The sequence below is a fragment of the Gambusia affinis genome, linkage group LG02 (genome assembly GCF_019740435.1).
Source record: "Gambusia affinis linkage group LG02, SWU_Gaff_1.0, whole genome shotgun sequence".
Classification (NCBI taxonomy): Eukaryota; Metazoa; Chordata; class Actinopteri; order Cyprinodontiformes; family Poeciliidae; genus Gambusia; species Gambusia affinis.
In genome coordinates this window covers 12,287,702-12,430,414 of record NC_057869.1, presented here as the reverse complement: position 1 = coordinate 12,430,414, position 142,713 = coordinate 12,287,702, and the positions used below count along the sequence as shown (strand labels likewise).

At 38.4% G+C, this 142,713-nt stretch overlaps 7 protein-coding genes and 1 long non-coding RNA gene across 24 annotated transcripts in view; 6 read left to right on the top strand and 2 right to left on the bottom strand.

Moving 5' to 3' along the window:
* The window catches only part of dna2 (DNA replication helicase/nuclease 2), a 14,924-nt gene extending 6,493 nt beyond the window's left edge, over positions 1-8,431 (top strand). For all 3 annotated transcript variants that reach the window (XM_044136467.1, XM_044136459.1, XM_044136451.1), the window contains exons 11-24: positions 1,003-1,159; positions 1,248-1,439; positions 1,634-1,876; positions 1,950-2,063; positions 2,139-2,248; positions 3,884-3,993; positions 4,083-4,304; positions 4,760-4,953; positions 5,073-5,162; positions 5,910-6,123; positions 6,282-6,371; positions 6,825-7,010; positions 7,092-7,238; positions 7,832-8,431. In XM_044136467.1, the coding sequence (XP_043992402.1) occupies positions 1,003-1,159; positions 1,248-1,439; positions 1,634-1,876; positions 1,950-2,063; positions 2,139-2,248; positions 3,884-3,993; positions 4,083-4,304; positions 4,760-4,953; positions 5,073-5,162; positions 5,910-6,123; positions 6,282-6,371; positions 6,825-7,010; positions 7,092-7,238; positions 7,832-7,885 (2,123 nt within the window). In that variant the 3' untranslated portion in view covers positions 7,886-8,431. The remainder of the gene's footprint in view (positions 1-1,002; positions 1,160-1,247; positions 1,440-1,633; positions 1,877-1,949; positions 2,064-2,138; positions 2,249-3,883; positions 3,994-4,082; positions 4,305-4,759; positions 4,954-5,072; positions 5,163-5,909; positions 6,124-6,281; positions 6,372-6,824; positions 7,011-7,091; positions 7,239-7,831) is intronic.
* Positions 8,432-8,635: 204 nt separating this feature from the next.
* LOC122842497 lies at positions 8,636-13,602 on the top strand. 2 transcript variants are annotated; one of them, XR_006372567.1, is made up of 3 exons: positions 8,636-8,785; positions 8,947-9,057; positions 13,512-13,602. It is a non-coding gene; the product is annotated as an uncharacterized LOC122842497 (long non-coding RNA). The 2 variants fall into 2 exon arrangements; XR_006372568.1 differs by having other exon boundaries at positions 8,636-8,789.
* Positions 13,285-17,598, bottom strand: LOC122842490 (phenazine biosynthesis-like domain-containing protein 1). Its single transcript, XM_044136425.1, has 10 exons — positions 17,363-17,598; positions 16,925-17,024; positions 16,704-16,802; positions 16,482-16,591; positions 15,799-15,828; positions 15,617-15,705; positions 15,405-15,496; positions 14,663-14,746; positions 14,367-14,429; positions 13,285-13,618 (listed from the first exon to the last, which is right to left on the bottom strand). The coding sequence occupies exons 1-10, from the start codon at positions 17,444-17,446 to the stop codon at positions 13,506-13,508; spliced, it is 864 nt and encodes a 287-aa protein (XP_043992360.1). The 5' UTR covers positions 17,447-17,598; the 3' UTR covers positions 13,285-13,505.
* Positions 17,599-18,487: 889 nt separating this feature from the next.
* Positions 18,488-29,501, top strand: hnrnph3 (heterogeneous nuclear ribonucleoprotein H3 (2H9)). 4 transcript variants are annotated; one of them, XM_044136374.1, is made up of 11 exons: positions 18,488-18,585; positions 19,715-19,807; positions 20,194-20,349; positions 20,574-20,714; positions 22,622-22,760; positions 24,410-24,603; positions 25,950-26,045; positions 26,290-26,405; positions 26,642-26,777; positions 27,476-27,532; positions 28,457-29,501. In XM_044136374.1, exons 2-11 carry the CDS (start codon positions 19,720-19,722, stop codon positions 28,534-28,536), a joined length of 1,203 nt encoding a protein of 400 aa, XP_043992309.1. In that variant the 5' UTR covers positions 18,488-18,585; positions 19,715-19,719; the 3' UTR covers positions 28,537-29,501. The 4 variants fall into 4 exon arrangements, with proteins under 4 accessions (XP_043992309.1, XP_043992327.1, XP_043992336.1 ...); XM_044136382.1 differs by having other exon boundaries at positions 18,500-18,585; positions 19,719-19,807; XM_044136392.1 differs by lacking the exon at positions 27,476-27,532.
* A 1,089-nt stretch (positions 29,502-30,590) lies between these two features.
* Positions 30,591-34,169, top strand: LOC122842482 (transcription factor Adf-1-like). Its single transcript, XM_044136412.1, has 2 exons — positions 30,591-31,033; positions 33,220-34,169. Exons 1-2 carry the CDS (start codon positions 30,686-30,688, stop codon positions 33,547-33,549), a joined length of 678 nt encoding a protein of 225 aa, XP_043992347.1. The 5' UTR covers positions 30,591-30,685; the 3' UTR covers positions 33,550-34,169.
* A 1,234-nt stretch (positions 34,170-35,403) lies between these two features.
* On the top strand, positions 35,404-63,099 carry rufy2 (RUN and FYVE domain containing 2). 5 transcript variants are annotated; one of them, XM_044136345.1, is made up of 21 exons: positions 35,404-35,484; positions 35,584-35,813; positions 37,737-38,010; positions 43,636-43,809; positions 44,914-45,031; positions 47,628-47,729; positions 47,816-47,939; positions 48,877-48,941; positions 49,041-49,106; positions 49,192-49,261; positions 49,376-49,477; positions 50,514-50,630; positions 50,721-50,813; positions 51,238-51,312; positions 51,390-51,487; positions 57,999-58,118; positions 58,321-58,450; positions 59,090-59,184; positions 59,303-59,351; positions 60,238-60,318; positions 61,247-63,099. In XM_044136345.1, the coding sequence occupies exons 3-21, from the start codon at positions 37,935-37,937 to the stop codon at positions 61,388-61,390; spliced, it is 1,899 nt and encodes a 632-aa protein (XP_043992280.1). In that variant the 5' UTR covers positions 35,404-35,484; positions 35,584-35,813; positions 37,737-37,934; the 3' UTR covers positions 61,391-63,099. The 5 variants fall into 5 exon arrangements, with proteins under 5 accessions (XP_043992280.1, XP_043992298.1, XP_043992272.1 ...); XM_044136337.1 differs by lacking the exons at positions 35,404-35,484; positions 35,584-35,813 and adding an exon at positions 36,006-36,129; XM_044136329.1 differs by lacking the exons at positions 35,404-35,484; positions 35,584-35,813; positions 37,737-38,010 and adding an exon at positions 39,843-40,560.
* Positions 63,100-84,894: 21,795 nt separating this feature from the next.
* Positions 84,895-140,660, bottom strand: fam120b (family with sequence similarity 120B). 7 transcript variants are annotated; one of them, XR_006372553.1, is made up of 17 exons: positions 140,414-140,642; positions 139,343-139,473; positions 108,643-108,774; positions 107,835-108,025; positions 107,629-107,762; positions 107,396-107,518; positions 107,014-107,205; positions 105,660-105,924; positions 105,370-105,553; positions 105,118-105,219; positions 104,814-104,986; positions 100,800-100,892; positions 94,100-94,306; positions 93,016-93,142; positions 87,500-87,779; positions 87,184-87,410; positions 84,895-85,640 (listed from the first exon to the last, which is right to left on the bottom strand). XR_006372553.1 is itself a non-coding variant. In XM_044136263.1 (16 exons), exons 3-16 carry the CDS (start codon positions 108,770-108,772, stop codon positions 87,386-87,388), a joined length of 2,226 nt encoding a protein of 741 aa, XP_043992198.1. In that variant the 5' UTR covers positions 108,773-108,774; positions 139,343-139,473; positions 140,414-140,660; the 3' UTR covers positions 85,704-87,385. The 7 variants fall into 7 exon arrangements, 6 of the variants coding, with proteins under 6 accessions (XP_043992241.1, XP_043992252.1, XP_043992198.1 ...); XM_044136263.1 differs by lacking the exon at positions 84,895-85,640 and having other exon boundaries at positions 85,704-87,410; positions 140,414-140,660; XM_044136306.1 differs by lacking the exons at positions 84,895-85,640; positions 108,643-108,774 and having other exon boundaries at positions 85,703-87,410.
* dld (deltaD) lies at positions 119,846-128,191 on the top strand. The gene is made up of 12 exons (XM_044136252.1): positions 119,846-120,346; positions 120,454-120,756; positions 121,328-121,388; positions 121,719-121,976; positions 123,714-123,774; positions 124,375-124,505; positions 124,621-124,790; positions 124,877-125,093; positions 125,195-125,368; positions 125,446-126,175; positions 126,261-126,516; positions 126,621-128,191. Exons 1-12 carry the CDS (start codon positions 120,293-120,295, stop codon positions 126,624-126,626), a joined length of 2,421 nt encoding a protein of 806 aa, XP_043992187.1. The 5' UTR covers positions 119,846-120,292; the 3' UTR covers positions 126,627-128,191.
* Positions 140,661-142,713: the final 2,053 nt, after the last annotated feature.

The following is a 142,713-nucleotide window of genomic DNA, read 5'->3' as shown; positions in this document are numbered from 1 at the left end:
GTAACGGATTGGGCTTTTTGTGACGGAACAAATCTGCGCCACAAGTCGCTCTTCTCTTTGTTCGCTTCCGGCTTTGGGAAAAGTTTATTTTCTGACTGAAGCTGATTTTATTTCAAACTAACTTACAGCCACAAAAAGTTGGTTTTATCAATAAATCAAATGTTTGGTCTTTGAAGATTCAGTTTTTGGAAAATCTGGATGTTTTTTCACCAATGCAGGGATGACAGATCGGCCATGGCGGCCATCTTGTTTTACAACTTCTATTTATTTGGACTTTTGAATTCAGGTTAACTATGACACAGTATTACTACCAGCCTACATATTTTATTTATTTTTTAAAACAATGAAGTCATAATGTTACAAGAATACAGTCGTAGTAATAAAAGAATAAAGTCTTTTAAAGTCGAAATAATGAGAATAAATATTAATAATAATGAGAATTAATATTAAAGTCGTAATATTGAGAGAAGGAAGTAGTGATTTCATGGGAACTGTAACATAAAAAATAAAAAATTAATTATCCAAAGTCTTTCTCAATAAGATTACTTTTTTTCTGTTAATTTTAAGATGATGCTCTTTATTCTCCTAATATTATTAATGTATTCTCATAGTCAAATAAAACCTGTAAAAGCCTGGCCCTAATAATCTGTCATACAACTCACAGAAGGGATGTTTGGGATGAAGGCAAATGTTTGAAAATATTTCCTGTAGGGAAAAAAACAAGGAAAAAATGGACTAAAATTAGGAGTCTGGTATGAAAATAAAATCATTTATTTTTAAGGCGTATAACCTTGAACATTCTCACATTTTGTCCTTTTATAACCTCAAACTTTGAAGTATTTTTATTGAGATTTTAGGTACAAACAAAGCAGTTCAGGGTTGTAAAATGTAAAACATGGTGGTGTCACAATCATACTGTGGGAGGTTGTAAAGCTAAATGTGGGCCCATATTAAACCTGTTAAAAGAGTGCGATACAGTGATGCATTGTGGGTTTTTTGCAGAGCTGCTGAAGCTGAGGAACTCACTGGTTCATCACATTAACCACTTTGTAGAGAAAGGAGCCGATCGGAGTCGCCTGTCCAGACTTCCTGACATCCTGACCAACAGGCAGACCTGCCAGTACTGCCCTCAGAAACTAAACTGTGCTTTATACGAACGGTAAGCCCTCTTTAAATCTCATGCAGACTTAAAAACCAACCACAGGAAGGGTCAATTCCTGCCTTCTGTCTCATCGTCTTCGATTCAGGGTGGTGGACTCCACCTCTGCGCATGTGGGTGAGGACGCCGTGCGAGCCTTTCTGCAGCAGGAGACGAGCCACCTGACCCGTCCACATCTGGACTACTTCGCTCACTGGCTGCTGCTCTGCAGCTTGGAGGCGTCCACCATGGAGGCCAAGTGCGGCCGAAAGCGTGTCTGGCTGCAGTCGGTCCTGGAGAGGTAGCAGTCTGTGGCTTTCACCCTTTTTCTGAGTTGTTGTTTTTTTATTGCTTAAAAATGAGCAAAAACTTCTAACATTTGGATCTGTAGAGCTTCTAGAATCAGCCCAAACAACTGTGCAGTTCTTAATCTCATCAGATCCTCTCATATGCTAAATTTTCGGCTCTTTAGTTTCGACTTTAATGCGTTTCCAGTGAGAAGAGCGGCAGCTGTGTGGGGAACCTGCAGCTCAGCGACTCGGTGACCGCTCAGTCTGAAGGCGTCTTCGTCCACCGTTTCCTGCGCAGCGCGGCCGACTCGCAGCAGGCCGCCAACCACTGCGGCCTGACCAGCGGAGACCGCATCGTTGTCAGCGACCAAGAGGGTCGTCTCATCGGCTTGGCAACAGGATACCTGAAAGGAGTCAACGCCACATCGGTCAGCTGCACTCTGGACAGGTGGGCTCTACGTTCACAATTCATCCAGTTGGACTTGGCAGAAGGTTTTCACCTGATTTCTTCTGTTTAACAGGGACCTGTCGAAGTTCAGCGGCGTTTTGTTTCGACTGGACAGCGATGAAGGAGTGGTGGGCCTCAGCACTCACCTCAGCAATCTGTCCAGGCTAATGGAAAACTCTGGCGACAGGTGGGATCAGGGAAACACGAGTAGAACATCTTCAAATATCATCTTAAAGTTTGACTTAAATCCGTCTCTGTGCAGCGAGCGTCTCAGGGAGCTGGTTGTTGACCTTCGACCTCCAGAGTTTATCACCAACCTCAGCTCTGTTCTGCCCAGAGAGGCCAAGGACACAGTGGCCAACATCCTCAAAGGTGCTCAAGATCTGAAATCAGCCTTTTTAAGTTGTTCCTTGTGTTCAGGTTAGCCTCATAGATCAGTGGTGTGTTTATAGAATAGAATATAATTTATTGGTACCCAAGGTACCAATAAATTAGGTATCTATTCAGGTACCTATTCTGCCTCTCATAACTCGCCTCCTCTGTTCCAGCTTTGAAATTTAAATTTAAATTGGTATTAATTAGCAGGAAATAGAATTCTACACAAATAAATATAAATATTACCTCTGTATTCAAAGCAAAGTGGTACCAAATTATCAATAAGACGAGATACAAGTTTTTCATACCAGTCGATATCGATAATTATCTATTTGTTTTATTGTTTCAAATATCTGAAATGCTTCCAGACTGGCAGCATGACCATTCCTATTTTATCCAATTGTAACTCCATGTCATTGTTTTTTTTACATGTAAACAGTAGCCAGACCTTAAACTGCTGCTGTGGCAGGTACTATACATGTTGTTGCTAGGTAACCAAAGAATGACTGAGTTGCTAGGTAACCAGAGAGTGAGTTAGCTTGTTTAGCTGCCATAAGAGGTAGAGCAACTAAAGTCTTTCCTCTGCCTACATCCCCCAGAATGCTGTGTGGTTGTGGATCTGAGTTCAGTGAAATTATTAAATATTCTATCAGACATGTTACTGTTTCACATTTTGTCACATCACACTGACTACAGTGGGTTTTGTTGGGATTTTATGTGATCAACAAAGCACATTGATGTGAGGTGAAAATAAAATGCTGTGTGGTTTTCAAAAGTCTCTGCAAATAAAAATCCTATGCGAGACCCACTTGTATTGAACAAGATGCATTAGACATTTAGGTATTACATACATCTCTGGTTTAACATCAGCTCCCACATCATCTTTCACTTGTTTTGATCTGTTAATGCAATTTTTCTCAAACCGTGGTTCCGGACCGCTGGTGGGCGCCCACTAGTGGTACTTTATTGCATGCAAACATCCGTTTATTTGCTGTGATGCTAGGTCAAAGTGCGGCTACAGCTTACCAAAGGATTGTGTTTAAAAATAATAGTGGATAAATGGCTTATGACAGGGTCACTAAAAAGAAAAAAATAGATAAATGGGGAAAGTTTCTAAGGGTGAGTGGCCAAATTTTTGTCTTGATCTTTATAGCGAAACATAGCATGCTGCGGGCATGCAGATTTATGTTTGCGGCTGTGCTAAGTGCAAAATGATTGTGATGAAGTGTTGAGCAACGCTGCGCCCCACGGTGACTAACTGCATCTTAACATCTAAAATAAAATTATTTATGTTGGACTATCTACTGACTGAGAGAAAATGTTTCTTTTTGCCAGAGCAACTCAAGTCTATTTTTCTTTTATTGCGCTTCTAAATTACAAATAGCCCTAAAATGTTACTAATGCACACATCTGTAAATAACTCAAAATGCCCCGATTTGACGTGTTCATGGTTTTATTTTTGGCCAATCACGTTTGCAAAACTAGCACAAGCTACACATTAGGAGGCACAAAGACTGAGCTAAGAGGCTAATATTTTAATTTCAGGTTGTGTAAGATGTGTTACCGCGGGAGCAATTTCAATTAGTTTGTTTGTGAGAGAAACAATGTTTTAATGTTTATCTGTCTATGTAGGTCTAAACAAACCCCAGAAACAGGCCATGAAGAAGGTTTTGCTGTCCAAAGACTTTACCCTCATAGTTGGGATGCCTGGAACCGGCAAGACAACAACCATCTGCACACTGGTAGACCTCAAACAAATCCAAACCGTCACTCTGTTCCCCTTTTCCTTCCCCTCCAACTCCCTCCGTCATCATCACCTCTCCGCCATCAGGTGCGTATCCTGCACGCCTGTGGGTTCAGCGTGTTGCTGACCAGCTACACCCACTCTGCTGTGGACAACATCCTGCTGAAGCTCAAGCGCTTCCGGGTCGGCTTTCTGCGTCTGGGTCAGGGGCAGAAGGTCCATCCGGAGATCCTGCCGTTCACAGAGGAGAGTGTGAGGAGGAAGGACGTTCACACGCTCACAGAGCTGCAGCAGCTCTACTGCAAAGAAGTGAAGAGGAGTTATTTAATTTTTTTATGTTTGTTGCTAGAAATTAATTTATCACCTGAGAAATTAAAATGAACTCAATAATTTCCATTTGCATGATTTATCATTCTTCTTTCTGCCAAAAACTGGATGACAAAAGCCTTCAGTCTGGTGCTTTAGACCTTTTTGAAGGACAATTTTGTTTACAAAAACCTCATGATTAATTTTATTAGTTGTTTTTGTTTATTTATTTTGAATATTTAAAATGTCTTGCAGTTCCACTGCTAAATGTTCATGAGAATTTAAGTTAATTCATCTTTGAGAATGTGTTATTATGGTGTTAAATTATCTGAAAATCATCTCAAAACAACATTCTTATTCTTTAATTGCGATAATTTTTGTGACAATTTATTAGTCAGCAAAATTTATCATTAGTTTTTATTTTTCTGAATTGACAATCTTGTCACGTTTCGTTCCAGCTGGTTGTTGCGACCACATGCATGGGCATCAAGCATCCGATCTTCACACGCCGGCGGTTTGACTTCTGCATCGTAGACGAGGCGTCGCAGATCAGCCAGCCCATCTGTCTGGGTCCGCTTTTCTACGCCGAGCGGTTCGTCCTGGTTGGAGATCATCAGCAGCTGCCGCCGATTGTTCAGAACCAGGAAGCAAGGTGGAGAATATTTCATTACTAATGCAGGGAAAAAAAGACTTACGAACTCTGTCAGGTCTTGAAAAATGTGATGCTGTCAAATGTGCTGTTATTATTATTATTATTATTTTCCTCTTAAGGTCTCTTGGGATGGATGAAAGTCTGTTTAAGCGACTTGAGCTCCACGGTGAAGCGGTGGTGCAGCTGAATGTACAGTACCGGATGAACAGGTAAACTCTGCTGAGAGAAAACTGGATGCTTCTGCAGTAAAGATTTTGTGGGTTGTTGTAAAATCAAAGGAAATAAATGCAGGATTTTAATGTTCCTTTACAAAGAAAACCTGCACCTCTTTGCTCCTTTTGACTCTGAAAACATTTAGTTCAAAATTCATATTCAAAAATTCTTTGTTGATCCCAAAAGAGAAATTAAATGTTGTTGTTGATGGTGATCACTGTTTGCAGGACAGATCTCCTGTAGCAGTCTGTATTACAGCACATTTTTAGAAGCCTCTGACTGAAGACACTCAATCTGTTATAAGCTAAATTTAAAGAGACTGATGATGTTTCTGAAAAAGAATAGGAGCATTATGCACTTTAATGGATGGATGGATGAAATGTTATCTAGACAGCTTTTATTACTTTATCAAACAAAGCAAAGCAGTTTTTTTTTCTGTATGAAGCCAAATTACATCAGTGTGAATGCAGAGACAGCTATTTATTTATTAATATTTTAACAGTTTAACGGGTTGTTTTAAAAACATGTGATCTTCAAAATGTAAGTGAGTTGAGGTAGTGTCTTTAAAAAGTCTAAAATTATTAGACTTAATAAACATGAAGGGATTTGGATTTAAATGTCCAGCAATCTTCTCCAGCTTGCTTTAAATTATTATTTTTTTATTGATTTTTTTACAAAAGTCATTATTCTTTTATGTAGCATCTACATAAAACAGTGATTTGCCCTTCTGTTTTGAAACCTAGTCAGATCATGTCTCTGAGTAACTCTCTGATGTACGACGGCCGGCTGGAGTGTGGGTCTGAACGGACGGCCTCGGCTCTGCTCACTCTGCCCTCGCTGGCGTCCGTCCAATCGGAGGTCACGTCCTGCTCTGAGGCTCGTCCCCAGCTGGACCTGTCCTGGCTGCAGGCCGCGCTGCTGCCCTCCAACCCCGTCTGCTTCCTCGACTGCTCAGCGGTTTGTAAAATACTGCAGCTGTTTCTATGTGTCCAAGCATGAAGCCACTGAGGCTGTTGGTATTTATTAAAAATATGTTTGTTATTCATTAAACAAGATATTTTGACTTGCAGGACACGTTGACAGTGGATTATGTGTAAAAGTTTTGGTTCTTGCAGGTTCCTGCTTTGGAGTCGGTGGAACAGGGAGGAGTGAGCAATCGCACCGAAGCTGCTCTCATACACATGATGCTTTCTCTCCTCATAAAGGTTTGTTTGCTTCTAAATTAATCATTTATAAGGGCAAAAATAACTTTAATGCACTCTATATAAGCAATGATAATCCCATGATAGATGAATATGAGCTTGATAAGGGTTAAATTCTGATTATTATTTTTTTGTTTACAGTCCTCATAATACATTTTACTCATTACTTTGGTTGTGTGGGGGTTTTTTTATTTCTGTTTTATTTATTTATTTATTTTTTTATTTTGGATATTGAAATATTTTCCAGTTTTCTTTACAAAATTAAATGTTATTGGTCTTTCAGAGAGTGAATTTGGATTATTATGCCATTATAAAAGCAACAATACTATCGTTTATCGCAGTAATAATTGGGACTATTTATCATCCAGGAAAAATTTTTATTATGTCAGGGTTAATAAATAATTATACCAGTGTTTGTATTTCTGCTCTAAAACCTCTGTTTTCTCTGCATGCCAGGCTGGGTGTAAACCCAGTGATGTTGGAGTTATCGCCCCCTACAGGCAGCAGCTGAAGTGCATCTCTGCTCTGCTGCAGTCGTCTGCTTTCTGCGGGGTGGAGGTCAACACGGTGGACCGGTACCAGGGACGGGACAAGAGTCTGATTGTTCTATCGTTTGTCAGAAGCACTGCAGAGGAAGGAAACGTAGGCGTTTTCTCCTCCCAGCTCCTGTGTTTCTCTCCTCGTAGCGATCCGGTTCTCATTTTGTCCCGTTTATTTGCTCAGTTAGGGGAGCTGCTGAAGGACTGGAGGCGTCTGAATGTGGCTGTAACCAGAGCCAAACACAAGTTGCTGATGGTGGGCTCTGCTGCAACGCTGCGGCGCTACCCACCAGTGGAGAAACTGCTCCAACATCTACTGCAGCAGAACATGATATCCTTTCATAATAATAAGTTAAATAAGTTATTTGAACTTGGATTTTATTTTTTAAATGATCGAATAACAGAAAACTAAAATGAATGAAAAATGTCTCTTAACTCATTTCACCCCACTGGTCACAAATTGAGATTCAATTTTTACTGAAGATGTTACCGAGCTATGATACCAAATGAAGGGCCGTGACGCACAACCTTCAGTTCAGCCTTATAAGTGGAGATGCATTGTAAAAATATTAAAAAACTTGCAATTACGTTTTTAACTTTAATCAGTAATCTGATTAAAGTTGCTTTTTCAAAGTAACGATACCATCACTGCTCAAAATAATGACGTTTGTTGAGTATCAGTGACGTTCGAATGAATTCGACCAGTAGTCTGGGTCACATTTAAAAAAAAACCATATGATCTGTGTTCAGACTGTCAGGAATTAAAGTTGCATTAATGCAAAATAAAATAAAATTGTAATTGGGTCACTTCAGGCTGCAGGGTAAACGCAGCTTATGAAGTGACGCCTGGTTAGTGTGTATGTTTCACGTTGTTCTTTCTTTTTAATCCACGTCTTCAGTTCTTCTCTTTAACCCTTCCTTCACATCATCCAGCTCCCCTCAGCTGCTCACAAGGCATTACCCAGCATGCTCCTCTGAACCAGCGCGCTCTCAGGGAAGTAGCTGATGGCTGCAGAAAACGAAAAAACTTACCTGGATGTTCATCAGGAGACATGGAAACGCTAACAGAAAATGGGAACAAAGCAGACTTTCTTTTCTTTTTTTTTACCTCAAGCTAAAGTAAATCATAAAACCTCAGTTGTTATATAAAAACATCAGTACAGTAATCTTTTTTACTTTACTGCTTCTACTGGAGATAAATGTGAATAATTACACTGTGATACTTAATTTTTAAACCATTAGTTTTATTAAATGCCTCTCATTAATGCTCTAATGATCCTCTAGGTGTAACTATTGATACTGCCACATTCATTTCATTCACAAGCTCATTATTTAAAGGTGTCGTTTTATTTTTCCATGTTCTGGTGAATAATTTCTTGTTTCTGATGAAACATTGTGCAGCTCAGACCTGTGATAGTAAAATATCTTTTCATTTGTTGTAAGTTTTTGTGTTTTACTTTTTTATTTTAGTTTTGTCTTGCAGCTTTTTGCCTTTTGTGGAATGTGAATAAATAATGTTTTTTTTTAAATATGCTGTTTTGTTCCTGTTGTATGTTAAATATTCCTTAAACATGTCACACGTCAAAATGCTCTATTTTATGTTCTCCTACAATAATCTCTTTGCTGATTCTGAATATTATAACCATGACGTGTTGAGGCTTGTAAATCCTCCACAAGTAGTGAGACATTAAGTTTATTTACTTTCTGAGAGACTGCAACACAATTTGCTGCTGCCCGCCTCACCAGACACACCCCACTGGACTCAACCCCTCAGATATAAATTGACTGTAATCGTCGCAGGATGCAGAGCTGCTGTCGACAGAAAAATGGATCTGACTGGTTTCACTGAAGGCCGAGCGTCTTTGTTTCACAGCTGAAGTAGGTAATGAACAGCAAAGCACTAAATCCTGACCAGGAAATAAAGTTTAGTTAGTTCACAAACATCAGAACTAGAGGAAGTTCATGATTTGCATTGAAACTAAAACCAAACTGACTTCTTAGCTAATATTGAGGTTAGCTAATATTCTAATATTCGCTAGTTGCGCCCCTGTCTGGAAGTAGCAGCTGATCGATTATGGATATCTTGGGTGATCGACAATGAAGCTGAGGACCGCTTCAAGCTGCCTGGGGATCTGCCCGACCCATCAAAGGTAAGTTAAGTCGAGCTTCTGTTCGACCCGCCATGTCTTCTGCGGGTTTGATGCTATGCTAGCGCTGTTTGATGCTAACGCTGTTGAAGTGTTTGGCCTAAGCGTTGCTGGTTTGGTTTGGTTCTCTGCTGACGGTCAATGAGCTGAGAAGGATTCTGCTGTTGCAAATCATTATGTCTTTAGGGGTTTTTTTGTGCTGTGGTATTCATTGTTGAAAATCAGTTGTGATGTGGGTCAGTTTGCCTAGAAGAGCAGCCAGTTGTCTTAGAAGAAACTGACATTATTTTTACGGAGATTTCAGAAGGCAGTACAGAGGACAAGAGCACTTGCTTTGGGAACCAACTTTCAATGGTTCCCCAACTCCGTCAACCAGAAAGTGGACTATGAAGCCTCGGCTCTGGATTTGACTAAGACATCGTCTCCCGTCGCTACTCAGGATGTGAGTTCAGTCTTAAAAACTGACCCGGCTGGGAAAGTTTTTTCTGGGACTGAATTCACAGAGGAACCTTTGATTTCATCGAATTCATCTCTGGCTCTTTCAGAGATGAAATCGTTCAACGGCACATTTTCCAGCACCTATGACTTTAAAAGTTCCTCGGACGAGGAATTTATTTCAGAGGGACGTAGAGTTTACAATGGGAACAGAGTCCTAGATCTGTCTATGAACTCATTGTCAAAGCGTGGGGTTTCTGTTGAACCTGAATTGAACTGCCCTTCGGACGGGGAGGCTGGTTTAACGGACAGGAACAGCAATGAAACCCCAGCTAACGATGGTTCGTTCATGTTTCTTAAAGACAAAACTACCCCGGACGGGGTAGTTGTCTCTCACGATGAGAGGAAAGTCTTCAGAAACCAGTACTGCACTGTTCCTCAGGAACAAACTGACCCAGATGGGAAAGTTGAACATGAGGAACAAAGCAGGATGAGACAGACGGAGGACATCTGTAGATTTGCGAACTATTTCAACAACAGCTGGATGAATGCCGGTTTTCAGAGTATCCTCAACCTGAGCGTCACCAGACGGTGTCTGGCCCAGAGACACCTGTTCAAAGAGGCTTCATCAATCCCAAACTGTGCCAGTCTGATTCACACTGCCGTCCACCAACCTGGATATTACTTTTCCCCAGCAGAAATCTCCCCGGTTTTGATGGAACTGCGGGAGAGACAACCATCACCAGAGTTGGGAAAACAATTTCAAATCTCTTGTTTGCTGGAGTCGGTTCTAGTTTGGCTCGACTCGTATGGCGGCAGCACAGGTAGGGAGATGTACAGCGAAAACACCATCGTGGGTCATTGTTCTTACAGCTCCTGAATAACGGCCCCATCGTTGTCCTTCCTTCCATGACTTCACTCAACGACACCGCTTCACTTTTTAACAACTGGATAAATTTGTGGGGCCAGCCTGATTGTTCCAGCTGCAGGTCCGGCTTAAACAGAAAAAACATCCTGAGCGACAACAACGTGATCGTCCTGTTTCTGCCACGGTGGGTCGGAAGAAGATATCCAGTGACTCCCAGTCCCACCATGGAGGTTCCAGGAGAAAGTGGAACCGAGCTGTACACTCTGTCGTCTGTCATTTGTGGAGATGCTGAGTCAGCTCATTTCCACTGCTACTTAATTTGGGGACAACAGACTGTACAGGTGGTGGATGAACATGTCCTCACTGCTGGTGAACCCTGCAGAGAGGACATGTATGAAAGTGGATTTATCTATCTTTATGAGAAGCAAGTGAATGCAGAGGAACCCGAGACTGAGCACCTAAACACACCCAGTGTGACGGTTTCTCCTGGCCCTCCTGTCTTAAATGATGAAGAAAGTTCTGGAGAGGAGCCAAACTAGAACCTCTAAATGTGGAGGAACAGAATAGCACAGAGGACAAAACAAGTGACCATATTGAGGAAGGAGAAATGAGAGTCAGTCAGATGGAAGACTGGGATCCTGAAATATACGACAGGATAGATGAAGAAGCTTTCTGGATGTTTATCGTGCCAATATTTTACTTTTTGTTTACCTTGTGCTGGGTGTTTTTTCCGTGTCTTATTTCTTACTGGGCTGGTAATTCCACACGTTTCACTCTTTGCATTGGTTTGTTCTGTTTTAGTGTTTCTACATTTGAAAGTTTTGTACCCCTACTGAAAATATTTTACCATTATTTCGTCTGAAGTTTCTCTCCAGGCACTCTGACTTCCTCACATGGTCTAAAATCACGTCTGTCTAATTAGTCTCTCTAAATTCTCTTTAGGTGCAGATAAAAAATTATTTTTGTAATTAAACTTTATAAATAGTTTGCAGGTTTCTCTCCGGGTGCTCCGGCTTCCTGCCACAGTCTAAAAAGATTTAGTGAGCTTTATAGTGAAAGCAAATTGACAATATCAATACTATATATGTATAGATAGATGTTTATATATAGGCCTGTCACGATAGCAAATTTTGCTGAATGATTAATTGTCTCAAAAAACTATTGCGATAGACGATAGTATTGTTTGAAAACCTTTTTACACTGATTTAATGGAAATGATGTAATAATGCATGCAATTTCCTGGCAAAGATAGATACACTTTATTTTAAAAAGAACACCCAACACTGGAACTGATAAACAAAACAACCAAAAATAAAAATAAAATTGATTCTCAGTCTCCATTAACAAAAAGGTACTTGAATAAAAACGAAATAACTTAAAGCCAAAGTGTAAATAAATACTGCATTCAACAAAAGAGTGCAGATTATAAAGTCTGTTTACCATATTGCCCTTCAGTAATCCTTAGATTTAAATAGAGAAGATGGGCACATCGACTACCTGATGCAATAGTTCACACTACATGTTAGTTCACACCTACATTTTCCCCTTATGACAATCTTAGAACTTTTATCGTACTAAGATTGTCTCTTGTTATCATCCTGTAGTGTGTGGTGTGTTACGCTAGATCGTTGTGGCCGCTTCGATCTAAATCAGGGTTTTCCCCACTGGGATCGTTAACGCAGCCTGTTGAATGTGACAGGTAGCCAATCAGAAAGCCGGATTCTGCTCCTGCTTTCTGAGGGGAAATTACCCAGGGGAATCCCAAACAGCTGACACGGCGCGACCCGAAGTCCAGCGGACATTGGAGATAATATGTGGAAACAACATTAATGGTTATAAAACATTTCGTGGAAAGAATATAGAAATGACGAGGGGAGGAGTTGGAGCGAAATCGCTACGTTGATGAACCCGGTAACTTTTCAGCTGTTCTTCGTTAAAATAAATAGGTTCTAATGATTTTCATTCAGTCAGGATGTTACGCTGACACTAGAGCTGCATGCGTTGCAGATAGATTGTAGTAAAACATTGATTAATTCCTGGTTTTAAAATTAGTTAACTGGACTTATAGCTATTATTTGGTGCCCATTGTTGGACATCACACGGCTCGATCGAACCTGATGGAACCGTTATACCAAGGATGTCTGTCGGCTAATGTGTGGTCTCAGATTTTGAAAATGGGCCGACAATCGACTGACAGCACTAAGATGGTGTCGTGTGCGCTGGACATTACACTAAGGAAATGAGGAAGGGAGGGTCAGTGGAGAGCACCGGAGTTGAGCCTTTTTTCATTTAGCGTCATCAACAGAAAGAGAAAACGGCTGGAAGAGACGATAAAGGCGATAATTAAAATGACGTAGATAGTTTTAATTTATCGTACGATTAATCGATTTCTTGTTTATCGCGACAGGTCTATTTATATATCTATCTATATCAATAAATATATAAATATACATTTATAGATATATATAACTATATTTATATATATTTATAGATATCTATCTATCTATAGATATATATAGACATTTATATATCTATCTATATATATGTATATATAGATAGATGTTTATATATCTATCTATGTCTATAAATATATATATATTAGGGTGACCATATTTTCATTTGGGAAAACCGGGACACCTTTGAGCGGGGTGGGGGGGGACACCACAAAAAAACAGGACATTTCCTCACTTTCTATAAATATCCCGGGACGCCTGGGACAGGACGTGAAATACGGACGTTTGGTCACCCTAGTCTACAGGGTTTTACTCAAAGGACCAAGCAGTTTTCTTCATTTTATTATAGATTATAAACTCCTGAGACTGAAAGCCTTGAATAAAAGGAAAAACTGACCAAGATTTTGAACATCCATTATGCAAATGGGTTTTATCTTCCTTTTTACTTTATAAAACCACAAGGAAAAAGACAACTGCTCTTTAAATGTTTAATGAAAGTGTCAAATAGGAAGATCAATAGTTCATCCTTTACATTATTATGAGACTGATTTACTTACGTTAACATAAATTAACAAAGCATGTTAACATCTACATTAAAATGAGGTGAAATGAGAAACAACGAAACCGATCACTGTGGACTAATTCATCGGTTTCTATTTGAAATCCTAATTTATTTCACTTCCTGTTCATTGTCTCTACAGCCTGATGAATCCCTGCAGCACAGGGGTCACGTCTCCAGCTATGCTGATCCTCCCATCGTCTCTCACTTCCAGTTCCAGTTCTCCTCCACGACTCGAGCACTGGTACGCTGCAAAAACACAAAATCAGGACGGTTACTGACCGCAAGATGAGGTCCGACAGAAAGTGAAAAAAACAGCAGGTTGAGTAAAGAATTTATGTAAGAAGTTCAACCAAAGTACAGAGAAGTGTAAATACTCCTAAAAGTAATTTTTTCAAAGTTACTCAAGTAAATATAACTAAGTAAATGTATCTCGTTACTACAAGTAAAAGTAAACAGTAGCCATACAAGAAATTACTCGAGTAAAAAGTATATAGTAAGTCTACTCAAGTACTGAGTAACTGATCAAAGTATTTAATATTTAAAAATTACTAAATCAATCGGGCCAAAAATATGAAGTTAAGTGGAAATTTAAGTATTTTAAGGACAAAGATTACTATAAGTCATATAAGTAACAATAAATGACAAAATCGGGCAAAATACAAATGTCCCAAATCAGTTTCTTTCAATAAAAAAAATATAAAAACTTAAACAAAAAGTGGAGGTGTTTTCTGGTGAATTTTAGGTTAAAACATGTTTGTTCTTCATTCAGTGGGTAGAAAATCCAGAGATTTTTCTCAAGAGTAGAGATACTTTATAATAAAATTACTTAAGTAAAAGTAAAAAGTACAGGATAGTAAAAATACTCCTAAAGTAATTTTTTTCAAAATAAAAGTTACTCAAGTAAATGTAATTGAGTAAATGTAACTAGTTACTACCCAACTCTTTGTCTCTACTGCTAAAACCTTGAAGCTGCTCCGACTCTATTTTTACTCACCAAGCATTTTCTTTTTCCCAAGAACGTCTGACCAGTAGCTTCCCAGAACGGTGTGGGCGGAGCCTGAAAGAGCAGAAGACACAAACGCATTTCACATTTATTTCACATTTATCCTGTATTATATGTGCACAAGATATAATATAAACAGCACAGCCAGAGATGGCTGTGTGTGAATAATCTAATGATCGGGCTGCTGATTGCAGCCGGTCCACATTGTTAGCAGAACCAGAGGGCCCCAAAACCAGATTTCGCTTGGGGCCCCATGGAGGCTTGGGGTGGCCCTGCGCTCATCTTACCGGTGACGGGATCTTCTGGGATGCCGGCCCACGGAGCGAAGTACCGGGAGCAGAAGTCGAATCCTGGCTTACAGTCTGGAGACCCTGAGAGGAAAATATAAATGACAGAGCATGTAATAAAACTATGACAGAGTATTAGGACTATTGTAGACAGAAAAATAAAAGGAGTAAACTCAGGAATTTTCCAGAAAAGTCAATGAAATTTCAGATCTCACGAAGCCAAGACATTTCTAGAAAAAATTCAGATATTTTGAGATTAAGCTCAGAAATTTTATAGAAAAACATGGATTTTTTTTTTTACCTTTGGTACTCAGAAATTTCCATGTTTCTTCTAGAAAATTTCAGATATTTCTGAATTTCCTTTTTTTTTTCTAGTAATTTTTTTTATTTTTCAAACTAGGAATTTTTCCATTTTGTTTCCTAGAAAATTTCTGACTTTAATCTCACAATTTCTGATTTTTTTTCTAGCTAATTTTTTACTTTTGAAACTCAGAAATCTCCAGGTTTTTCCTACAGAAAATTGTTCAGAGATTGATCTCACAATTTCTGATTTTTTTTTCTAGCATTTTTTAAAATTAATTTTCAAACTCAGAAATGTTCAAGTTTGTCTTGTAGAAAAGTTTTGAGATTAATCTCAAAATGAGAGTTTGTTGTGTATATTTAATCTTTGTGTTTTTCCTCATACGCGGTCGGTCATCTACATGAAGCTTCAGGTTTGACCTCAGTGTGTTGCTCTGCTCACCTTTCATCGTAACGATAACTCCTCTCACTCTGCCACTGCAGTCGCTGCTCTGAAGAGAAACAGGGTCAACTTTCAGACTGGTTAGCGCTGACCTGGAGACAAAACACACACACACACAGCAAACACTCAACTCAGTGGTTTCTGAAAGAAGGTCAGAGATGTGAGCATTTTGACAATCTGGCTGGATTCTGGGTGTTTGTGGACAAAATGACCTTTCACAGCTGTCCGACAATCGGATCATCAGCTTCTTTGTGTCGCGGCTCAAAAGAACCTCCTGAACCGGGTGGTTTCCTACTGCCGCCTGTAATAGAGATATAAATACACTGTTTAACACACACATGAAATCTGCCTGAGAAGTGTTCAGAGACGACCGGTGTGGATGTTTATTACTGACCTTTATGATATCTTTAAAGTCACTGTGATCCTAGAACATGGATATAAAAATTTTTTTATAATTTTTTATTTGCCCTTTCAGATGTCTTTGTAGTGAAATGTCATTATACATGCTAAAGAATATGTCAGTTAGAGCATTTGAAATAAACTGTATCAGAAAAACAAAACTCTTAAAAATGTAACCACAGAAATTAAACTTTATTAAGATTTCCCTGTGAGCTCCAGATTTTCACAAACCAGTTTTTCCCCCATCTCTGATTAAAAACTCGAAACTTTTCATAACAAAGTAAAAAGATTATTTTTACAGTCCAGATACAAGATAAAATTATTTCCTGATGTGTGAAATGTTTTCATGTATAAGGTATGAATTTTCAGTTAAATGTGGAAAACTCACTGAGCGCAAACACACCAGTTGCTAGGCAACGCGGTATTATCTATAAATCTCGTTTTGTGAATTAGATGTGCAGACTGCTTAAGTTTTATTAATCAAACCTTGTTTAACAGCTTAATTAATCATATCTAAAATATGTGTTTTCTACCTGTGAAGAACTTTGGATTTATCTCTGTGAAAGGCACATTATAAAATAGATATACCTAAATAATTAGTTTATTTTCCAGAGAGAACATATTTTAGACTGATTTTCTGCAGGTTTGTGTTGATGTGTTCATGAATGTGTGATTCACCTCCTTGGTTGGTGGATTTAGAGGAAAGTCCATGATGTATCCTTCTTTTCTCTTGCTCACGCCCAAATCTCCACTCCTCGTCTCAAACACCAGCGTTGGATTAACATTATCTGAGGAGGCGGACAGGATGCAGCATTTTGTTTGCAAACACTTTGCAAGCTGACAAATTCTTGAACGACAGTCTACGTCCTCATGAGGTGTTTATGTGTGTATTGGTCTTACTTTTATATTGGAACAGCACAGCTGCAGAGGCCAGGGTGGCGTGACCGCACAGATTTATTTCCATGGTTGGTGTGAACCATCTGAGGCGAAATCTTCTTCCTGTTTAATTACATCGCCGTTTTAAAATATATACTGCCCAGAGATTCCTTAGATTTTCAATCTTTGTCTACAAGAAGGAGCTTACAGTGGTCATAAATTCATAATAGTGATGTAATAGCTACCGGAAGTGAAAGTATCGGTAGGGTTGATCAAGGTGATGAAAGCTGTTTCTGACAGGTTCATCTCTGCTGCTATCTTCTGATACAAATCATCACTCAACTCCTGGTAAAAAAAAAAAAAAAAGGACAATATGATGCACACTTAGAAAAAATGATGCAAGTATTATAAAGACTATTAAGGGTAAGTGGTTGTTTTCAGCTTGATTTTGCAACACCTGTAACCTGAAACTGTTCACTCACCACTGAATCAACAATAAAGGCACTTTTTCTGTTTAGTGGCGTCCGAATCAGACGTGTTAGCATTTCGGTCCTTCTTAATAAACTCCACTGCTACGTAATTAAGTGAATTTATTTCTTCAAGTTGTTTATAAGTGGTAAAGCTGCAAAAAAAAAAAAAAAAAAAAAAAAAAAAATCCCCACTTCAACAGGAATACAACTCACATGCAGAAGCGGACAGACAGCCGCAGGGTTTCCTTTGAACGGTAAGTTTGTGAAGGCGTCCAGCGTAAACACGGGAATATCCATTACGGCCAGGCCTGAAACTGAAGCAGTGAGGACGGTGTTGTTGTTTCAGTGGGCTCGCTGCTCTCCGTGGACTTTCAACCTCTGTTTGGTTTGCAGACAGCGACTTCCCTGCACTGCCACGGTTGCAGCTTTTCATTGGTTCAGCGCAATCTGGACTGGGGTCGCAAAGTTGGCCAGATTGTTTTTCTATTTATTGGTTTAACCTAGAAATGATAACAATAATTATAATAAAAATGAATTAAAGTTAATGTCAAGTGTTAGTTTTAAACTCCAAAATGCAACAGCAACAACGGAAACGATACATTTAAAACAAAAATGATAACGTAAAGTTTCTTATTTGAATGAAATTACCGAAATTTTTTATTATATTTTCCTAACGTTTTATTTGTAGAGCGAATGTATATCTACCGCCTCAAAGTGCAACATAAAACACAGAAACAAGAATAAACGAACAACCAAAAGTACACAAGTATAGTTGTAAATATATCTGACAAATATTTACAACTATTAAAAGGTATAAGAAAAGGCAAATAAAATACTAAATGGCCTACACAAAATATTTAAAAAGTCAGGAGTATTTATTGTGGTTACAACCCAAAGGAACAAATATTTTTGATGTTCTACATTAAAAATCGAAATAGAAATGTAACAGGTGGCACTACAAGGTGTAAGGAAAAACAATATGTCCCAGAGTGGTTTGTTGTATAAAAATACTTTGGCCACAATTTTCAACTAATTGCAATAATGGTTTTGAAAGACCCAGATTCAGGAGGCACTGAAGAAGTAGTTTACGTGATATACCACATGAAAATACCAAAGAGCAGAACTTGAGACACACAACAGGACCAAAACTAAAGAACCAAATTACCAGAAATATTTAATGGCTTCCAGTCAGCTCTGTTGAGCATTACCTCGACAAGGAAATAAGCTATATTTAAAACTGATGTACGTTTTGTCATATTTAATAACACAAATTTCTTAGAACAAAACAATTTGTTTCTTTTGAGCTGCTGTCAGCACTCCAGGCCAGTAGGTGGCGGTATTGCGCCCGGCAGTTACTGTGCCATCTCCTACACGAGGAAGAACCAACCTGAGCGCGTTTCCTGATAGTAAAACCTTTGGAGCTGGAAAACACCGGGGTAAAGATCTTGCAAAAATTATTTCTGTTTGTAAACTATTTTTATTTGAAAAAATAGCAAATTTCTCTGTAAATTCACGTTGATTCTTGGCTATAGTTTACTATATTCTGGCTGGCGGACCACTTAGGCTCGTTGGTTTGACCGCTGTTTCTGTCCTGCCGTTGGCCTGCTATAATGGCTTCAACGGTAAAACTAGCATTAGCTCGAAAGAGAAAATACGTTTGCTTAAATATTACATAACTTATAGGCACACAGATGCTGCAATTTAGCTTATTGACAGATAGTTAACTTTTTGTGGGAGCAGACATGCCAGCGTTATGAAGGATTTTAAAGGCGATCTGTGGTTTATGACACTTGACGTTATATGAACGCCTAGCTGCTTGGAAATATGAAGCTATTTTTTCTTGCTGTAATGGTGGTTTGTAAAATTAAGCACGTTTATAAAACAGTGTATATTTTTTTTAATCTTTGCCACTGGTTAAGCTTCCAGCATGTGTACATTTGGTAAAATGTATTTTTTTTTTCTTTTAATTTTAACATCATGCTGGAGCTAAACGGTACAATCGATATTTTTGCCATTAACTATCATTTAAAATGCATTTTTAAATACATTACATACATGAGATGAGGAAATGAAATTAACTTTAGCTTTTTGGGTATCTAAAATGTATTTTTGGCTGAAACCGGCATTTATACTAATTTATAAATATTTATGTATGATGAGAAAGGAAGTTTTAAAGGCAGTAATAGAAACCATGGAGAAATATGTTGATACATGATATGTCTTTGTAAGTCTAAAATAAAATTTTTCCATCCAAAAGTGCTGGTGTAACTATCACAAATAAATCTTTTGTAAATGTTTATTGTTAAGGACCTTTGTCCACTTGTTTGATTAAATAAGTTCTTCATTCAGCCTAAAGTTGGTATACAAATTGAGTATATTAACTTTGTTAGTAACAGAGATTCTGAAAACTTTAACCTACAAAATTAAATAAAAATAGTTTTTAAAGGACAGGACAAGTCGGTAGCAGCGCAGTCACAAATCGAGTTACTTGAACAAAAATTACACGCTCACTGATGGTAACATAACATGTAAGAACCCAATAATCAAATTATATTTTCTCGGCAGAAAGGATGTCTTCGAGTGACGATGGGTATGTGGTCCGGATCAGAGGACTTCCCTGGAACTGCTCACGGGACGAAGTGGCCAGTTTCTTCTCTGGTGAGAATAAACACACGACAACCATTAACTTTAGAAGTTCTGTTAGTCACAATTAACAGATGTGTGTTCCAGGATATACGGTATATTAAAATGACTCCATTTTTGCCTAAATCTGCATCTCCATTTCTCGTTGCTTTTTTGTGTTCGTTTCAGTTGTTTAGCCGTAAACAAATTTCTTTTACCCATTTACTTAAACCACTGCATATCCGGTTATTTCTTTTAGCAGTTGAGTGTTTTTGTGAATAATATTGATAAGTTGTAATACAAATTATTTTAATTTTGTTCAGTCGGCGTTAGACAACTTTGTTTCATTTTATGAGTAACTTTGTTCAAATGTAACCAGCTGCAGTGACTTTTTACTAAACTTGTTCTCCAACATGATGCAGACTGTGACATCGTGGGAGGCGTGAGTGGAGTGTGTCTGACCTACACTAAAGAGGGCCGAGCCACCGGTGAGGCATTTATTGAGCTGAAAACAGCGGACGATTACAAAAATGCTCTTGCCAAGGATCGTAAATACATGGGACACAGATACGTAGAAGGTAAGTGTTGGATTTGTGATTTCCTGCAACAATTTTTATTCAAAAATTATTGCCCTGCTATTCATGTGGTGATTATGCCGATTGCCATTCTCCCTGTTTACTGCAGAGCTTTATGTTTCATTGTATAATTGTGTGAATATAGTCTCTTTGTTGGATTTAAATGACTCTTTCTTTTATAGCTTGTGTTATGTTCATATTTCCGTGTGTTCATGTGTTTAAAACAGTGTTTAAGTCAAAACATAGTGAAATGGAATGGGTGCTGAGACGTAGCGGCCCTCCTCCTGACAGCTGCAATGGCTGCATGCTAAAATTAAGAGGACTCCCTTTTGGATGTAGCAAGGAGGAGATTGTCCAGTTCTTTTCAGGTACACAAATGCTAAAATGTTTCTGTAGCTTTTATGATAAAATCTTGTATACTGCATCTTGGTAGAAGAAAATGTGTTTAAATTTGTAGCTATTGTGTGTTGTTGAAATGTTTGTTATGTTATTAAAATCTGCAGCATTTCGGCACAATGTCAGCTTTCACTTGTTGGTTGCTAATAAGGCCATAATAATTCAGTTTAATTATGTAGCACTAATTCACAACAGATGTAAACTAAAGACACTTTACTACACAAACAGATTTTCATTTTCCAACTTTTTACAGTCGAATTTGATGTTTGATTCAAATCTAATTTTGTCATTTCGGAGCCAAGTTGAATTTTTATTCATACATTGTAGCGTGCAAAAAAGTAAATCACAGTGCAAAGAGAAATAAGAAATAGTTGAAATTCAAATAAATATTACAAATAAGTGAGTTTTTTTTTGTTAAGTTTCTCTTGAGCATCAGCTCCTCCATAATTCTTCAATTTAGGATTTTGACTGTAAAGTGGAGACACAAGAAAATAAAACGATTCTAACTAAAACTAATGATATCTGAAATGTGAGTCTCTTTAAAAAATCTAACTATTGCAAAAAGCTATTGCTCGAACCTTATGATCCAAAGGCTGATTTTTTTGTTTTTGTTTCTATGTATTATGAGCTTATTTATTTATCATGTTTCTGTCACTCATATTTTGCCTTTCAAAAAAGTTTAATTGTATGAGCTGGGATGGTTTAACGTAAGATAGGAAGGCCCAATAAATTGATTTTTGTCAGGTCGTATCAGTGTTATTATATATCAGATGATACCTGACATATTAATGGAACAGGAAGAGCACCGTCACCCAGGACTAATCTAACTTCAACCAAATGAAAATTACTTGAGTGAATTTGGCTCCCCCACCTTCTTCAAATCAGACAAAAGTGGTTTCAAACGTTTGTGTAGCAAATATTTTTGTTTCTGCCTAGGCCTGTCACGATGACAGATTTTGCTGGACGATAAATTGTTCCAGAAATTATTGCGACAAACGATAATATTGTTGTTTTGAGTTTTTTAAGTAAAATTATGGTAGTGGTAAAATAATAATGCAAGAACACATTCTAAAAGACTCTTATCTAAAAGATATTTAATACTGGAACTGGAAGACATTTTAAATATCCAACATAAATTAACAAAACAACAAATAAAATTAACTTTGAAGTCTTTGTAAACCAAATTGTTCTTCATAATAAGAGCTAGTCGAGACCAAACCACCAAACTGAAAACTTTTATCATCCAGTTTTTAGTAGAAAGGGAGAAAAAAAGAGCTAAACGATAAACCATGCCAATGGAAATTGAGTTTGTTTTAATGTATCATGTGATTAATTGATTTATTGATTATTTTGGCAGGCTTATTTGTGCCGCTATCAATTTAAAGATATTAAGAAATATTTCCTAAGATCATGAAAGGTCAACTAGCCCCCTCACACACACTTTTATGAAATCTAAATGACCTTTTAACTTCTTTTATTGATATCTTCAAAGCTAAAGCAGCACAAAAGAATTTTTTTTGCTGCACAAACTCTTGACACCATTTTTGTCTGATTTGAAGACGGTGGGTGGTGGGAGGCAACTTCACTCAGGTATGAAAATTTGGGGAACTAAGGACAGCAGACTGTGGCCATCTGCACTTTGGGTCCAACTAATTTAGTGATGTCATTTTCCTGTTTAACCCTCACAGCTGGGGACATGTAATTATAAACTCAGGCTCCTGAAATTTCAATGTTTGTGACGTTTTACAAGATGCTACTGATGATGATGATCAATGATGACACTAATCGTAAACGCTCCACTCATGCAGTGGGTGTTGTTCTCAACTATTCCTACCAGTCTACCTACCGACCTATGTATTTATGTGTGCTTGGGTTGAAGGGTTCAGAATCGTGCCAAATGGGATAACTCTGCCAGTGGACTACCAGGGGAGGAGCACAGGGGAAGCCTTCGTGCAGTTTGCCTCAAAGGAGATAGCAGAAAAGGCTCTGGGGAAACACAAGGAAAGAATAGGGCACAGGTGGGACAGACGGGAGAGGGACGGGCTGGACTGGGATGGGTTTCTATGATCATTGTAGAATAACTGTGGTGTTGCTTAGATGGGCTGAGGAGTGGGTGAATGTGTGGGTTCGTGGGCTAAAACATTTCGGGAAAAGAGGGGAACTTGGTGATTTAATTGAGTGGGTTGTGTAATTCCAAAATATGAATAAAAGGGTTTAAGGGTTTTTTCTGTTATTAAGCACATTTTGGAGCTGCTGTTGTACATTAACCTTGTGAGACAGCGACATCTGGAGATGTTAGATAATTTACCAGAAGTTGATTTGCATGCAGAAGTATTCACGCCCCTGAACATTTTTATAATTTGAAGTAAAAATGTGGCAGAGAGTTTGGGATGAACCAATACAAAGTAGCACACAAAAAGTGAAATATTCTATTTGTTTTTCTCTTCTTCTTCAATTAAATTTGCAAAATATTGTTGGTACATCTGTATTCTGTTAGGCCTGTCAAAATAACAAATTTTTCTGGACGATAAATTGTTCCAGAAGTTATTGTGATAAATGGTAATATTTTTGCGTTGAGATCATTTTCAAGCAATATAATGGTAAAAGCATAATAATGCAGAAACACATTCTCCAAGATAAAAAAAAAAAATCTTTACATTTTAATTAACATTTAACACTGGAACTAACTAAACAAACTGTCTTTGTAAACAAAATTGTACTTCAAAATAAATTCTGGTTGAGACCAAAACACCAAAATAAAGACTTTTATTATGTGGTTTTTGGTAGAAGAGAAAAACAATAAATCATGCAATTTAAGTTTGTTGAGCTCACTTTAATTTATCAAGCAGTTAATTGATTTATTGTGACAGGCCTATATTCTGGTACCTAAAATAAAACCCAAAGCAACCAGTAGCCCAACTCAGACTGGGCAGGAGAACAGAGATCTGATAAAAGATTCATCATCTTATCATGAATCTCTTGGATTCATGATAAGAAATGAATTTGCTCTGACCAAATGGGACCAATTTAAACATTTGGTTTGCATACAAATTGAAAACTTTACGCTGCACATCATCCTTAACACACTATCCAGAGGGTTGTTCTTTAGTTACATTTTGTGTAATTTTGAAAGACAACCAGCTAGAAACAGGCAAACTTTCTTCCCCTGATCACAATGTTAAAACGGTCCAGTCAAAGTAGACATAAACCTGTCTACGAGTCTTTGGCGAGGTTTGAAAATTAAGCTTCATACTTTCTTTCCATCCATCCTGATGGAAGAATTTTTGCAAACCATCAATCATTTTGCTTCCACTTCACAGCTGTGTACTATTTTGTGTTGGTTTTATAGAATAATTTAATATTTGGAAATATTAAAAGTGTAGAAATAGAAAAAATTCGGGGGGTGTGAATAGTTTTGCCAGCGTTGGTTTAGGACCATCAGAGCATCTCAGTGATGCTCAGGCAGCAGAAAGTCAAAGCTAGACCTAAACACCCTGTATGGATTAAGCCGTAAGCATCAGTGGTGAGGTAGAAATCTTTAGAACAGGAAAATGCCCAGATTATGTTTTTATGGCTGTAAGTTTCTGTTATTGTCTGTTTGTGTCGTTTCTGCACGGTAAGCCTCTCATCTACTTCCCCGTTGTCCCCCGGGCCTCTCGTGTTGCAGGTACATAGAAATCTTTAAGAGCAGTCGCTGGGAGATCAAAGCCCACTATGACCTCCCCCGGCGGGGATCGTCAACCCAGAGACCCGGGCCCTATGACAGACCGGTCATAGCGGCGCCCAGGGGAAGCCTGTACGGGCCCGGACGCAGTGTGGGTCTGCTGGACAACATGAGGAGTGGAGGCGGCTATGGAGGAGGTAAACATTGATTCGATTTATTTATTTCAGACAAGTTTTTAAAAACAAGAGAACTAGCAATCTGTAGGGCCGAGAAAAACGTGCATACATAACCAAGAACAAAATCATTAGTTTACCACAATTTTTCTTTTTGAAAAGGAGTAGGAAAAGGTGATTTAATTATTTAATCGTACCTTTTATCTCAATTTAAGGAAATTTGTTACCTACTGGCTCAATAATTATCAAACATCTGCAATTGAAACCATAATACTGATGTGCCTGTTCAATCTAAAGAGCCAACAGATCAATTAGTTCATAACCATCTTGTCTATGTACTATAACTCATGAGACACGAAAATGTGGAGTTGCAATGACAACCAGCTATGGTTCAGCTATGGTTCCCTGTGATATACAGCTCTGGAAAAACAAGAGCCCACAGGCCTGAACCCCTTTGAAAACCTCCTGGTTGTTCCACCAAATATTGGTTTCTGAACTCTTCCTGAGTTAAAACATCAGTTTTGTTGTTTCTAAATGAATGTGAACTTGTTTGTATTATTTGAGGTCTGAAAGCTCTGCATCTTTTTCGTTATTTTCACCATTTCTAATTTTCTGTAAATAAATACTAAATTTTTGCTTTGAATTTCAGAGACATGTTGTCAGTAGTTCATAGAATAAAAGAACAATGTTCATTTCACTCAAACATAAACCTATAAAGAGTAAAATCAGATAAACTGGTCATTTTAAGTGGACTCTGAATTATTAAGGCTGCACTGATTGCAGTTTTCTGTCGATTATCTGATTACAGATAATCGACATTGGCAACCGTTGGGCAACTATTGTTAACCGGAAGTGTGCAGACATGAGCTGGTCTGTCAGATAAACCTCTTAACAGGACAGCAGTGTCCAGCTCCGGCAGAAAAGATTAACTTCACATGTAAATATTGACTCATCACTGATCTCCAAATATTAAGAAAATCAGCACCAATGAATGGACTGACCAATAACTCAGTGCACCCGTCTATGCCATATATAAATATTTTGTTTCATTTTTGTTATTTCATTTAAATAAAGAATGTGCAAAGATAGGCATAAAATAAAGACGACTGGATAAAATAAGGTTATACTTCTGCCTACTTTGTTATCGTGTACATAGTTGATATTCATTATCTGTATGTATATCAAAGTATTTGAATTGTTTGAAATAAGTAAACTATAACTAAACTAAAAACCCAAATGCATTATTTGACTTTATCTTTATAAAGAAATGGTTTACCAACAGGTTTATTCTGCCACTGATTCTGATGTTTGAGCTTTTTATTTAAAGTTTTTTTTTTACATATTGTGTTTTCCGTTCGCTCTGTGTTCAGGTTACAGTAGCTATGACAGCTACAACGGGATGAGTGATTACAGCTACAGCGACGGGATGTTTGATGACCGGATGAGAGGAGACAGAGGAGGACGAGGTAAAATTCTCTGATTCCTTTTTAAATTATGGAAAACATGCACAACTATAATTCAATCCAGCTAAACAGATCATTTGTTTCAAGAATAAATTAACATTTTCGATAACTTTACAGCTTTTCCTATTTTTAAACACATTTTTTGATAGTTATGCTAATTTATGTGAAGTTTGATTCTTTTTTGAAAGCTTCTTCAATATGCCTCACTTGGTAAATGTCTAACCTTTTTTTTTGTTTTTGTCTTTAGGAATCGGAGGCCACGGTTATAGCGGACAGTCCGATAGCAGCTCAAGTTTCCACGGCGGCCATTATGTTCACATGAGGGGTTTACCTTTTCGGGCCTCAGAGGGCGACGTTGCAAAAGTAAGAACACAATTAAGTTGAGACTTTTTACAGAGTAATTAAGCATTGGAGTATCTGATGTGGTAGCAATAAAAAGTTTTCTTCCATTTTTGTTGCCTGCAGTTGGTTTAGTTTTCTTCTTTCTTGTAGTAGCTTTAGAGCAACTGCATGTGGATTCAAACTTGGTAGCAATCGTCCCTTTGCTGTCAGTCTCCAGGAAATCATAAAATGAAGCCATATTTTAAATTATTTTCCAGTTCTTCTCTCCTCTGAACCCGCTGAGGATCCACATCGACATGGCTCCGAACGGGAAGCCGACCGGAGAGGCAGACGTGGAGTTTCGCTCCCATGAAGATGCTGTCGCGGCCATGTCCAAAGACAAGCACAACATGCGTATGTGTCTCTGACTGTTTCTGTACGAGGATTTGATGATGCAAGAAATAATGAATACTGAAGTGATAAAAAATCTGCTGATTTTGCTTTTGTGGACAATATGCTGTTTGTAAAGCTTCTGACTTTTTTGACATTTTTCTGTTAGGAAATACGAACCGCATTCAAAAGGTTTTTCATCTTTCTGTATCTTTCTTTTATGTTAAAATAAGACAAAACAAAACATAATGTATTTGAGAAACAATACAGCCAGCTCCTGAAAAATAGTTTTGAATTAAAAAATAAGAAATAAATAATCATAACGTTGACATGGTTGAGACACAGATAATTACCTAAAATTTGTGATTTCTAGAAGGCTCCTAATATTTCCAAATTCAGCCATTTGGATCCTTTTAAGCCCATGACAATGTCTAAAATATCTAAAAGGGTTAAATGTAACCTTCCTGTTATTTGTTGAAGCATCACTCTGTGAGGTAGCAGCCTAAATCAATGGCTCACTGGTTCTTCTCTCGGTAACATCTACAATGAAGGGTTATGTACTTGCAGCGACCTAGTGTTTTTTTATGGTGTGTTTATTGAAAAGTAATTGTTGATTACAGCCACCAGCTGATTTTACATGTTTATTTTCTGGAAAAAGAGTCAGGAAGGCAACATTTATCATCAGGAGGTTGATCTTTAACACATGGACGTTTTCTCCACAGAGCATCGTTACATTGAGCTCTTCCTCAACTCAACGGCTAATGGAGCAGGAGATATGAGTGAGTTCTCATTCAGACGATCACTAATCACTTATGGACGCCCTGCGTGTTATTGTTGATATCCTTAAATTTTACGCTGGAGGGCAAAAAGAGTCCATTGCTTTACCAGCCATTCGTAGCCGCGCTGCCACGGTTAAACAGTTCTGTTAACTAAATCAAACCTGAACATGTAAAAGACTGTGATAAATTCGGTGCAGTGCGCCACGACAAACAGAAAAATAGTGCACAAAACCTGTCAAAGAATAACTCAAAACTACTTTTTTCTCGCTCTCTGTCTCAGCTATGTTACGCACAGACTCGTTGCTATAGCAACAGACAACAACTCCCCTACATGTTTCAGGATTCAACACCAAAAAGCACTCAAACAGTTACCACACCAAGAGCAGAACATTCAGTCCGTTATAATATGTTTTTAGGCTTTATGTGTATTTTGTGATTATCAATAAGAGATAGATAGCTGTGGTAGATTAGCCACCGCTGCTATTAGTTAATCTAACAGCGGTGGTTGGTTAGCTAATTTAAACACCTGCTTTACTCATGATCTGTCAGAGTTGTGTCTTTAGGTCTCCTTTTTTAATTTTAACTGAACCGAAACACAATGAATTCCACATCACTTCTACATGTTATGATTATCAAAGTCAAGCTAGCATAACTGAACTAACTCCCTTTCCCTCCACATTTTTGTCTTAAAACTTTTTCCTGACCTTGTTATCTAGTTGTTGTGTGGCACTGTGTCACTTTTTCTTTTTTATGTCAGGCGTACATTTAAGATGTAGTGTGTTGTATTGCTAATTTAGCAGCTAAGCCCATTGCTAATCATTGTTAGCCAGCAGCTGGGGGCCGATGTGACGTCTCACTGCTGTGGTCCATAGTCTAAAAACCTTCAGTTGACAAGATTCTGATATTTCTCCGCCGCCGTTTCAGGCCGTGGGGGCGGCGGTTACTACAGCAGCTCAGGAGGAGGCGGAGGCTCCCGAAGCGGCGGGCTACGAGGCTTGTACTGATGTCACCGACTGTCTTCTGATCCACCCTGGAGTTTGTCTGCATCTCTGAAGACCAGTTTTACTACAATATCATTTCTAAGCAGGAGAGCTGAAGAGGAAGTCGCTTATCGACTTTCACAAACGACATCATTTAGTGCAGAGCCGTGTCACAGATCCACCCCACATAGAAGTTCAGTCTGCAGCTCTGGTTTCACACTGTACCTAAAGATCTAAGATGAAGGACACAACTTTCTCCCTTTGCTAAGATATTAGCAATTTAGTATCTGCTGAACATGTTTGTATTTGACAGTTTGTTCTTCTTACATTTTGTATGATATTTGGGTATTGTAATACAATTTATCACAAATATAAAAGGACATACTTACAAAGTCCAATGAAAAGGTACATTTCATTTTGTAATTTGACTTTGAAAACATTTACATTATATTTTAGATTAGGAGCATCATACCAGTTATAATTAATAGAAACTAATTGCACTTCATGTTGTTTCGGTGCTGTGGGGAAAAAAATTATTAATCCCAAAGATTAGTGTTTTGTTTTAGTTTTTTTTAAAATGCAAGACAAAAATGCCACACTGCAGTGGGGAGACAGCATAGTCAGGTCAAAGGTGAACACCTGAAAACAATACAGGAAAATGTTGTAAAGATGTTCTTTATATTTGATGTTTTTTAAAGGCATTTTTTTTTTTATTCTAGTCGGAATATTTCCTTTGTTAGATCATCCTGACTCTGATAAAAACAGATTTCAGATCAGCTTTCCTGGTTTGAAAGGTTTCATAATTGAGTGTTTTTGTTTTTTATTAAATGTTTTCACAGTTCTTTACAGAATTCAAATCTTAAGTTGAATATGATGTTCACTTCTAACGAGTGGAAATGAAAGAAAATCTCTATATTTGAGCTGTAAGATAGCCTATGAAGCTGTTGTACATTTGCTTAATAAATTTTGTATTTAATTGTTTTCCTGAATTTGACCTCGTGTGTCAGTGGAGTGCAGATGAAGCTCAACTAAACTGAATCTTTAATTAAGTCCCATCAGAAACCTTGGACAAAAAATAGATTTACTAACAGGTAGGATTCAGAAAACTGAAGCAGAAATATTAATAAGGCTGTAAATATTCCTGTTGATTGGTGAGGCCGATATTAGAAATAGAAATATTATGTTCACTTTTTCTGCAGTATTGTAGAGAAAACAATATCCACTTTTTAAATTTATTTGACCAATTTCCTGTTCTAAACATACAGACACATTATAAAAATATTTAAAGCCTTTATTTCTTGTAATTTTAATGAAAAATATTTTTTTCAGAAATTTGGAATATTAAGATAAATGAAAAAGAATATTTAATTAAAAATGTCAGACTTTTTTAATTGCAGTGCAGTGTTGGGTAGCAATTAGTTACATTTACTCAGTTACTTTTACTTGAGTAACTTGAAATTTTTTTTTTACTATGCTGTACTATTTACGTTTAGGTCAGTAATTTTATTAAGAAGTATTTTTACTCTTACTTGAGTAAAGTTTCTGGATTCTCTACCCACTGAATGAAAAATGAAAAAATGTTAAACCTAAAACACACACCTGCAATTTTTGTTAAGGTTTTATGAGGGGTTTTTTTTTATTGAGAGAAGCCAATTTGGGGGAAAAAAATATTTTGCCTGATTTATTGATACCTAAATTAATTATTGTCATTTTGGTCCTTAAAATACCAAAATTTCCACTTTAACTTTTTATTTTGGTCCATCTAATTATGTAATTTTTAAGTATTAGTTACACAATATGAGTAAACTCTTTACCAAATACTTTTTATTACTTTACTACTTTTTACTTGAGTTGAAGTAGTGCTACTGTTACTTGAGTTAAATTTTTGGGAACTCTACACACCTCCGTAACTCACTAATAAATACACAGACTTTACAAAATACTGACCTTAGAACTGATCCCTGAGGTACACCACGTGAACAAATGTGTTCCACTTTTAACAATTTAAATTAAATTAAATTAAATACATTTACAGCGTGTAAAGCGTGGTATTTGAATAAAACCGCATTAGGGGGCGTTAAAACAAAACACTTATTTTGAATTCGCTTGAACGTCGTACTTCCGTCTGACGGTGAAGCTGGAGGTCGTCTCGTCCGAGCGAAAGGACGTCGCGATGAACGCAACCGAAGAGAAGCTGGCGGAGCTCGTGCGCCATCACCCGAACCTGTACGACCAGTCGCGCGGGGACTACCGAAACAGCGTGAAGGGACACCTGGCGTGGAAAGAGATAGGCGCCGCGATGGGTAAATCCGAGGAAGAAGTGAAGCTGCTGTGGAAAAACCTGCGCGATAAGTTCTGTAAAGCGAGGAAGCGGCTGGTGCGGAGACAGTTCCCCCAGCAGGACGAAAGCGACCTCCCGTGGGAGGTGCAGGTCCCGGGGCTGTTCAGCCAGATGGCCTGGCTAACTGCACACGTTAAACTGCGGCCGGAGGTCGGAGGGAGTGTGGCGGACCCGCAGGAGGTGACTACAATTTACTGAGTTTTTCCAGTTGAATTTCTGCTGGTGTTTGACTTTAAACGCGGAGTCTGAGTGAGTTTTCTCATTAACAAACTGACATGGAATCACCTGATCGTTGACAGAGAAGATGGTTCGTCTGTTTTCACGGCTGACAACATCCGCTTTTGTCTCTTCAAAACAAAAGCTCTGGTCAACAAATTTCCGAATTAATAACTATTAGAAAATATTTGATGAAGGCCTGTCACAATGAGCAAAATTAAAATTAGGTAAATAATTTCATTGTTTTTTTTCTCTTACTACCAAAAACTGGACGATAAAAGTCGTAATAGAATAGAATATAATATAATAGAATATAATATAATAGAATAGAATAGAATAGAAGTACTTTATTCATCCCAGCAGGGAAATTACTTTGCAGTTGCAGCATAAAGACAAGACACATAACAACTAGTTGTAGATAAAATAAAATAAATATAAAATGCTACAAATTGTAAAATTATAAAGTGCTGTAAAATATAAAATGCAACTTAAGAGCAGTCCTTACAGAGATTCAAAAAATGCAGATATGTATATGTAATATATGTACAGCAAGTGTGCCACAGTGCAGTTGTGGAAAATTGGGCTGATCAGTTGGTCTCAACCTTTTTTGTGAATTATTTCATTTGTTGTTTCTATTATTTCTGTTTATTTATTTTGTATATTTAAAATGTCTTCTAGTTCCAGTGTTAAATGTTTATTAGAATTGAAGACTTACTGATATTTGAGAATGAATGTGTTCTTGCCACTATACCACTATTACTTGAAAATAGTCTGGTTCAAAAAAGAAAAAAAAGTTCTTAAAGTATTAAAAACGTTTTATTTAAAAGAAAAATTAAGGTTAGTAATTATAATGATAGTAGTAGTAATAATAATATACTGCATATTACTGTAACAGAAAATACTTTGCGGTTATTAGAAATAAAAATAGGAGTTGTGATTCAATGGTTATGTAACTGAGTCGGATCACTTTTCCAAAAATGTACATAATATATTGAACATTGAAAAATACACTATTTACAATATAGCACATCAGTGCAGAGAAACAAATGTCCAATAAATAGTTAGTATAAGATTTAAGAATATTCAAGTAAAAATAAGGTGCATACTTTAATTGGTTGTTTTATGTGGTTTAGTAAAAGTATAATTTTTAAATAATTTGTCCCCCTTCTATAACATAGGAACTAATCATTTTTTTTCACAGACTCTTTTACTGTGCTTATTCCTCTGATCAACAACAATTCCTGTGAATTTGGTAACATTTGCTCTTTATTTGGCAAAGTTATGATGCCTGCTCACTCGGACCGCAGATCACAAAGTGAACGCGGACGCTGTACTGTGACTGATATTGCTGTTCAATAAAGTTTTGTTTCAAATAACAAAAGATTGCTAGGTTGCAATTCCTGGAAAGAACACAGGAGGGCAGGCTTTCCCCGTTTTGACCTACATACATGAACTTAGTTACTGAAAACATAATAACTTCGTAACAGAACGATGCCTGTCTGCCCTCGGTGTAACCGCGGATTTGCAGCGAACAGTTTTTACAAGGTAAGAAGATTTAAGTTCATATACTTTATAAGTCACTATGATTAGAAAGATATCAAATATCGCATTATGGAGAAGGAACGCATCTAACCGCCAGTAACCATAGAGACAATCCCTGCCGTCATACATCCCAACGTATAGCAAAAAAACTGGTTAGCATCTCGTTTTTGTGCGTTTTTAGGTTGCTCCGGTGTAAAAGGAAATACTGTTTATGACATAGTGATATAAATCATGAGGTGTGAATTCTGGCAAACTCGGTAATTCGATCAAAACATCATGGGGGAGGTGGTATGGGTCGGTTTCTATGCTAGCTCTTTCCAACTTTCCTAAATACCGCCGTCTATGAGCCCCGAACCGGTGGGTTACGTTCACAGACAAATTAACTCGACTCGAACAAGTGGAAGCCATGAATAAACTGACAAAAACAACTTTGGAAAACAGCTTCAGTCGCTCTGTTCAATACTCCCGATTCTCACTTCCGACGTCCATCATGGCGCCTCGAATGATTAAGTAGTCTCAAAGGGTCAATACATAAAAAAAATTTAAGATTCCTCTGACATTATTGACTGCATTAAACAATAAATTTTTCATGTTTTTGTGGCACACAGGCAACTGGAAGAGCAGACGATATGGAAAAAGAGCAAGAGGAAGACAAGAAGAGGCTGCTTGAGCCCCTCCCAGTTGTCACCACCAGTTTTTCTCTTGCAGAGCCCACTCCAAGCTGCCACCAGATCATCGAACCTTCTCCTAAACGCAGAAGACAAGCTCCCGCAGAAACTGGGCCAAGTTCTGCTGATGCATTCAGCAATTTCAGGGATGAAGACGAACTGTTTTTGCTCAGTCTGCTGCCCTCACTGAAGAGGCTCACCATTAAAAAAAGGATGGAGGTCCGGATGAAGTTCCAGCAGGTGCTTTATGCTGCAGAGTTTGAGGACTAAAATCTGGGTCTGGATCACTACACTATCTTTGCACTGTCCCCCAGACAGTGGGCTTGTAAATACATGTTTATAAGTTGTTAAGGATTATTTTTGTAATGTTATTTTTGGTATTTTTTTACTTCACTAATCTTCAGAGGCTGGGTTGAAAGGAAGGAAAAACGCTTCACTTTTATTTACTGAAAATGCACACAATCTCAACATTTATTTATGCAACTGCGAGTGTTTTTCTAGTTTTTCAAGAAGTCATGAATGAAGGAGTTACAGCAGTCCTGACTCATTTCCTCATAGTCAAACATTTATTGGATTATTTTATGGTCACATAAAAATTAAAGGGAAAAGCACAAATGCTCCAGTGAAACACTACTTAACCTGCCGCATTATAAAGTTTGCTGTGTATTTTTATTTCCTCATATAAGAGCAGCTTTCACTCAGACATATGCAGTGCCTTGCAATCATATTCACATTTATCACATTTATTCACAACACAAACATACATGTATTTATTTGATACAGCAATCAAAGTGTAAGGAAAAATTACTTCTTTTTTTTTTCTTTTTCTTTTTTTTTTACCAATTTTTATATTGTAAATAAAAGTATGAAAAGCCTGAAATGCATTTTCAGTCTCCTTAAATCCAAAACCCTTAGATTAGAGACCTGTTGATTTCCTAATTAGTAGATAGAAATTGTATTGAACAATTAATAGTGAATATTGTTAAAAACTCAGCAGCACAAGGGCAACTCTTGGTTATTTACCTCATAAATATGGTATTTATGGAAGTGTCAAGAAGAAAGACATTGTTAAAACATAATTAGAATAATTGTTTGCAGTTTGCCACATTCAGAGGTGGGCAGAGTACCAAAAATTGTACTCAAATAGCTGCACTTCCAACATATTTTTACATATTTTTGCATTTTCAGTAAAAGTAAAACGTAGCCATCCAAGAACTTACTCAAGAGTAAAAATAAATATTTGGTAACTGATCAAAACATAAATTATTTAATATTTCAAAAATATGCCATCAAATGGACAAAAATTTAAAAAAAATGAAATTTTTGTATAGGTAAGACCAAAATTAAAACTATTTACACAAATAACACAATTACACACAAATCAAGCAAAAGAAAAAATTTCAAATGAGTTTCTTTCAATGTAAAACTTATGACATTTTAGCAAAAACTGCTGGTATTTTTAGTAAAACAATTGTTCTTCAATCTGTGTAGAACAAACAGTGGTTAGAGAACCCAGACATTTTACTGAAGTAAGAGTAGTAAAATTACTCAAATAGAAAGCCTTCACAGGAAAAAAAAAAAAATCCTAAAATTACATCTTACCCAAAAGGTTATTCAAGTAAATGTAACTAGTTACTACCCAACTCCAGTCACAAGCCGGGAGGCAGCAAAAGTGGTCTAGTGTGACTAAAATGTTACATTTTGCTATTTTGTGAGGGGAAACTAAATCTTCATGTCACCCTGAAATACAATCTACGTGGCAAAACACAGTGTAGGCAGGATCATGATGTGGGGATGCTTTTTTCATGAAAGAACTGAAAGATGGAATATAACCTGCTAACACCATAATACCGCCATTAAAAATGCATTTCGCATGAATAGAAGTGTGTAAAATTAATACCAGTTTGATTCAAATGATTCACACTTTCAGCATCAAACGTCTCTGCAGCCTTCTGCTCACTGGGAATACTGGTTTTTATTCAGATGGTTTTCCAGCAGGGCTGTTATTCGCATAGTCGTTCGCTTCAAAGCGAGCCAATCACGTTGCTGCTTTCACAAGTCCCGCCTCCTCGTTCTCTTCACCGATTGGTTGGTAATGGGTGTGGCGTTTTCATTCATCATTTTCTACATTCAATCAAACATCCTGCTAACTTGTGACTTTCCATACGTGAAGAAGTAAACATCTCTTGCTGTTTTTTCTTTTCTGTAAGTTTACATCTCTCCCATCACAGCTTTGCTTCGTTTCTCCCCCTAAGAGCCTCCATCTCTCCTCCTGTTTATTCCCGAACCCCTCCCTTCCCGCAGCCTCCCAGCCTCTTGTCATTGGGTGCCGTGTCGGGTGATGGTTGTGGTTTCTGTCTGTGATATCTCCGGAGCATGTACCAGCTCTCTGCCTGCAGCCGTACATGGACAGATGGAAGTTTATTGAGACTTTGGGACATCCGAGAGGTGCTGATTGCGGCTTTTATCCTCTGCAGCTGGACAGATTTCATACAAGCTAAATGAGAATTACTGCTGTGTTTCTTCAGTTTGAGGTATGCACATGCATTCAGTTACGTTAGGGTGTGTTTGTATTAAACAAGAAGTTGACAAAGTCGCTGGGTCATATTATTTAAGTTTAGCTAAAATGTGTTCCTTATGTAAATCATAATTATAACATCAGTGTTTTGAATAGTAGCACTGTCTGCAGGATTGCTGCACACTGAAGGGTAATACTACGATGAAACAGCATCCTGTGTTCATTGGTGGAAGAAATCAAAAACCTCGTGGTCAGCTCGGTGATTGGCTGCTTTATCTGTCTTTATAAATGACGTTGATCCGGTTGGTACTGGGATTTCATGCAGTTTGTTGGTAAGTAGTGGGATGCTAGGTGTGGTCCAGAAATGAGTCCAAAAGCGTCACATTGAGATTAAAACTAGTTACTTCAATAGTTCATTATCTGCATAAAAATCTAAACATAAAAATGGGTTAATATGTGACTAAATAAATATGCAATTATTTAATTTTTTTTTAACAAAAAGCATTTATATTGTAGTGTGGAATATTTTCAAATAACAAACACACAGAGTTGAGCAGTAACTACTTACATTTACCTGAGTAATTTTTAGGAATACTTTTACTACGTTGTTCTTTTTACTTTTACTTGAGTAATTTTATTATGAAATATTTCTACTCTAAAGTCTGCTCTAAAATTTTCTTCATCCACTGAATTCAAAACAAGTATCTTTTAACCAGACATTCACCAAACACAGACACACACCTGCAGGTTTTGTTTTTTTATTGAAAGAAACTGATTTGGGGAATTTTTTTTCTTTTTGCCTGATTTTGCTACTTGTATGAATTATTGTCATTTTTGTCCTTAAAATTACCAAAACTTTCACTTTACTTTAAATTGAGTTATGTATATGAAGAAAAGGTTTGTCAAAATTTACAAATAAATATATACAGTCTCCTATATTACGACTTAGAATGAATGAAATATTTTAAAACGTGTTGATTCAGGCAGTGCAGAAGCAGCTAAAGGGCCACTGAACTGGTCACATGATTTCTGGTCAGGCTGAAGTGATTAGAGAGAGAAACAGGAAAACCACAACAGAGGAAGAGTAACGCTGCACTTCCTCCGTAATATTATACATTACTGGGAAGATCGAAGGGTTTCAGCCATTTTATGGCAACATAGTATCTCATTGGGTTATTTATGAAAAGAAAAGGTACAGAATATTTACATTCTGGAAGATTTTTGTTTGTGATTTATTAGAAATTATTCTCCTGTTTTAGGAACAGGAGCGTTATGTTGAAAGATGTGTGTTTTTGGGGTAAGACAATACAGAAAGACTTCTGTAACTTTGAACAATAGCAGCCTATTAACTGGGAATTCAGTATTTAGTCACATTTTTTCATCTATAAAATCATACCAGATGCGTTTATTAATGAAGCATTTCTCTAAGCAGGCATAAAACTGGACTTTTAATTTTATACAGCTCTGGAAGAAATTAAGAAACCGCTTAAAATGATCAGTATCTCTGACTTTACTCTTTATATGTTTATGTTTGAGTAAAATGAACATTGTTCTTTTATTCCATGCATTACTGACAACATGTCTCTGAAATTTAAGGCAAAAACTTTTGTTTTTATTTGCAAAAATTAAAAAACAAATAAAAAAAATGGACAGAGCTTTCAGAACTCAAATAATGCAAAGTAAACAAGTTAATTTTCATTTAGAAACAACAATACTGATGTTTTAACTCGGGAAGAGTTCAGAAATTAATATTTGGTGGAATAACCAGAAGGTTTTCAGTGGGGTTCAGTGCAGTGGGCTCTTCATTTATTCCAGATCTTGTCACATTATATCAATCAGCAGAAGTTCAGACAAGCCAGTGTTATTCAATTCTGCAGTGAGGCTCATTTCATTCCAGCCTGTGATTTCTTTAGATCAATGTGGACTTTTTATCACACAGATCCATCCATGCTGAGCACATTAAGTCTGGCCAAACTGGACTGCGATAACAAAATCCTCCACGGTGCAGAAGATCGGGTCATTTGGGAGATCAGACGAACAACCAAACCTTCCTGACTGGATAAGTCTTCATAATCCGCTGCAGAACGAACCATTTTGAGGACGTCTCTTAGGGGGACGGAGGAGCGCCCCGCTCAGCATGTACTCCCCCCAGAGTCTCCATCGCTGGGGCATCACTCACAGTGAGAGCATGGAGCGCCTTGCTTACAGTCAAGGTGGGCCCAACGATTCCGTTTCAAACTCTGACCTTACTGAAAAACAGCCATGTCTTGTTATTACAGTGCATTTTTTATTTTAAAGATAGTAATGAAACATCCTCTGTACTTTTGCTAGTTCATAAATCACTGAATGGCTTAAGATCTGCTGTTGTTGCTGAACTCTTCTGGTTCTGGTTCTGGTTCTGGTTCTGCTCTGCGTCTCCAGAACCAGAACCAAACATAGGGAAGCAGCATTCAAGTTTTACAATCCAACTTCCAGAAAACTGCAAAAGTGCTGAAACACTTAGTTTCTGTAAATCAGTGGTTCCCAAAGATTTTCTGGGTCCCTCTATGGATTACAATAAAATCCCCAACAACAGCAACAAAAAACAAAACCCAACTGGGCACACACATTGTTCAACCAGACATAAACCATTTTTTAAAATACTTTATAGCATATTTTAAGACTTTTTCAGACCTGTTAGTCTTCAAAATACAACAAAGTTTAGGCATTGTTGATAATGTCCTCCAATAACACAAAACTACCAAGTCATATTTTCACATTTCCACTTTAAACACTTTAAAATCATATATATGTAATTTGAAAATGTTTAAAATTGAAAGGAAATTTTCCAATTTTCCGTCAAAAACATTGGACCAAAATATTCCAGAATATTTTTGAGTATTTTAAATTATTTAAAACAAGAGAAATCAGATTGTAATAGAAGACAGTGAATGAAGCAGTGACGTGCGGTCAGGGGAGGCAGGTGAGGCAGTGCCTCACCAATTGAGCCATCATGGAAAGAAAGAAAATATATAATCATAAAGTAATTTAAATTGTTATATTCATCCGGTGGTTTGTACTAAAAAATATTTATTTTTCATGTAGCTTCACCAATTTCGATTTTTATTTATTCAAAATCGCTGAATTTTCTTATTTTCCCATTCAAATGCTTGGAAGCGATGCCGGTGAGGCAGCAGCGAGCTCTGCCTCACCTTGGATTGCGCAACCCCTGGCTCTGCGCTGGCTGCTAAGCGGAGAGAGCATGTTGCTGTACGGCGTCAATAAAATGGTTTAAACAAATTTAATATGTGAACTTATTTCCAATAATTTAGCTTATGTATATAATGTACAGTGCTTTTTGTCACCAACTGTGTTTGTGTAACGTGTTTCGTGTAATGAGCGATTATAAACGGCAGAGAACAGGTTCGAGGTGAGGCAGGCAGTTCTCTTGCCTCATGGCAGGGGGCGCTCAAGATCCCAGACGTTCGTCTTGTTCACTCCTCAACTGCCGAGTAAGTGACAGCGAGCTAGGCTAAACGATTCGGGAAGCGAGTCAAGTGCAGCGATAAATTATAATAGAGATAGTGATTTTTTAGGTAAGGTAAGACAGTAATAACATTTATTTTGTTTTGTTTTTTAAGGAAATGTGTGTTTTGTGAGCTACAGTTTGTATGTGTAAGGATGCAGAAGTGAAACATAACCTGTAAACTGCTGTCAATCTATGCATCTATTTGCAAATCTGATTCTGATGACGTCAGTGCCTCACCAGCTATGAACCTCACCGCACGTCACTGGAATGAAGTGTCTTTTTTTATGTATATATAGTTGCTATGGATATTAAATCTTTTTGGAAGAGTACGTGCTGAAAACCCTTTGTAAGGCCTATGTTTCTAACTAAAGAAATTATATTTTAATACCTGAAGTTGATTGAAACCCCTACGGAGTAAACCCTGAGTGAAGTTTTAATGAAGTAGCGCCCTCCCTGCAGTTCCCACCTCCGGCAGCAGGGGGCAGCAGCTCGGCGGCAGCCTGTAAATAATGACGTAGTGCTGCTCGCTGCCTTTTGTGAGCTTCGTGGGCCTCCTGACGCCGCCTCTTCACAGGGCGCAGCCGCTGGACCGGGGAGACGCCAACTGTCGGTTTGGTTAGCTGGCTGTAAACAAATCTGTACACCTCCGAGATGTACGGAAAAGAAACCTTTTGTGCGAACCTGTTTGCTGCGCCGTAACAGCAGGTTTTAGCGATCATCATGTAGGTAAACTCAGTGTTATTTGACTTTTGAGGACAGCCGATTTTTTTAAAATTATTTTTTATTTTCGTTAAACCAATGCCGTCATTTAACCGATGGGATCCCGGACATTTTATTGCTATGCTCACCTAAATCGCTAGCTAACTAAGTGAAGCAGCTGGATAATTTTGTGTGTCTTTTACATCACGGAGCTCAGCTAGCTTTGATAATATTCCCTTGAACATGGCATCTGCTGCTGCCGCGGAGCACGACCTGGTTCTGTCCGAGGCGGACAGCAGCAAGGAGAAAGGCCAGGTGTTCGGGATCCTCAGACTACAGGAGGAGAAATCAGGTGCAGGGGACAAGGCGAACATCAGCAGCAGCAGCACCACAGGGAGAGGTGGAGGAGGTGGTGGTGGTGTGGGAGACGGGCGATGGCAGGCTCCTATCTTCGCTTTAGCCAGGAAAGCATCAGAGACCATTTCAGGAAGCATTCACGTCCTTCCAAAAGTGTCGGAACACAGGACTTCCCTTCCTGGTGACTGGACTGTCCAAGGTACAGTATGCATTATGGGGCTGTGCTAAATGAAATTGTGGCACCTCTCTCTCTTGCTGTCTAGTTTTCATCATCACCAGGGCCGACCCAAACCTTTTTGGGGCCCTAAGCAGATTTTAATTTGGGGCCCCATCAGAGGTCTTGCCAGACATTTTTGTTGTCTGTCATTTTGACTGACAGCATATCCGTCATGTACTATTTTTACCCGTTGTTATAATCATATTAACATAGATTATTCAGATGAATTTTTTAATGTGGTTTAGTTAATATTCACCTAGTGAAACTGTGAATCCCATCACACATAAACCAGATGAACACATCTAACGTTTTTATCCGTAGCGACAAAAACCACTGACTGTGGCCCCAACAACGTATAATAAATTAAATTAAACCACTTTGCTTTAATTACAAGCACTTCACCCGGTGGAGTCTGAACGCACAGCCTCACAAATTCCTCCTGGTCCGCATCTGCAGAGAAATCTGCACTGGCTCATCAGTTAGTTGGATCTGTCTGATTCAAACAAATCAATTGAACTCTGCAAGCTTCTGTCCAGCCGCAAGCTTTTACGAGGATTTAGGCCCCATATAACTTCTCTACTGTTACTAGCATAATTTGTAATTAGCTTACATCATGCCAGTGTAATTGTGGTTATTGATTTTAACCTTACTGGAGTAACAAACTAAAATAAAAATATTTGAATTTTGAAATTCAGACTGGTAAAAGCAATACAGAAAATGTTTCTCCATGTTTAATAGCATTCAGTTTGTATAATTCAATATTTAATATTGTAAATATATATATATTTACTATGCCATGGTGCTCTTGGGGGCCCCCTGGTGATGTGGGGGACCATAAGCAGCCGCTTAACTTGCATATTTCTTGGGTCTGGCCATGACCATCACAGACTAATTGATGTTTCACACATCAGTGCTGGTCTCATGCATCCTGCTCCAGGCCTCACATGATGCATTCAGAAATGCCGTTTCTTGTGGTTAACACACTTCACGCTGTGTCATTCAGCTGTTTAAACTACAAAAACCGATAACTACTGCTCACTCAGCAGCAGCAGCACCTCTTACCCTCCCACTCTGAGCTAAATTTAACCTGCTGGCTGTCGCCATCTTCACCACAAACTTGCTTCCAAAATGAACCAAATCAAGTAACGTTGATAGAAGTCTTTTTTTAAAATTTATTCATTTATTTTATTAATCTGGTTTCAATTCCTTTTTGTTTTTTGCATGTTACCTATACATGTTACGGAAAACTGTCCCAAAAGTTATTGAGATAAACGATAATGTTGTTTTGAGACCATTTTCAATTAACATAATATAATGGCATATAAATGCAAGAACACATTCTCAAAGATCAATAAACTTTAAATTCTAATGAATGTTTAACACTGGAACTGGAAGACATTTAAATAGCCAAAATGAAGAAACAAGACAACAGAAACAGTAAATAAAATCCATTATGAAGCATCTGTAAACAAAATAATCCTTTAAATGATCTCTTTCTAGTAGAGAGAAATGCACCAGGCTGAAGCCTTTTGTCACCCATTTAAAGGTTTTGCCCAGAAAACCTGCTCAGCCTGGTGGTTGCGGCGCTCACCAGTCATTAATCCAGCCGCCCAACAAGTTTTTGAGTTAAAAAATGTTTAAAGTTGACAGAAAATTTTTAAATCTCACTTGATAATTATGTGTTATTGGAATATTAATACCTGAACACAAACTGTAAAATCTCATAAATGCAAGCATTTAAAAAATCTTAAATAAATAAGCAATGCTAAGCCTGGTGGGGGCCCAAATGAAGCCTGGTGGCCCACCAGACTTATAATAAACTGGGGGAAGACTTGCATTTCATGGTAGGAAGAGAAACAATAACTCATGCAGATGGAAATTATTGAGCTCATTTTAAGTTATCATGCAATTAATTGAATTATTGCTGAATTCAGTTTTAGTTTTTATTTAAGACTAATGAGTTGCAGACAGACAGTACTTTGAGGAAGTGGTATTTTCTCCAGTGTATTTTGTTGAAGTTTTATTTGACACAAAGTAGTGCCTAACCTTGAAATGAAAAGGGGGGGGATATCATGGATTTTGACTTCTCTTGTTTGTTTTAATTCCAGCTGCAAGTCGTTAAGTCTTTACGGATCTAGTAATAAAATTTTTTATGCCCGTTCTTCCTTGCCAAGCAGTTCAGGCTTGGTGAGACTGGAGGGCGAACATCAATTTTAAAGTCCAGACCCTTTTCTTGTTGTTGTGTTTAGGTATAAACGTTGCTCTAAATCTTGCCATTTCAGCTGCGGCTGTACATGTGTGAATGTTGTTTCCACAAATTCATGTTAGTTTAACTGTTTGTGGCCAAAGCTCCCAGGAACGTCTCTGTTCTGACCTGTGATCATTTTTGCTTCTAAGAAATCGCTGCCTTTCTGCCTGCAGGCCAACTTGTTGCTGCAACAGCGTCTCCTGACTTTGCTCTGTCCTCTGGTGTGTTTAGCTACACATTAACTCACATTCCCACGTGTGGAGGGTTTAAAAGCGAATGTCCGCACTGCAAATTACAACATCTTACCAAGTATCTTTGGTCTAATTTCCAGTTCAGATATCTCAGAAAACTTGAAATAAGACAAAAGTAACTTATAAAACGCTTTTTGTTTTAAGTCAATTATTCTTTAATATTTATGAGATGCTTGCAGTTATAAATGTAAATGTCTGCCAGTGGAACAAAACATTTTCCCCATATTATAAGCTAAAATTTTAAGCTAGCAGTGTATTAAAATGTTTGCACTAGAAACTAGAGCAAAAGTACTTGGCAGGGTTTTGTGTTTCTGCGGTGAGGCCCTGAAGGTTTGCTTCACTGGAAAACAAAATCATCATGCTGCTGATCAAAACGTTACATAAATGTTTCCTCAAACTGGGACAGGAAATGATGGTGTGTTTTTAGAGGGCAGTTCAGGATATTCTCTTACAGTGTCTTAAACACACTGTCAGTAAATGAATCTGCAGTTTTTTGAAAACGTTCTCAGTGCAGTGGCTCTTAGTCTGTATTTAAACTGCGGCTCGTTTTCTCCACAGCGATGCGTGACCCGATGGCCATGGAGCGAGCCAACCTGCTGAACATGGCGAAGCTCAGCATCAAAGGCCTGATCGAGTCGGCTTTGAGCTTCGGCCGGACGCTGGACTCGGACTACCCGCCTCTGCAGCAGTTCTTCGTGGTCATGGAGCACTGCCTGAAGCACGGCCTCCGAGGTGAGCGAGGCAGCAGCCTGTACAGAGACTCCGGTCTGTTCGTGTGGGCGAGGGGAGGGAAGAAAAAAAAAAGAATATTATGTACATTCTCTAGAACATTTAATTCCTTTTTCAATCAATAATAAATGATTATTAATTTAAATTAATGTTTTTTGCCATTCCTATGTTTCTCATCGACTGCCAGTCGATTTCATCAGACTAGCATAGCAAGCAGTAAACTGACATGTTTTTGACAAGAAGAAGCCCTAAGAGGAACTGTAAAATAAAATTTGATCTGTGATTAATTTAAAATATTACACATTATTTTATAATAAAAACAGTGGATGGTTGTGAAAATTCTTATCATTGAGTGTATATTATGGCATGAACAGAAGTCGTAACACACCTGATAATATTTTCTTAAACAGAACTCATGGCAAACTAAAATCACAAAGTATGAGGCAATTGAATAATTACCAACCAGAAAGGCTGGACAATAAATCAATAACACAATAGACAAGTGATCAGTATCGATAGAAAATTTGTCCGATTGAATAATCAATCATTTTACAGAACTCTGATCCAGAACCACACAGCATTCTGGGAGATTTAGGCAGAGGAAAGACTTTAGCCGCTCCACATCTCGCAGCCAAGTAAGCAAAGTTAGTGGAATCGAGTAGCTCTCTCACTCTTTGGTTACCTAGCAACAACTAGCTCACTCATTCTCTCGTTACCTAGCAACAACCTGCTGAGTAAGTGGCGCAGTTTAAGGTTTCACCACTGTGCTTCATAACCGCTTAAAAATAAAATAAAAACACAACAGCATGGAGTAAAAACCGGATAAAACAGGAAAGGTTATGTGATTTGAAACAGAAAACTAATCGATAATTATTGATATTGACTGATATGAAATGCTTATATTTTGATACATTTTTCAGCCATATCGTCCAGCCCTGCTGAGTAGTGGGAAAATACAACAGTTTGACTATTGTCTGTGGGTCTTAAAAGGGGCTTCCTGGCTAGAAGCGAATGGCGTTTGGCGTGGAAATGTTTGGGAATCCCTGGATTATCTACCCTCCCCAGCAGAGTTTCCTCTCATTCGTTTATTTCTCTTTGTTTTCCCAGTGAAGAAGTCCTTCCTGGGTTTCAGCAAGTCTCTGTGGGGTCCTCTGGAGCTGGTGGAGAAGCTGTGTCCAGAAGCGTCAGAGATCTCTGCCTCTGTTCGAGACCTTCCCGGCCTCAAGTAAGGATTAAATTCCTCCCTCACACGCTTGTTTAAACTCACTGCTAATCCGCAGCAATTAACGGCTCACAAACAGAAGTAACATGATACTGTGACCTGATCCGGCTCAGAGAAGTACCTGTGTTGTTTACTTTCACTTCACCTTTCAGCTTCACTTCTTCCTTTCCCTGCTGCTCTTTTATACAGTCACACAATAAATAAATACATACATGCACCACCGTCTGGTAGATGGTGAAACCTTTGTCAAGTGACTTCTGGGTTCTTAGCCTGAGTGAATTTCAAAGGAGAAAGACGTAGAAAACGTGTGTCAAACTCGAGGCCCACGGGCCAGATCTGGCCCGCGGCAGCTTTTTATGTGGCCCTCTAGACTCCAGATTACATCAATAAGTCTTTCCAGTTTTTCACAAATCAACAAATCTCCAAATTTCTTCTGATTTTACTGCAAAAACATTAGGTTGAAGTCACTGCTGCCTCAGCTTTACTTGATGTCACATGATAAGACGTAGCTGATACAATGAAACGTAATGTTTAACATCAAACATCATTGTAAGAATTCCTCGTAAATACTTCTAAATTAGAACACAAAATCTGTGATTTTGAATGCAAAAATACACTAAAACAATTAGGCTTGTCACAATAAACATTAAATCAATTCATTGCATGACAAATGAAAAGAAACTCAATAATTTTCATTTACTATATTTTTTTCTCTTTTACCAAATATTGACTGGTAAAAATCTTCAGTCTGGTGTTTGGTCTTTGAAAGATACTTTTGCTTCCATAGACCTACTGATTTATTTGTTATTTATTGTTAATATTTTAGACGTCTTCCAGTTCCAGTGTTTAAATGTTCATTAGAATTTAAACTTTATTTTAGAATGTGTTCTTGCATTTTTATGCCATTATTTCTGTTATATTACTTGAAAATGTTCTCAAAACAATGTTGTCGTTTATCGCAATAAGCTCTGGGACAATTTATCGTCCAGCAAAATTTGTTATTGTGAAAAAATAGTCAGAAAATCATAGAGCGACCGATCAGTGTGAGAAGATGTTCAGTATTATTTAATGTTAATGGAATGCTGAATCAAACAGTTATTTATTGATACTTTTACAGTTTAACAATCTGATCAATAGCTTCTGGCCCTTTAAGAGCCCAAAATGAAAATGATTTGTCGTCAAGGACTCTGCAGACGGGAACCAAGTGAAAAATATTTGTTGTTTCTCTGATCAGCAGAATGAGGAACGTTTGTGTGTTTGTCTGCTGGAGGTCCGGTCTGTTTCCTGTTGGTGGTGCCGAGTCGGACAGAACGAAGAGTTTCACACGCTTTAGAACGGTTCTGTGAAAACTACAAACACAAAAAAAATTAAACAGAGGCGCCTCAGAAATCCTCAGAATACTTGAATTTCAATCTGATGTCTTCAGAGTTTGAATTCTGCATGAAGCCACTGAACCTGGCTGATATTCAGACTGTGGTTTTGTGATGAAGTCAATCCAACGTTGGATTAAAAGCTTAAATTTGGAAAACCAGATGTTTTCATACTTCTAATATTTGAAGTTAAACCCGACTAAACTTTTCTTGATTTAGGATGGAATCACCAACATTATTTCTATTTGCTAACTTCAAAATAAAATTGCAAGGATATTTTTTTTTATTTCATTTTGAATATTGATTATTCCTAATGGCTCATTGAGTTATTGATCTGTGTGATTTAATAAACGTTACTGAAATAGTTTTTTTAGTGTTCTCACATCAGTCAGCTGTTCAGGCTGCATGAGAGACATTTAGTTTAAAAAACTATTTGTTACGTTTGAGTTTCCCTGATTTCTGCTGCAGGATGCAGAATATTGTCACAACAGGAACAGCAATAATCAACGTACATGATAGTGAATGAAGGTCCAAAGTTTGGTGCTGGAATAGTTTGATTTTTACCTTGAAAAGTGCTTGAAGTTTACAAACCCTGGAAAAACATTAATACAGAGAATCTGTTTGTATTTTCATAAGTTATATGCCATTTTAATACAATTATAATATAATTCTCTATATGTTTCAGTAACTCAGTTAAAGAAGTGAAAATATTTAACATAGAAATATTACACACAAATAGTAATATTTAATTTATTTAATGAATTTATTTTATTAAATAAATTTAATTATTTTTTTAATTCAATAATAATTTTTTATATTTTATAATTTAATTAAATGCATCAATTATTTAAAATTGTTTAATTATTTAAATTAATGTTTAATTTTACAATTGAATAATTAATATTTAGTTATTTAAATATTAATTATTTAAATAATAATATTTTAAATTAATAAATTAACTATTTAAATAATTTATTTATGATTTTGGTTAGTTTTTAGATAATTTGAATAATAACTATAATAACATAATTACACAGAAAAGTGTGTAATTATTACACATTACAATAATTACACATTATTTAATTATTGTAAGAAAAATATGTTTCTTTACGTCTTTTTCAGATGTAAAAGTGAACTCATCGTCAGATGAATTGTTGTTAGGTTTTCTCATGTTGGTGTTTGAGTAAAGTTTGCTCAGGCTCGTTGTTCAGCTGCTCCGTGTTCTGCAGGACTCCTCTGGGCCGGGCCAGAGCCTGGCTCCGCCTGGCTCTCATGCAGAAGCGGCTGGCCGACTACCTGCGCCTCCTCATCACCAGGAAAGACCTGCTCAGGTACGACCCGGCGACACGACCTGCTTTCTGACCGCGGCGCTTCGCTAAAGGCTCCTGGTGAGAATCTGTCGAATGTCCGTCCTCAGCGATTTTTACGAGGATTCGGCGCTGATGCTGGAGGAGGAGGGGGCGGTGATCGTGGGCCTGCTGGTGGGCCTGAACGTCATCGACGCCAACCTCTGTGTGAAAGGCGAGGACCTGGACTCTCAGGTAACTGTGGCTTTAAAACGCCATCAGACCAGTGGAGGACCTAAAAACTTGGCCTTCATAATGTCTAGAATGATGTAATGGACGCCTCATACCCTAAGAGATAGGTAAAATACTTTAGCTTTTATTTTTTTTATTTTATTTTTTTCTGTTATTATGTCTGTATGATGATTCCAGTTTATTTAAAACATTCAGTGAATCTATGTAAGTTTTGCAAAATGCATGTAACATGAATAAATGCATAATCTCCTGACAAATAAGAAAAAAACCATCAAACAGTAAAATTAATATTTCTACACCACACATTTACCTGTATCTCTGAAAATATCAGGCTAAAAAAGATTAGCAAGACTGAAATAATATTTAAAATAATAAACTACTAAGTTAGTAATCGGTTAACCTTCAACTGGAGTTTGCAGACTCAAAAAAGCCATTTTGCTGAAGGAACACAGTAGGAGCAGTAAATAAGCCAAAACTATACAAAACATGGATACAATTTGCATTTAAGATATAAAAATATTTACTGTATTTTCTATAAAATAGAAAATACAGTTTTCCATTTTAATGAACGTTATTTTCATATGTAAACCGGACTCCAGAACAATATGTAACGTTTGTAAAGCATCGTTTTTTGATCAAATTAAAGCCTTTTAAGTGCACCTTATAGTCCAGAAAATACGGTAATAAACTCAAAGTAAATGGGACTAAATTTGACAGCAAGTAAGAACAATTTAAAAAGACGTGAGGATTCTTCCACTGCTCTGAAGTTCTCAGGTTTTATGCTCCTTAGATAAGGATATTCAGTAAGATTTCATCTGATTAAAGCTGAATTTCAACTACAGCAAATCCAAACTGCTGTTGAAATGTTTATTTTTAAATAATCTGAGTAAAGTGAGTCATGTGATCACTTTCTATTTGCTTCTTGATCTTCTCCCTTCAGGTCGGAGTGATCGACTTCTCCATGTACTTGAAAAACGACATGGATGACTACAGGAGCGAGGAGAGGTACGGCCGCTCGCCGTCGCCGCTTCACGCAGCCTCCGAATCCCACTCACGAGTCTGGCTTTCTTTGTTTTTTCTTTTTTTCTGTTTCCATGGCAACAGGAATAGCCAGATAGCATCCATCTTAGATCAGAAGAACTACGTAGAAGAACTGAATCGACAGCTCAAGTAAGGCTTTGGTTCTCTAATCAAAAATGTGTTTTCAACGAGTCACATTATTTTGAAAATGTTTTTTTTTTTTTTTTCTGAGCAGCTCCACGGTTCATGGTCTCCACAGCAGAGTCGACTCTCTGGAGAAATCAAACTCCAAACTCATAGAGGAGGTGAGGGATACTAGAGAACAGCAAACGTAAACTCCAGAAATCAGTGACAGAGTGAGCGTTGTCACGGTGACGGTGTGTGTGTGTGTGTGTGTGTGTGTGTGTGTGTGTGTGCAGCTAGCCATAGCCAAGAACAACATCATCAAACTGCAGGAGGAAAACCAGCAGCTGAGGAGCGAAAACAACCTGATTCTGATGAAGGCACAACATCATCTGGAGGTAAAACCAAGTTTTGTTGCAGCTTAAACTGAAGTCAAAAGAAAAACTGTCGTCACAAACTAGTCACAGTGCTGATAAAACACGTGATAAGGCCACTCCATGAAAATAAGATGGGAAAACATTGTTTATCTTATCGGTGTTTATGGTTGTTTGGCTCTGGCAGATTTGGGAAATTTTTTAATTGTTTTTTGTCTCAATTTGTGCATATTTTATTTTTTAGTGCAGTAATTTATCAAGTTTATTTGTACAAATAACGTTCTGCAACAAAGCAATTGAAAGTCTTTCATACTATAAAAATAAAAAATACAGAAAGTACCACAAAATATTGTTATTAAAATTTAAAGTCCATTTCATCCATCCATTACTCATATCTTATTTCTTTGGAATCATTTAAGGATAAGCAACATGAATCTGTAAACCAGCGCCAAACCTCTTATATAGTTTTCTGTTTTTTTTTTTTTATTATTATTTTATTTTTTTCCTCATTAAAATGACTTCTTCTTGTAAAATTGTGTCTTTATTCTGCAAATATTAGGCCTTTATTCTTGAAAGTAACCCGTTGAGCCCTAAGTTTCAAATCTCTTCCTGGATCATATTTGCTTATTTTAACTGTGTTCAGTTGTTTAAATGTCCTGTGATTAAATATATTTGCCCATTTATCCATGGCAAGTGAAACTTTCAATATCTAGCAAGTTATTTTCACAATTTACCGTCTATTAATGTCACTTCCTGCTCCAGTGGGGGTGAAATTACCGTAATAACCCGATACTTTCAGAAAGCGTTGGAACGTTTCAGATGGCTCAAAGTGTGGCGGATTTACGGTACGGCGAATTTGGACTAGAAGGGTTAAACAAAAATCCTCGTAGCCTGACTCTAATACCTCATCGTCCAAATCACAGAAAGGAGTCGGAAAGACATTTGCAAACATATTTCCAGACATTTTGTAATTTCTTTTGTAGAAAAAAAAAAAGATTAAAATCAAACTTTGAGCCACATTGTCCAGCCGTGTGACCGGATCCTGACGTTTTCCCTCCAGTTGACTCAGGGCGACACGTCGGTGGAGCGGGACACCTACAAGCAGTCCCGTCAGGGTCTGGATGAGATGTACAACGAGGCCCAGCGGCAGCTGAAAGAAGAGTGCCAGCTCAGACAGGTCAGACCAGGCTGGGTGTCATGGACCCGTTAAACATGCATGAGGCGAGTTAACCAGCAGGTCACATGTTCTTCCTGTTTGTGGCGTCAGGATGTGGAGAACGAGCTGGTCGCGCAGGTGTCCATGAAACAGGAAATGGAGCTGGCCATGAAGCTTCTGGAGAAAGACATTCATGAAAAACAGGTCGGATAGGAACTACTTACATTTAGTAACTTTTTGGAAAAAATATAATTCTAAGAGTATTTTTGCTACTTTTTTCTTTTACTTGAGTAAAATGTCTGGATTTTCTACCCACTGAATGAAAAACAAACATGTTTAAACCAACAAAGACACACCTGCAGTTTTTTATTAAAGTTTTATGAGTTTTATTTTGAAAGAAACTGATTTGGAAACATTCATTTTGCCTGATTTTATTATTTTTGTTTTGTATATGAATAATTGTAGTTTTTGTCCTGAAAATACAAAAACTTCCACATAACTTCATATTTTGGTCTGTCTGATTACGTAATTTTTAAATATGAAATGATTAATAATTTGATCAGTTACTCAGTACTTGAGACTTTTTACAAAATACTTCTGTACTGTAAGTATTTTTTTTTATGAACAGGACACACTGATTGGACTGAGGCATCAGCTGGATGAGGTGAAAGCCATCAATGTAGAAATGTACCAGAAGATGCAGGTATTCACACACACACACTCATCCTTTAGGAAGCGATAGATCCTGTGTGTGAAAGCAGCTCTTTGTCTCCCGTTTAGTCGTCTGATGAGGAGATGAAGAAGAAGAACAACGTGATCAGTCGCCTGGAGGAGAAGACGAATCAGATCACCGCCACCATGAAGCAGCTGGAGCAGAGGTGAGACGTTCTGCTGCTTTCATCCATTATTTGGTTCTCTCTGGCGTACTGCGGCTTTAAGAGGTGTTCCTGGTTTAACGCGCCTTAATTAAGCGGCTTAATTGACTCCTCAACGTTCTTCGAAGTTCTAATGTGATTCAGTTTTATTGAAGCTGAAAAACACCTAGAAGTTGCCGGACGCCGGCCCTCAAAGTCTGTCATTTGACTCACTAAATATGAGATTTATAAAATTAAAATGTGTTTCTTGCTTTTGTTCTGAGTAAACTGTATCAGGACCCTCCATATCTGGATAAAGATGTATAATAAAAACCCTTAAAATAAATTAAGATTCATCAGATTACAGTGGGTTGGTCTAAGTAAAATTCAGAAAAAATGTATCTATATTTTGAATTAATTCATTAAAGGTTGATGTTGGTAAATGATCCACAGTTTTTCACTTTCTATCAGTTCTTTAAATGTAAAATGTTTTAAATATTATTCTTTAAATTGTTTATTAGAGTATCTAGATTATAATTAATTCTCTTTTTGCATCCAGGGTCAGACATAAAATGTAAAAGTGGCATTTTGAGGCACCGTTTGTGGGAAACAAAACGCTCATTTTCAGGCATTAGATGTGATTAAACATGAATATTTGAGGATTAAAGCCCTGCCGTCCTCCATTCCTCATTCATAAGAAGATAAACTGCAGATATTTTCATGCATGCTCAAATGAAGTCCTCCGTTCTCGACATGTATGCTGGTTTGTTGATGATTCACGATTCCCTCCTCGTCCCGCCCTCCTCCTCTCCCCATTGGTTAATTCTCCATCTTATCTGTGATGTGATTGGTTCTAAGTGTTCAGCACACACTCTGTTTACTGTCTACCACACTGCAAAAACACTGAATCTAGTTTGGTGCAGTTTCCAGTTCAAATATCCCAGTACACTGACAAAAATAACCTAAAAAACATTTTTTTTACCAAAAAATAGTTCTTCTTTAATATTGATGAAAAAGTAAAAATAAATGAAACAATCTGACAGTGGAACCAAGTAATAAACCAATTAATTGTATAATAAATTAAAGTGAGTGCAATAATTTTCATTCTGATTTTTTTTTATCAAATTTTATTTCAATTATTTAAAAAAAAATCTTATCAAAGCTCTATCAATGTTTTTGATAAGACTTTATATTGATAAAAAAAATTATTTTTGTAAAAAAAATTTTAAGTGCTTTATATTATAAAAACACAAAAATACAGAGTCGGTAAACAATTGAAACATTTTGTCAGACGCCGTCGTTACACATCAGGTTGCTGATTATTGTCATTTTGTTTAGAATATTCTTAATCCGTTTTATTTTTAGTTTCTGATACGAGTCACCTTTATTTCAATTTTATTTGTTGTTTCTGATTGTTGGGTTTTATTTTGAAGATCTGAAATATCTTCCAGTTTCAGTGTTTTTTGTTTTTCTTTTAACAAAATTAAAGTTTATTCCCCTTTGAGATGGGAAACTTGAATTATTCTGTTATAAATATGCAGCCCTAGAAAAACTAAGAGCCCCTTTGAAAACCTCCTGGTTCTTCCACCAAATATTAATTTCTGACTCTTCCTGAGTTAAAACATCAGTTTTGTTGTTTCTAAATGAACATAAACTTGTTTTCTTTGCTTTATTTGAGGTCTGAAAGCTCTGCATCTTTTTGTTATTCTGACCATTTCTCATTTTCCGCTAATAAAAACTAAATTTTTGCTTCTATTCTCAGAGACATTTTGTCAGTAGTTCATAGAATAAAAGAACAAAGTTAATTTAACTCAATCATTTACCTACAAACAGTAAAATCAGAGAATCTGATCAACTTAAGTGGATTTTTATTTTTTCCAGAGCTGTATTAATTGAAAATTAGTTCAAGACAATATAATCATTTATCTCAATAATTACTGGGATAATTAATTGTTCAGGAAAATTTGTTGACGTTTTCAGGCTTCGGTGGAATTGATACGTTTTATCAATAAGGAATTATTGATTTAATAGAAGCTCCTACATTTTGCTGAAAAACTATTTTTGTCGTATTTCAAGTTTGTTAAGATATTTGGACTAGAAACTGGACCAAAACTCCTGATTATTTTTTATGTTTTTTACAGTAAACTCTCTGGGAGAAATTTAACCTTCTAGTTTTTTTATCTTACTTTAACCTTGACTCTGTCGTGACAGTAATGTGCTCCAGCTCCTTTCTGTCTAAACAGATTTTGTGAGACGTGGTCTCGTTCATCTGTTTTCCTACATCACATTTCCCTTCTTCTCCATCAGCCGCCGCTCCAGTATTTCCAGTGAAACCAACATGTTTGCAGCCTGAAATCCGAGTTTTAGTAACCTGTGTTTCATTAACACTTCCTGCTGTGCTCGTCTTGAAAAGTCAAAGCTGTTCAGTGTGACCGGGGCCGCGCTAGAGTACTGATGTATTGACATCCTTTCTTCCTTTCTTTCCTCCCTCGCCCCTCCTTTCTGTTCATCCCATTTCCCCCGTTTCATTCATTCTGCTTCCCCTGAAACCTCGTCTGATTGTTTCCCCTTCCCTGGTTTCTGCAGCGATAAAGATCTGCTCAGCCAGACCAGAACTCTTGCCATGTCATTTGTTAAGTGTGCCAGCACAGACACAGAGCACCAGTACAAGCTGGTCAAAGACATCTCCTTTTGAGGACACCAGTAACTCACTGGACTCCAAACTACATTCCTGTTGTTTAACTTTCACAGTAATTAAATGGTTTTAGGGGCAACAGAGGCGCCACAGAATCGGGTGAAACCCCCGGACTGCATGTTTGGTTCGGTTCCTGAGGCGAGCCGCGGCTTCCGACGGGTCTCTTGACGTCGCATTCAGAGAAATGATCAGATGTTTAAGTCGTGTAGCTTCTCAACGGTTTGATTGTTGCTTAGATAAATGAACTAGACGCCTCTTATATGTTCTGTCACACATGCAACACATTCAACCACAGTGGTCAGCTTGTATGCAGGGAGAAAGTTTGACTCTGAAATGTAAATTTTTTTAATTGTCAATGTGAAGTAGGAACACAAACTGTGGGGCGAGTCAGCTGGTTTTTACATTTTGTCACATTAAAAGAAAAACAATCAGAAATTTTGTTGGGATTTTATGTGACAAATCAACACAAAGTCGTGTATAAATATGAAATGGAGAAATGGTTTCAATTTTTTTTTTTTTTTTTTTACAAATGCAAATCTCAAAAGTGTGGCGCGCATTTGAACTCAACTCATTCAGCTTTATTCTGAAACTCCTGAAATGAATCCAATCATACTGAAAAGACGGATAATCAGTTTAAGCCATAAATCAATTAATCGCATGTTAAACTAAAACGAGCTCGATAATTTCCATTTGCATGCTTTGTTGTTCTCACGTTTCTGTTGTTTTTGTTTATTCATTTTGCAAATTTAAAATGTCTTCCGGTTCCCGTGTTAAATTAAAATTCAATCAGTTTATTGATTTCAAAAGAAAATTAAAACTCAAGTGAAATTTTAATTATTCAAGGTTTGTCAAAAAGATTTTTCAAACCAAAGCATATAGGATCTCCTAGAGATCCTATATGCTTTGCTGTAATTATTTGTTACAGCAAATAATTAAAACTTACTGATCTTTGACACATTTTTTTTATTTATTTTGCATTTTTATGCCATTACCATTGTTGAAAATGGACATCTAAACAGCAGTATTAATGTTTATCGCAGAAACTTCTTCTATCATGACAGCCCTGGTTTTCGGTCTTTTAAAGAAGAACTGAAAACATTCAAAGATCTCATATTTTAAATAACTTTTTATTGTTTTTACATTGGTTAATTCCTTTTATTTTGTGTCACTTTGAGATTGACACGTAAAGTGTTAGAAATAAAGTTTTATTATTAAGATTAGCGAACAAACAGCTTCTTAGGTCAGACAGGAGGTTTAAAGCCAAGTTGGTTCATAAAACAAAACTACAAGTATTGAAAATTTCACAGAACCCAGTTCAATCTATCATTTAAAAATACATTTATAGGTTTAAAGATATTTAAACTGAGCTTTTAGACCACATGCAAAAAACTGTAATGAAAAAACATCACCCTAATCATGCTTTTTAAAAATCAAATACAGAGAATCTTATTGGATTAAATATTCCAAAATATTGCAGCTGTTGTTCAATTAAAAAGTGGTTCTACAAAGTCCTGACTTTTTTGGAAAAAACATGAATTCTTTTCATTTCACTTCACTAAAATGTTACATAAAATCCCAGTAAAACAAATTGAAGTGACAAAGTGTAAAAACGTTAAAGTAATGTCTTTATTTGTTATTTTATGTTGGTTGGCCTGAGATGCTTGTGCCAGAAAAAGACATTTAGGCTGCGTTCACACTACAGCCTGAAGTGACCCAGTTACGTCGTCTGTCGCCGTTCACTTCCAAATAAATCTCCAGCGTGAACTGCAAACGACCTGAAAGTGTCCAGTAGAGGGCGCAATAACGGCACACATAGAGGGCGTTCTCAGTGTTCTGCCAACCTCCATAAAGAAGTGCTCGTTGTTAGCAGAAGTAAACATGGATGCTAACGGTGGAGCATAGCTTATGATTTTGAAGTTGTTGTCCGACCGGAGCAGCACATTAACAACTTAATCCTCATTATTGTCCGTCATGGTTGTTGTTTTTCTTCCCGCTTGCGAGTATCAGGATGCAGAATAGTGAGATTTGTTGAGTATCAGTGACGTTCAGGAACTGGACGTTAGGTTGAGGTGCTCTGGGTCGCATTCGAAAAGAATCTGACCTGTGCTGTTCAGACTGTCGTGGAAATATCAAATACAGGTCGCATTACGTAAAATAAAAAAATTGGAATTGGGTCACTTAAGCCTGCGGTGTGAACAGCCCTGCGTATCCAATTCAAATGGGACGCCGTTAGCATCCATGTTTACTTCTGCTAACAACGAGCACTTCTTCTTTATGGCGGTTGGCAGAACCGCTGACGCTATTGCGCCCTCTACTGCGCATGCGGGGAACTTTCAGGTCCTGTGCCCGTTCAAACTGCAGATGCCATACAGGTCGCATATGTGTGTCAGTGTGAACGGCCCCGGAAAAAAAAAATCCGATTTGACAAAATATCGGAATTGGGTCACTTCAGGCTGGAGTGTGAACGCAGCTTCAGTTTCAGCCTCTAGCAGCAAAGTTCAGGTTTCAGAAAGAAAACAACCAGGGCACTAAACTGCAAAAACACAAATTCTTACCAAATATTTTTGGTCTAGTTTCTGGTGCCAATATCTTAGTACACTTGAAATAAGACAAAACTAACTTACAAGTAACTTTTTATCTAGAAATTGAGACTTGTTTTAAGTCAATAATTTGTAAAAATTCCTTGTTCTATTAGCAGATAATTTTACTTATAACAAGACATTTTCTCGTGTTGTAAGTTAATTTGTCTACCAATGGAGCTGGTATTTTCACCGATATTAAGGAATTATTTACTAAAACCAAGCCTCTATATCTTGCTGAAACGTTATTTCAAGTTTATTAAAATATTTGCACCAGAAACTAGACATCAATGGTAAGATTTTGTGTTATTATAGTGTAAATCGATCTCATTGCAGCCCTAATTATTAGCTTATTTTATTTTCTGAGTCAGCCAGTACGGATCTTAGAGCAGATGCAGCATCAGACAGAACTGTGTGCTTCAGGTCTGCTGCTGGTTTGTGCTGCATGTGTTGCACCTCCTGACCTGCTTCCCGGTGGCTGTGACGACCCAGCGTGCGCCTGCGGTCAGCCCCTGCCCTCTCTGTCTGTAGTAACCGTCTCTCTAGGAGGGAATTCAGCTGTTAGTTAAAGTTAAAAGTTTGGTAAAAACTGCAGGGTTCCACTATGAAACGCTGATAAACGACAGACTGCAGTGACCTGAGCTGTAAAAATTAACATTGTTCTCGATTTTGGCATATTTACTGACTTCTGTGATACACGGTATATTAAATAATAATGATAATAACCCTTCTGACTATTCTAACTTGTATGTTTATAACACTCTGGATTAGACAGAAATAAAGACCCAGTCCTGTAAGTTAAAGCTCACAACTCTTGTCTTTTACCACAGTGATCAATAAATGAAAGTGTTTTGAAAGTCCTGGGTGTGACTGGAGTTTTTATTCAGCTTTTTATCTAAAGTACCTGCAGCTTATCAGTCGATTTAATAAAACAACATTCTGTCACCTGTAGATTTTGAAGAGTGGGCCGATCATTGTGTCTAAAATGGAGGATTTGTTGCACACTAAAGCTGCACTTGGGTACCAGTTATTTTTGTTATTTTTCACTCATTTCTTCCCTGTTGTTTTGCAGCAGTTTGCAGCACCCCGTTTTACTTTCTGGCAGCTTTCACATCAACCAAACCAAGTTGCACGTTTTCACCCCCATCCTCCCATCCATCCTTTTTCTTCCCTGTTTGGTTCATTTTCTCCCCATGCGCACACTCCTCCCAGATTTTTCTCTCCACGGTCCTGAGTTTGTCCCCTGGTTATAATGGTGCAGATTACAGGAGGCGGAGAGACACCACAGCTCCGCCGTGGAGGGATCCAGGCGCTTCAAGCTGGACTTTGCCAACAAGGCGGACAGCCTGCAGCGGCAGATCGAGCTCAGAGAGAAGCAGCTGTAAGCAAAACTCCATCTCAGATTGTTAGACCTTCATCACAGATCACTCAGCTGATATTCCACTTACTTTAGGTTATTTTAACACTTCCACCAACCAGATTAGTCCCCCCTTGTTTAAATCAAACAGTTAATTAGTTTAAAAATGACACTGTTGAGTTTGTTTCCCCTCTTTCGTCTGTGTTTGATGGTTTTGGACGTTCAGGCAGCAGCTGGAGACGGACCTGAAGATCGAGCGCGAGTGGAGACAGACGTTGCAGACCGATCTGGACAGAGAGAGAGACATGGTGTCCCAGCTCAGCACTGAGGCCCTGCAGATCAACGGCCTGAAGAAGGTCAGGAGAAACTAAACGCCTTGTGGCTTTTCACGTGTCGTCATGGTAACTACAAAGCACAGGGCTCGGACAGGTGCTTGAAAATGCTTGAATTTTAGGTGTTTTCAAGGTTTGGAAAGGTGCTGATCTCTGAATGAAGCTCTTAACTCTTTCATGCCCGGATTGTGATCTTTTATGTCAAGATATTTGTTTTCCCAAAGTGTTTTTGAGTTTCTTAAGGCATAAAAAAGGTGGGGAAAAATGTTGCAAAAGAAATTTCTAGGATTTTTTTCTTTAGGTGATCAGTTGCAATTTTCCTCCATTCCAAAGTTATTTGGAAAATCCGTCAGTAAAATTTGTCTTTAGGGGTTTGTTGATGTCACAATATTGTTTTACCGCAACAGTAGAAGGAGGGACTGCATTTTCCCCGAGTTGCTTTTTAGTCTGTCGGCCATGTTGGATTTAATTTAAATTTTTTTTTACACTTGCAGTGGATGGCCAGTAGTTGGCAGTGTATTGTATAATTCACTAGTCTGAGGGGCCGTTTAGGACGAAAACCAATCTATCATTTCTTTTAAATGTCTTCTGTCTCCTGCATGGCTTGTTGCAGCTTGTATGCTGAATTTTGATCAGATTTTTCCTTTTTTGTGTGTTTTCCAGGAGTTTCACCGCCTCCAGGAAGAAAACATTCAGCTGAAAACCATCTGTGAGGACCAAGAGAAGGCTCTGGAGGAGCTGGGCTCCAAACTTAGCGAGTACGTAAACGCTCATAAACGACTTATTAGTTTATCCAAAGATAACATAACCAACATTTGGTTCTGACTAAATGTTTTGAGTCTCATCCTCAGTTTTTAATTTATTTTCATTCATCAGGTCCAAACTGAAGATTGAGGACATCAAAGAAGCGAACAAGGCCCTGCAGGTGAAATCAAACCTTTGTAGCCAGATTTAGTGACATTTTCAATTTAAAATGCTAAAGTAAAAGAAGAAAAAAAACAAAGGTTAATTCAGTTCAAGATTAAACTTTCAATTTACAGAATTATTTTGTTTTTCATTATGACATTGAGAATATTTCTAACTTTGATTTATTTGGGCTTAAAGCTCCTGAAAATTAAAGATTCAGTTTATCAGAAAACTGTCCCAGCCCGTTACCTAGCAACCCAAACTAAGCCCAGCCCGTTGCCTAGCAACCCAAGCTGAACTCCAGCTGTTTGGCTAACTGGTTTTATCTCTTTATCTCTGCTGGAAAACATTTATAACAAGTGAAAAATGTGTTACAGGTGAAACAATCTCCCAGTTGAACTAGTGCTACTTTTTAGTCAATATTAAGGAATTATTTACTTTAAATACGCTCCTATATCTTGCTGAAAAGTTACTTGAACGTTAGTTTTCTTATTTCAAGTGTGCCAAGATATTTTCACCACCAGACCAGAAATACTTGATAAGATTTTGTGTTTTTACAGTTTACTAGAAATAAATACTTTTCAATAGACTGCTGGTAATTCAGTTGATTCAGATGGAAACTCTTAATGAAATAACTCCTGACTCGTTCTGATTTAATTTCTTTTGAGAAGAGAATTAGCCTAAAGAATAAAAACGGTGAAATGAAACTTTAACTCTTCAGGTCTGGAACATGTTAAATAATGTAATCTAAGCAACAAAACCCTTAAAAATGACTGTAAACTTGTGTTGTGAACAGTTGGAACATCTCGAGGTTTTCCCACGTTTTGTGAATTTCTCCAATATATTCTTTAACATGTTGGTGTTTCTGTAACTTGTGAAGTGATCAGACTGGTGTTTGCTTTCAGGGCGGTCAGGTGTGGCTGAAGGATAAAGACGCGACTCACTGCAAGCTGTGTGAGAAGGAGTTTTCCATTTCGAGACGAAAAGTCAGTAAATCCGTTCCAGCCATTTTACTTTTAGGCTGCGTTCACACTGCAGCCTGGAGTGAACCAATTCTGATTTTTGTGCCTTAATGCGACCCGTATCTGATCTTTTCATGACGAATGCAAACCACATCACTTGGCTGTCCGATACTTATGAATCTGAACGTCCAGGTCGCGTTCTTCCGACCTGAACGACAGACGACGTCCTGATATGCGCAAGCAGGAAGAAAACAACAACAACCAAGGCGGACTGTACTGAGGATTAAATTAATATGCTGCTCCGGTTGGAAAACGACTTCAGAATCGATGGATATGCTAAACCGTTAGCATGCATGTTTACTTCTGTAAACACTGTGCACTTCTTCTTCTCTTTCATGGCGCTTTCTCTGTGTGACGTTATTGCGCCCTCTACTGCGCATGCGGGACACTTTCAGGTGGTTTGAGGTAACGGTGCCGATTTCCTTAATTTTGGGAGATCTTTGATCGGCTGAGTTTTACATCTTATCCACCGATGTTATCAACCTCTGTAAAAGTCTAAAAGTAAATGTAAATGTGCCGACCAGGTCATGTCTGCACATTTACAGTTGACAATAGTCGCCCCATTGCTGCCAATTCAGCACCTTTCTTGAGATATTGAGCAACATTTCAGACAAAAAAAATGGTATCGGCCAAAATCGGAATCGCTAATTTAGGCTTTTTAAAAGATCGGTAATCGGCGATCGGTCAGAAAACTGCAATCAGTTTTTTGATTGCAGTTCACACTGGAGATCGCTTATAACTGGAAGTGTGAACGACCACGTCAAAAAAAAAAAAAAAAAAAAATTTCACTAAAAATTGTATTTGTCACTTCAGGCTGCAGTGTGAACGTAGCTTTAGCCTCTGAAGTTTACATCCCTGGGCTTTAAGGCTGAAGCTGAGTGTCTGTTTGCAGCACCACTGCAGGAACTGCGGGGAGATTTTCTGCAACAGCTGCTCCGACAACGAGCTTCCTCTGCCCGCGTCTCCCAAGCCGGTGAGAGTGTGTGACACCTGCCACGCTCTCCTCCTCCAGAGATGCTCCTCCACTACGACATGAGGCCAGACTCCACTGCCAGGACAGAAAGGCTCTTCACCAGGCCGCCTGTCTGCTGCAGGTTGCTGCTAACGCTGGACCACATCGACAAATCCTCATCATATGTACAGTATTTCTGTTTTCTGTTAAGTTTGGCAGCCTCTGCATGAACCTTTCAAGTCTTTTTTTTGTTTGTTTGTTTACAATTCCTCTACAAAGTGCAACTGGACAACGAGGAAGTTGTGACTGATCTATTTCTGACTAATACATCCTAAAAACTTTGATTTGTAGCAAAGAAGATGCAACATATGGGGTCAAAGTTCAAGGCGGTGAAGAGTTTTGAAAAAGAAAAATTTTTTTGAAGACTAAAGGAGAGTAATATATGATTTACAGCCGAGCTGTTTCAGAGAATCTGGATATGAAAGCAGAAACGACCTGAAAAAGAACTGAAAGTGAAGCTGCACTGACTGGGTTTCTGAACCAAACTGGGTTTCTGAACCAAACCCAGTTGTTCTCACTACTCCATTGATCTAATGCACGCGACAAACTTGAAACCTAAACTGATGAGATTAGTCAGAAAGCACAGCGCTTGACGGACATGTGCCTTTTGTTGCTGAAGTACAAACTCTGGTTTTTGGAGAACCTCTTAGAGAAATGTTTACACAAACTGTTCAAGCCTCAGTGTGTGACTTTTATCATAAAAAGTGCATATTTGTTAAAATTATCATTTAGCCGTGAAAGTACAAGACAGAAAATCTGTGAAAAGTTCCTCTGCTCCCAGTTCTCCCAGTGCAGAAATACACCACCAATCAGAGCGCTGTCAATCACTCTTGTACTTGCTCCCTACTGCTTGCTCTTTGCTAAGCTACAGCTGGTTCACCAATTCTAAAGCTAGTTAGCACGGCTACCAATGAATAAACAGATTTCCTGGAACGGTAAGTTGATCCTCTGACATTAGCACCTTTAGCAGCAGGTTCTTCAGATTGATTGACAGCGCTAAGACACGCCTCCTGGCTCTGATTGGTTGTCATCACCATAATAGTAGCACAGAGGAGGTGGAGAAACCTGATTGTCGAGACGTGGAGACAGGTTGAATTTAGATCCAAATTCTAGCCTAGAGAAATATTGACTAGATATTTTTACAATAATTATTTGTGCTGTAAAAACAGGTTTTGTTGATTTTATTTTGCTAAAGTTAAGAAGATAAAGGTGATCATGTTGAGGAAGGAACACTTTTCTAATAGTGCCATTTGAACCAGTGTTGACACAGTCGGCAGCACCGTCTCTGTTCCTCATGTTGCTAATATCAACTCCAATCTGTTGCAAAGACATTTCAAAGAAATGCTCTTAAATATCTCAAAGTAGCAACACTAGCCAGTTAATTAGAGTAAAGCCACACTAACGCAGCGGATCCTCGTCAAAGAAGAGCAACTAGCAGTTTGTGAACCACTAACGACACACACAGGTATTTGTGATAATCATGTAGTTTATTAAATGTACTTTTTTTTGTGAATTATGCACATTGATGTCTAAACAATCCCTGTTAAGTTGAAGTCAGCTGTTAAAGTTCAGCGCTGCTCCATGGTTCACAAGGAACGTTTGTAACTTTTGTTTTTATTTCTACCACTTGTTGGTAACGCAGTTTGAAGCCAACAGTTCATGTTGGGAATATTTTGACTGTCTGAGGAAAGATGTTTGTTTTTGACCTCATAAAGTGATTGTTTTTCTAAAAAGTGTGTTTTGTCTTTTGTTTATCTTATTCCTTTATAAACTTAGCTTTGGACAGTTTACATTTAGGCCAAAAACTACAAACTACAAGTCAGTTAAAATGTAATAAATGGTTAAGTTTGATTGTAATCAAAATATTAAATAATAAAGACATCTGACTGTTTAAGTATGACAGGGTTTTCTAGATAAACTAGAAAACTCTGGAATTTGCATTTAATCTTTTTCAATTTCTGGATAAATATGGAAAAAAGTTTATTTTACTTGCTGACATAAACATGTTTACAAAAAACATTGTGGTTCATTAATGTTTTAGTATAATTTGTCAACATTTGTACGTCTATCGTTTGAGTCTCAGTTACTCAGAACACAAAGCAAAAAATTATAATTTCACATTCTAACTTTTTTTTAACTGGCTTTAGTTCAGATGCCAGCAAGCAAAGCAAAAACTTGTGTTTTTACTCTGGTTTAGTGAAAAACTATTGACAACTAAATTCCATCATTAATAGTTGCACATCTGCAAGCCTAATGTGAAAACCTAGACCTGTCGACTGATGCAATGAAGTGTGAAATAATTTGTTTTTAGGCTGAATTTGGCAGGTTTTAGTGGTACAGACTGAAAAAAAGATTATAAAAGTTGTTCTACATGTCAATAAAAAGCAGCTCTAACAATAAATCTGGAAATAAATGAAGAAAAAGCTTCAAATTTATCAACATGTTTTCATTGTTATTTTAATACATTTTATAGTTGTTTTTTTTCTTCACATTTTCAAGTTTATATCTCCAGGGCAATAATTTTGTCTTTGTATAAATAAGGTTCTTTTTAAAAAAAATCATTTTAATTAAATTTATAATTTAGAGAAATGAGCTCTTTCACCTGAAGATCCTCTTTATCTGACAGAAATGTCAGAAAGTTCATTTGTGCTTTCACTTTGTGAACACTAGATGGCGCACTTGTTCTTTAAAAACTGTCGCCTCTGCTAATTCAGTCACAGACTTTACTACAGGTCACATTAACATTTGTTTCTAACAGTGAATCAGATAACTAATGTATTTCATTGGATTTGTTTTTATATTTATATAAATTTATATTCAGCCTCTAAGCAGATCTGAATGTGCTTGCCACAAATTGGCAAGCACATTTAACTGTGCTTGCCAATTCAATTGAATTGAATGAATTGGGGTTAATTTAGAGTTTAAATAGGGTTGTATTAGGGTTACATTGGGGTTGCATTGAGGTTGCATTGGTGTTGCATTGAGGTTGCATGGTGTTGCATTGGGAACCCTCAGAGCAGGGGTCTCAAACTCCAGTCCTCGATGGCCGCAGTCCTGCAACTTTAAGATGTGCCTCTGCTGCAGCACACGTGAATAGAATAATTAAGGCTCTGAAGAACTGGTCTACACAAGGTGGAGGTAATTAAGCCATTTCATTCCAGTGTTTTGTACCTGTGGCACATCTAAAAACTGCAGGACTGCAGTCCTCGAGGACTGGAGTTTGAGACCCCTGCCTCAGAGCTTGGGTAGGAACTGTGTTTTTTTTTTTCTGAAAACTGAGCATAATACGGGGGATTTGGTTTTAAATCGACATGAGACAGGTTCACCATTTTGATGTAGTTTGACTCCATCTTAAACATTGAACTGCGTTTCTATATTTTGCTGTAAATTTACTTGTGAATTAGTTTTCTTATTTAAAACGTACTAAAATATCTGCACTAGAAACTTCAAAATCACTTTGTAAAATGATCAGATCTTTAGATTTCTGCTACATTCAGAGCTGCTTCATGCTAAACACCATCTGCTGGGGTCAGTTTACCACTTATGTGTATGTTTACTAATCATAGAGGCTGCGGGACGAATAACACCAATTACATGATGCATGTGTGACTGTTTTATATAATAATCGTCTTTTCTTTTAACAAAAGCCCCACAACATGTTATCACTGGATCAAGAGAGTCCGAACACCAGCACTTAAAACGACAACACGGAAAACACGGACAGGACGTGAGCTAATGCTAACTTAGTTAGCTTTAAACATGGAGGTCTGCTGAAGCTAAAGCAACTCAAGACGCTTAGCTGCACTTTTAAAAGTAATTTAAACCTTATTTTAAAATCACTCTGGGGATTTAATAAATCTGGAGACGTTTCATGACTTTTAAAATATGTGCAATAAAAACAATGACCGATAGAGGGCGCTAAAGACCCAGAAAGTTAAATCAAATTGTTGAAAACAAGAGGCTGAAATGTTGCTACTCCATTAAAACCCCATTTTCAAAATACAACGGAGGTTGTACAAAATGTGACATTAAATAACCTTAACTGTTCAATTCATTATTTAAGATAGAACATTTTAAAATAACTATTTAACAAGGGTTAAAATTATTAGTCAAGAGAAATATTTGTACATATGAGACATAAAGAAGAACAAACTAGATCAGAGGTGTCAAAGTCAAATGGACGGAGGGCCAAATAAAAAATTTAGCTACAAGCCGAGGGCCGGACTGATCAAATGTTCATTGAAATTTTTTTAAATGACGCATATAGTCTAGTGAACCTAATTGAACCTACTGAAAACCTAACAAATATATTCCAATATGATCAGATAAATAAAGCAATATTTTCTTATGGCTCTGTCAGTAATCTTTAATTTTCAACAGACACAACTGAAATATTTTTAAAATATAATTGGATTGAAATACAATAAAATAAAGTGCAAAAATCTATTAATCAAAAACAACACTTTCATCAAGGAGAAGTAATATGCAGTGAAAACAAATATTAAACTTTAACTTTTAAACTTGAACTGAGTAAAACCTCTAAATATAAACTCTAAACCTTGTTTGAAACCCCCGGTTCTCAGTGTCCACCTTCCTTTTTGCCATTTTTGATGGGTATCTGAAAGTTAATTTTACAGTTATGCTGATGACTGCTGTGCTAATAACCCTTCTAGACCGGACGTGTCGCCGGCGACACATCTAAATTTGCAGTACCGTAATTCCGCCACACGTAGCGCTAAGTGGAAAAATTCCAACGGTTTCTGAAAGGGGAGACGTTGCACTTTCCAGCAAGTATCGGGTTAATACGGTAACTTCGCAGCTGCAGCTGCAGAGAGTGTAATTAATCCGGGGGGCACTCGTTTAATAGACGGTATATTTCGGCAATAACTTGGTGGATATTGAAAGTTCCGGTTGTTATGGATACATGGGTAAGTACATCATCTCACAGAACATTTAAAGAACTACTTACAGTTCAAATAAGGAAGATATTTTTTTTCAGACGGGGTGCCGGCTTGCTGCGGTCTGCGGGCCGGTTCTAATAATAAATCAAGATCATCCCAGGGGCCGTAAAAAATCTTCTCGCGGGCCGGATGTGGCCCGCGGGCCTTGACTCTGACATATGTGAACTAGATGATACTGAATTGAAAAGAAACATGAATTTAATGATTCCTGAAGAGTTTAATCAGGTTTAACATATAAAGCTGCATTTCAATACAACTTTCTATCAGTCAGTCGCCACAAGAGGCTGGCTACTCAGAGCACCGTATCCAAATGGAAGATTGAGTGGAAGGAAAAAGTCTGGCAGACTTTTTCCACTGGGTTTCAGAACCATGGCATCCCTGTGGTTGGTTGGCCAGAAAACTCGGCCAAAGTGAATCTGTGATGTTTTTGGCACAATAAATATTAAAATTATCCCTGCACTTTTCTTAGTTGGGAGTTTATTGCAGATTTTTCTCAAAAATTGTCAAAACCTTTTTACTGCTGCCTCAGCTTTAATTGATATCAGATTATAGTCCAGGATCTATACACAGAGTAACAAAAAGACGCATTTATCATCATAAATAAGCCCAAATATTTCCACAATAGTACCACAGACACTTTGATTTTTATTGGGGGAAAAAAATCACAAGAAGTATCAAACTCTGGCGGGACTGAAAAGATGCTCAACAATATTATTTAATTTTAAAATTGATATTTTAACAGTTTGTGAATTTAAGAAAAAAAAAATCTTTATAATCTGGGACAACCAGCCCTTTAAGAGCATTCTTGATCTGGATTTGGCCCAAAATGGGTTTGACACCTGATTCATTTGAATACGGCTGAAAAACTTCCTCAAAATACATTTTACTGAAATCTTCTGTGGACAACAAATCTGGAACAAACTTCCAGAAAACAGCAAGACAGCCGAAACACTGACTTCCTTTAAATCTAGATTAAAACCAGCTGCTTAGATTTGTTTTAACGTTAATAAATGAAACATTGATCAAACATTCTGATGTGTAGCGACAAAACGTTTACTGGTTTTCTTCATTTGGTCTCTTTAAGACTTCGTGTTTTTATGACTTAAAGCACTTTGGTCTGCCTTGTTGCAGAAATGTGCTATAAATAAACTTGATTGATTGATTGATTGATTGATTGATTGATTAAATTACTGTGTTTCCATTAATCAAATGTATTTTAATCTTCTGTTTCTGTTAACCGAGAGCTCCAAGGTTTTGGCAGCGACTCTCCGCCTGTCAGGCAGTCCAAGAATTTGAACCTTGACCCCCGATGGTCACTGGGTCACCTGTAGTAACATTTGGCTACTTTCTTCCACAAATGTTCAGATTCTGCTTCCTGATTGAACCCAAAGTCTAAAATAAAACACTTTTTCTAACAGTCTGGATTTAAATAAGAGATTCATTGGTAATCTGCAGCGCACACACACTCTCTGTGCAGCACACACACACTCTCTGTGCAGCACACACACACTCTCTGTGCAGCACACACACACTCTCTGTGCAGCACACACACACTCACTGTGCAACACACACACTCTCTGTGCAGCACACACACTCTCAGTGCAGTGATAGTGACATATTTATCTGCAGCACAAACGAGACAGTCGGCCTAGAATCAGACTCCGGTAGAATCCCAAACTGATGTGTCGGTATGAACAGCAGGAGTCAGACGACCCGGATCACCAAGAACCTGGTCGGTTCTTGGTCGGTATCTGAGCGTTAACGGGTCGGACCTGGAGTCCACTCCGCCTTCCTCACAGATTTGTTGGGTTTTTTATTTTATCAATCAGACCTGATTATCTTAACATCTGTTGAGAAGGAGAGACATTTTCTGACCGCAGTCGCCTTCTGGTTTCTAAATGTGGAGCAGCTCCCCATACTGGTGGTAAGTGTCGCCCAGTGGGGGCTTCGCCACCTGGACTGGTGTGGAAGTGGGCGGAGCATCTGGGGTTCACACCTCACTGACAAAAGGAGGTGATCCTCTAACCAACTAACTAACCCCTTCAACAGGTCAGTCTAGGCTACACAACGCAGGCTTGTTACATTTTTACACAAATTTGATGTAAAGATAATGAGATGTTAGTTCTGCCCGTTCTGAATGAGCGGTTTTAAGGCCTCCGTCACTTTAAATTCACGACCCCAACTCAACCTTTACACTCGTACAAGAAAACGGTTGCAAACAGATGCAAAATTATACAACCGTGCATATTTGAAAAACAGAAGTGGAGCCTCCTGCACAACCGACAAGAATGCAGCAAGTTGTTTCTGGATGATAACAACAAAACAATTGTCTTTTCCAGCAGCCATTTTGCAGCATCCACTCATTTATTTCTCCCTTCTGACTTTACTTTAGAAATAATAACATAAAAAACTTGAAGTTGGGTTAAAACAGTTTTGTATCTGGAGCAAAACAGATCATCCAAATATAAAAACCCTCCAAAGGAAAAAAGGCTGAACTTTAATTTTTTTGTCATCACTTCTAGCAGAAAAGTCAGGTTATTGTTTATGGATAATTTCTGTTTTCTCAGTAATTTCAATCATTTATGTGGATTAGTATCTCAACTACGATGATGAATTAGGTTCACTGCAGAGGAGGAGTAACTCTCCACTTAACAAATTTAAAAGTTTGAGATTAATCAGACATTTTCTAGAGAAAAACATGTAAGCGTGGAAACACCAAAAGTGAAAAAAAGAAAACTTTCAAACAATTTTTTTCTAGTATATTTTCAAATTTCAAACTCATAAATTTCCTATTTTTTTATTCTTTTTTTTTATTTTTATTGTGGATATTTTTATTGCTTCTTTTCTGTCTACAGTGGATCAAATACTCTGTTATTTTATTCCTTTCAATAAAATGTTTTCTGCTTCTCCTCTTGACTTTTGACAAAAACATATTTTTACCAAACGTTTCTCATTTCCAGACGTGCAGCGCTGCTATTGTAGCTATTTAGATTCTCCCTCAGGATCAAATCTATGAAAAACCCAGCAGACAGAGAAGCCTCTGTTTGAGAGAAACATAAAAATAGAAAACAGATAAAAGCTCCAGTGTCAAGACTAAACTTATTTCTCTGGGACTGAATCAGAAATCGGAGTGAGGAGGAGAATAAATCTGAGTTGTTAATTTCTGCTCCTGCCTCAAACTTCCTGTTCCTGTCAGCAGATACGCGCTAAAGAGCCTCATTTGTCCTATTTAAAGTTTCGCTGTGAGTACAGTCTTCGTCTCTGATCTGCATCTCACTCGTCATCCGAGTGTGAAAACTCAAACTTGTCTGTGATTTCTCTGCTCTAATCTCCTAATAATCACTAATAATCCCTGCTGAGTCAGAATGAGAGCCGTTTAGGAGGAGAAACAAACATTTTATAACAAATTAAAGCGGAAACAAAGAGATTGATCGATCAAAGTCGATTTCATTCCAAGATAAATTAGTTTTTAAAGTTTCCAGGTCTGGAGTGACTAAAGTTACACTGTAAAAAATTAAAAGCAAAGATTTGGCTTATTTGACCTTTTCACAGAGAAAAGTCATATTCACCATACATACATTTATAAAGATCAAAGCTCCAAACTAAATATCGACCTTAGTTAGAAAACTAAATATTTAGCTCCAAATTAAAAAGTTTATCTGGGAACTAAGCAATTATTTTGCAAAAATAGAAATTTAGTTTCCAAATTAAATATTTAGTCAGAAACCGAAATATTTAGAAACAAATTAAATATTCATTTGGGAACTAAATACTAGTTTCTATATTTATCTTTCAAATTAAATATTTAGCTAGAAAACTAAATATTCAAATATTTAAGTATTTATTTGGGAACTAAATATTTAGTGTCCAAATTAAATATTTAGTTAAAAATGTTTATTCAGGAAATATTTAGTTCCAAATAAATAACATTGAGCTTTCTATGTTTTGATTTTTAGTGTTCAAATGAAATATTTAGGTTAAGGTAATTTTATTTATATAGCACATTTTCAGCAACAAGGCAATACAAAGTGCTTTACAGGAATTAAAAATAAACACAAACAAAATAACAAACCAAAGGAAAGAGCAAAAGTATCTACTGTTGATCTAAAGTATGTAAACTAGATGCTGCAGCTGGATTAGCATCTTCTGGTCTAATTCCTCTCCTGGGTTTGAAGAACAGGAGTTTAAATCGTAGTTTAACAGAGTTGATCCAAACTATATAAACTAGAAACTTCTGTTGAGGGTTGCTAGATAAGTAGAAGTCAGTCAGTGTCTTCTGGTCCAATTCCTCTCCTGGGTTTGAAGAACAGGAGTTTAAAACGTAACTGCTAAGGTAGTTTGTCTGGATTCTAAGTTTGTTCTAATTCCTCCTCTGGGTTGTTTTCTCACATTTTATGTCTGGCTCCGTGAAGCAGATTGTTGAATAGTTTTCAGAGCGTCTCCTCAGCCTGATGCGCTGCAGCACAAGGTGACGCTTTGCATTTCGTCAGTCAGGCGCTAAAGGGAAGCGACTGAGTTCATCAAAGAGCCGGACGAGCCGACGTCGACCTGCTGAGCAGCTTTAAACTGAGCCTCCATTAACACACACACACACACACACACACGCACACACACACACACACACACAGGGTGTGTGTGAGCCTTACACTGTGTGTAAGGTCAAACGTTTTAAAATCAAACTCCTTCCTAAGTGAAAGTCTGACTAAACCCTGAGGAGGAGTTTGCCTCCCAGTGTGGCCTGGAGGAGCTGGGTTGGAAAAAGATGACCCGACGCCGACACTCTCTCTCCAACACACCCGTCCTTCCTCTAGATCAAAGAGTTTGGAGGAAAGGATTTGCAACCGAAGCTGTAATTTATGTGGAGGAAAACGCCGCAGCTGCTGCGCTGGACTCAGAAATGTCTGTTTATGACATTTCAGCAGTAAAATGTTTTCTAATTCTTCGTCTATTGGCTAAAATGTGATGCTTGTCTTGTTGTGTTGCCTCTTGTCTGAGAACAGCAGGAAAAGTTCAGATCAACCTGGCAGGACAGGAGAGTCTCCAAGAGACTCAAAGAAAAGCTTTGCATGAACAACGACATTAAAGGTCGTGAAAGTAAATGAACATGAATTTTGGAACACACAATTCCAAAATTGTGTGTTTTGTTTTTTTCCAATATTAGCAGAATATAAACAAAGATTTGCTCATATTAGCGATGGAATGTAGCTAGAGTTTATAGCCGAAGCTAATTCTCTAGAAGGAGGTTGATCAGTTGGTTTGAATGAAACAGTAAATACAATAAAACGATCAAAAAGTGACATAAAATCATGTATTTAAACTACCGTATTTTCTGAATTATAGAGCGCACCATACTATAATCTGCACCTACAATTAAAAAAAAAAAAAAACTGGAAATGAACATATATAAGCCGCACCGAGCTATAAACTGCTGGTATCTCCGCCGCTCTCGGTTTTCTGCAGCAGCGGTCTAATAAATCTGCTAGATTTATTAAGGATGCAGCCCTGCAACGCCGAACCATGGATTCGTTCACGCCAAGTTTACGTTCATTTCCCTCCTGTACTGCCGGATCGACAGCCCTCAACTTAAAAGCTGCATCATATGAGTTTGAAAACATTTCTCTGTTGTCCCTGCTGTTAGCATGTGGTTGTTCTAAATGAAAATTAGCGCTTTCTTCTTTGAATTCTAATTTTGACTTCCAATGATTCACTTCCTGCTAAAGAGCCCCCTGGTGGTTGAAGAAAAATCCACAGAAAAGCTGCAGCGAGTTATAAGCCGCATGGTTCAAAGTGTGGGGAAAAAAGTATCAGGTTATAGCCCAAAAAAAATATGGTATTGAATCAACAGAATTCCATTTAAAAATGAGTACGGTTCTGGTTCATCTTCAGCCAACTCTTCAGCTTTAAAGTAAATATTTCACTGCTCCTAAAATCAGATGCTAATGAGTTCCAGACCTTATAAAACGTTTTCCTGAAAAATAATATTTTACAGTCGTGATTTGTGGTCATTTTTAGCTACAAAACGTGAAACCGAGGCAGATTTTTTTCAGGAGTTTTCACAGAAGAAGCATCAGACGAGTGGGTCTCTGTTGAGCTTGAGGACTTCCCAGTTATCCTGACCTTTGGCCGTGACCTTGTGATCTCCACCCCCCCAACCTGCCAGCCTGTTAACCCGGGCCCCATGCGTGTGACCCATCTGCACTTCACAGGAAGTCCCATCCGACGGTCATCTGCGGAGGGTTAGAGCGTTACAGAGCAAGGCGAATGAGGAGAGGAAGAGAGAGAAGCCAAGTGAAAGTGTCATAATTCACCCATCAACACATTAGTGCCAGAAGGAAGAGGAAGAGGGCAGCAACTGGAACCGGTGATCCGACTCAGAGCAGAACCAGAACCACAGCTGCTCTGCTTGGCTTCTCGTTTTGTTTTGTTTTTTGATCCAAATACGAAATTCAGTCAGTTTTTAAAACCTGAACCAACTTTCAAACATTCAGCTACAAACATTTACATGACTACAATGCTGCTGGTTCAATGCTACTGATAGCCCTCATGCTAACATTAGCTCTATACCCAAAATAAACATTTTAACTCATTTTTGACTCATTAGCTACGTCTATTACCCTGAATGGATTAAGTCAATCTAAATAAACATGCTGATGATGCTGACAATATTTAAGCTAACCTTAGCATTTTGGCTAAATGTCTATAGTTTATACACTAATGCTAGCATATTGAATGGAGTAATTTGTGTTAGTCAACTTGCTAGTGACTCAATATACTATGGATAACCCTCATGATAACATTAGCCTTGTACCTAAAATAAGCATTTTAGCTATTTTTTGTTTACTAGCTTTGTTTATTACACTGAACGGACAAGATCTACTTACAGCATTTAAGCTAATCTTTGCATTTTAGCTAATTTTAGTTTATACACTATTGTTAGCATAGTGAATGCAGTAAGTCCATGTTAGTGAACACAATAGTGATTGGGTCAGATGAGAACGCTGGGTTCGATCCGATACGCCCGCTTTGGCAGGCATCTTAAATTTATTCTGAAATTTTTATCTTGTAATCAGGATGAACAGGAAAATGGCAGCAGACAGGAAAAGTCACTGCGTTAATGCAGGTTAGACAGAAACTCACTCAATTTTAGAAAAACATGTAAAACTGCAAAGTTAAAAATAAATTAGACTCATGAATGTCTCTGTAACCATTTCCCTTTTGAAATCTTTGAAGCTACTTTATGTTGTCAGCAGCGTTGCATTCAGCTGATTCGTGTCTGCAGTCAGGTCTGGGTGTGGCCAGTAACCAATAAATCTGGTTAATCACAGTTATTTTCAACTTTAACAAGGGAGGAAAGTTTATTTTCCCACAGGACAATGTTGGGTTGGATAGCTTTCTGCTTTCAAGAAATAAAAATGATCTTTTGAAAACTGCGTTTTGTGTTGATTTAAAAATTGAAAAATCTAAAGTACAAAAAAAGGGATTCCAAATACTTTTTTGAAAGAGGGAAACAGGTGAGAATGGTCTAAAAATGAAGGCTGACATAAAGAGATAACAACTAAATAAATAATAAAGACTTGGAGAAAGTTTAAAGTTTGTTGCTAAGATGCTAACAAAAACCCAGACAAAGATAAACTAGTGAAGAACGCTGCGGTCATTAATTCTGTTTTCTGGAGGTTTTCTATGATTTAGCTGATGCTGCACAGTTTTACGGCCCCCACATTCCCAGAGGTACATCGTCTTCTTCATGTCTGTCTGCATGTTTTCTTCTGCTGCTGCCAGCTGCTTTTCAACAGAGCCAATAAAACACCAAGCAGAAGCTTCACAATCGAGCCTGAAGACGAGTTTTATCTTCACCATCGAGTCTGATTAGATGCAGCGAGAGCCAGAAGGAGCCGTGAGTTAAAGTTTCAGCTGCACGCCAGAGGTCAAGTACAAATAAAGGTTTTTAAATGAGGTTATAACCAACAGTGGGTAGAGTGACCAAAAATGGACTTAAGTAAAAGTACTGAGTAACTGATCAAAACATCAATCATTTAAAATGTAAAAATTACACCATCAGACAGACCAAAATATAAAGTTAAGTGGAAATTTTGGTATTTTAAGGACAAAATTGACCATAATTCATCTATGTAATAACATCGTCTTTTTCCAAATCAGTTTTGTTCAATAAAAAACTTATGAACTTTAACAAAACACTGCAGGTGTGTGTGTGTGTGTGTGTGTGTGTGTGTGTGTGTGTGTGTGTGTGTGTGTGTCTGGTGAGTTTTAGGTTAAAACAGGTTTGTTTTTATTCAGTTGGTAGAAAATTAAGAAATTTACTCAAGTAAGAGTAAAAATACTTCATGATAAAATTACTCAAGTAAAAAGCAAAACAAAATAAATACATTACTCAAGTAAATGTAACTTTTTACTACTAAACTCTGGTTTTAACTCTAAAACAGACACATACAAGACAACAATTCTTGAAAAGTTAATAAAAGTTAACACTTTTTTAGGGTAATAAGGTGTTAACCTAAAAACTCGAGTTTATTCAATTCTTAATAAAAAGTTAACACAACTTACTGCTGTAAGTTTATCTTTCACAAACTCACATTTAGGATCAAAATCTAAAACTCGCTACATTTATTTGACCCAAAGAACAAAAGATACTAAACACAACTAAATGTGGCTCAAACATTTTTTACAGTGTAAGCCCCGCCCCCTGGCTCTGATTGGTTGTTTCTCTTTAGCATTGGGACTTTTTTCCCTCACATTAATGGTCACAACATAATGACAGTTTCGACAAATACGTAAGAAAATGTGTTTATATATGTTACATCCTGTAACTTTAATGTGATGTTTCTTTTTTTGTTGATCGTTTTGTGTTTTTATCATGTAAACAAACAAATTAACTTTAGCTGAAATTAAGGAAGCAGGCCTGAAAAGCCTCGTTCCTCAGAGAGGGCGACGCCTCACACATCACACTGGTTCCTCCAAAAAAAACTGCTTGGCAGAGGCAGATAGGATTTATCAGGATTTTCATGGGAGTAACTCACATACCAACCTCTGTTGCTCAATCCATGAATGAATTTTTCCTCATAAATGTGGCAACGTTTAAGAGGAAATAAACTGAATTTCCAGCCACAATGTGATTTATTGCCAAGAACCATTGTTACAACGAAGCAACGTTGGACCAAACAAATTTCCTTACTTGTTGTGTAATGTTTGGTATTTCTTAGGCTGCCGAGAAGAGATGGAGCCAAATTTTAAAAAAATGAAACCGGATAATTGTAAAGAACATGCATGGATTTTGGTTTGTGCAGAAAGAACAACACCTTGGAATGAGCCTCAGCTTGCCAAACAACAAGAACATGCCAATAAATAAAAGTGTTGTTTCAGAGGGAAACCCTGCATGTTTCCTACCACACAGAAATCACTTCAACTCTCTCACGCACATTTGGTTTAAAATCTGTGGAAATCTGAGCCTGAAAAACCTCCTGAACGGTCACCATTTGAAGCTACATCACTTATTAGTGTTGCGTGTTCGTCACGCTTGTCCTTTAAGCCCAGACAGCTGACAGGAGGGAGGCATCTGAAGAAAACAGGCCGCCTCAATGAAACCAAACCAAAACGAACACAAAGCGCTGCAAGGAGAGCAATCGACAGATTAAACCCAAAACCTGCTGGAAACAGAAAACAGAAGAAGCAGAAAGACGACTATGAATAGATCGGATAAGAAGGAGAGGAACTTGGTGTCAGTCGCCCTGTAAACCACAAATATGAACTATAGAAAACCTCAAACATGAAAAAGACACAAACTTGTGTTTGTTTCAACTGTTGGATCAAACAGATATTTATGTTCCAACTCCAGTTCCTGAGAACCACGATCACAAATCTTAACGATTTCAGGATCAATAAAAATACAGATTAAAAAACTTAAACTACACAGTTTCCCTCAGTGTGGATTTTTTTACTGTTTAATTTGTGTTTTTAATGTTTTAAAGTGTCCATGGGTGTTTTGAAAGGCGCTGACAAATAAAATACATTATTATTATTATTATTATTATTATTATTATTATTTAGTACCAGGCATAGCATTGTTTGTTAATTTGAAATATTTTTAAAATATGTATTTTTATTTTTAAAATATTATTTTTTAAAACTAAAAAAAAATTAGAAATTTTAAATTTATATAACTATTGAAATATATATATATGTTTTTAGTGAACACTGTTTTAATAAAATCAAGCAGAAACTCTCTACAGAGCCTCACAAAGATCTTACTGTTGAAATGGTGAAGAAATGAATAAATGCAGTTTTTGTCTTGATACTGCCCTGCAGTTCTGGAGAATCAAAGAGTATAATGAATTGAACAAGCATGTTGGAGAACAGATAAAGCTGATAATTGCGGGATAAGTAGCAGTATTAGTAGGAACCACATGTATAAATGCCATAAAGGCCCAGAAAACAATAATGCTGCACATGTCTGCTGCTAAAAATAGCAGCTTCTGCTCTTTTTAGAGCCTGTTTGCATTAATATTTCCACACACAGAGACAGAGACGCACACAGACGCCACAATGTCAACTCCCTGAATCACAAATTCACATTTTACAGCCATGTCTCCAAATATCAAAGTCAGTGTTGCCCTACAGGAAAACAGGGGGCCTGCCACCGTTTTCAGCCGGTTCGCATTAAAACTCCTGTTCTGTTTTTTTCTCCTCCCAACAAACCAGAAACGTAAAGAATATTGAAGATAAGTCTGTGTTATGTGGTCGTGCTTTCTTCATTCCTGACTCAGTGTGGTACATTTAGATCGGAGATAGCGAGATGAGACGCACACACACACACACACACACACACACAAAAGAAACAGGGGTCCCAGGAGAGGTGTCCCGGAGGAGATGGGGCTGACATATGGCCAGCAGACCACTGCGCTGGGTGGGGCCGAGTGTGTGAGGGTGGGGCCGCTGAATGGTCTGATGAGGGTGCAGATGAATAGACCAGTGGTTAGAGACAGTTGAAACTCAATATTCATTTTCACTGTTGCCCCACTGCTGTGTGTGGGTGTGTGTGTGCATGAGTGCGTGTGTGCATGTGTGTGTGTGCGTGTGTGTCCAGGCACGCGGGAAGGCCACTTTTCAGGAGGTATGGGGGTGGGCTGAGGGTAAACACACAGCTTGAGATCTATCTAAAAACTAAGGCTATGTTCACACTGCAGTCTGAACTGGACCAAATTCGATTACTTAAAATCAAATCAGATTATTTTGGCGTGGTCATTCAGATTTCCAAATATTTGCGACTTGAAACGACCTGAAAAGTGTCCTGAAAGGGTCCCGCATGCGCAGTAGAGGGCGCAATAACGTCACACACAGAGAGCGAGCTCAGAGTTCTACCAACCGCCATACAAAATAGTAGAAGAAGAAGTGCTCATTGTTTGCGGAAGTAAATATGGATGCTAACGGTGTAGCATAGCTTACGTTGTCGAAGTTGTTGTCCGACTGGAGCAGCACATCAACAATTTAATCTTCATTCCGCCACGGTTGTTGTTTTTCTTCCCGCTTGCTTATCAGGGCGCACAAAAACAGGTGACTTTTAAAAAGATCAGGGCCCCCACGTATAAAAGACAGCGCAGCTTTCACACAAAGTGTTTGCGTACGGACAAATTTAGAAAAGTGCGGCGCACAAAAAAAAATAAAAATCAATCATATAACGTCGTGCGTACGCACAAATCTGCGCACCTTTTCTTTATAAGTCCAAATTTGCGGGAAATTGAGCGCTGCTGCTGGTCCGCCCGGTCACCACTCATAAGTGCATATAAAATAGTATAAACCACGTGAAGCAGTAACCATGGTAACGGTCCTCGCTTCTGTCAGCATTATGTATAGTTATTATTTATCTTATTTAAAAGGTGTTTTCAGGGCACATAAGATCACCTCATAAAAATTAAAAAGAATACATTTTAAAGAAAAAAATCTAAACAAAAATAAACGAAAATAAAGAGATCCAAGTTAAAATGTTTGCTTGAAAGGCAGCGCAGGATTTAAAGAAAGACAACTTTCCTGTGGGGAACGTTATTAAATGTAGGAATCATGTGTCTAAGTTGGTAACAAACCGAGCTGGGTAGTAACTAGTTACGTTTACTGAGTTACAGTTGCATGAGTTGCTTTTTTTAAAGTACTTTTAGGAGTGTTTTTACTACGCTTTTCTTTTTACTTTTACTTGAGTAACTTTATTATGAAGTATTTCTACTGTTACTTGAGTAAGCCTTCTGGATTTTCTACCTACTGACTGAAAAACAAATATTTTTTAACCAAAAGTTCACCAGACACAGACACACACTGCAGTTTTTGTTAAAGTTTTATAAAATTTATTGAAAGAAACTGATTTGGAAAAAATATATATTTTGCCTGATTTTATTTTTTGTTACTTATACACATTATTGTCATTTTTATCCTTAAAATACCAACATTACCACACAAATTTATATTCTGGTCCATCTGATGATGTAATTTTTAAATATTAAATGATTGATAATTTCATCAGTTACTTAGTACTTAAATAAGCTGTTGACCAAATACCTTTTTTACTCTTACTTGGGTTATTATTTGAACGGCTACTTTCTACTTTTACCTGAGTAAAGATAAATTAAAGTAGTGCTACTCTTACTTGAACTTTTGGGTACTCTACCCACCTTTGGCAATAAATGTAAGTTAGTATATCGTTTCTTTACTAAAATAATGATTTTTGTTATTGCCAAAAAAATAAATCACTTTTGGCAAAAAATGACAGAGGCCATTATTTTAGGAAAGAGACAATATATTTTCATACAGCAAAATGTGAAGTTTCAAATGTAAGGTGGTCTCTTTTTTTCCTGTTTACCTCGTGTTTTTCAGCATTGCTCTCTGATTACTTTGTTCTTCCCTTTCTCCGGGGTTTATAAGTGCTCCAGCTGGGCGATGGGCACCGCCTGCTCAGCTACAGTAAAAACAAATCTCTGTGAATGTGGAGACCAAAGGAGGACTGGATAAAGTAGGAGCAGGTCGCCGTGGAAGGTCAGCATCCTTTCATCAACATGTGGGAATTCCTCCACTCTGCCAGCCAATTCCTAAACATAAACACACACAAACACAGAGAGAAAGAGAGGGAGGCAGGGGCAGTTTGACTGAATGGCCTATAGTCATGGTTACAGCAGCACTCCATCAGTCCATTCAAGGAACAGATGGCCGATGTGCAACAGGAGGCGTATGTTTCAATGAACACACACGCACACACACACACACATGCGTGGATGTGCCCCCGCTCAGAGGGAGGGTATTGAACAACCAGCAGCATATGTTCCACTAGTCAGAGAGCATTCATTCACGGTCAGACGAGGGTGGAGGGGAGAGAGTGAGGAAGAGGGATAGATGGAGGGTAATAAAGATAAAAAGAGTGGTTGGGAATGAAAGAATAGTTGGAAAGAGAAACAGCCAGGGAGGGAGAGGTTCATGCTCTAAAAAGCTCAGGCTGATGTTAGCGTGGCGCGAACAGGCACACCTACAGCAAGACCTCTGTTGAACTCTTTTAAAAATCTCAGCGGGGAAACAAACTTCTTTAGCAACCAGGACACATCTCAGTGAAAAGTGGCAAAACATCCATCTTTGATCCATGAGCGATTTCAAATCCAACTTGAGAATATTGGTAAAAGATATGTAAACATTAACTGTATGACTGTGTGTATGCCGTGTGTTTGTGTTTCAAGTTTGTTATAGATATGTAAAGTATAAAGCTAAATTTTGGATCTCCGTGTTTGATTCTTGTTCTGGTACTCCACAATTTATAAACTAACAGGAGTTTCTCTAGGTTTTGCTCCAATATTAAAATTATAAACTTAAATGTTGGTCTAAAGTAATAAGTACTCCACAATTTATAAACTAGAAAGCAACTAGTTGTTGTGACATTTATGTTTGGGCTCTGTGTTGCCCCTTTTGTAAAGTTTATTGCTATTACTACCTTGAACAAGGCAATAAATCTTACATTTTTAATACCTAATTCAATTTGTAATTTTCAATAATTTCTTTCTCACTTTTTCTTCTTTAAAAGAAATTACAAATGGCAGGAAATAGCTTCATAAACTGGCTTTTATTTCAATCATCTCTTCTGGGAGTTAACCTGAATTCAAAGTCTAAACAAACAAAAGCTGTAAACCACGCTTCTCAAACCAGATGGTAGGTCTTGGGTTTACACTCTCGTGTGGAAAAATGATGTGCAATTACACAGCCTTACATCTTGGAAAAGCAGAAGTGGAGCCTCCCGCACAACCAATAAGAATGCATAAAGAGGTTTCTGAATGGAAAGTCAACAACAAAACTCTTATCTCTTCCAGCAGCCATTGTACAGCACATACAGCGTAAGGACCAACTGACCAAACATGCTGGAGCTCTGCTTGAGTTGCTAGGTAACAGGCTGGGCTTTGCTGAGGTTGCTAGGTGATGGGAAGCGCTTCTCACGGACTGTCATCAAAAAACATTGACATATTGCCAAAAAACAGCTGGGTGTGTTTTTCAAGCACTTGAGTTGTTTTTAGAAACAGAAGAGAGCCAAATGAAAGTACAAGTTTGTAACTGGTCCCCTTTAAAACTAAACAAAGTGTACAGAAATATATTTTTTGTTGCCTGATATGTGAGAAATAAGTTGATGAAAACAGAGTTGAGCCTATTTAATCACCTTCAGACTCTGATAACCCTCACTGGACGGGAGTGGCAGCAAGAAAGTTTTTTTGTCCGCTAATAAATCTCAAAATGAGCTCAAACTTCATCTGTTTCTTCATTCTCTCCCTGCTTCTCATTACTTTATTCCTTTCAAATCATTGCCTCTGTCAGTGTGTGTGTGTGTGTGTGTCCAACTCCACTGACCACATGGCATTAGTGCAGCAGTCTGTAGTGTGTTTGAACTGGTTACTGGCTCACACACACTCTCTCTCTGTGTGTGTTGGCCTCAGCTAAAGAAAGCAGTTTGTATTTATAGACTTTTGTAAATACATGAGGGTTATATTTGTTCACCATGGCTCTGTGTATTTCTGGATGCCTGTGTCCCTCTGGTGCGTGCCTTTGTGAAATCGACAACAACAAAATAACAGTCATTTCTGCCCCCGGGATTCTTTTGTGTGTGACGTATGAGTGCACAGATGCTTTGGGACAAACCAGCAATTCAGGATGAAGTCTTAAAATGTTTTTTGGGGTAAAACTGCAGCACTGCTGGTTGATCACAAGGAAAGTTAAATTATCAACACCAAATATGAGTGTAACTGCAGTCCCAATAATATCCCATTGAGCTGTTTATCAGTCTAGTAACTACGAATATTAACTTTTTGGTAATTTGAATGACTTTTAAAACAAATTTATGGGGAGGAGTAAAGTTTTTTTTTTTCTTCTTCTTTACAAAAAAAAGTCTGACAATTCAGAATCTGTGGCAAAACTGAAAAATTGCCAGTCACAGTAATCTGACTTAGCCTAAGTTGAGATGCAAAGCAAAAATGTGCAAAAATTTAAAATTTTACGTCTTTAAAATGGTAGTTTAGGGACAGACAATAAACCAATAACAATATACATTGCAATAGACGTGTGATCAGTATCAATAGATAATACGTCTGATAGAATATTTAAAAAATTTCACTGAACTCAGATCCAGAACTGGGAAGACTTTCAACTAACTCGCTCTCTGGTTACCTAGCAACAACTACCTCACTCATTCTTTGGTTACTTAGCAACCAACTGCTGAGTAACTGCTGCAGCAGCAGTTTAAAGTTTTCCCACTGTGCCTCATACCTGCTTAAAAATAAAAGCACAACGGCGTGGAGTAAAAACTGTGGATAAAAGAGGAACCGTCACACCACCAGTTTGAAAATATTTCAGATATTTTAAAAAAAACTATTTTTCAGCCATATCGTCCAGGCCGAATATTAATAACGGTAAAATTTTAGGAGGAAGTGGCTGTGTATGAAAAAAATATAATAAAATTATGTATCCTTTTTTTTTCCAAACAACCCCCCCAAAAAATATTTCCTCTTTCAGTTTCTTAACCACTTCATAAAGATTTTTCAAATAAAATCTCAATTAAATTTGTGGTTGTGACGTGAAAAGTTCCATAAACGGTCGGCCATGAGAGTGTTTTCAATGACCTCAGCTGGAGAAAAGTCTCAGCACGGTTCGATAAGACCGCCATCACAAAGGAAGGAGGTCTGAGGCAGTAGCTGTCTGTGTCGCTGCTGCTGGAGGGACCACGCCCGGACCTCCACCACACACACAGGAAGCTGATCTGTCAGACTGCCAACTGGGTTTCCTCTGGCTGGTGGCAGACTCCCTGCAGCTCATCTTCCTTTCTCCTGATCCAGAACGCTGCTGCTCACATTCTCACTAAAACCAGCAAGATAGAGCACATCGACCTGGTTCTAAAGTCCCTATACTGGTCAGAGAACAGACTTTAAAATGCTGTTAATTTATAAATCAGTGACCGGCTCAGCACCACAATACATTAAAGATTCTGGTTCTGCATTACCAGAACCAGAACCAAACATGGAGAAGCAGCATTCAGCTTCTATCCACCACAAAACACTGAGTTCCTTTGAATTTAGACTGAAATCCACCTGTTTAGAGTTGCTTCTGAAACGTAATAAATGGAACACAGACCAACATTTTGATGTATAATGATTTTACCTGACAAAATGTAATGCCTCAATTATTCACTGTGTTCTACGTCTTTGTATTCTTGTGTTTTTATCGTGTAAAGCACTTTGAACAAACCTGTTGCTGAAATGCGCTATACTGACCCTTTGTACGTGACGTCACAGTCTTCAGAAAATAACCGATACACTCCTGTAAGCCTGTCAGAAAACGGATATCTGGTAGCAATTCGCTTTTATTTAGTTTATTTCACTTTAAAGATGGCCATAGGATGCTGCCTGGTCGGATGCACAGACAGGGGTGAAAACCAAACTTTTATTGTATTTTATTGTATAACTTTTAGTGAGGAAATATGGCGGTGGGCAGCAGCCGTCTATCATAAAGACTGTTAGCTCTCAGTCTAACTGCGGATCTGCAGAGAACACGTTTTATAAGGTAAGAAGATTAACGTTCTCATTCTTTATGAGTACCAGTAAGTATGATTAGAAAGATGTTAAATATCGCATTGGAGAACGTACGTGTCCATTAGTAACCATGGAAACGATGCCCCACTGTCATGTAGCCTAGCATGTACGGATAAAACTGGTTGGCATGTCGTGTTTTGTACACTTTGAATGCTGCTCCGGTGTGAAGAGTAATGCCGTTTATGATATAGTGATGTAAATCATGTGGCGTGAATTCAAGCAAAATCGGTAATTTGATCAACACGTCAGGAGGGAGGAGGTACCTCAACCAGGTGTGCTACGTTCACAGACAAATTAGCTCGACTGGAACAAGTGGAAACCGTGAATAAAATGACAAGAACAGTTTGGAAAACATTTTCAGTCGCTCTGTTCAATACTCCAGATCCTCATTTCCCATCGTGGCGCCTCGAATGACTAAGTTGACAGTTGCACAGGATCAATACAAATAAACTTGACTTCCTCTCTTGTCTCCCATCTAACATCATCACACATCAGCCTATCTCCTTTAATTTTTAAAATCAACCATTTTCCTCCTCCAATTCGCCTTTTATTTCAGCCTCCATCCTCTCACCACAGAAGTCTTCCTTCCTGCTGTTGTTATTATCTAGAATGGGTTGTGTATGCGTGCAGTGTGCCCCACCCAGGTGGCTCCTTCTCTCTCTCTCACACTCACACACACACACACTCACACACACGCATGCTCGCACACACCCACACCCACCCACTGCATTCACCGCAGTTGCAAACCCCACAACACCCACACTCTCTGTTGATTCTTCTGCTGCCACTGGCCCGGGAAGAAAGGCAGGGAGTGGAGTGTGTGGTTACATCCCATTAAAAAAGGTTTTATGAGTAAATCAGTCACTTTCTGTCGAGGTTCAGACTCCTGCCCCTGCATCCTTTTATAACTCAAGCAAACACAGTAAATATGCAGAATTTTTACTGCTTCTTTAAAACCATATTTCATTTCACAGCTCGCCAACAAAGCTGGGAAATTGGCAAAAACACAAAGTATTTTTGGTCTAGCTCCTAGTGCAGATGTCTTAGGACGGTTGAAATAAGACAAAACTAACTTTTCAGCAAGAAATCCTTCATATTGATGAAAAGGTAATCATTCCAGTAGCAGGTAAATTCACTTCTATTACTTCTTCATCAATATTAAACAATTATTTAGTTAAGACATGCTCGTATTTCTTTTTGAAAAGTTTCTTAAAAGTTGGTTTTGTCCTATTTCAAGTTTACTAAGATATTTGCTCCAGAAACTGGACCAAAAATACTTAGTAAGATTTTGTGCTTTTGGAGTGCTTCCTTTGTGTTTGTAGTATTTATATGTATCCTGAGCAGAAACATTTTTAGTTTTAAACTCAAATTAATTAGTTTATAAATTTAATTCCAAAATTTTGCCACATTTCAATCACAAACATCTGTGTAATTTATTTGCCTTGCATGTTATATAAGCATAAAAGGTAACATTTAAAGCATTATGACAGGGACTCAGTTAATTAAGAATCCAAATCTGTTTAATTACAAATTTACTGACATGAAAAATTAAAAACATTACAGATGGTTTCTTATAAAACTATAACCCTGATTCTAATTTGTTTCTGATTGTTTTGACATCACTGTGTCTTAATTTGAGACACAATCAGGCACACGGAAATTTTCCTTTTGAGCCACACAAAGATCACAAAATTAGTTCAATTGATTTAATTTCCTTTTGGAATCATTAAAGTATCTTTGAAAATCCTCAAAAGCCCCGTTATGGCAGGGTGTATTTATAAAGCTACGCGGTTAGTTATAAATAGTTGTCACTGGATTTGATGAGAACGTCTTGAAATTAAATAATATAATAATTTTTTCCCCACATCTTATAAATAAAAACTCCCTTGTCTTGATCAAAGTAATATTTAAGAATACAACTTATATAGTGAAAGTTTAATTCATGTGAAGAGCCACATAAATACTTACTGCATCCTGGATTTGACTACTACAGTACTGTTTTTTTCTTATTAAAATTTGGTATGACACATGCTTTTTTCCAACTATAGTATATTTATTTTCTAAAAATGCATTTCTCTGTGTCTGAGAAGCCTCTGTAAAGCCAAACCTCTGTGCTTCAGATCTGTAAGAGCCGCCATCACTCCGTCAACAGGTTGACCTCCCTCCGTTTGTTAAGTAAATGGCTCTCACGTTTCTTCTCTAATCTGCCTACAGCCACATGCACAAACACACACACACACACACACACGCGCACACACACACACACACACACACACCGAACAAAGACAAAACACTTCAGTTGGAAAACTTTCCCTGCTTTATTTTCCACTGCATAGGAATAATAATGCTGGCCAGGATTTTATGTGACACTCCTAACACAAATACTGTAACTTTCCTAACAATATTTTTTATATTTTAGTTGAAACTGTCACTATGCTGCGACAATTTGATATGAGAGATAATGAGATAATCAGTGAAAAAAATCAAGCTCCTTTGCTTTCTCCCAGTGCTAACTAGAAACAACCAATCAGAGCCAGGAGGTGGGTCTTAGCGCTGTCGATCATCCTCATGAACATGAAACAATTCAACTCTGCATTATTTTCCCTTCCTTGTTGTGCTGTGATTTTTAAAAGTTCAATGAGTGACAAAAACTGGACGAATTGCCTCGTTTCTGTAGAAAACATTCATAACAATCATTAGATAGGATGAACCATTTTATGAAGAATAATAATTAGCAGCAATTATGTAAAATTAAATAATTGGCCAACATATAAGAGAAATTCACTTCACAGAAAACAAACTTTATATCCAGACAGATACATATTTTACTGAGTGAAACTTTGGTAACTTTCTCAGATTTAATGTAAATTTTTATAAACTGGATAAGAATAAGGGCACTATGACCATTTTTGTGACAGATTCCAACTCATCCTGCATTGAAACAGTGTGGTTTTGCTGATATTAATTACATAATTAATAATAATGAGGCCTCCAGGGGTGTCATAAGAAAAAAAAAATACAAATATGTATAAATTTTATTCCACATTGTGCAAAAATGACTTGCAGCAGTAAAAGACGAAAACTTAATAGTTAATTTTATAACCAATTTGACAACAACAACAAAAAAAAACAACTAACTGTTTAATATCTATACAAGTGTTTGGTTAAAGCTATTGGAAGTGTCTGTATTTCATGGTTTCCACTTTGGAAATATAAAATATTTGAGAATATATTTTAAGAAATGTATTTAAAAACATTAGCTTAGCTACACAGGCCAATAGAATAACTTATACGATGTCTCCAATGGAGCTAAAGTAAAAGTCCCCTGCAGGACTGAGACTCATTCAAATTGTTATCAAATTTAGAAATAAATTGTAACTTAAAACACTCTTGGATAAAATTTGGCATGTTGTCATTTATTTTCAGAGTATGAACAAATAATTTGTTTCTATTAGCATTAAAGACACTTTTATTTGGCCAAGTTCCAGCTGTGGTGGATTTGATATCTGACACCAGCATCATGTTTTCTCTAAAGCCCATTACTGTAGGAAGGACTATTTCCCTGAATACACAGATTTTCCTTTTGTGACAGATAAGAGACAGAGCCAAGCTCCGAGTCAAACCATAAACGTACGTGGTAAATTAAGCTTTATTTTTATTAGTTCTTGGTCTTGTTTAAATGTTTTTGTCCTTAAATATAAAAGGTTTTGCTGGTATAAAGTAGAGACTGCAGGATTTCTTTTGAACATACCATGGCTCCATCACCATTGTGTTTCCTGTTTAGGCTCCGTTTCTCTTCCTGCTCCATCCTTTAGACAAACATTCCCAAGGGATCATCCACTAATCAGTTTGTTCAGAGGAATTTGATCCACTCCTCCTATTCATCACATCGTTTTTTTATCAAGTCGTTCTCTTTAATCCTAAGTTCCTCTCTCTTCAAGCTTCTGTTGTATTCAGGGAGCAGGAGGGTGTTGCCATCTGAGACGAGACGAAAGAAGAAATCTGGGTTTTTTTTTGTTTTTTTTAAAGGACAATCTGTTGATATTTCTGAGCCGGACGGTTCCTACCTGGGAGCCAGCTGGTATCTCCCTCTGTTGTGATGCAGCCGACCTCGGTTCTGTTTCGGATGCCGGTTCCAGTTCAGGGGTCGACCTTCGTAGGAGTTAGAGCGATGTGAATGGAAACTTTGACCTCCCCCTCTGTGATCTGCTCTCCACTGCGGTGTTTCTGGGTTTTCGTAGCCGCTTTGTTCTCCACACGCCGCCTCTCTTTGCCTCCATGTTTGTCCATGTTGAAGGTCTCTTCTGGTCTCGCCTCTCCAGCCCCGATCAGCTCCTGAAGGGAAACCTGAGAGTGAGAGGAAAACAGATGGTGAAAACAATAACAAAACTTTAGAAAAACAGAGGAAACGTGACGCTTTGAAATGAGGGATTACTGAATCTGTAGCTGCATTTCCTTTATGCTGCATTGATTTACAGTGAACCCTCGCTATATCGCGGGTCACCTTTCAGGCCTCGCTGATTTTTTTGTGCAGTTTTTTTTTACATTGCATTGTGTTCTGCGTCCTGATTGGCTAGACAGTCTCCATGCTTCTTTTCTAAGTACCGTAACGTGCCAATAACGTTACGGTATTCAAATATACGTAATACCGCTTGGCAAAATAATGCAAATATTTTTGCCCAGAATTAAAAAGAGCGACAACAACTACCGATAACTTTGTTCTTCTCTCTAAAAAGCTCACCTCCACCACAGGCTTCAGAGGAAAAAGACACTAGAGAACAGAGGAACAGGGAAATACACCTGTCACAATTTGTCCTACTGTACTTCGTATTGATGACTAAAATGATTATTTTACTGTAGTTATTTGTACAAAAGCGTTCTATTTGTTGAAAAAATAATGCTTGGGCCTGAAAACAGGTTTTGTTCTTTGGTTTCAATGTAGAGTATTTAATTATGCTGTATAATAATTGTAAAAAATAAAGGTAACTACTTCACAGATTTCTCCTATCACGGGTTCTTTTCGGAACGCAACCCCCGCGGAAAACGAGGGTTCAGTGTACATTTTGTCCTTGGCTTGTTATTGAAATCATAACCAGACTACTATGTATATTTGCCTTGCATTTAAAGTTAAGAAAAAGTCTGTGGGGTTTGTTTTTTAACAAAGGCAAATCAGGCAGCTGTGTGTGATTTTATTATAAACTACAGAAAATAAAAAACATCCAAGTCCAGGTTTAGACTTTATCAAAAGAGACATGTGGTCTACTAAACTGAAAGGGGCCACAATATAAAGCCTGAGTGTTAAGTGAGTTAAAAAAGGCACACGTACAGATGCCAAGTGCTAGTGAAAGGCATGATAGGCCACAAACACACAAGAGTTTCTGGCTCTACTTTGTTGACTATTTTATCTCCTAAAACCTATCAAGGAGATTGGATCTGTGAGGATTAAAATTAATGTTATTAGAGGAAGATCGCAGCTCTCTGGTCATATTTTACATCCTGCAAATTTAGTGTCTGTTTCCCTTTAGGACGTGGGAGAGCAGCTATTCTGGAGTCAATGTCGGAGCGTGATTGCAAGGGCAGACAGGCAGAGGAGAGATTCGCTGAGGAGACTAAACATCAGGCCCGATTCCAAACAAAAACCAAACCGGGCTTCTCAATGATACCACACAGCGCCACCACTACTCTCTCACACACACACTTCATCTCCCCACAGTTCTGTAGTAATGATTGGTGTCTGTGTCCAACAGAAATGAAACTCTGAGACATGAGGAGTGTATATCATTCATCTATGAAACCAGAAACATCCTAGTGAGACCCACAACGGGTCGCCTTGGGCAAAAAGCCCACGGTCCGGCGCAAATCCGAGAGTCGGCGCCAACATGGCACCCAAAGAAGAAGGTTGGAAATGTTACGGTTAGAAGCTGCAGTTGCATTGTGGCGCTAGAAATCAGCATGCAACCTGAAGGGAAGGAGGTGAATTAGGATTTAAAGAGAAAAGACAAGCATGAAACTGAAAGGACAGAGTGAAGGAGAGGGGAGCCGCGTGGGGAAGGGGAGAGACAGACGTGAGGAGTCTGTAATCAGTTCGTCTTGTTGTGTGTCTTAAAATAGAGCTCTCCCAGCCTATAAACAGAAACCTGCTATTACTGCTGCCCTGACAAAGCAAGCCACCACCAAGCCGCGCACAGCACCGAGTGTGAGTGTGTGTGAGTGTGTGTGAGTGTCCACACACAAACAGAAGTATGCATTACCACCACAGGACACATGGACTTCATTACAGCACGGCCCTCTGGGTAATGTGGTTCTGTTAAGAGAACTACAACTATAGATCAATTGTCAGATCAGTTAGAGAGCTACAGGGAAACAGAAAGCTTCTGATTTAAAAATATGAAGTGAGGAAGAAAACAACTCTTAAATTTTGACTTTTTTTCTTTAAATAAATTCTGTATTCTAGATTTCACTATGTAGGTATAATAAACTTAGTCTAGATAAAATGCTGCATGTTTGCATCTTTCTATGTTGAAAGAAAACAACTTAATTGGGGAACAGTGTTGAAACTTAAACTGCTGCTGCGACAGTGACTCAACATGTTGTTGCTAGGTAACCAAAGAGTGAGCGAGTTGCTTGGTAACCAAAGAGTAAGCGAGTTGCTTGGTAACCAAAGAGTGAGCGAGTTAGTTGATCCCACCAACTTTGCTCAGCTCACCGAGGTTATTATCTTTATATATAAAGTTAATAAACAGGCATTTTTCAATTTAAAAAATATTTAATGGTTGCTAAACCTGTGGAGGGTTGATACTTCGTTGCTTATGGTTCGGTAGATTGATATTTGGGGGAAGAGGTAGACAATATTTAATATAAAATATAAGAATTATTTTTAACGAAAGACTTTTGTTTAGTGTTAACATGTGACATTTATTTTAAACTGTAAATTAATGAATAAACAAACAAACAAAAAAAAACAAGTAAAAAAGATCACATATAAATAGGGTTTTATATATATATATATATATATATATATATATATATATATATATATATATATATATATATATATATATATATATATATATATATATATATATATATATAAACATGCTTTGAATCCAGACGTTGACGTAAATGCTCGCAGATTCTTTACAAAACTACCTTTTGGTCATAAAACTCAAAAGTAAAACTCCTTCTAGACTTCAGAGAGTTAAACAAATTCTTGATAACCTTTAATCCCCTTAATGCAGCTCTGGAAACAATTGACAGACCACTTAAAATGATCTCTGATTTTACTTTTTATAGGTAAATGTTTGAGTAAAATGAACATTGTTCTTTTATTCTATGAACTACTGACAACATGATTTAAAGTCTGCAACCAGTTTTAGTACACGATCAAGAAACAAACCAAACTCTGGTTATGTCAAAAACAGAACTGTACCCATTTTTGATGTTTCATGTTTCACTGTGTATAGATGTCGTCAACATTATGCTGTGCTATTTTAAATGATTATCACTTTAACTTTTAGAGGTACTTTTTAAAAGCCCATCTAGGGACAAGTGCTGTGAATTAAAAGTTGCTTTTGCACTATGACGCAAACATGGGACTGCTGTTTTGTTCAGTTTGTCCATGTCGATATCCGTCTGTCCCTACCAAATAAACTCAAATAAATAAATGTCTCTGAAATTCAAAGCAAAAATTGAGTTTTTATTTCCACAAAATGAGAAATGGTCAAAATAGTGAAAAAGATGCAGAGCTTTCAGACCTCAAATAATGCAAAGAAAACAAGTTCATGTTCATTTAGAAACAACAATACTAATGTTTTAACTCAGGAAGAGATCAGAGATCTATTGATCTCTTTTGATGTAACCAGAGTTTTGTTTGTTTCTTGGTGGAAGAACCAGGAAGTTTTCAATGCAGTTCAGTGCTGTGGGCTTTTCATTTTTTCCAGATCTGTATATTAAGAGAAAGAAACTCCATCCTTATTTTCACTCAACAAGAAGAGATTATATTGTTAATTAACTCTCTTTTAAATATTATTATGATTGCCTTGTTTCAGTTTATTGGGCTCACATGTTATTTTATGTTTTTGTTAATGAGTTGAGGTTTGTCTGTATAACCTGTAGATAAACTTGTTACATTTTCTGTTCATTCTTTAAAAAATTATCTGAAAAGATGTAGATAAATACACTTAGAAATCTTCCTCTTTTAATTGCAGTTTTAAAAAACTCAAAGAGAAGCTTAAGACTCCAACGTCAGCCTCTGAAGTGCATGATATGAACAGTTTCCACAGTGATTCTTCTGTTCAGTATCTGAGCTTGTTTATCCTGTTGCAGTAGAAAGTTACTAAACAAGAAACAGACTGGAAAAGCAGGTTAGACGACGAGGGTCCCCATGGCTCAACCAGGACATTGAGGTTTTCTGGAATGCATTTGAGCCACAGGATCCTAAAAACAGCAGAACGACTCTTTTTTTTTTTTTCCTTTCTGACCCTGGAGGAAAGTTTCAACATCAAACATCTCTTCCAGAGAGTTCAGGCATAATTACGGCAAATAAAAAGCAATAGAAGATAAACATCCACAGCACAGAAAGAAAAATAAAAAGCATTTCTTTGTTCTGAAGGGACGTGGACAAAATTAGAGGTGATCATTAAAAGAAATATTCAGAACTTCTAATATTTCTATTTTCATTTAATCAGCTCTGGATTTGTGAGTTTTATACATTCAGACACACTTTTCAAGTAGTTTTATTTATACACTATTTTTTGTGTTGATAAAATGTTTTTCTTTAAGACAGAAACATGTAGATACATATATAATATCTTCTTACAACACCTTTATAGAAAAACAGTAAAAAACATTATTTTTACAGAATATACAGGAGCAATGAAATAAAAAAAGTTATTTTGATTGTTATAGTGTAAAAATAGTGATATTATAAAATCAATCTACTCTGATTACACAGTATTCTGCACATTTATTCCATTTTTAGAAATACAATAATACGTCGGGGGGGTTTTAAGATTTTAAAAAAATTTCTTATAATTTATATAACTATAAATGCAATCTTTCTGAATAAATCTTTTGTGTATATTTACCGGTGCGATATTTTGTATTTTAAACATTACTTGTACATTAGTTGTGAGATTTCATCAATTTTAAGTTTAGGAACGATGGATTTGTTGGATCTTTGTATCATTTTCTGATCATGATGCTATTAGCTTTCTGTCAAAATAAAAGTATGAATTGGTAAACAAGCATTTCCCCAAACTTCTACATAACTGGTCCACCAAGCAACAATCAGTGAATTGTATAATATCGCCAACGCTTCATCGTTCAGTGAGTCTTCCACTTCATATAATAACCCAGTTGTCTCTGATATGTTTGTCTTTAAATTACTGATGTGTGGTTTCCAGTTTATATTTTCATCAGGAGTAAAACACAGGAATGTAATCTCTCTCCAGCTATTCTGAGGTTGCTTCTTGATTTGGAAAACAAAAACTTAATTGAGGACCAAACGCTGCTTTATGCATCCCGCTGAATCAACATCTTCCTTATCAAACGTTGTAAATAAACGGTGGGTCTGCAGCCTCACCTGAAGTGTTGGAGCATCGAAGGTTTTTCTGTGTTTCTCTGGGTCTCGACTGGAGGATTCTGCCTCTCTTCCTGCAGGTTTCCAGAAGTTTCTCCTTCAGCTGAACAAACTCAGAAAGGCAGAACATCTAGAAAGAAACACAGATTAGGCCACATATAATTCACAGGGTTTAGACACTTTTCCCACAATGAAATTCAATTATTTTTCAAGCATTTTGAAAGCAAGTTTTCTAACTTCTACAGCACCAAATGAAGTAAAAATAAAAAGACAGCTTCAATTCACTACTATATATTATTTATTACTGTAGTATTCTGCATTCCACAGCAGGATATAAGTTAAACTAAACATAACAAATATAAACCTGATTGGTCCAAGAACAAAACATGAACAGAAAGTCCAACAATGACAATAATTACATGTAAAATAAAAGTCTAACTTTATTTTCACTACACAGATCAATAAGTCATTAAGCCATTAGGAACAATAAATATTCATCACATTGAAAAAATCCTAACAAATCATGTTAATATAAATGACCTTCCTGTTCAAATTAAATGCTTAAAGCACAATATACAAAGAAAGTTTGTATATTTTAAAAATGTTCTTGCTAGCGTTTCTGTCATTTAGCAAAGATTAATAATTTTGCTGATTCTAACTAATATAAAACAAGAACGTTTTAGTCTGATTTAACTCCAGACAGTGAATTAAAAAGTGTGTTTTTATTATTTTTAAATATCTGGTTCCAACTGCACTGTAAAAACAAATCTCTCTAATTTAAATTAGTCTTTTTTAAAGACTTTTTTTTTAACAGTGTGTAAATTTAGGGTTTTAATTAAACATTAGATTACACTTTAATAAAAATCTGCGCTGTCTGAAAATCACGAACCTTTAAGGACTTCATATTAAAACAAACCACTTCCCAAACCTTGAAAAGCATTTTCAAGGATTTCACTTAACCCAATATCTAAAACCTCACGTTTCTCACATTTCAAGCAGTCAGGAGTTTGAAGTTTAAATGTGGATGAATCCTCTTTTCCTCTCCCTTAGTGTTGACCCAATCAAGCTCTCTTACGTCTGCACTCACATCTCTGTCCAGCAGCTCGGACTTCTCCGCGCCGCTGTGTGCCAGCAGGTACTTGGAGTGGAACAGCCGTCCGTCAAAGCCGTGCCAAGGCATCAGAGCGGCGCTGGGCAGCGCACAGCCGCTGGCGTTGCTGGCTCCCAGCAGGTGGCTCAGTCCTCGGACGTAGAGCGATCCCAGCTGCACAGCTCGACTCGAAAGGACAGGCAGCTGAGAACAGAGAAAGTTCTCTGGTTTTCATTTTGGATTGCCTCCACCAGAACATTTCTTTTTTCGATTTACTAACAGGTGTAAGAGTTAGGAGGCATAAAAATATGAAACAGAACATTGGTGATCAAAGTCATGCTTGCATGCTCTGAAGGCATTTATTTTAATATATGGGACTCATTTGACTTCCAAGAAGTGAAAACTCTTCAGGACTGGATGTTGGGTCCCTTAATAAACAATTAGGGATGGACAATAAATCAATTACATTATATATGAATCACAAAAGACACGTGATAAATATCAGTACTAAAATAAGTAGGTAAGTAAAAATGTATTTTTATAGTGCCTTTCACAGACATATAGACCACATAGTGTTTCACAAAGGCAAGACAATTCAACAAAAACAAATATACAAATTTGTTAACAAATACATAATAGATCTGATAGAATATTTAATACTCAATATGTGGAATATATCTAAGCATTCTGGTAGATATAGACTTTATCTGCTTAACCCTCCTCGGTGAGCTAAGCAAAGTTGGTGGATTTAACCAACTCACTGCACTCTTTGGTTGCCCAGCAACTCACTCACTTGCTCTTTGGTTACCTAGCAACCACATGTTGAATAACTGCCGCAGCAGCAGTTTAAAGTTTCTCCTCCGTGCCTCTTAACTGCTTAAAGATAAAAACACAACAGCATGAAGTGAAAACTGTGGATAAAACGGTAAAGTTTACATCGCTAGTTTGGCAGTATTTCAGATATTTAAAACAACAAAACTAATCAATAATTATCAATATGAAATGCTTATTTTCTCACACATTTTTTAGCTATCTTGTCTAGCTTTATCTTAGATTGACTTTGTTAGAATTATTTACTCCTAAATTTCATCTTCTTTTATTGTAATTTTAGGGTTCCAACTAAAAATTATTTTAGTAATTGATTATTCTGACGTTTAATCAGATTAAGATTAAGAAATTGGCACATTCTAAAGATTTTTCATCGAACCACTTAACTTTTTTGCCTCATAAATGCTTACAAATCAAAATAAAAAAACAACAGTTTGGAGTTAAAACTGTGGACAAAACAGAGAAGGTCATGTTACCAGTTAGACAGTATTTCAAATATTTAAAACAAAAGACTAATCAACAATTACCGATGTCAACAAGTATCGATATTGACTGATATTGTGATATGTTTTTCAGATATATCGTCCATCTCTAATAACAATAACTAAATAAATAAATATTCTAATAAATCAATCATTTTTAGGAGGAAGTTTTACTAATAAACTGATGTAACAGTCACTGCAAAGCAACTTGTTTCAAGAAATCACAAAACTACTCTTACAATCAGAGCCAAATATCGCTGAATGCAATGGAATAACTGCCTCATTGCAAAAACAATCCATTTCCTCTGAACATGTTGAACCACTGCAGAGACTACAAGAACTAAACAATGGGTAATCTTCTCTGGCAATTTATCCTTCACGCCTTTTTGTGTTCAAGACAAATTAATGAACAAGAGACCACCTAGGAAGCCTTTGAACCTGATTATATAACCCAAACTGTGTGGAAAGAAGGTGGTTTTCTGGTTGTGTGTCCAAACATGCGAAACACATTAAATCACGTATTTAATGTGTTTCGCTTCATACTGCATTATCACTTCATGGATGAGTTAGTTCAGAGTATTAGTCAGTTTGTTTATCGGCTGTGCTCTGGTGGTGGAGCCATTTTTCCAGGACAATAATTTACTCTGAGTCAGTCTACGTCTCTCTGTTTTTAAAAAGATGGTTAAGTTTTGTTATTTTGATTGAGGAGAACCTATGAGTAGTCAAATTTCTGCTATCTAAACAATGTGAGACACTGTTGGCCCATGTTTATTATTTATTCCTTCTGTTTATTTATTCTTTATTCCAGTAGCGTTATGATTTGCCTGCTTGTTTCTGCTCTTGCTCCTTGTGTTTCCCTTCTTGTGTCGTAAGTTCTTGTTTAATTATTTTTTCATTAAAACTTCAACATCAACTCACTGCATCTGATTGTCTGCCTGTGAGGCATGTGGTTGTGTTTTGATACAAAATACCAGATTTTCCTTTTGCTTTGGGGGTTTTCACAACAGTGTGAGCACCAGTAATGAGTTGTTTTCATCCATGTTTTTATTTTTTGTTAGGAATCAAAACTTGCAGAAAAAAACTTAACCCACCTGGTGGCAAAGCTAATTAGTACCACGGCGTATTAGATCGTGTAGATAGAAAAAAAGAAAAATTTCTGCCAAAAGAACTGAAATTATCTAGAAAAAAAACCCCTGAAAATTTCTGAGCTCCAAATCAAGAATTTGCTAGAAAAAACTCAGGAAGTTTTTGTTTAATTTCTGGAAAAATACTTGTAAATTTTTAGGTTAATTCTAGGAAGTTTGTAGAATAAACAAACTCAGAAATTTCCTTTTTTTTTCTAGAAGATTTCTGAGATTCATCTAAAACTTTCTGTGTTTTGGCACAAATACACTTCTTTTTTTCCCTGTCTACAATTGCCCTAATACACCGCAATAAATCGGCTTTGGCAACTTCAACTGCCCGACCTTATCTGCTTCCCTGACATAAAGTAGCCAATTACATCCAGGTCAAGCCACCCGCTGCTGCCCTGTTAGCCGTCAGATAGCGAGGACAAATCCGTCCAGTTATCTGTCTACCTACTTCCTGAAGAGTTGGGACTATCAAGCAACGATAAGGTCAAGATAACAAGACAGTCCAAGACTGTGAGAGCCCTGACCACGTTTTGAATTTTATCCAGAAGTACAATCACGATGGTAAATAGCATGCTAAGCTACGTTAAAGAGAAACAAATTACATGTCAAAACTGAGGGATTTTAATACTAAATCTTAAAAACTGATGGCACTGCTGCAGTCTATGGATGAGTCAAGCAATCTCTACTCTCTCACCAGGAGAACATCTGATGCTACACTTGTGTATACAGACAACACACAGGACGCACTTCAGGGATTTACAGCTGTGAAAAAATTCGACATGCATATTAAAACAAACACCTTTGAAATCTACAATCTTTTACCTCAACATTGATTTTTATGATAAAACTAACTTTCATCCAACCAGATATTTTTTTTCTGATGGCTTCTGTTTAGAGTTTGTAGCTCCAGCTCTAAATGAAGACCTCTGCTCAAAGTATCTATGACTGGAACAAACCTCCAGAAAACTATAAACATCCAGAAAACTACAAACCTCCAGAAAACTACAAACCTCCAGAAAACTACAAACCTCCAGAAAACTACAAACCTCCAGAAAACTACAAACCTCCAGAAAACTACAAACCTCCAGAAAACTACAAACATCCAGAAAACTACAAACCTCCAGAAAACTACAAACCTCCAGAAAACTACAAAACTGCTGAAACACTGAGTTCCTTTAAATCAAGACTAAAAATGTGCATGTTTGGAATTGCTTTTGAACTATAATAAATGAAACACTGACCAAAATATTTGATGCGTATGATTTTGGTGATGGCAAACATCAAAATCAGTTGTTAACTGTATGGTAATTTTGTGATTTTATTATGTAAAGCACCTTGAACCGCAGTGCTGCTGAAATGTGCCTCACAAATAAACCTAATTGACTGACTGAATGTCTTAGAATGGTAACTTCTCCCAAATTCTCCAATTTGGAGTTGCTGTCCACTGCATCTAAGACACTGACAGCTCATTAGTACTCCACAGAACCCCTCATAATTAAAAAAACAACACTTATAATGTACTGTGGAAAAAGAAAAGGCAAAACTGGAGAAGACAATAAAGACTAAGAGCTGAAAACACGCAGACGGTAAGGACAGTGGTCCGTAACAGCAGGCAGATGTTCCCCCGGTGTGTGTGTGTGTGTGTGTGTGTGTGTGTGCGTGCGTGTGTGTGTGTGTGTGTGTGTCTGCTCTCACCTGTCCTCTGGCAAACAGCCCTGATAACAGTGATTACATGTACACACACACACAGCCCTGCCTGCCACCTGCTTCCAGTCAAACACAGCTTCATCTTCTGAAATCAATGGATCACTGAGCTGAGACACAAAGGGCCCAAAGAGGAACACAAACACACTGACACCAAAACGGAGAGGGAAAAAAGAGACGCAGAGAAACATGAAGAGAAACAGAAAAAGGAGAAAGTGGTCGGATGCTTAGAGTAGGAGAACATGAGAACACACAAAGGCCAGAGACAAAGACTGAAATGTGTCTGTCGCTACGTGTGTGTGTGTGTGTGTGTGTGTCCAACGGGGAGGAGTGTGAGTGGTGTAAATAGCTCCATGTGGTGAGCGTCAGCCAGGACAGGCGGCCTACTGTCGCCAGCGTAGCCTCCCTGTCACACACACCAAAATCACAGTCCCATGGGGAGGAATGCAACATAAACCTACCTACACTGAAAACCTACCTCCTTCTGACACACACACACACACACACACACACACACACACACACACACACACACACACACACACACACACACACACACACACACACACACACACACACACACAGAGTCAGTTAAAAAACCACCAATTTGTCAGAAACTGTTTTTGTGTCAGACTGCAGTGTGGTGCATTTAGTTTAAAATCAGAAAGTGAGTTAAAGAGGAACAAGGTTCAGTTCCTCCTCACCGTCGCATTCAAATCAACACCCAGCCCTAATTATTGTGTGGAGAACAGACGAGCTGCAAAAAATACAAATTACTTGACGTGAGTACAGTAATTAAGCTGTAAAAATAAATGGGGCTACAAAAAAAAAAAGGAAAAAAGGGAGGAAACGCTGCGGCTGTTTTTCCAGAGAGTGAAAATGCTCATCTGGAGGAAACCGATGGATCTCACCATTAGATTAACTAAACTCCCTGAAAACTGAAATTAAATATAAAGTTATAGATTATTCTCACAACTGATAGATAAAAAGGCTTCTTTACTTTCATATGAGATATATTCGATACGACAAGATTATCAATGGATAAGTTTAAGCAGCTTTAAACGCATTTACATTTCCCAAACATTTTCTTCTGGGCCCCTCTATGGATTACAATAAAATCCCCCCAAAAAGGAAAAACATTGTTCAACCAGACATAAACCGATCCACATATTTTGTTTTCAAACTCCACTGAAGTTTGTCTCACGCTTCAGGTTGCAACAAAACAAACTGCAAACCATCTTTACATTTTTTTTTTTCTTTTTCCATTCATCCATACCGCTTCCCGCGGCCCCCCTGCAATGGCACTGCGCCCCTCGCTAGGGGGCGCGCCCCACACTTTGAGAACCACTGCATTAACATGTCGATTTTTAACTGAACCGTTGAAAGCTTAAGGCATTAACCAAATAATTATTTTCTATAGATTAGAGAATTAGTTTACTTTCCAAAACTTTAAATTCTAAAAAAGAAGAACAGAAGAAAAAAAACAGAATTTAGGGAAAGGAAAATAATTTCCTACGGCCCTGGAAGAGCTGGACGTCTTATGTCTTATATCAATAATTATTTATTAGTTTTTTGTTTTAAATATCTGAAATACTCCCAAACTGGAGTTGCGACCCGTCATGTTTTAACCAGGTTTATTTAGTTATGAGGCAGAGTGGAGAAACCTTAAACTGCTGCAACAGAACTTCCTCAGCAGGTTGTTGCTAGGTAACCAAAGAAGAGTGAGTGAGTTGCTAGGTAACCAAAGAAGAGCGAGTTGGTTAAATCCACCAATCATAAAACTTTACTGTGAAAAATAAAAACAACTTAGGCTCACAAACACAGTTGTAGGAATAAAGATCCATTTTTATTATTTTATTTATCATTCGATTTTATTATCTAAAGGATGATACATAATAATCATGCTTTTGTGGAAAAAAATTCTTTTTTTTTTGCTTGTTTTAAGTCAATAATTCCTTAATATTCATGAAAAAGTACTTGATTTATAGGCAGATTAATTCCCTTAAAATATGGAAAAATGTATTAATGATAATTTACCAGTGGAGCTAGTATTTTTTCATCAATATTAAGAAATTATTGACTTAAACCATGCTTCTACGTGTGGTTGAAAATTTATTTGCAAGTTAGTTTTGTCTTATTTCAAGTGTACAAAGATATTAGCACGGGACCAAAGCTGTTTGAAAGAGTTTGTGTTTTTGCAGTGTGGTGCCCATCTCCAGCTGTCTTAAAACTTTCCCATAATTCAAAATACTACCAGAGTAGTTTATTGTACGCATTTTCCTCCTGGTTTTTTTTTTTTTAAGTTGTTCCATCATTTCTAGGAAAGTCAGCACTTTTCTTGCCGTCTCCTCTCCTTTTTTCCCTAAACTTTCTAATAATGGAAGCCCTTTCCGTGTTTTGTTTACCACAAGATGACTTTGTTTACTGTAAATTCAAGCATGCATTGTCTTTTCGGCCGCATAAAGCCTAGCATAGTTTATCACAACAAACGGGAGAAAAAAAATCAGTCATATTTTTTAAATGATGTTGATGATAATCCGTGTGACTGACCTCGATCTGCCGAAGCTCCAGGGGCGACTTCAGCCTCAGACACACGGCCTGACTCAGGTATGCATCTACGTCCTCCTCAGACAGAGTCTCTACCTGACACGCAAACAAAAAAACAAACACGCAAAAGTAAGAAACACACCACACACAGAGAGAGGAAAATATATGGTTTGCAAATTCAATCACATCCAAGTGTGGGTGCGTTTGTTTGGTCTGCTCGCTGCGCAACAATTCAACAGAGAAAGAAACAACGCTGACAGCAGAAACAAAGCTGCACGGTTGTGTGAGCAAAACAAACAAACCCCGAAGTTATTTAAATAGAGCAGTGAGAGGGGAATGTGAATGCAGCACAGATCAGACAACGGCCACTATTGTGTGTCAGGCCGTCGGCTCATCTCTGATTATCTACTCGTCTAATGGTCTGTTTGACAAGCTGCTCTCATGTCTGTCTGTTGCTCCTTCATCCATTTAAATCAGCGGCTGCCAGTCAACGTCTGTCTGTGGGACTGAAATCAGCGTGTCTGGAAAACGCTCAGCTGTCCATTCAAGACGCCAACTTCAAGTATTTACGTCAAATGTTAATACGACTCCATAAACTACAATTCCACCTCCATAAAAGAGAAGTGTTGCTGTTTAAATTACTTAAAATGTGATTTTGGTGTACAGGAGAAGTTCACAGGAAAACGAATTAAAACTTTAATTTCAGCAAACCTTTCATTGTAAAATGACATTTATTTTTGCTTGAGTTACCTGGAGCTTATTATTAAGCTACACGTTTAAAAAAACGTCAAGCTTCAACGGATATTTGGCTCATGATGTGCATGCTGACAAGAAAATCTGACTTTAATCTGCCGTTAAAGCTCTAAATCTTCTGTCTTGACGCAGAAGTGGCAAAAGCAAAGGACTTGGATTAGCATTCAGGACACGTTACCGTGGAATATTATCTGTGCTGAGTTTTTAATAGACTCGTCACAATTACAAATATTGATGGACAACAAATTTCCCCAGAGGTTATGGCGAAAAACGATTCTATTGTTGTTTTGAGACTCAAGTAATATAATAGTAATAGCATAAATATGAAAGTACAGCCTCTCAAATATCAATAACCTCTAATTTCTAACAAACATTTAACGCCTGAAATGGAAGACAATTAAAATATCCAAAATAAAACAAAACAACAGAATCAACAAATAAAATGAAAAAATAAAATTAATACTGAAGTCTCTGTAAACAAAACTGCTAGTTGAGGCCAAACTTTTGTCACCCAGTTTTTGGTAGAAAAAGGAAACAAATCATACAAATTATTGACCTTGTATGATTTATTATGTGATTAGTTGATTTATTGCTAATCACAACAGTCTTGAGACTGTCATACGCCAACAGTTTTCAGTCAGAGGCCTCATCAGATTCATTGCAACACTGACTGCTACTGGAGATCCTTCCTGCAGCTCTGGAAACTAAGAGCCCACTGATCTGAACCTCATTAAAAACCTCCTGGTTGTTCCACCAAATATTAATTTCTGAACTCTTCCTGAGTTAAAACATTAGTTTTGTTGTTTCTAAATTAATATAAACTTGTTTTCTTTGCAGTATTTGAGGCTCTGCATCTTTTTTCGTCATTTTACCCATTTCTCATTTTCTGATAATAAAAACTAAATTTCTGCTTGGCATTTCAGAGACACGTTGTCAGTAGTTCACAGAATAAAAGAACAAAGTTCATTTTACTCAAACATTTACCTATAAATAGAAACTGATCATTTTAAGTGGTCTCTTCATTTTTTTCCAGAGCTGCATATCTGAATATGAGTTATGATGACATATAATTTCCTTTTGGGATAAATAAAGTAGATTTAAATGAAATTTAATTGAACACATAAACTAAACTCAACAATACACATGTTAGATGAACTACAGCAGTTTAATTAAAACCTCATAAATGAGGGACATAATTATGTGTCTTTTAGGACTAACAAAGCATCAAACTGCTTCTAATTTTTGTTTTGTTCTTCATCATGATGCACGCACGTTAATCCAGGTGGTTTGATGCCGTGATCCCTCAGATAACCAGATGACGTTGTTGCAGACTCAAAACACACAAAGTCTTCTACTTTCACGTATTCTGAATTTGTTTAAAACTTACGGCCATTTTGACATGAGATATTCAAAGCTTTCTGATGCTCTGAAGACTTGCTGTTGACGTAAGAGCAGAAGTTACAAAGCCCGGTGTCTGCAGCTTAACTCCGGACTCTGTGGGCCTCATCCAACGGCAGTACAACACAACCCTCCGTGTCAACAAGCAGTGTTTAATTTCACATCACATGCTGACAAAAGAGCAGAATAATTGTTGTGTATGTTAGTGATGTGAATCCCAAATCCAAAGCCAACTTGTCTGTTTACATGTCACCAAATAAATTTGGTCTTTCATTTACTGTTGACATAAATCAGCAGGTGTAGCCTTACCACCCATTCATTACCAGCAGAATGTATTCTGGAGGCTACGCCAAACATGCAAACCTGACCGCGGAAACCCACAACAGACGTACTAATCAAGGTGGAGACGTGAGCACTTAGAAGCGCCGTTCAATCACAATGTCTCCGTGTTTTATGTAAGTGAACAAATAATGAATTATGATGACAGTGCATGAAAAGTTACCCGAGTTGCCACTGGGATTTTATGTATAGAAGAACACATGGCGGCACAGAAAAGAAAATGATACATGGTTCTTAATTTTTTACAATTAAAAATCTTAAAAGTGTGACAGGAATTTGTGTCCAACTCCTCCATGGACGGTTGTTTGGTATATTTGCTGCACTCTTCCCATTTCCAGCTGCTACATTGAGCAGTTCTCTGTGAAATGTTCAAAGATTATTGTTAACATTTAAACTTCTCCACAGCTTTATTTCTGACTGTTCTTTTGTGTTCCTTGGTCTGAATGACAGTTTATTCTCTAACGAACCTCTTTGCTGCGTTTCTACTGAGATTATCAGGTGAACTGTAATCACCAACCTGGACTGGACTTTATTTAGAGGTAGCAGAGTAAAGTGGGTTGAATGAGACAATACTTGTCTGTGTTTTATTTGAAAAACCTTTGTAAATCATGTATCCATTCCTCTACACTTAATAATGGTCTATTCTGTGTTGGTCTGCCTCAGAAAATCCCAATAACGTACAAAAACTGTGAAAAGCTTATGAACATTTTTACAAAGCAGCTTAATGAAAGTATTATAGTTGCCATTGATTAATGATTAATGTGACTTAGACAGAGAATACATCTGATTTCCTTCACTGATGTTCTCTACTATTACCAAAGGTTACAGGGGACCCATTATGTAAAATTCACATTTTGGATGTTTTTATATTTCCATTTTGGTTTCTACTGCTTCTAAAAACAGACCAAGCACTTTAAAAAAAACACCCAGCTATTTTTGGGAAGTAGGTTAATGTTTTTTAATGTCTGACAAACCTCCAGACTGTTACGTCATATTTGACAGGAACTGCACCGTTGCCTAGAAACTTCAGCTGAGCCCAGCCTGTCACCTAGCAACCCAAGATGAGCTCCAGCACATTTGGTCAGCTGGTTTTACCGCTATATGAGCTGCATAATGGCTGCTGGAAGAGACAAGTGTTTTGTTGTTGACTTACCATCCAGAAAACACTCGCTGCATTCTTGCTGGTTGTGCAGGAGGCTCCACTTCTGCTTTTCAAATATGTACGGTAGTATAATTGTGCATCTCTTTGCAGTCATTTTCATGTGTCAGTGTAAACATTGAGTTGGGGGTGGAGGGGTGGCCATCAGTGACTAATTTGGATTTAAAGTGACAAGACACCCTAAAACAGCTCAAAATAGGCAGAACCGAGCAGACTACAATATCATTATCTCAGAATAATGTTGTGCATAAAATGTAACAAACGTCCTGTATCACTCATTGACTGATGCTAATCTATTCAGGAAATCCCCTTTAAGATGAACAGAACAAACGCAGTGTTTTATCATCAGTGAAGCAAGATGCCGGTACCTGAAGGACGATGTATGTGACGAGACAAAGAGCCGCCAGGAGAGAGTCTCCAATCTCTCCATGCAAGTCAGAATAGTGAAGGCAGTCAAAGACTGTAAGGAAGGCTGCAAGGCGAAGAGCAGAAACCTCAGGACCAGAGCTAAACCATAACAGGTCCTGACTGGGTTGACCACCTACAAATTAAGACAGAAGAGAACACAATACGAGATAGATGCAACACACCATTTAAAAGATAACAGATGTTTTTGCTTTTAGGCCGTTTTCAGACAGTCGTTTCCAGTAAATAAGTAGGAGTGAAGCGTACTGGGGATGTTAATGGGGACAGGATGGACCGTGTCAGCTTCTTTCAAAGGGTTTCCGGGGAAGACGAACCATTCCCTGATGGCTGGAGCATCCACAGAGCTGCCTGAGAACACAGAAAATTACATGCCTCACCCAAATTTACTGTTTGGTGACATCAAACCATTCTTCTCCAGATGCAGCTTAAAGTGCATTCAGTGTCTTCGGCGCATTTTTATGAATCCACTGAAACCTTTATGTGTTTTTGCTTTCGTACCATCTTTTCCTAGCAGCAGCAGCAAACCATAGATGCGCTGTCTGCACGGCTTGTAGACGAGGGCCTGAGGCAGCAGTTCCTCGTCCTCTTCGTCCTCCAGAGAGTTGCTGCATTCGGTGACTCCAGCGCACACAACACTGTAAACCATGAAACCCTCCGCCGCTACATGTTTCTCTCTACATGCCTGCGGAAAACCACACAGCAAAAATATTTAGCTCTTCTGGCATCCAGTATGTTACAAGCTGTAGGGAGATTTACATCTAAAACGCACATTATGAATCATAACATACCTTTAAAATCTCAGGACTAACGTATTTCTCAAAGGCAGAGGGCGGAACAGAAATGTCAACCAGTTCATAATCTTTGTGTCCAGGAAGTAAGTAGGAGCAGATTCCCTTCTTCAGTAGCTCTCTTTGTGAAGATGCTACGTTCAGGGAATGTGGGATAAGTCCAGTTTCTTCCTCTGCAGAAGCAGACAAAGAGCTCACAAACTGGGCTACAGCCAGGAATACCTCGCCCTGAGGAGGACCAGAATACGGTGCCGGATTTGTTCTCCTGTGAACGATAAAGATCTTAGTTCGTTTCAAACATCACCAACAAATTTATATTCATCACTCAACTGTCTCCAGAAAATCACAAGTGAATGAACAGCTTCCTACATTTGTTAAGTGTAAATTACCAGAGTTAGTTAGTAACTAGTTTAATTTACTTGAGTAATTTTTGGACAAAAATTACTTTTAGGAGTATTTTTACTACACAGTACTTTTTACTATAAAGTATAGCTCCTCTCACTTGAGAATAATTTCTGAATTCTCTACTTGCTGTGAGTGAGAAGCTCATTAAACCCAAACTTAACTAGACAAAGACACAGGCGTGGATGTTTTTTAAAGTTTTATAAGTTCTATATTGAAAGAAACTGATTTGGATTTTTTTCTCTTTTGCCTGATTTTGTTATTTTGTAAGTTTTTCATTTTGGTCCTTAAAATGTCAACATTTCCTCTTAACTTTATATTTTGATCTGTCTGATTATGTAAATTTTAAATATTAAATGATTGATGTTTTGATAAGTTACTAGGTACTTTTTACCAAATACTTTTTTACTCTTTTATTTTTATTTTTTTGCTCTGTATCATTTATTTGTTTATCAGGAGATCATACATACATTGATATTACATACATTTTGCAAAGCTTACATGACTTCTCCGATTTTTTGTTTTCTTTTTTACACACAGTTTTTTTTCCCCTTCCCTCTTTCCTTGTCTTTCCCCGTAGCGAACATAAATATACTTTTTTACTCTTGAGTAATTTCTTGGACGGCTACTTCTTACTTTCACCCGAATAAAAATATGTCGAAGCAGAGTTGCTCTTACTTGCTATTCTACTCCTGCAAATCACTTTATTTCTATTGATATTTTAGTTATTTATGTTGTAGTTCAGTAACTGCAATTACAATTTTTTATAACTTTTATACTTTTTCAAAAGGTTCATATATGTTATACATATGAACCAATATTGACTGCATTCCTCTCTGTTAAATAGGTAAGTAAATAAAAATAACTTTAAATGAAATAACTAGATTTATTTTCATTTAAATTGAATACAAAGACATTTTTTCACAGTACATTACAGGTTTGCGACTGATACCTGTATGCTGCCACAGCACTGCTCCTGATGTGCTGCATGAGCTCCTCTGAAACCACATCATTACCCAGCAGACAGGCCAGCAGGGGCAGCCGGGTCACACTCAGCCCCAGGTTTCTGCAGAGCCTCTGCCGGTCATACATGACCGTCGTTAGGCCATTTATTCGCAGCTTTGCCACGGACAAGTAGGGGGCACTTAAGAGATGAGATAAAACTACGTGTTCAGATCAGTTTGTCCACGTTTTGCATCACTTATTATTATCATCTTCGTGTAAGATCAGCATGTAGTCCAACACAGTAATTTAGGCTGCACCTGCCATTTTGCAGCCATTACAAAGCACTTTTAAAATCCAGCTACACCATTGTAATCATTTTTTTTACAAACCTGTCATATATGATGAAGTCTGTGTCTTGTCCCAGAATCCCCATGCTGCCATGGCAACAAGCATAGCTGGCAATTTCATAGTCCGCCTCTCTCACTGAGCAGAACACGTCCTGACCCAGTGACCTGTGGACCAAACTGCACCTAATCAAACTCCATCCAACAAAACTCTGTATTCTCCGCCTTTAAGAATTCAACTAAAAAGCTGCATCATCTTCAGTCAGGGAAACGCTAACCTGAGAGCTAAAGGAGTGAATGTTGCCAGAGCGGATGGCAGACAAGAGAGCTGTTGACCCGGCTGTTCTCCATGTTGCTTAATGTGGTTGAATATTTTTACAATATCCTTGTTCACCCTGAGTCGCCTTTTCACCTATGAAAACACAAGCAGGACATGTTTGCTATGACTAATAAACGGAGCGAATAAATCTGTGTGTCTCCTCACCCACTCTGGTCTCTTCTGCTCTTCCACGACTCCATCGAAGAAAAAAACCAACTTGATGCCTGCAGAGGTAAAAGCCTCCACCCATTTCTTCAGGACCTCCATGTACTCCGTCCACTGGCCTCCACACACCCAGTTCATTCGTGAGTACCAGTGGGAGAGGCAGGACATGCCGTCAACAACAAGTGTGGGACCTGCACAACAACAAAACAGGAAAATAAAACAAAGTGCAAAACCAAAGTAAAGTCCAGCAGGGAAGAAATGTTTGGCTGGATAAGTGCATGATTTGGAAAAACATTTATTCAATAATAGTTAACATTATAAGACATCCCTATCTAAATGTCAGAAGTTCATTTTTTCTTCTTTATTAAGAAATAAATACCATAAACTAGTGTGAGCCAGAAAAAGCCTAATGAGTGGTTAAATAATTATTTCCCTTGCTTCCATGCATAACCAGTATTTTTATTGGAATGTTTCTTATTTGTTTCTACAAACAAGTCAAAAGCTGGTGGATGTAAATTAGGATTTTTGACAAAACAATGTTACTTTCAGCGACAGATTAATTTAAAACCTGGCATATCTCAGTGAGATTTGCATTGCATGGACTAAACTAAAACAAGTAACAAACAGGAGAGAAAGTGTCCACCTTAACAGTATGTAAAGGTTATGTTTGGAAGAAATATTTAAAGCGTAGACTTGACACATATTCAGAGAGATGCATCACCCCTCGCAGTTTTTATTAGTGAAAAAAAGGTCAAAATAGTTTCAGCATTACGGTACAACGCCACAGTGAAAAACAGAGAAACTCAGCTGGTGATGTTAGAAGAGCAGCGCTGCTGGTTTCTGGTGACATGCTGTCTGGCCATGTCTCTCAGGCTCACTGTAACACACGCCTCTGGACAACATCGCTCCACGAAGCTCTGCAGACCTTTTACACCCATTTCTGCACAGCGCAAACAAACACATCCATAAAGCAGATGAATAAATATGTCCACTGAATAGGTCAAAACTTTACTGAATAGCGTTATAATAACATTATTGTTGCTGATATCTTATTTATATCAAGTTTTTGTACCCGAAGCATGCGTATCTCTGCTGCTGCTGTCACAACAGATAGTAGGGCAGTTTACTCACATAAAAATACTGATATTTTTATTTTTACCAGTCACAGAACTGTTCACAACTGCGAGTCACGTCTTTACAACAGGAATATTTAATTATCTGCTGTCGCCAATAGGTTAAACTTACTACGAAACCTCTGGGTGATTATCAGGGGGGTTTTGTCGGTGCGCTGTTTACAAGACGAAAATTCAAATTACTTCCGGTGGTGCGCGCGTGACGTCATCGCGCTCCATTCCAAGGCGCGGAACTAACCTGCAGTTTCGAATCAAAACGTAGGTACGTTTCTGGAACGGTTTAATTTATTTCTTTGTACATAATGTGTTCGAATATTAAATATTTTCTTGAAAAGTATCTGCATTCATTTAAAAACAAAACAACAACAAAAAACTTCTTTCATCTCAGAGGGAAATTAAATGTTGTTGTAACTCAAAGTTTGCAGTTTTCTTCAAAGAGTTACTGGAAGAGTTACTGGAGATGTTGGTGACCGAAGGCAGGTATCTCCTGTAGGTATCCGTATCACAGGGAATCTGAAGAAGCCTCTGACTGAAGACAATCTATTGTAGTCTCTTGAAGAGCACCTGGTTTTAATTTTTAATTTACACAATAAAGAGTTGCTAAGTTGGTGTTGTTAAGTCCCTGGGTCTCAGGGTGCTACCCCAAGAAATAAGAGACTACATTCCCCATAGTAGACTTTTATAGAAGATTTGCTGAATCTTCATCAAACTCTGAAGGACTCTGCTCTGTCTTTTCTTGTAGATGTCCTTACTGTTGCACCTCTAGTCCAGCCTGTTGCCCTGGTTAACAGGTATTTACAATCCTGGACCTTTATTCCCAAGATGGAAATAGTACTTGACCTAAACTGACAGATTTGGAATGTAAATAGAAGCACATTCTGGCATTTATATATTCTAAATCAGGGCTCTGAATAGCCTGTCCTCGACTGCAACTATCCTGCAACTCTTGAAAACTACAAACAAACAAAGGCTGAAAGTACTTCCTTGCCATGTCATTTGTACCATGTTATAAGTGAAATAATCTGCCAATGGAACTAGTACATTTTCATCAATATTAAGGAATTAATAGCTTAAAACCTTCCCAACACTTATTTCTACCTTCCCAACACTTATTTCTGCCTGAAACGTTACTTCTGAGTTAGATTTGTTTGCACAAGAAGCTGGACCAAAAATACTTAGTAAGATTTTGTGTTTTTGCAGTGTAATAGTCATTTTTAATTCTGTTGTTAATTTTTTTTCCACAGACAAAAATTGAAATCATCCTGCAGAAATCCAAGTTTAAATTACACTACAATAGATTCACATATATTCAACTGTGGAAAAAAATTAAGAGACCACTTAAAATGATCAGTTTCTCTGATTTTACTCTTTATAGGTATACATTTGAGTAAAATGAAGATTGTTATTTTATTCTATAAATTACTGACAACATGTCTTTGAAAATCCAAGCAAAAGTTTTGTTTTTATTTGCAGAAAATGAGAAATGGTCAAAATATCAAAGATGCAGAGCTTTCAGACGTCAAATAAAGCAAAGAAAACAAGTTCATGTTAATTTAGAAACAACAATACTAATGTTTTAACTCAGGAAGAGTTCAGAAACCAGTATTTGGTGGAATAGGCAGGAGGTTTTCATTGTGGTTGCAGTGGGCTCTGAATTATTTCTCTGTCGTCTCCAATGATCCACTTAACTATTGGGCCAAACTAGTGCATAACTCCTGCACAATAAATAAAGTCTTCTGTATAAACCGAAATGTTTATGGAAGTTTTTAGTTATTTCTTGCACCGAATTTCAATGTTTAATGTTTAAAAGTACATCTTTGTGAAATAATATGTCCAAAACAGAAGGTTAATGAAAATGCAGGCTTTTAGAAAACATAACCGAGGTTGCCAGTGCTCTGGTTCTACCGTAATTACAAATACACTTTCTAAAATGTCATGAATGAGAATGAACCATTGTAGTTTTGTGGGTTCAGTCAGACCTCATAATACCTCTCCAGGCAAGAGTAAGTAAGGGTCTAATTGCACTCAAAGTGAATGGGAGGGGGGTGGTCCTCCTCTCTGGAGTCACAAGCTATTAGGTCTACCTTCCCAACACAAAGCAGCCCCATCCCGTCCATTCTATTGTCCGCACTGAGCAATAATAAGGAAGGGAACATATGCTGGCAGTCAGTCCAGCTGTCAGCATCTGTTGTTTCTCAGCCAGATGCTCCATGGGCTGAGTGGACAATCCTCCCAAACAACCAGTATTCTTCTCAAACACTTTATCCAAGGAAGGAGGAGCAGCGCTGTAAATTTTGGTCACAAACAAGAGAGAGAGGAAGCAGCAGGACTCCTCCTCCTCTCAGTTTTAGGATTGGACATTTCTAAGTTTGGGTGAAACTGAACTGAAACTTTTAATTCATTCATGAGGCAAGAAGAGAAATAAATTTGCATGACATTTTTTTCTTGAAATAATATAACATTAGAGAACCAATGCATTCTTAATTTTGTTTAATTAAAGTAGACTAGAGCTGGCAGACGTTCCTATTTAAAATATAAGAGCTAATCCATTTTTCAGTTTGATAATGTAGTAAAATGTGTTAAATCTGCAGTATGTAACTTTTATAAAATGTATGTTTTTTTACATATTTATTGAAACCGTTACTTTGTCGTGACATGTTGGTACAAAACAGATAATCAGTGAAAAATGAACTCTTCTGTCTTCTCCCAGTGCAAACTCTAAGCAACCAATCAGACCCAGGAGGAGGTTCTTAGCGCTGTCAATCAACTCTGTGTGGCGCTACTCCTCTTTCTTGCTTCCTCCCTTGTTCTCTGCTACATTGCAGCTTGCATAGCATGTTATGGATGTTCATGCTAATTAGCATAGCCACCAATATTGGTTTTCCTGTAACTGTAACCTGTTTCCCCACCACATTTAGCAGCCAATACATGAGGATGATTGACAACATTAAGACCCTCCTCCCTGCTGTTACTGGTTGTTTTTGGTTGGGATCAGTGCATTTCATCAGACAGCAAGAGTAGCTCAGGGAGAGATCGATCTTTTCACAGGTTTTCTGTCTCAAACTGTCAAAACATGCTGACAGTTTTACAAATATGTAAAAAAGAAAACATTCTTTATAAAAGTTACTGCAGCTTTAATGTTGAGTTTTATCAAAACTCCAGCCTATAAACAAACACCTGCTCGTAAAATACGTGTTTGCTCCAGTGAACTGAACACCTGCTTTTGCACACATCTGCACGCATACATTCATACACAACCCCCACAAAGTGCTACACAGTGGCCAGTCCAGAGTGGGGCTTAAACTCTATAATCCTGCATCTCATTCTCATTTCTCATAGTTTGGGTCTGCTGCCTATTCACGTTAGATCTTTTCAGCTTCCTCCTCCTCCTACACTTGCTCTTCTTTCTCCTCTTCGATGGCATCCCCTTTGATTCCCGTCTCCCTGCAGCCCCCTGGCCCCCCACCTCTTCTCCTGTCCTGACCAAAGCTTGACTCGGGGGTAACAGAGGCAGATGTTCCAGGAGCACACGACTGCCCTCAGCCCCGCTGAAAGCCCCCACCCACCCCCAGCACCTCCCATTTGTACTGGATCAGCAGTTAACCCCCGGAAAGAATCGGCCATACAAGCACGCACACACTCGCACAAAGAGCGCTGCTGCCCAAATCTGTAAGAACTCAACAGTTGTCCGATTGAATGAGCAGCACACACAGATACGCAGTCACACACACCGAGGCCTGTCCAGATCCCCTCAGGTCTCCTGATAGCAGGAACACTGGGGGTCGGGCCTGGTGTCAGTGTCCAGCGTCTCTGCGGGCAGCTGGCCCGGCTAATCCAGCTGCTGGAGACCGCTGCTTCTCCAGCGAAAGGCCAAGGACTCCTGGAGGGCGGCGGGTCAGGCACCTCCAGGGGCAGCTTCTCTGTGATTTGTTCATAATCCAGGGGAGACAGATTTGTCTGGTTGTTTTTAGTTCATATCCAGTATTAAAATTCACGCTGATTTTTGATACTTTATTTTTTGGATTTTCAATTGCTGATCCATTAGATCAGTGGCGTCAGACTGACTGAAAAGGGCCAGTTGGAGCAAAATGTGTTGCTAAAACTTCCTATTAACAAACTGTTAAAATTTTCCACCTTTTCTGTGGATTCCAAAAGTACTTCTTAAAATTAAATAATATTTGCTCCGCAACTGCAAAAAACCTTAGAGGAAACAGAAGATTAATACTTTAAACTGAGGGTCTGTTTCTAGTTTCTAGTGCAAAAGTTATTAGTACACTTGAAATAAGAAAAACTAATTTACAAGTAATTTTTCAGCAAGAAATGTGAGTTTGTTTTAAGTCAGTAATTCCTTAATCTTGATGAAAAAGTTCTAGTTATAAGTGAAATAAACCATCTTAACTAATATATGTTTTTTACTGGTTTCTCGATTGGTGACTATCTGATGTTTTAATGACTTTATTTTTGTGTTTTAATGACGTGAAACATTTTGAACTTCCTTGAGGCTGAAATATGCTATACAAACAAACTTGATTAATTAATATGAGTTACAGTATGACACCACTGTTAAATAATTGTCCTCTATCTCTCTATCTATCTCTGTGCAGCATCCAGTCAGTTTTGAGAAGACTGGAACTGATGGTTAAATGAAGATTTATTAAACCCATTAACCACTGTAAGAGCTAGACAAGAACAAATAAAAGTTGTAACATCGGTACAATTTATTCAATAATGCAAGCAATAACTTAATTTTCATAAACATTTGAAATTACTCAAATAAACTTCAATCGCCTTGTTCCCTTATTGACTGAAACTAAAAATTTAGGTTACCTTTTATTCGTTTTTCAGTTTTCTTTTATTGCGGTAGAACTGTGTTCTGTTACCATAGCTACCTTAACTGGGAAGTTACCAAAATAAAAGCATTGACCCTGTGCAACTACGTCACTTAATCATTTGAAGAGCCATGATGGACGTTGGAAATGAGGGACGGGAGTATTGAACAGAGCGACTTAAGTTGTTTTCCAAAGTTGTTTTTGCCAGTTCATTCATGGCCTCTACTTGTTTGAATCGAGCTAATTGTCTGTGAACGTAACACACCTGGTTGGGGCTCATAGACAGCGGTACAGCTAGTTTAGAAACCGAGTCATACCTCCTCCCTCGTGATGTGTTGATCAAATTACCGACTTCACACCAGTCATGATTGACGTCACTATGTCATAAACAGCGTTTCCCCTTTCTATGTTTGATATTTTCCTAGCTATACTTTTAAAGTAGGCCTATATTAACGATGTTCACTGCTGATCCGCGGTTACGCCGAGGGCTGCCAGTCATTATGATTGACGGCTGCTCTCCGTCACCGCCATATCTTTTCTCATTAAAAGTTATAAAATAAAATGACACGTTTAGGTTTGCATCCTTGTCTGCACAAACAGACAAGGATGCAAACCTAAACGTGTCACAAACATCCTTGTGCATCCTTGCACCAGGATGCAAGGACGCACTCGTCATATATTGACGCATGTGAAGGTCCCTCACACGATGACGCGTGGGGTATCCCCTTCGCGTCAGTAATTGAGTTCAACTCTAAGCCTAACCGTAATCTTTACCCTAAACCTAACCAAATCGTGGGTTTTGCACGCTTAGGGAGCGGTTGAGAGAACCCTTCGCGTCAATAATTGACGGAAAACATGTGACGTTGAGGGAACCTTCCCAAATCGTCAACATGTGACGAGTTTGACAAACACACCCTGTGACCATTTTAAAAGTGAAATCAACTAAATCAAAGCAATATTTTGCCACCAGGTGTCTGTTTGTTGGCAGGCTTTAAAGGAGCTCATTGCTTTGACGTCCATCATGGCGGAGCGGTCTGAAGAGCGTGACGTCACAGTAGAACTTTAACACAATACCGTAGTTACAATTAACGAAAGTAACTACACTCAGTTGGCCTTTACAATCTATCAATGTAAAGCTCAACTGACATGACTGAATTTCCATGTCAGTTGAGCTTTACCTCCATTAGCAGTGATGCTAATCTAAAAGAGTATTCCTTCATGTAAACCAGAACCAGCGCTATGCTGAACCATGCAGTCCAGAGTCCTTTTGAACTTTGATTTCTACAGCTGACTGAAGCAAAGGCCATCACGCTATGTGCAACAATGTGCATGTGTGTGTGTAGCTGGTGTGATGGTGATGATGTGGAGGTTCCCACGATGGCCATCCATCCATTTCTTGGCACGCACATACACACACTCACAGGCCATATGGCCACCTCACAGCCCCTGCATGCCACCACTGTGATTTGGCTCTGGAGGCCAGCAGCTTCACCGGTGGCTTCTTCTTCTGCTGCTGCAGATCAGGCAGAGAAATAAAAACGATGGCACAGAAAATGATGAGTTATAGGAGCCAGTAGGCAGTCCGTGATGACCGAGGACATTTGGTGGCGGCTCGGTCGGTGTTGTGGTGTTTGGAGAGCAGATGGCCGGGGCTCGAGGAGGGGCGTGTCCTGTCCTCGCGACCCTTCACAAATCACAAGTTCTCCCCTGAGGGGCTCACGACTCGCCGTTCAATAGGAATCAATGGGAATTACTTCACCAGAGAAAGAGATGAATGGGCGGCGGGGCGCGAGACCTCTCCCTTTGTTGTTCCCGCTGAGCGAGCGCGCGCGTGCGCCGACAAACACGCGCTCACATGCAGCTATTCTGTCGTCTCACACGCGCGCACACACAGATAGACAACAGGAAAGCACTTCAATTAAACAATCAGACCTCCACTTAAACAATTTTTTACCCCGCCCGCACTCCCACTCACGCGCGTCCACGCATCTACATGCACGCACGCAAAAAAGAGGGATCAGAGGGGAGGAGTTTCTGCTGTTTCCTTAAGACACACAATCTCCTGACATAAATTATGTTTTGGGGGGGAGAAGTGTCGTCTTGATGTTGTTGAGCTGAGGGGGCTCATCTCACATGCCCTTCAGTCACGCTTTGCTGCCATAATCAGGAAATGTGCGCCACGTCATAGCGATGAGTGACTGATAGATACAGAGACCACAGAGGACCTCTGATAGTCGGGATGAGTTTGAATAAAAGCCTTCAAGACACAGATTTTACGGCATGCCAAACGAGCACCGGTGGCAGCAACACTGTGGGCTGAAATCAGAAATCCCGCAGCTCAGGGGGTAAATGTGGAAAAACTGAGGCAGGCAGGAACATAATGGTGTCAGCGCTTAAGGTTAAAGGCCTTCCAGTCAGGCAATCCACAGACACCAAAACAAAGTTACTGCTCAGTACCCAAACATTATACTCAAGGAAGCAAAGCCGGTCCAAACCTTTTTGAGGCCCAAAGCAGATTCTTATTTGGGGCCCCCATGCCAACATGTCAACACCAGATGATTTATTGTTGCTAAGCTACCGTGTGTCCTTGTTTGTCATTAACTTACATCACCCCAGTGTTATTTTAACCTTAGAGGAGTAGCAAACAAACCAAAACAAAACTTTGGTTTTGGAAAGCAGAGTGGAATTTAAGTGTGCCATATTATTTTATCTATTTGAAAGTTACATCAGCTGATAAACACCAAATTTACAGTTACCACGTTTGATATCTTCCCAAGAGTGGCAGCAGCAAAAAGGGAGCAACCTTTTATCATAAAAATGATAGAAATCGTTTTTCCAAGTGTAACAGCATTCAGTTTGTGTTATTCAATGTTATTTTAAATATGTATGTTATAATGCTATACAGTTGAGTATTAGGGGCCTTAATCAGCCGCTTAATTCACATTTTCCTTGGGCCGGCCCTGCAAGGAAGAGTGGCACTGTTTCCACATATCTTTAGCTTAAACTTATTTTTATTTATTTGCATTTTTAACAGAGAGAAGTGCAGTCAACGTTGGTTCATATGGGTAATAATATGAATCAGATGCTAGGCTTTGAAATTAGTATAAATGTGTAATAAAAAATTGCAATAACTGCCATTGCAATTTCTAAAGTACAACATAGCTTTTAAAACACCAAGAGACTACAGAGGCGGGTAGAGTACCAAAAATATGTCAAGTAAAAGTAACATTACGTCAACATAACTGAGTAAAAGTAAAAATAAAAAGGCGACTCAGTTAATGAGTATCTGATCAAAACATCATTCAAGTCACATCATTGATCATTATTGCAGTAGGTAATTCATAAGACCAATGAAGATACAAAATTATATGATTGTGATGTAGTGCAGTGGTACTTTTATCCCTTTTTTCTTCTCCTCCACTTATTAAATGTGATATAAAAACTCGTGTGCAATTCTGTGTTCTTTTGTTTGTTTGTGAAAACACAAAACTAACAAAACTGCTTTAAAAACAATTACAAAATATCACGTTATGTGTAAATGTTGGTATTTTAAGGACCAAAATGAAACGAATTCATATAAATAACATCACTACAAAACAATAAAATCAGGTCAAAGAAAAGAAAAATACATTTCTTTCAGTATAAAGCTGCAGGTCTGTGTCTGGTGATTTTTTTTTATTATAACAAACTTCACATTTGGTCAAAGTGGGAAGAGAATCACGAAATTTTACTCAGGTAAGAGCAGAAATACTTAATACTAAAATTACTTAGGTAAAAGTAAAGGTAGAAATAATCCTAAAAGTCAATTTTTTTAAAGTTTTACTTAAATAAATGTAAGAAACTAAATGTGGTTAGTCGTTAGTAAACTATAATCAGTGCATGTGACACAGGCTGAGGCTTCACAATGTTTCTACACTTTTCATTGTACTCACTGTCCCAGACATGGTGGAGGCAGCATCATGCTGTGGGAACACTTTTATTCTTTCTAATAAACCTTGAAGATAGAAACGGATCAGCCCTGTATGTGTTGACATGGCTGAAAGCTGGCCATATGTTAGCTGTAGATTGTGAATTAGCTCCTTGTTTGTGGACCAAAACACTGATGCTATGCAGCGCAGCTTCCACTGGAGATGTTAATTAAGGCCCCTCCTTTCTCCTTCCTCCTCTTCCTCCTCCTCCTCACCAACCTGTGTGCATGTTGATAGACATAAGAAGTGGCATGGCGCTCTGATGCAGCGCGCCTGTTCCTCAGTGGACGCTGCTGCTGTGCCAACACAGTAATAAATAAATAATTCAGAGAGGAGGCCCTTTCTCCGGTCTCTGCTGCAAAGCTTTAAGCTTGAGGTGATTGACAAGTGTGGCACCAAACACCAATTAACTGTTCTGGCCAATCAGCAACTCTCTTTAAAGCCTTTCATTTACTTTTTGTGAACATAGCCCACATATTCACAGCTAGCATGTTTTAGCTGTAACTGATGGCTGAAATGAGAAAGCCTTAATATATTTTACAAATATGACACAGCAGAAGAAGAGCAGCATGCTGAGGGATTTACTTATAGTTTGATCAAAGAACCATTAGCATCTAAAGCTGCTTTAGGGCCAGAGGCCAGCTCATGATAACTTCATGGCAACGAGTGCGCATTCTTCCCCGCATTTTTCTGCGGATAAAAAAAACACACATATGCAAATAAGCCTGAGTTCATGTGAGCTGATGTCATCCGGCTGTGAGACAAACAGGCTTGCAGGTCACTTTTTTAAAAGCAGATTGTTAAAACCAGCTCATGCTCGCGTCTCTAGATGATAAAATATTTATTTATATGTATATAAACACACGTTGAGATTACCGTTTATAAAACTGGCCGCCGTGCTTTCCGTGTCTCTGTGTGTGTGTGTGTCTCTGGTGTTGTATTATTGTGAGAGAGCAGGTGCTGCCGGCCCAATTAACATACAGCTGAAAGCACAAAGAGAAAAAAGTTTACTCCCTCTGTGAGTCCCCTCCTCCTCATCCTCCCTCCGCCCTCTCCTCACAAAGTCCCTTAATGACAGCCACGCGAGTGACACACCACCGTGTAATTTTTTTTTTTTTTTTTTTTTTTTTGCTGCCTATAATAAAGAGCATGTAAGGAAAAATACAGACATGAAGAGAAATTAACGTTTGAGATGCGCTCATCTTGTGATCCTTGTGCGTAATTTGGGGGATATTTGCGCACCGATGTGATGTTTTTGTTTGGAGAAAGCAAGATTGATGTTTATTGGCCTTCCGCGACTCAAGAAAAACACAAATACACAGTAAATATTTATAGAAGGCTGTGATTTAACTAGTAGATAAGCTCTTTTTAAGATGTTTTACTATTTATTAATTAAGCAAAATAGTTAATCTGCCAACAAAAAAATAATAAATTTAACGATTATGGACGCACATTTTAGTTTAGTTAGCCTGCACGGAGCAGATCTACGCGTCAATAAATTACTTCAACAGGAACAGATTGACTGGTTTTGGGTGGGAACGTTGAAAAAAACGGGGTAACACCATAGGAATGCGATGGAGCAGATGGTCGTTAGCGGCTGGCTTGCGCGGCCAGCCAGCCAGCCAGCCAGCATCAGGCCAGCCAAGACTTCACCATAGTCAGCTCAGATATGAGAACCCACCGTCTAACTGGCTGCTGCTGCCGCTGCGCAAATCATAAATCTCCCGGTAGAGTTGAGGATTTCGTGTGGAGGTAAAAGAATTTGTCGGAATGTAAATAGGCTCCGCGTGGAGGAGGGAGCCATCAGGGGAAACGAGGGGTTGTTGTACATTTAACAGCTCAGTAGCCATTTGGTCTGTCCCCTTGAGAGAAAAAGAGAGAGGGGGGCTACAGTTTTTTTGTTTTTTTGGATGGGGGACTCCTACCCTCCTCCTCCTCCTGTTTCTTTGTAATGGCCCCGGGGCGGACTTGTGGTGGTGGTGGAAGGAGGGGAAGAAGAGAGGCAGAGGGCCTCATTTGCATCTTATTACCCTTCGCTTGCTGGCCCTGTATAAAACCCTGCGCAGGGCAGAAAACCTATCAGACTTACTCACTGATACATGTCATCAAAGGAGAGGAGCGGAGGTTGTTTTCTGTGTTTGGGATGAAAACATCCTGAAAACAAAGAAATAAACTGGAACAAATGAAGAAGATCATCTTTTCTACAACCTAGTTTGGAATTAACTCCGATATTTCCGCTCTGGATTTCTCTAAGGGGGAATATTCCGCTGGATCTTACTTGAATCTGTGAAAGACCGATTCGTTTTGAGAAACGAAAAGAAAAAATAAATCCGACACTTTTGAGGGAGTGAGCAGATGGACAGGTGACTGACGCGCTCCAGGAAAAGTGTCTCCTAATTTTCAGCCTTGTGCGTAAAAACGTCGCCTTGACCGTGAGCGCAGCTTTGAAAACTTTCTCCATGAGTGTTTGAGTGGTGAGACACGGACCCGCGGAGCTTTCACTGCTTGTTGAGGAGGCTGTCAACACAATGGGACGCCTGTGTCTGCTCCTCATTGTCAGTCTGTCCTCACTCACCTGCCAGGTACGTCCCAACATCCAGGGCTCCTAAAATCTCATTCTAATTTCCTCACTCTTGAGATTCTTATCTCAGATCGATCCCATATGAGTGTTTCCCCCCCTGTGTTGTAGGTTTTGTGCTCAGGCGTGTTCGAGCTCAAACTGCAGGAGTTTCTCAACAAGAAGGGGATAGCTGGGAACGCCAACTGTTGCCCGGGAGGCGCCGCGCACCCGCAGGGCCACCAGCAGTGCGAGTGCAAGACTTTCTTTCGGGTCTGCCTGAAGCACTACCAGGCAAGCGTCTCTCCGGAGCCTCCCTGCACCTACGGCGGCGCGGTGACGCCCGTGCTCGGCTCCAACTCCTTCCAGGTGCCAGAGACCAACGCGGACAGCTTCACCAACCCGATTCGCTTTTCCTTCGGCTTCACATGGCCGGTGAGTAACCGGAGATGACAGTTGTTATCCCCCACATCACTTATCGTCACGTTTTATGTTACTGGCGTTGGAATTGGACTTTTGTGATGGGTTTTATGAAGGGGGGAAAAAGCCCTAACAGATGCTCCCAGACTCAACACTTGTGAGGGTCTTTGTCAGCAGCGTGTGAGAGGGGCTATTGTAGTAACACTGCGCTCTTTGGTGGGATAAAACAGGGAGGGGATGCGGGTGAGAGAGAGGGAGAGAGGGGCGGTGTCACCAAAAAGATTTCCCCCTCCGATCAGCCGTGGTGGGAAATCTAACATCCTCTGAGTTGGCACATCATTTGCAGCGCAGCGTGAAATTCCGCCTCATTTTGGGTTTTACAGCGGTGTAAAACCACTGAGTGTGATAGTAGCAGGGGTGTGAAAAAGAGAAGAAGAAGCTGGTAGCCTGGGCTTATTAGGTCTCTAATCAGTATTAGAATTAGACTGTGAAGTTTATGAGCCTCTGTGGCTCTGGAGGCTGAAGGTAAGGGGGAGATTTATCTGCAAGCAGAGCAGCTGTTGACTGTCTGTCTGTCTTTCCTCAGGGGACGTTTTCACTGATCATTGAAGCTCTGCACACGGACTCCCTGGACGACCTGACAACAGGTGGGTGACAGGACAGGGTGTGTGTGAAATGATGGTCTTGTTGGTGTGCAGTGGCGTGTTTTCCCACTCAGAAATCATCAGGATACACTCATTTCAACTGTTCACCTAAAATAAGGTCATTTGTGTGTAATTTTGACTCTTATTTTGGATTTTATTTGAAAGCTGCCCTTTGCTCTCTTAGCATCTTCCCAACATTTATTGCTCTAAAGTCGCAGTCAGTGACAGTAGAAATTGTTGTTTTTATTCCAGACACTGGAAGTAAGTTTCGCATCTCGACCTTCAGAGTGACAACAAATGACCTTGTTCAAACTGTGATTGCTGATTCTGCAGACAACCCAGAGCGGCTGATCAGCAGGTTCACCACGCAGCGGCACCTGACCGTAGGAGAGGAATGGTCCAAGGACCTGCAGACGGCCAGCAGGACGGAGCTGCGCTTCTCCTACCGCTTCCTGTGCGATGAGCACTACTACGGCGACGGCTGCTCTGTCTTCTGCCGTCCCCGGGACGATGCCTTTGGACACTTTACCTGCGGCGAGCGAGGGGAAATCATATGCAATTCTGGCTGGAAGGGCCAGTATTGCACTGAACGTGAGTGGGTTTGCTCATTGATCGAACTCTTTCATTACGCCGGTCAGGGAAGCTAAATGAAAGAGCAGGAAGGAGGGATAAAAAATGAAGGGAGGCTTTTCCAACTCAGTGGTGAAGCAGTGGCTAATATTTGGATCTGATGCTAAGCAGAGGATGCTGATGTGTGCATCAAGATCACAGTAACTGTATATTATTGACTAACAACAACAGTACATCCGTCAGATGCAGAGGTGAGTAGAGTACCCAAAAAGTTGTACGTAAGTGAGAGTAGCACTATTTCAACATGTTTTCAGTCAAGAAAAAGTAAAAAGCAGCCTAGAAATTACTCAAATAAGTATTTGGTAAAAGTCTATTCAAGCACTGAGTAACTGATCAATCATTTAACATTTAAAAAAATACATCATCAGACGGACCAAAATATAAAGTTATGTGTGCATTTTGTTAAGGACCAGAATGAAAATTATTCATATAACAAAATCACAAATTTTCCAAATCAATTTCTTTCTTTAGAAAACGTTAACAGAAGTGTTTGAATCTACGTAATGTTTGGTTAAAACATGCTTGTTTTTCATTCATTGGATAAAAGATCCAGAGATTTTACTCAAGTAAGAGCAGAGATACTTCACAATACTCAATTAAAAGCATAGCAAAAACACTTATAAAAGTAATTTTTCTCCAAAAACCTACAGAAGTAAGGTTTCGGATTTCCCCCAAACTGGTTAGTTGCTACCTACCGGTAATCACTTCAATTTTAAAGGAATTGCCTTTCAATCATCATCGTCAAGATTTTGTTTTTTTTTCTTTTTCCTGCACAGTTTGAACAACAGTTTTTCAATCTGAAGTTTATTTCTCCAGCAGTCGTTTGCCTCTCTTTATTCTCTGAGACTTTTTCCAGCTCATAATGGAGGGCCCGTGTGCAACAGGCGTCAGTCAGTTATCCCATTGCACCAGAGGCCTCCGTTCTAATGAGCCGCGGTGGCTCCTCAGTAATTCACACGCCGCGTGCCTTCCATTAGACCGCTGGGGCCTCCTCGGCCCCAAACCTCCTCCCCGATTGGCCAAGTGGGGGTCCTATATTGTTGCGGCTGGGGCCGGTGATTGGCCGAGCCGGGTCGTGTATTGTTGTGGAGGGGGCAGCTGCTCAGTGAGAGGAGACAATGGAGCAGCTGTCTGGTGGTTAGCTCCTCACAGACCAGCTGGCCCTGGGGGGGAAAGGTGGAGGAGGAGGGGGATGAGGAGAGAGGCAAAGAAGGGGAGAGGAGGAGGAAGAGGAGATAAGGAGTAGGGGAGGGGATGGAGGATGGAGGATGAAGGAAATAAAAAGGAGGAGGACAGAGGCAAAGGGTGAGAAAAGGGGACTTCTGACCCACAGTCAAGGGGAGAAAGGGGGCTTTGTGTGGGGGGCTTTTTGTTGTGGAACTAGCCTGTTAAAAGAGGGGCTTCTTGGCTGGTTCTCCTTCTTTGAGACCCAAACTGTGATAGCTTCCAGCTTGGCTGAAAGGTAGTATTTCATCAAAACACCTAAAACCTAAGGGTGGTCAGACATGACCCGATGACAATGATTCCCTTCAACATGCTAAAACGTGAACCAGAGAGACTGAAAGAGGAGTCAGATGAGTAAACACACAATTCAGAAGGCAGACAAGCAAGAAGCAATGTAAATGTTGCTGTTTTTTTCCAGGGTTGCCGTTTGAAAATCTTTTTTTCATGGCTGATCTGTTTGTTTTCTTTTTACAGCTATTTGTCTTCCTGGATGTGATGAAGAACATGGATTCTGTGACAAACCAGGAGAATGCAAGTAAGTTCAAAACAAGCTGCTTTTATGTGTCTCTAAACTAGGCTTGGGCAGTAAATCAATAACAACATATACTGTGATAGACTCATGACCAATTTTAAATAGATAATACATCTAATAGAATATTCACTGCAATCCAGAACAGCACAGCATTCTGGGAGACGTAGGCAGATTAAAGGCTTTAGCCACTCAGCCTCTCAAGGTTACCTAAGCAATTTCTCTTTGGGATCAATAGAGTATATTTGAATTGAACTGGTGGCTTCAACTAACTCACTCACTCTTTGGTTCCCTAGCAACAACCTGTTGAGTAGCTTGCCCAGCAGTAGTTTAAGGTTTTGCCACTGTGCCTCATAACTACTTAAAAACAAAAAACTACAGCCTGGAGCAAAAGCTGTGAATAAAAGAGTAAATGTCCTATCACTAGGCTGGTAGTATTTCAGATATTTAAAGCAACGAACTAATCAATAATTATCAATATCGACTGATATGAAATGCTTATATAATAATACGCTTTTCAGCCATCTTGTCCAGCCCTTCTCTAACCTAAGTTACCCTGGCCTTCATCTCCGTTAGTTTGATATTAACTGGTTGGTGTGTCCCCAGGTGTCGCGTGGGATTCAGTGGGCGTTACTGTGATGACTGCATCCGTTACCCAGGTTGCCTCCACGGCACCTGCCAACAACCCTGGCAGTGCAACTGTCAGGAGGGATGGGGTGGGCTCTTCTGCAACCAAGGTGAGTTTGTAGACAAGTTCACTAAAATGCTGTGTTGCTCTTTAAATTCCTTCTGTCCTTGATTGTTTTGTATTTAACGTGTTTGGCTCATAAGTGCAACTGTTTGTATTTTCAGACCTGAATTACTGTACACACCATAAGCCTTGTCTTAACGGAGCCACCTGCACCAACACGGGTCAGGGCAGCTACACATGCTCCTGCCCTCCTGGATACACCGGTGCTAACTGTGAGATTCAATTCAATGAATGCTCAGGAAATCCCTGTCGAAATGGAGGCAGCTGCATTGTGAGTACCACCTTAAAGACATGAGGATGTCTTTGGGTACAGCAACATCCTTAAGCTTGTGCCTAACCAAGAATTGTTGTCAACAGGACAATGACAATGACTACAAGTGCACATGTCCACCTGGTTTTTATGGAAACAACTGTGAGCTAAGTGCCAATACGTGTGCAGACGGGCCGTGTTTCAACGGTGGACGTTGTGTGGACAACCCTGAAGGTGGCTACTTCTGTCAGTGCCTAATGGGATATGCTGGGTTCACTTGTGAGAAGAAAATTGACCATTGCTCCTCCAATCCCTGTCTAAATGGTAGGTTGTTGTGTTTTATCAGTATAGCCTACTCCACATTTACTTCTAAATCAAGAGGTGGAGAATTGGGAGACTAATCTTAATGATGCTTCACTTTACAGGCGCAGAATGTGTGGATCTGGTCAACTCCTACCTGTGTAAGTGTCCAGAGGGCTTTTCAGGGCCCAACTGTGAGGTTAGCAGCGGCATTTCTGCATTGTGCCAGTCCTTTCCTTGTCAGAATGGTGGAACTTGCCAGGACACAGTGGATGGCTACACATGCAATTGCCCACCAGGTATGACCGTTTTTAATCTACTTTCTTGCTAAATGTTGTTTGGACCCATTTTTGAGACTCTGAACTGTTCCTTGCAGGCTATACGGGCAAAAACTGCAGCTCACCGATCTCTCGCTGCATTCACAACCCGTGTCATAATGGAGCCACTTGCCATGAACGTGGTGGTCGCTATGTGTGTGCCTGTGTGCCGGGCTATGGTGGGAATAACTGCCAGTTCCTCCTACCAGAGGTTCCCAAGGGTTCCCAGCCAGTCGTTGATGGACCAGATCGGCGATATTCATCTTCAGAAAGTGGGAATACTGACACTGAGGAGGATGACGACAGCGGATTCCCCTGGACGGCTGTCTGTGCCGGTGTTTTCCTCGTTCTTGTGATCCTGATCAGTTGCTCTGTGTTGGTGGTCTATGTTCGCGTCAAACTACAAACCCGACACAGTCACAATAGTGACGGTGCTCACAGTGATAGCCAGGAGACCATGAATAACCTCACAACCAATAACTGTCTTCGAAGTGACAAGGAGCTTGGTGGTATGATGACGACATCAATTAAAAACACCAATAAGAAAGCAGATTATCATTCGGACCTTGCTGGGTCAATTGGGGGTCTGAGTGGAATCAGCAGCCTCAACGGGTCTGAGAAAAATGGTTTTAAGTCTTGTTACCCAAGTGTGGAGTACAACCTGGTCCACGAACTTCGGCAAGAAGATCTGTCACCATGTACAGAGGAGGAATGCAAACAACCAGAGCCCAAATGTGAGCCACTGGATGAGCCCAGCACAGGGGAAGGATTCCGGAAAAGACAGAACAGGTACTCAAGAATTACCCTAAACACATTACAACCCCACCTAGAATGAAGAACAGTATTTCTAATCTCTTTTTTGTTCATCCTACAGTGATGCTTCAGAAAAGAAAGCATCGGCAGAGTCACCAGCATGCAGCGTAGCAAAAGATCAGCCATCCTCTGATTTAAACTGTCATACAGCGAGGGATCCTCAGTACCAGTCAACCTGCGACCTCAAATTCCAGCCAACCAGTGAGGCTGTGTACCCTACTCCCAGTGACAGCCGGTACCCCTGTTCCAGCGATACCAAATACCAGTCTGTTTACGTCATATCAGACCAGAAAGATGAATGTATCATTGCTACAGAGGTGAGAACACAGTCTGTTTAATCTGTTTGAGCAACTACACCAGAAAAATAACTGTCCATCTGTACTGGTAACACAGCACTAACTTTGTTTTCTTTGTTTTACAGGTATAATTATGGTACCAGTTTCCTGTGGTTGATGTTATTCCACACTCACCAACCCTGAGCAGTAGAGCTCAGTTTGTTTCTGGGAGGTTTTACTCCTGCTGTTTGCTGCTGTTCCCTGGGATTTCCTAGAGGACTTTGAGCCATGGTGATGATGTGCCAGTGCAGACGCATCACCTGCTTGGCCTTGACTGAGGACTACAGTGATACTACGGGTCAATTTACAATATCCTTGGCCTTCGATGGACACAGGTCTTTTGGTGACTCTATGCTATGGATGAAGCGACAGAACAAGGTGCCAGCACTTGTACAGACATTGTACAGACACAAGGCTGTCTCAGACGGTCAAAAACTGCTGGAGAACTCACGAAGAGCTTGCTTGATGTCTCCTGGCAGCACTGGAAGATTTTCAGCTCATCAGTGGATGAACTGTTCTCTCCTAATAAGCAGCGGAGCATTGACTTGGATATTGACCGATGATATTGTACGGTGATGTACCGACTATATGAACAATGTAGTACCTTTAGTGTACTGAAAACCTTTAAAGTACTGCTGTAGTACTGTTACGTGCTGTGGTTTTACATTGCTGTGTAAAATCTGTCCTGGATTTCCGGTAGTTTATGTTCTGCACAGTGCTGCAGAGTAGAGTGTGGAGCTGTTGCAACAGTAGGAGTCCCTGTAATTTTAGGCTGACCGTTTTTAGAAATTTATTCAAGGCACCACGAGCAGAACTTTCCATATCAGATTATCTAAAGTTTAGGACCACTTGTAGGACAGCCGAACACCTTCAACTCTACAGCACTGGCAGATGTAGCTGAGCTGGTTCTCAGCAGGAAACAGAGAACTGAAAACTCCAGTAGTGACTGCAGATCGATCCACCATGGATACTGTTGGGCCATACTGGCCTCTGAGCCCTGAAATGTCTGATAGAAAGGGCAGTGCTTGGGGCAAGGGATATAAATCAGACCAATACATGCATCATATTTAATTATCAAATCATCTGTTCAACTTAAACCTGACTGTTTTGCTTCTTTTTTTCCTGACTTCGTAATGATGTTTTTCCAAGAGAACAAGGCTGCGCTATAAAGTCTTAACTGCCAAGACCTCATTGCACTATAGAGGTGTGTGTGCATATGTGTGTGTGCAAGTGTGTGTGTACAGAAGAAGTAAATGGCCGCTTTTGGTGTCGATGTATGCACTGTCCTCTCCCGCTCCAGTCTTCCACTATCAGCCAATTCAAGGACACCATGACTCCTCCTGCCGCTGGTTAGAATCTTTTGTTTTGTTTTATTAAATTTATTTGTTATCTAAAGAAAGATGTATGCGTTTAATTTAATTATGTAATTATTTTTGCTTCATTTTGTTGTGTTGTTTTTGTTAATCTTGTTATAATTTAAGTTGTGCTGTTTTTATTTGGCAGATGATGTATGTATGTATGTATGTATGCATGTGTTAGGCACTTGAGACCACTGTGACTGTGTTGTATTTAAGAGAAAAGTCGTATGTACAGAGCCTGTCATTTTTATAACTGGAAAATGCGATATTTTTCCAAAATAAAAGAGAAATGAAATCTACTCTGGTGCTGGAAAATAATTTCATGCTAAGCCAGTACTGCTTGGATTAACTCAGAAGACGGCGACGAAAGCACAAGCACTTTAAAAAGTTGTCGAACAAATTTAGGCAGAGAGATTTGCCGTCACTAAGTGATTGTGTAAGTAGTGTTTGCATGAGTTTGTGTGTGTGTGTGGGGGGGGTGCCTGTGTGTGTGTATCTGTCTGACACAGCAGAAGACTGTCTCCTTGTGGAACCACTAAATGAGACAAAGACACACCCCATAATCATAGACCGCTTAGCAAGCCTCCTCTGAGGCCAAAGTCATTTCTCTGTGCGGATCCGAATGTTAGTCCAAATGTGTGCGTTTCATTTTCTTAATGTGTTTGTGACTGGATCTCTTTTTGTCTATGAGCCTCTTCATTTGAGTACAAGTTCATGTGTGTGATCTTGTTTAAGAAGAGGGGTATTTATAGCTGGAGATAGAAACCACCAGTCTGGATTTAGTCCCAGTTGCCCCTGCCTGACTACACTCTGTATATAAATGTGTGTGTAAGTGTGTGTGTGTCCCATTTAGCGACCACTGAGAGAGTAAAGGCAGCCATCAAAGAAACTCATATGGTTTGCATTCTTTTATAAACACACACCAGATAGGCTTTAAAACTGGATGACGGATGATCAAAACTTTACCAAAAAGATGAACAGGATTAAGTGTTGACATTCATCACATTAACACAGAGACACAGAGGTCATAATGTGGCTGACTGATCTCAAAATAAGAAATAGAAAAGATTAAGGACAACTTTTTGACATCGCTTTGTATTATTTTTACCAGCAACATAAAAAATAAGCCAGCTTTGTGTTGCTCGCAAATATTTGTGCATTTTTATGCACTGTACATATTGATGTGACATGGAGTTTACATTTATTCTTTCCTCATTTCATGTCCTAAAAGTCATCTTTTATATTACAGTTTGTGTTTCACACTTTTAAATGTGAATGAAGAAGGCCTGATAAGTCTCAGAGTCATATAATTCCTCAATGTTTTCAAACTGAATCAGTGTAAATCACATTAAAATTAACAAAAGCTTCAAAGGTCTGGCTCAAGATTTTTGAAGTGAGGTTTCAAGCAACTAATATTTTAACTTTAAGAACCTGGATGATGCAGCTAATTGCTAGTCTGTAGGGTCCAAAGACCAAAGACCAAACTTACCAACCCCACATTTCAAATTTTATTTTTTAAAACAATTATAAACAGACACTTCAATAAGTACAGCTGGCTAATTTGCGACTGGACCACATTTTGCCTTCACCATGCCTTAAATCCTCATGTTATAGACTCAACAAGGCATTGAAAAGGGGACAAATTATTCAAAATTCACACTTTGCAGGTTTTTATACTTTCATTTGGTTCTGCTTCTAAAAACAATAGTTTTAACAATATATTTTTTAAAAAAAAGAAAAAACATAAAACCATTGTTGGCCATTAAGTAAATTTTTTTGGTGTGTGAGCAGTTAGTTGTTTCAAAAGTCTCATCATTATTATGTCACATTTAACAGGCAACCAGCTCTTCACCTAGAAATCCAAGCTGAGCTCCAGCACATTTGGTCAGCCGGTTTTACTGCTGTATTCGCACTACAATGGCTACAGGAAAAGACAAGTGTTTGGTTGGACCCACCAGAAACTACTTGCTGCATTCTTGTTGGTTGTGTATGAGGCTCCACTTCTGCTTTTCAAAGATGTACAGTTGTATAAGTGTGCATCTGTTTGCAGGCATTTTCACATGAAAGTGTAAACATGAAGTTAGCGGGCATGGCCAGCAGCAGTTTATTTGGATTTAAAGTGACAAGAGATCCTAAAAGAGTTCATTATGAGGAGCTCAAAATAGGCAGAACTGAGCAGATTGATTTAGTGCAAAAGATTTAATGAACATATTTTGTACATGTTCAGAGACCCACACTAACCTGTTCTAGGAAGCATAATAGGTCACTATTAAATACATGTTCTCAGAGGTGACCAGAGATATTTTTCCATTGTTGACTGGTACGTTGGTATGGCCATGATTTACTCTTCTCCTGACTGAAGGGTCATATGCTGACCTTATGTTGATCCTGGAAACTCTGAGTGTAGCTGGGGGATGGAAATTAGAAAATCTAACTACGACTCCAATGAATTGTTCAGGGTTCATCGGAGTTACCGTAGTTCATGGTGTCAGCTCAAGAAGATCAAATGTGTAATGTAAATAATAACAAGGTTTCACAGTAAAGAATTTATTCAATAGTGTACACACTTATGCAAGTAAGTTATTTCAGGTCTTTAATTCCTATTCTCCCCTCTAACAGCTTTGTTTGTTTTGTAGCTGAATTCTACTGGACTAGTGTCACAAGTTATATGGAAAAAGTTTGGAAATGTCTCTCATCACGTCTCAAAAAGCAGTAATTTTGACTGGGGTTTGCAGCTTTTTCAGCGCCTCCTTAACCGAACCGTCCATGCAGCCCATCAGGCTCTAGAGACCAGAACATTGAACCAGTGACCTGCACACCGGCTGCAGACACAGTGACGGTTACCCTTCTAAAGACTGCCACTGTGGCTGCTCAGAAAGCATTTGCTTGTATTACATGAGCAGCAGGCAGTTGTTAGCACATACCATGCTAAGCTTTTTAACTTAACTTTTTTTCAGTGCCACAATAGCTTTTCGCTGAGTTGGAAAATCACAGGAGACAGGCTTAAAGCTGGCCCTTTGTTGTTGTCAGGCTGTCCTCCGGCCCCCGAAACAGTCGCAAACACTCGTGTCCTCCCTCGCGGCATCTATCTGGTGTCAGTAGTCAGACAAAGCCCTGGTCACTGGCTGCCATATGCTGCCCTGCTGCACATAAAGAGCAGCACTCTTTGAACTTCTGGGGTGAAATCGAAACTTCTTCATGGTCAAATATATAGCGAAGTGCTCATTCACTCAACAGAGCTTGCTTCTAATTTTCATCTGCTGCTAATATTTAGCAAGAGCTGAGCTTTTCCCATTGTCCAGGCTGTGGCTTTATTTAAATTGTAGGACATGGGACAAAACTAAAACATGGGTAATACTTCAAATAAATCAGACATGTTTAAAAGTTTATATATATATATGTATATATTGTGTGATAGTCTGATCTCTGCTCTTGCACTTTTCATCGTGGTGAAGTGTAGGCAGGACCGTGGCTAATCCAGAGAACAGCCTGTTTAAGTGTGTCACTGCTATAATCTGATTAATCTGTCCATTCATGCGCCCCTCTCCACTCTTCTCTCCTGTTGCAGATCTTTTAGAAAATCTAAGTGTGTGTATATGTGTGTGTGTTTGCTGGAGCAATCTGAAATCCCATGTGTAAAAATCCACGTTAATGCCTGCTGGTGTGTTTGACAGGTGACCAGACAAAAGGACAGTCACTGGCTAAGTGGGAACTTTTTTCCTCCTCCCTTGTTACACTCCCAAACAATCTCTTTGTGCCTGTCCCTCACACACATACAAAAATACCATGATGAAAGTTTTGTTGAAACTGGATTATGGTTCTGCAATGGCAGAAGAAGATTTCTGTGTCTCATACTGTCAAGCAGCATCTGTAGTGACCATGAACCCCAGTTAAATCTGACCTTTCACACACATTTAACTGATTGCTTCCAGCGTTTAGAAAACACATTCTTGCAGGATTCTTAGTCAAAACAACCTGTAATTCCAAGTGACCAGCATCTGTGAAATATTGGTATTAAAAGAAGTCAAAAAGCATTTCAAAATGCAATTTTCTTTGAAGAGATGACCTTATACAGATTATTTTAGGCCTACATGATATGCAAAGTATGTCTATTGCATTTTTTCACAAAATAATTTCTATATAATGATATTTTGGTCTGCTCAGTTTTGCCTATTTTGAGCTCCTTTCATAATGAGCTGTCACTTTAAATCCAAATGAGCGGCTGCTGGCCACGCCCCCAACTGACTGTTTACACTCACGCATGAAAATGGCTTCAAACAAATGCGCAATCATGCAGCCGTGAATGTGCAGCAATTGGTTTCTGAATGGTAAGTCAACAACAAAACGCTTGTCTTTTCCATCAACCACTGTACAGCGAATACAGCGGTAATACCAGCCGACCAAACGCTCTGGAGCTCTGCTTGGCTAGGGTTGCTAGGTGATGGGCTGGGTTTTGCTGGGGTTGCTAGGTAACGGCGCAGCGACCTTGTGACTTAACACTCAGAAGCTTTTTGAAATGTTCTAACTTTTGATGTGATTATTTAATTGTTTTGGGGGATTTCTGAATAAAGAGCACAATGTTTTTATTTGAGAGAAATTATTCTGATAGTTTTTATATTAACGATGAACAGACACAATTTTACAGTGTTTTACTCAAGAACATATTTACATGATTCCATAATTTAATGTACATTTAACGTTTCAAGATATGAATGTAATTTCCTTTTATTTTGTCATTTTATTGTAAAGACAATAAACTTTGATTGTGCCAAAGGCATTTTCTTTCATCCTTACCTGTTAAAGGTTAATGCCAATGAATCCAGTTTGTATTGTAAAACGGTTGAAACAAGTCCGAACAGCACAGGACTTAGGAAGCTCCGATCGCTGTACTGCCAAATACAAGACAGCATTTGCCCCATGGGGGCCGGCCTCCATGGGACCCTAAGCGAAATCTGGTTTTGGGGCCCTCTAGTTCTTTTTCTTTTTTTCTCCCCTCCAGTGGGTCTTTTGTGGTGTCCCTTATTTGAAAGTAGGCTGACAGGAAAGAGGTAAGGAGAGGGGGAAAGACATGTGGCAAACGTCGGCCGGGTCCGGGAATCGAACCCGCGACCGCCGTGTCGAGGACTGAAGGCCTCCAAATGTGGGTCGCACTATCCCCTACGCCACCACAGCACGCACAACGGGCCCTCTAGTTCTAACAATGTGGACCGGCTGCAATCAGCAGTCCAATCATTAGATCATTCACACACCTGCCATAAACATATTGCATCTCTGACTGTTTATATTACATACATGTATAATATAGGATCCATTTATTGGCCAACTGATTTATCGGCCAGTTGATTTCTGGGGGCGGATTTCCATAATTTTGGGGAATCGTGATCGGCCGATACTTACATGTGAAGCTGATCTCATCCCCTGATCTTATCTTTGTCAGCAAAGGTGTAAAAATCAGCCTCAGTCTTCTTCTGCTCTGCAGTGAGAAGTACGACTGACAGACCGGCCAGAAAACTGCAACCAGTGCAGCTCTACACACATATTCATAACATTCTTTGATTACATTAATTTCTCTTAAGCGTTACTCCAATAGCTAAAAATGTAATTTATACCAGCTGAGTCTTTCTCCCCTGAGAATGTGGACCGGTACCAGTACTGGACTGATTCTGAGCCTTCCAATGATTTTCACATATCTTAGAAGTTGATGTAAAAATAATGTTTGTTTTAGCCACAAAATGATTATGCTCAGCAGCAAACAACAATTTACAACTATTACCTGATTGAATAATATTGGTGCTTAACTTCCCCTCATTGGGAAAACTCAACTCAGATTTTAAAACGATGTGCCGGGAGTTAGCCGTTCTCTCCCGGTGAACCGAACCTGGAACCTGGACCAGCTGATGGAGGCGAGGGGAGCTGGCTGTTAATGCAGCGGGAGAGGGACGTCTCCGAAAATGTCGGAGCAACTGCAATTAGGTGTTGCATTGATGAACCGAGCAGATATTTAGATTTACACAGCTACACTCTCGCCTACAAACGTCTGCTTCTTCGTCAGCTGCTTATATAAACAACATCATAAAGGTCCAGCTGAGCACTGGGACCAGGGCCAGAAACTGGTTTGTAGAGAATGGTTCAGGTATGATTATTTCATTACTTTTAAATAAAATATGTTTATTTTCTTATTTATAGATAAATCAAAATTCTCTCAATTTATTCTCATGAGAAAATAAATTTGCTATAGACAGCAAAGAGGGAAAAAAATTATAACAGTAAATTATTTTTATTTTATTACATAAGCTGTCTTAATACACTAACAGTGAAGATTGAGATATTTAAAAATACACAAAAAGTGAAAAAATAGAAGTGCAATAAAACACATTTATTTATTATACTGGGAACACTGGCCACAGGCAGGGCTTCAGTCTGCTGGTCAAACTGGGAGAAGTCCAGTGAGTCCTGGTACACAGGCTAGAGCCAAGGATAAAAGAGAAATGATCAACTAGAAAATTCCTGAAGAAATTTAACTGGGGCCTGCCAAAGTGTGCCCGTCGGTTTGGACCCAGCGTTCTGATGCTAAGAATTTGCATCAATGCTAAAGAAAGCTGCAATGTAATCAATAGAATCAGTAGAATGTTCAGTAAACTGGACATGCACCATTCAGTATGATAAAGTAAGTGTATTAGCTAAATTGAGCAAAAATGCTAATGTTAGCGTGAATGCTCTCAGTAGCATGTGGGATATTATTAGAATGTTCTCTGTAATTTACTTAATTCCTTCAGAATACTAAACATGGCAGATAAGTAAGAAAAATAGGTAATAGCTTATTTAAGCTAAAAGGCTAATGCTAATGAACTCCCTAACCTGAGAGAACCAGATAATGCAGAATGATATCATTGCACCGCCTACGACGGTGCACTATTCAGAGGGGCATATTGAGGCTTTTATTTTGAAATTCGCAGTAAGCTTCATATTAAATGCCCACACTAATCCAGTGTCTAAGAGTGCTTTGGATAAACCAATCACGTCAAGCAAAAATTACTAAATATTTGATGTAAAAATTGCCAAGGCTTTTATTTTGAAATTTTCAGTAAGCATCATAAGAAATGGTCAAACTCATCCCATGTGTAACAGTGAATGTGTTAAATCGTTTCTATAATGCTCAAAACACAAGTAGTTCTAAAGGCCAGCTCAGTCCTCCTCTGTAGTAACTGACAGTTCCACCATGTTGTAGTTCTAACCTTCAGTCTTTGTAGTTCTAAAGAGCAGCTCAACTGTCCTTGACAATGAACACAGGGAGAGATGGAATACTAATAGTTTGAAGCAGTTAGTTTTTCTGATCAAAGCAGGCCAAACATATCTTTACCTAAGTGTTGCCAATAGCATGTGGGGTATCATTAGAATGTTTTCTGTAATTGATTTACTCAATTCAGTATATTTAAAATGACTAATAAGTAAGTAAAATAGCTAATAGTTTATTTAAGGTAAAAGTCTTGTCTTAATCGATCTGCCTTGCTGCGCAAGGCAGTTCCCTAACCTGAGAGAAGAATATAAAGCATTCTAATTTTATTGCATCGCCTTACGGCGATGCATTAACCTGAGGGCAATATGAAGGCTTTTCTTTAGAAATATAAACATAAGCTTCATATTAAATGCTCACACTAAACCAATGCCTAACAGTGTTTGGGTTAAATTCTTATTTACTGGCCTAAACAGCCAGTAGTTCTAAATGGAAGCTCTGTTTTAACTGAGTGTTAGTTAGAACTACAGATATGGTGTTCTGATAGTCCTATTTATTATCATTAGGTCAAAGGTTAATGCCATTGCACTGGCTTGCTGCGCAAGCCAGTGCCATAACCTGAGAGGAAAAGATTATATAGGCAGAGACCTAGGCACTGACCTGACAGAGATATTGGGGCTTTTATTGGGAAATTTCCATTAAGCTTTATTTAAAATTGACACATTAATCCTGTGTGTAACAATGGTTTGTAAAAATCAGTTATAAAATGCCCAAAACACAAGTAGTTCTAAAGGCCAGCTCATTCCAGAGTGTCCTCCCATAAATCAGCTGCTCTGGCCTCATGTGTTCCGTTGCCATGGTAAATAATCCTCTCTGCCAGCTGTGAGTGAGACATCCAGGGGGAGACAATTCTCTGTTTGAGCCAGCCAGTTTGACTAAAAAAAGCATTGCAAAAAACTGTTTCCCGTTCGGGAACCGTAATACATATTCGAAAACCGTTTGAAGCATATGAGAGGGCTATTTGTCGTCTCACATAGTCCCGCCATTCATATCTCTACCTCACTCACAGTATTAACAGCGATGAGATAAAAAAAGTGTGTGCCAAGGTCTGTAATTTTTCAGAAATACATGGAAGTGAATCAGTGAGATCTGTCTGCTACCCTGGCGCATGACTTTGCTCTGAAGCACCTGGAGAGAAAACTGTAAGCGCTAGATAATTTTTGAAAACATTTGACCGGAGCAGGCACGCGTATCAATGTCATGACCAAGTTTCATACCAATCATGCAATATTTGTGAGCGTGAGGGCGAGTTAAAAAATGATTTGGGGTCAAAATGTCGCTCTGACTCTCACTCTAGCGGAGCGGCCTTCACACTCTGATTTTTCCAAAAATCAAAAACTTTGGGTCGCTTAGAAAGAAGTTGTGGACAAACCATAATACATATTGACGTGCTGTCTTCACTTTAAAAGAGATCACGGACGTATCTACAAAATGAAGTTTGAATGGCGTTTCTACATGAAGTTATGACGACACAGAAAATCCTCAAAAATAGGGTATTTTTAAGATTTAGAGGTTGCTTCGTCCCCTTGACGACGAGATTTCACCTGGTGAGCTCGTTAGTGATTTTGGGGTCGTTTTTTGCTTTTTACGTCGCCATGGTAACTCCAAATCCCACCAGAAGTAATAGCACACCTCCCGGGATCGAGCCGCACGTTTTGATACCACTTTTGTGGGTGGGCTCGCAGCGGTACGAGCCGCATTCCGGGTGACGGAAGAATAATAAATAATAATACTTAAAGAGACATTCTATTGGGTGTAGAACAATAGGTGCCTGCCATGCAATGCATGGAGGCAGTGACTGACTTGCTTCGCAAGTCAGTCACTGCTCTCCTTATGCATTGCTATGGGCAGGCCCCAAAAAGTGTAATAGAAAATACATATCTGGATCTTTCACATTTAGAAAAAACATATATTTTCAGCATGTTGGGGCTCTGACTCATAGCATCTTTAGCTGAATACTTCAGCTTCTGCACTGTGAAGCTGAGCTGTGAAACAGAGACTGAAGAACAGACTGACGATCCTGAATGACCTTTCCTCACAAAATCCCCTGGTCTTTAATGCACTTCCCCTCCAACAGCAGTTTCTCATCAGCTCTCTCTCATTAGAAAACATTAGCTACACTAACAATCAGTGGTTACTTTGGGCCAATTTAGCTACATAGAAAATATTTCTCTGTTTAGAAGCGAGTTTCTGGCTGCAAAGTCAAGTAATTCTGCTCCTAAAAATTATGTTATCATTTTCTTCCATCCTTACCTGTGAAAGGTTAATGCCAATGAATCCAGTTTGTATTGTAAAACGGTTGAAACAAATCCGCACAGCACAGGACTTAGGAAGCTCCGATCGCTCTACTGCCACATTCAAGATGGCAGAAAACGCGTAGAAAGAGCTGAAAAAGTGTTCCGGTTACACGAGCTCTGCCCGGAGGAACGCGCTAAAATTAGACTAAACTATTATGAGAAGCTTGAGGAAGCATATCCTAAATGTTTGACTCGACCCATAAAGACTGAAAGGAAACAATAAAGGTTTTGTTCTGGCAATCCCACCTGAACTAAAACAGAAAAGGTTTAGTCTGTATTAATGTCAGACGGAGAAGAAAACAAACTTTGTTTGCATATTAATAATACAAATATCACCATAAGAGATTAAGTGTATAAAATATATGTATACCTAAAAGTGATGTAAGTAATTCAATATGGCTGAGCATAAATAAATAAATTAATAACAAGCATGTACATGGAAATATGTTAATCTAAAAATAATCTATAAATGTGTGCAGAGAAAACTCGATTTAAGATAATCAGTGAGATATTAGGCAACATGTTCTGAAATATGTTTAATTATTAGGATGTAAAATGTTTGTTTTATTTCATCTGCTCTGTCTTCACCAAAATACAATGAATGTTTGTTCATTTATCTTTGAGTTATTAATTACAGAATCACTGTAGGAATCAAAACAAACCGATCCAATTCAATCAACTATGAACACAGAACAACTGTATTGAAGAGATTATGGGTTTTTTAATTAAGTGCTTCAGCCTCAAAAGTTGTTTCCATTACAAATCTGTTTGTTAATATTCTGAAAATGCCAAAACAGATACGCAATTTTACAAATGCAATTAAAATCTCGTGAAAAAGTTTGTGATCCTCCAAACTGCTGCCTGTCATTTTCTTCTTTGTGGTTTGTGAGAGTGGCAACATCCGGTTGTTGATCATGTGATGCGAAGAAAAGTGTTTCCATTGATTGCAAAACTGTATGTCAAAAAATTTTAGTTTTTTTTTTTTTGTTTTTTTTTTTTATTGGCATGTTTCCATAAAGTGAAGAAATTTTTGTAACTGTGTGGTCATTGTAAATGTATCTAGTGACTTCATACTTCTCACCACTCTTGTCTATTATCATTTCAAATTGCTATCGGAACAAATCCCTACACACACTCAGCATCCCTGACTAGAGATTTTCTAGGCTAAATCTTGTGGGAAAACAGAGGTTTCTCTCTCAGCCATCCTCCATTGTTGAGTCTGAACAAACGAAGTGACCACAGCAGTCCAAGTCACACAATGACAGACAGCTTATTCAGCTACTTCATCTGTCGCTGCTCCCCAGGGACGAGGCTCTGATCTTTTCCCAGAGCTCCATCTCCTTCACGATTGTCTCTGTTAATATTCACACAATATAATATTCCACTCCCACTTCTCTTACAGTCACACGTTTTCTTTTTAAATTACAGGTCGTGGTGTGGTTAATTAGCAATTAGAGCCTTCCTCGTTCCTCTGCTGCCTTTGGGAGAACTGTTTTTGTTTATGTTTTGTTTTTTGTCTCCTCTCCCTTGGGAGCTAAAACGCTTTGCAAAGGACACGGTCATTCCTTCAGAGACACCAGCTCCCATCAGCACCTTCTGGTCATTACTGGTGCATCGTGGGAACAGCTTGGGGAGGACAATGATTGGCTAGAACAATGAAGCTTGAGGGGCAACACAAAGGACACGCCCACTGCATGATGGGAAAGAGCAGCGGAGGAAGCAGATGTTGCTACCGAGGACACAGAGGAGGGGACAGAGAGATAGAGGGATGGCAGATGTCTCTCTATCTCTCCCTGATGAGTTTGAATTGTATTCAGCTCTGCTCTTTAGCAGCAGGTGAGCAGAGACAGAAGCCTTACCTGCCTTTCACTGGTCCACAGCACAGCAGGCTACTGGTCAGTCGCTTTCCGTTTGCTGCTTGGAGATCAAATTTCTTTTTCACGGCCCAATCTCCAGAGGTCACTTTCACAGGTCCTGTCAGACGTTAAGCCTGTGACAAATAAAATAGGCTTAACTGATAAATGACTAAACAAGAAAATGCTGGGATACATGAGGACAGAGACAAGAGGGATATTCTCCTGTACCCTTAAAAGATAGTTGAAATCAGATATTTACATACACCGAATAAAAAGACGAAGACTCACTATTTTAGGGTGCATTCCCACCAGCCCTGTTTAATCCGCTTTAATCAAACTCTAGTTCGTTTGCATACAAAGTCCGGTTCGTTTGTGGAGGTGAGAATGTGCAACCGAACTCTAATGCAGATCAAACAAATGAACTCTGATCTGCCTGAAAACTTTGGTCTCTGTTCGGCTGAAGTGAACCCTGACACGGTTTGAATGCAGTGTGAATGCAACCGAACTGGAGTCCGCTCCAAAAGCAGGAAGCTCCCTGAATTGCAGGGCATTCTGGGAAATATATTACTCTTTGGGTTAGCAGAGATGTTATGCCTGCTGCCATGGCAACGAGTCTACATAAAGCAAACACAGAGAATGAGGAAAAGCAGAATATAAGTGGTTTACTGTTGTTTTTCACCTGTTTACCAGTTTATTATCCCACTACAGCTGCTGTAACCTTTAAACCTTCAATAAACAACAAACTGGACTAATTGCCTCAATTGTAGAACGTGGCAATAGTCCATCAAACAGAATGAAATATTTCTTAAAGTATAGGATGTTTGTTACATTTTAATTAGTTTTAACAGCGGCAATTGTGTAATACTAAATTATTGACCGATATAAGAGAAATTTCCTTAGTTCTCTTTCATCTTGACAGAAACCAAACTGTTTCAAAACATCAGCAACTTCCTCAGCTTTAATTTAAGCCATATTTATAGAAAACAGGTAAGAAATGAGGGCACTACGATCATTTTTGTGACAGATTCCTGCTCAACCCGCATTAGAATAGTCTGGTTTTGTGGACAGACTCACCGCGTAGTAACGGCGCCTGCAGGAGCGTTGCTAGCATTAGCAGCTAACCCGCAATATTTAAACATTGCTAACACGTAGGAATGTGTTAGAAATTCCTACGTGCTCCTAACACGTTGTAGGATTTGATAATATATATAAAATCTTACAAATATACATTTGATAATGTATATCAAATCCTTCAACCGTTAAAATATGACACAGCTCCATTTTTGTTTGCATTTAGTGAAGAAAGAAGCTGCGCTGTTCTTCTTCAGAGGTTTTGTGTCGATTCCCTGAGGAGTTCTTGGTGCAGCGCCACCACAGGCGACTTGGGGAACATGTTTTTCAGTTAGTTTGGGTCTTCTGACAAGTGAGAACGCAAACCACAGCAGCTGAAAATGTAATAAATGTGGCAGCTTTGGCTCCCATTCAAACAGTCGTGTTTTGTAAGTATATGTTGATGTGTTTTGTGAAAGTTTACATCTTTGATGGCCATGACTGAACCCAAAACAACATTGGTGAAAAACCAAATGATTTTGTTTTGCTCACTTGTTCCATCTTTTTCTTTTTTTGTTGAAGTTTTATATCATAAATCATAGAACACAATCTGTTAATGTATTTATTTTTAAAGCAGCATAATTCAAGTAATTTCTGTCTGTAACTCTGTTACCTCTACGGTCTGTCTTTAAACGCCGCTTTCTCTCCTGCTGTTAGTCCATGGGAATCGTTCTTCTCATCAATGTGGCCATTCATGATCCCCCAGACAAATTAGACAGCAAATTCCCACAATAATACTTGCCAATTCAACCTATGAAGACAAAGGAGAAAACAGCTGATGGGAACAAATCTTCCTGTGTTCGCTCAGAGTGCCACGAGGGAGCAGTCATCGCTGGACGGAAAGAGGCGATTGAGACATCACAGGGACGGCAGATTTGATGGACAAAAATTCGGGTTGCCAGGTCTGATCCGCTGAGACGAGAGGAGTGGTCGAGATCAAGCAAAGTGTGCTCTGGGATATGTGTGTGATTAAGGGCTGGGTGTGTGCGAGCACTGGCTTTTGTCTTGGTGTGTGTGGTGTGTATGTGTGGGAATGGAACCTGGTCTGACTTGTTGATTAATGGCCAGTGTGTGTATGTGTGAAAACGCTCCTGGTCCTGTTTCCATGCTAATGAGCAGCGGCAGATGGGAGAGAGGAGTTTGGAGCAACAATGAACAAACACACCAGCAGACGTACAATTAAATTAGGAGAAAAAAAAACAAAAACACAACAAACAGAAGCTCCAGTATGGTGAGCTTCCTTTCAGACAATATACTCCGATATTATGTCCTTTCTTCCTGTCTGTGGCAGCATGTAAACATCATACTATTTCACATAGAATATGGGGATGACTAGTTGGTCCTCAGTGCTACATGGAGAAAACGCTTTAAATTAACATATACCGTTAAAAACAGATATTTGTATGCACCACATGAAAGAAAAATATATATTTTTTCCTCACTGTCTGAAGCAAAATCTAACTAAACTGTTGCTGTTTTAAATCAAATAGGATTATTTTTGCTAAATAGCATGATATTTAATGGAAAAAAATGCTTATTTTCTTCATTTAAATGTTTCATATACATTTGTATTTGGTAAATTTAACTTTTATTCTGTTTGACTTCAGATGTTTTGGTTTTCTTATGTTTCATCTTTGTTGAAAATTTGTCCTATTCCTCCTGACAGACATGATGAAACTGAGTCAGGTTTGCGCACCTTTTCAGTTTTGCTCACAAGTTTTCTATTTGGCTTGGTACGGTCACAGTCACTAAAAAACATATAACATTGTTTAATATCTATGAAGGTGTAACCTGTTTATGTTCGTCTCAGGTTCAGTAGGTCGACTTCATAACAGAAACAATCAGGTTTAGTGTATTTATTCTAACAAAAGGGGAAATCAAGTTGGTAGTTATCAGTCCAGCAGCTTCTGCCCCTATACATTAAATAAAATATAATAAATAACCATAAACAAACTACAGAGCAACATCTCCCAATGAGCGGTTAGCAGTTGTAAAATTAAACATAGCTAACAAGCATAATATACAAAACGTAGAAAATTCCTCATGAAACACTGTATATTATTAAATTTGTCTAAAATATATGTTAAAATATAATATTTGTGACAAAACCACAGTTTCAAACAGCAACTGAAGAAAGGGGGGAGGAGCTGTCAGTTACCGGTTGCTATGGTAACCAACTGCCAAGAGCAGCAACTAAACTTAAAGCACCAATAAATGTCTGAAGAAACAACTTGATTAAACGAAATACATTTAAAGGATAAATA

What these genes read in the sequence shown, in the direction of transcription:
- LOC122842490 (XM_044136425.1), bottom strand. Translation starts at nt 17,446, where the DNA reads ATGGATATTCCCGTGTTTACGCTGGACGCCTTCACAAACTTACCGTTC. An exon ending in ACTTTAAAGATATCATAAAG is followed by an intron (nt 15,706 to 15,798) that starts GTCAGTAATAAA and finishes TCTCTATTACAG; the next exon opens with GCGGCAGTAGGAAACCACCC. An exon ending in TTGTCGGACAGCTGTGAAAG is followed by an intron (nt 15,497 to 15,616) that starts GTCATTTTGTCC and finishes TTTTGTCTCCAG; the next exon opens with GTCAGCGCTAACCAGTCTGA.
- hnrnph3 (XM_044136374.1), top strand. Translation starts at nt 19,720, where the DNA reads ATGTCTTCGAGTGACGATGGGTATGTGGTCCGGATCAGAGGACTTCCC. An exon ending in AAGGAAAGAATAGGGCACAG is followed by an intron (nt 22,761 to 24,409) that starts GTGGGACAGACG and finishes CTCGTGTTGCAG; the next exon opens with GTACATAGAAATCTTTAAGA. An exon ending in TAATGGAGCAGGAGATATGA is followed by an intron (nt 27,533 to 28,456) that starts GTGAGTTCTCAT and finishes CCGCCGTTTCAG; the next exon opens with GCCGTGGGGGCGGCGGTTAC.
- LOC122842482 (XM_044136412.1), top strand. Translation starts at nt 30,686, where the DNA reads ATGAACGCAACCGAAGAGAAGCTGGCGGAGCTCGTGCGCCATCACCCG. An exon ending in GTGTGGCGGACCCGCAGGAG is followed by an intron (nt 31,034 to 33,219) that starts GTGACTACAATT and finishes TGTGGCACACAG; the next exon opens with GCAACTGGAAGAGCAGACGA.
- rufy2 (XM_044136329.1), top strand. Translation starts at nt 40,248, where the DNA reads ATGGCATCTGCTGCTGCCGCGGAGCACGACCTGGTTCTGTCCGAGGCG. An exon ending in AGGCACAACATCATCTGGAG is followed by an intron (nt 49,478 to 50,513) that starts GTAAAACCAAGT and finishes TTTTCCCTCCAG; the next exon opens with TTGACTCAGGGCGACACGTC. An exon ending in GAGCTCAGAGAGAAGCAGCT is followed by an intron (nt 58,119 to 58,320) that starts GTAAGCAAAACT and finishes TTGGACGTTCAG; the next exon opens with GCAGCAGCTGGAGACGGACC.
- fam120b (XM_044136263.1), bottom strand. Translation starts at nt 108,772, where the DNA reads ATGGGTGTAAAAGGTCTGCAGAGCTTCGTGGAGCGATGTTGTCCAGAG. An exon ending in GCTGCTGCTAGGAAAAGATG is followed by an intron (nt 105,220 to 105,369) that starts GTACGAAAGCAA and finishes CTGTGTTCTCAG; the next exon opens with GCAGCTCTGTGGATGCTCCA. An exon ending in TGGAGCTTCGGCAGATCGAG is followed by an intron (nt 94,307 to 100,799) that starts GTCAGTCACACG and finishes CTCTGTTCTCAG; the next exon opens with CTGCCTGTCCTTTCGAGTCG.
- dld (XM_044136252.1), top strand. Translation starts at nt 120,293, where the DNA reads ATGGGACGCCTGTGTCTGCTCCTCATTGTCAGTCTGTCCTCACTCACC. An exon ending in CCTTCGGCTTCACATGGCCG is followed by an intron (nt 120,757 to 121,327) that starts GTGAGTAACCGG and finishes GTCTTTCCTCAG; the next exon opens with GGGACGTTTTCACTGATCAT. An exon ending in GACAAACCAGGAGAATGCAA is followed by an intron (nt 123,775 to 124,374) that starts GTAAGTTCAAAA and finishes GTGTGTCCCCAG; the next exon opens with GTGTCGCGTGGGATTCAGTG.